The 125,271-nt window shown below is 38.9% G+C and overlaps 2 protein-coding genes across 5 annotated transcripts in view; one reads left to right on the top strand and one right to left on the bottom strand.

Annotated features, from left to right (window-relative positions):
• Positions 1 to 4,440: 4,440 nt before the first annotated feature.
• On the top strand, positions 4,441 to 91,729 carry LOC136877065 (rRNA-processing protein UTP23 homolog). The gene is made up of 5 exons (XM_067150883.2): positions 4,441 to 4,683; positions 21,356 to 21,452; positions 62,623 to 62,749; positions 62,848 to 62,997; positions 91,404 to 91,729. Exons 1-5 carry the CDS (start codon positions 4,564 to 4,566, stop codon positions 91,660 to 91,662), a joined length of 753 nt encoding a protein of 250 aa, XP_067006984.2. The 5' UTR covers positions 4,441 to 4,563; the 3' UTR covers positions 91,663 to 91,729.
• Positions 91,730 to 123,525: 31,796 nt separating this feature from the next.
• Positions 123,526 to 125,271, bottom strand: part of LOC136877064 (sodium/potassium-transporting ATPase subunit beta-2) — a 130,747-nt gene continuing 129,001 nt past the window's right edge. For all 4 annotated transcript variants that reach the window (XR_011018599.1, XM_067150880.2, XM_067150882.2 and 1 more), the window contains one exon: positions 123,526 to 125,271. This exon is cut by the window's right edge. The gene's annotated coding sequence lies outside the window, so the exon portion shown is untranslated.

Below are 125,271 nucleotides of genomic sequence, written 5' to 3'. Positions count from 1 at the left end.
ATAATTTTGCCATCCGATGTGAAACGGGTAAACTCTTGTAAATTGAGGATAAATTGGAAACTGACACCTTCTGCTTAATTCACACACTGGCCAAATGGGAAAAGGATATGGTTAAAATACGTCAATCATATTACGCTGGTGTACTGTTGCGTTCCGTTTTGTAAACAAGGCTCTAGAAATAAAGTTCCTGGAAATAGTTTCCATGAATTCCCTTGCTAAGAGCCAACTAGGGAATTATGGATTAAAGCAATAAACAGACCAGGTATGGTACAGTAAATACGCAGACCATGAGACGGCAAAAATTAGGTTACTTATTGTTGCTCCTATTCTGATGATAATAATTTCCTTATTCTGTTGTGTAGGTGGTACCAAGAATAAGTTATGGAACCTTAGTGATCGCTCCGTCGAGTGCTGAAATGGCACATATTGGAGGGTATTTGGTAAGAGTTGTCGAAGACCACATGCCATGTCAAGAGTGTGTTGATAAAATTAGTAGTATCCAGAGTCCATCTCCACTAACGTCATTAATAAAAATCAAAGACAGAGGTGGTCTCAGGTATCCAAAGCCAAGTTTTGTTTCACTGCTGATGAAACTGGGGCAAGTAAGGGACGAAATGTTATCGGGAACGCTGGGCAGTCCAAAAACAGCACAAACTTTAACCGAAATACTGTTGCCACGTGTTGCTAAAAATCCTATTCTACAGTGTGGGAAAATTGATCATCCTGAGGAACAAAGCAGAATAATACTGCAGAAGTTTCTGCACCTCTCTGTCACTAACTACGCTAATGGCATGACAGATGAGTATCGCTGAGAATACTTCTCGATAAGAAAATCAATTTATGAAAATCTATGGTGCGGTAGTAAAAATATCTAGTGCAGACCGTATATCCTTTTAAATGCCAGACATAAATTTCGACAGTTATATGTGTTATCTGAAATGAAAATCCACAGCTGAATTGAACTTCTAGGGGTAAAAGGTGAACATTAATTATTTTCTACTTCATTCTGCTCAGTAATGTATATAATATACAGGAAGTATAGTATAGAGGTCAATTTGTGCTGGTTTTAACTCCCGTTACCAATGCTACTGAGTGCTGATGTGAGGTGGTATACTAGCGCTGCAGCGGTCAAGACGCGCACTGCCAGGCGGACACTGTTTCTGACGAGATCACTGCGAGTGAACAGGCTTTGTATTCCTTGTAGGCTAAGCTTAGTCGCATGTAGCTTATGGTGGAAGCCATGGACTGCCATCCTTGTAACCACATGTCGCTGTTCGTAGTTTGCTTCTGTCCATTTTCGCTCCAGCATGGCGTCGGTGGCATAGAATTAGAGCTTGATTTGGGGTCGTTTCATTCTTCTCTCTTCAATTATCTTTGCGCTTTGTCTTGTGAAGGGCAGAACTAGATTGATTCTTAGATCCTTGATGTAGAATGGTTCTTTACAGAGTTCGTACATTAATCTGGACTTTATGTTCGTAGGCACACCTAATACTCGCTTTAGAAATCCTGGATTTTAGTTTCTCTAGAGCCCTAAGATCAGCCATATAAATTTTCTCAAATAATTTCAATGCCATAAGTGACAATTGGGCTTATTACAGCATAAAATAACTCTAGTGCTGTTTTTAAAGACATTTTTTGGGGTGTTTAATTCTATATATCGCTTTGATGGCTGTTGTTGTCCTTTTCTTTATGTGCATTCTGTAGGAGGTGATTCTCGTTTGTAAGATTATTCCAAGGTTATTGAAGGAATTCATTATGTTTAGGTCTATAAATGAGTCATGTTTTGCTGCTCTAGCTAGTTATTTTTGCCTCGGCTTGCAAATACTTAGATTTCTTGGAATGTAGAAGTTGTTTGTACTCTCTTCTACCTTGTGCATAGAGATGAAGGTGATTGTCTGAGCCAACAGTACGGGCATTCTGTAGCTGTTCTAGAGTTTTCTTTCGTTTGAGGTAACACTCTTCGTCGAACCAGGGTTGAGCTTTTCGTTTTCTGTTTGGTAGTGATGCCTTATGTAGTTAGTCAGTTACAATTTCTAGTGCTTCATCTATGTGTCCTTCAGTTGCAAGCTGTTCTGCCTTTTGAATGTCTTCATGGTTGATAATTCTTGCATCCATTCTTCTGGAATACTTTCTCTTGTTGTTGCTTGATGTTGAGGTTTGTTGTGGGCAATGTACATTTCCGACCATGTTTCCTTATTTCAATATAATTATGGACGCACTATAGACCTCGTGCGCATGGATGTTTCTGCGCTCTGGCGGCAAGTTGCTCGAATAGTTCATGTGACTTGCTCTCGTCAGTGAAGTGAAGCAACGCGATTATCAGGCTGCATTTTTGAGATACGAAATCAAGTTCGAGATGGAAGAAAGTTCTACAAAGTGTAGAACAAATTGTTCTGTGATTGGATGTAACTATTCCTATAGAAATTGTCCTCCTGGAACGAAATTCTTCATATTCCCAAATAATAAGCACACATTTGGTACGGTACCTAACTGATTTAGACAAAATTGTTCGTATCATAGGTGTCTTAGTGAAATTCAGTCCTCCGATAATTAAAGCAGACGATTAGTATCTTTTAGGTAAAGGCCTAAACTTAAACATGATTATATAATTATTGAATTGTACATGATGCCATCAATTTAGTTCACTGTTCTTTAATTTTTTTACTTCTGACTTAAGTTTGAAATGTCTGAATAGTGGTAAAATCTATGCATGAGTATGGTAACAATGTAACACTATGCATAACGCTTGAAAATGAGCGGAATGTAATGCTCGAAGTAAAACCTCCGTGCCGTGAGAATAATATTTGAAAGGAATTCTATTCTGGAGACACCCACTTTCACGTTGTTCTTTGGAGAATATACAAAAAAGTCACATGAGTTGAGTTTCAAAATATACAATGATGCCTGTTTCTGGGTGTAATATACGTGAGTTTCCTTAACTTGATATCCATCAATGTCAATATACAAATTTGGAACATTACAAATGTTGTCATCAATCACGGGCTTTTCCCAATACGAGTAAGGGAACTTAATCTCCAAAAGAGAGGGTCAGTCCTGACCTAGCACTATCCCATCCAGGCTACTAGGGTTCCTCTTCGTTTATTAACAAACCCAGCTGTGACACGCAACATTGGGACGATAAACAGAACTCCTGAAATGCCCTCTGCTCATTATCTCTGCCATATCTCACTGCAGGACTGTTTATGTCCTTAGAAATAAGAAGCTGAGTTGCCACTTTATTAAAATATCCACTCTGCAGTGTCATGATCTTGTGTACACTCTGGCTGGCAGATATGTGTAATTTTCTGTGATCGAACCACGCAGGATTTTTAGACTGAACCCTAGTCTCAATCGCAATAGCATACGTCTACGATTTTGTGACTTTTACGCTGTTATGATAAAAATTCAGGACCTCACTTTGAAACGTGCGGTCATAATAATTGTTTGGCACTATTGATATCTTGCCACTTGACAAGTAATTTATTCCATAGCATCTAAACAATTTATTAACGTTTTGAATGTCTAATTGCTGAAGACACTGAAGTAAAAGTCTTGTTTCGTTCTGTTCTACAGCATCATCCACGATAGCTTCAACAGTGGAATTGGAGATAATTAAGGATTCACCTTCACACTCGGCCTTCAAAATTCTTGTAAAAGCACAGTCTATAAATTTAATTTTCTCATATAGTTCAGTGTTGCTTAATGTTTCAAATCCCTCACTTTCCAGTACGCTACAAACTAGCCGCTTACTTAATCTGTCCTTGAACATTTCTCCTAAATGTTCACTTTTAGAATATTCTGCGGCAACATTTTTAGGTTCTTCCCATTATTGCAGAAAGGAAATCTTCGAAGTATCTCTTTCTGTATTAATATAAATGCAAAGTTCAGCAATGTGCTTACAGCATTTGGGAAGGCTTGCTTTGCATTCACACTCGGCTGGTTGAATATTCCTGTTTCAATCGATCTCTTAAATGTTAAAACAAGACTAGCATTAATTAATGAAAAAATAATTTACAACGGCAATGGACACGGAAAATGTGTACTGCATAAGGCGTTTGATTAATGCACGTTTCCCTCAAACAGAAGCTGGATATTTCTTCTCCGAATCGTTCTTTCACCTACAATATGTGATTACTGAAATATGACTTATCCCAACGAATATTCTGAAAGTCCACACAAATCTCTATGGACGACAGTTCAGCTTTAAATAGCTTCCTTCACTGTCACACTTGATTCTCCCGCACAAGCCATTACACACAGTCGTCACATGAATGTTCTGAGCGAGTTGCCGCTAGGAGCGCCAGCATGTAAAATATCGCCATTCGCACGAGGTCTATTACCTGTTTCAATTTGACCCAAAACGTTTGAGACCACCTTAGATCTTTGACCGAGATGTAAAAATGTATACTCTATGATCTTGCAATATTCTTGGAAAAATATGGAATGTTAACAAACGAGTAACGATAAGGATAAAGGCGTCAAAACAAACAGGAAAAACAAGTGTGCTGATTTAATCTTAATTTTGACTCTTGGTTGTTTTTGAACCTGAGCTATTGAGTCGAAATGAAGATAACACGGCATAAGAAAGTTCACAAATATCTCGGTTTCTTTTGTAATAATTATGGATTTCGTCAACCATATCAAATATTAATAGATGGAACATTTTGTTATGCGGCACTGAAGGTAAATCTCTTGTGTTCCGCTATGTTTTTGTTGTATCATTGAATATCTGCTTCCATTCATATATAAATGGGAAGAAAAGTAAAAGGCTTATCTTTCAGGAAGCATCAAAATTCATTAAATTGACAAAACTGGGCAATGTGTGGTTTTGTAGCGCACATTCCTAATGCATGTGGTCTGTATTTCCATTAAGATTATGACGATATTGTTCTCAAACAAAATCGGGCAATTTTTTTTTTTTTTTTTTTTTTTTTTTTTACACAGTCCCGATGGAGTATTACAGATTTATCCCCCTTATTTATGGTGCAAGACAACGTAGGTTCATAGGAAGAGAAAGTCATCAGTCTATGCCAGTTCATTATCAAATGCCTAGCATACTTCATTTCTAGGCGTAGATCTATTTATGTTGTTTATTCCTAGTTGTGATAGGGTACATGAAGTACCGAGCGAGTTGTCAGCAGCCCTGAAGGTTTTCCGTTTTCACACCAGGCATATGCTGGGGCTGTATTTTAACTAAGATTTATAACATTGATTTTTGTGTCTTAACAATCATGCTGTCACTCCATCTCTGTTATCCTTTGTCTCTTAGCTGAGTAGTTTGTCTCCAAAATACTGTACTGAATGAGTTGGCTGTGTATGATATTGGAGCAAGAGTTTGTGGCTTTGAATCCCATTGCCAGCTGCCTAGAAGATGGTTCCTCATGTTCACACCATGCTAATGCTGCGAATGTACTTTAAAGAACGCTACTAAATTTCCAATTCAAGCCCTTCTTCTATTCTAACATCAGAAAGAGCTGTACTAATATTATGTTCAACCAGTAGCAAAGTATGAAAACAAATCTTGAGTACATAATCATTCACAGATTTTATTGAATTGACTCTTAAATGCATTTGGTCTAAACAACTTGATTTCTCATCATAGGTATTCTCTTGCAATTTTGTTTTTTGTTTTTTTTGTTAACAGGATGATTAAGTCTGGTATACTGTATTGTTATTCATGCATGATATCTGAATTCTAGATGGTGTAGCGAGAATTTTGTTCTTTTGACTTGCTACCCTCTTTCAAAATTCAGTAGTTTACTGTTGCAAACTCTTTCTCTAAGCTTTCCCCTCCCAAACCCAGAGGCATAGTCTGTTTGTCATCCTTCTGTTCACAAGGGAGCTTGTTTGAGGTTGATAGCATTTGAAGGTGTTCTAATAAAAGTACTTTGATTTTTTAGGCTCTGGCACATTAAAGAACTACTTTGTGGTAAAATTGTGACATCCTGGCATCTCATAAAATCTTAACAGTTGAAGGGACATTATTAAATATAATATTTTTCTTACACCTTGGTTCTACTTCTCTCTTCTCAACCAGTGTCCTGGGATAATTTACAGTACTTTATGGCGTTGTTAATATGATCTGCTTTCTTCAGCATGATATTTCCTCCTTGACATTCAAATTTCTTTGCTACCTAGATATTATCTTCATTTCAAATGCCACACAGGACATTTCTGTTCAGATTTGAGCACAATCTGGGATGCAGTTTTTTCCTTTCACGATGATCTCTGTGTACAGTATTTATAAACATACAAGCTGATTCAGATATTTTCTTCTAATAACAGCCTCTATGAGTATTTCATTTTACATATTTGGTAACTTAGTTTACTTCTTTTCCCCTCGTTTATGCTGCCTTATGTACATTGAAAGCTAATAGTTTTGATGTTCCTGCATTAGGCATACTGGTTCGGTCAGTATCTTGCTAAATATCATATCCCGCGCAAATGCATGTTGAAGTTTTGAAATGAAAAATCACATCCCTGTACCCCCTGTGGGTGGGAACGCAGACGAAGAATACACCCACGGTATTCCCTGCCTGTTTTAAGAGGTGACTAAAATTGGAGACCAAGGGATGATGGAATTAGAACAATGGGACTGCTTGTGATTAGTACCATTATGTAAGAAACACAATGGATCGATGTTACTTGCGATTAGTACCACCCTGTGCAGAACTCCAAGGGTCTGCATCACCTAGGATTAGTACCACTATGTGAGGAACACCACGGGTCTGGGTGTTTTGCCTGTGATCAGTGCGGGGGAGAAGGCACTCAGCTGCACAGACTAGTGTCTGACAAGAGAAGGTGCTAAGCGTTGCGCTGGAATGTGTTGGTTCCACTGTATTCAGAATGGGGTGAGTTACCTATGAGTAGTACCACTGTATGAAAAACACCATGGTGTGTGTTGCCTCAGTCAGTCAGTGAATCAGTCAATCATTTAGGGCAGTTGCCCAGGTGGCAGATTCCCTATCAATTGTTTACCATATATTTACATTTATTTATAATTGTTTACCTAGCTTTTTCTTAAATATTTTCAACTAACTCGGAAATTTATGGAACATTTCCCTTGATAAGTTATTCTAGTCTCTTACTCCTCCCATAAATTAATATTTTCCCCAATCCGTCCTCTTTATCTACTTTATCTTCATATTATGATCTTCCTTATTTTTATAAGCTCTATTCAGTCTTATTCTTCTACTTATGTCATTCAGTGCCAACTCACAACTGACAGCTCGAAACATACCACCTATGATATAGATGTTGATTCCCATTGGTAATACACCCACGGTCCAATAACGGACCAACTATATTGGTATTACATACCACATAGTCGAGCATCTCGTCTCCCTACTCCCAAGTCTTCCCAACCCAAAGTTCGCAAAATTTTAGTAACATCACTACTTAGTCGGAAATCACCCAGAACAAGTCGTGCTGCTTTTCTTTGAATTTTTTCTAGTTACGTATTATCCACTTCATTCCGTATCTATATTGTAATAAAAATAACAATTAAGTAAAAGGTTCCACCTGATCGATACTTTTTATTATTTAGCCTTCGGTTAAATTGTTATGTCATTAAAAACTTACAGAATATGTTTCGATTGCTTAGCAATCATCATCAGCTGTTTTACTTCAAGCTTAGGTAAAAAAGCATAAAACATTTCAGCTACTACACAAGGTCGAGGACGGTGGAGACAGATACAAACTCGTAAACATTGGACAAGGACAAATTGGACAGGGGTCGCATACCAAACTTTCCAACCTAATGATTCCGAATTAAATTCGTACAACGAATAATTGGACAGGGGTCGTACTCCAAACTATCCAACTAAATGAAAACTGAACAATTCGACAACAATCTACATAATCTTCTCCACTGGACAATAAGAAAGGTTTAGAAAAAGAAGGAACCCTATACAATCAAGACAAGTGTGCAAGAGCTTAAGCGGCAAACTGTCAAACATAATAAAGAACCAATGAAGTGACAAAGAATGAAATAAAAGACGTTTTAGTTTAGAAATAGTTTTTAATTTGTATAATTTTAATCTCAACTAACAAACACCCCCCCACCCTCACCCCCCCCCCCAACTCCACCCTCCCTCACCACTTAAGTGTCCCTTACTAACACATTTTAATTTTAATTATGAAATGTTTTATGCTTTTTCACCTAAGCTTTAAGTAAAACAGCTGATGATGATTGCTAAGCAATCGAAACATATACTGTAAGTTTTTAATGACATAAAAATTTAGCCGAAGGCTAAATAATAAAAAGTATCGATCAGGTGGAACCTTTTATTTCATTGTTATTTTGTTTTTTCTAGTTCTCGTATCAAGTAGTCTTGGTGAGGGTCCCATACACTGGAGCCATACTCTAACTGTGGTCTTACCAGAGATGTAAACGCCCTCTCCTTTAAATCCTTGCTACAACCCCTAAATACTCTCATAACTATGTGAAGAGATCTGTAACCTTTCTTAATTACCTCATTGATATGATTACCTTAATGAAAATCATTCCTTATATTAACACCTTGGTACTTACATTGTTCCCTATGAGATACTATTACTCCATCAACACAATAATTAAAACTGAGAGGACTTTTCGTCTTGCTGAAACTTACAACTTGACTTTCCATCCCATTTACATTCATACCGTTGTCTGCTGTCCGTCTCGGTACATTGTTTAAGTTCCCCTGCAGTCGCCCACAATCCTGTACTCATTTACTACTCTATACAGTATAACATCATCTGCAAATATCCTTATCTTTGATTCCAGATCTTTACTCATATTGCAACCTTACCAAGAAGTACACAAAACAATGCAAATGCACAAACAACAAAATGAATACAAAACACAGTACTTACTGTATGGGCAGTAGCACCAAATACGAAGCGTGGAGGGCAAAAACATGAAGGAAAACGGGCAGGATCTTTACATTAACGTTTGACAGGTTGCCAGGTCAATACCACTAGCTACTAAATAAGAGACAAAATTAAATTTAAATAAAGAAATTTTACGTAATAAATTAAATATGAAAATTTTAAAAGGTATAAATACAGTTAAAAAAAAAATACATATATGTATATTTTAAAAAATCAAAACGTGATTTAAACTAAAGGGAGAAATGCTATTTTATAATGAATTTTAAATTAAGATAAAATGAAGCAGATATCAGCATTGGCTTCCACAAAAAATCAAAGTTGGAAAACTCATAACTGATACCATTAAATAAAATTGTCAATTATGTTAACTTAATGTAAAGATCATAATATTTTTTTAAAAAATTGGTTGCAACCAGAATATTTGAACGATAAACACTAGGTAATTGCTACATGGAAATTCATTTTTAAAAAAATAACATAGTTGGATGATCACCGGTATGCGGGCCCGCGACCGTAAATACTGCTTAAAATTGAAATTTGCTACACTACCAAAACATATAATACGTCACACGCAAAGGCACACACAAGGATACACGTACAAAGAAAATAGTGGCTTCAACCGCAAATTAAAATTACATAAATTAACCAAACAAGATTAAATTATAATAAAACAATAGTGGAAAGCAATCCCAACTAAATGAAAAATATCAAAGGAAAAATACTATAAATGTTCCTACATAATAACCGAACACAGGAGCACACACAGGAGCGACCATTTACCGACGCCAAGCCATCATCTCATAATAGTCATCAAAGCCCCAAAATTTAAAACGTGACCATCAGATAAGAGGAGATGACCCATTACATAACAGTAGTCAAAGACAAGGAACCCAAAACAGTGAGTAGTATGAGACAAAGAAACGTTAAGAGAATAACAGATATTAAGTTAAATATCGACCAGCAAATTTCAATTTTTCACAGACTTGATGTTATCAAAAATAATTATTATTATTTATCCAGTAAGTGATAGTCGAAATTACATTAGCTTTTGTTAAGCAGTTTGCCTACAGCTTAGATAATTTAGAATGAAGGGGGCTTTGGATTACGCCAGGATACGTACATGAGGTGTCATTACTTAAAGTCCCGAACAATGCAAATAACGATCACATCTAATAATTAGCCGAGAAAGCAGTAGCAACACAGTTAGAAGGCAAACACGAACAACGAAGAAGAATTAGGGATGAAAATCAACGTGAAATAAAATAACAGAATAATAATAATAATCTCAAAGAATGAGTAGGCAAACAAAGTACGAATGACAACACAGTAAGCTTAAACAACTCGCACAAAATACAACCTCATAGACGCATAACTAGCGATTCCAAATCCCCACATAATTTAGTTACATACTTCCACGAATTTAGACTATAACCGATACAATAAAATTTTGGTTACCAGACGTTTACAGTTTTTAATTAATGAACCAGCGTTTTGAAGGATGTGCGTTATAATGTAGATGGAAATTCTAAGTTCCCATGAAGGGAATTAGATTCTTTTCCACCAATAGAGCATATCAAAAATCAGATCAAAATTAAATGGATGGCTTTTCCGGCGTTTGCTCTATTAACCAGCGTTTCGTCTTAGGTCTGACACGACTCTTCAGAGTGGGATGTGTCAGACCCTACCCACTGACGCTGGGGTGTATGCAGGTGAACTTATCAGAAGCTTATTTATGAAGCACAGTCTGATAACTGCATACGGGAGATAAAACTCCACAATGGAATTAATGCCTGCCTAGCAATTCCAAATGGAAATTCTAAGTTCCCATGAAGGGAATTAGATTCTTTTCCACCAATAGAGCATATCAAAAATCAGATCAAAATTAAATGGATGGCTTTTCCGGCGTTTGCTCTATTCTGATAAGTTCACCTGCATACACCCCAGCGTCAGTGGGTAGGGTCTGACACATCCCACTCTGAAGAGTCTAGTGTCAGACCTAAGACGAAACGCTGGTTAATAGAGCAAACGCCGGAAAAGCCATCCATTTAATTTTGATCTGATTTTTGATATGCTCTATTGGTGGAAAAGAATCTAATTCCCTTCATGGGAACTTAGAATTTCCATTTGGAATTGCTAGGCGGGCATTAATTCCATTGTGGAGTTTTATCTCCCGTATGCAGTTATCAGACTGTGCTTCATAAATAAGCTTCTGATAAGTTCACCTGCATACACCCCAGCGTCAGTGGGTAGGGTCTGACACATCCCACTCTGAAGAGTCTAGTGTCAGACCTAAGACGAAACGCTGGTTAATAGAGCAAACGCCGGAAGAGCCATCCATTTAATTTTGATCTGGTTATAATGTAGGTCAAATTAAAAAAAAAAATCACTCACTTTTAATCCATGCCCGTACGAGATCACTTGAATAATTTCCAGTACTTGAGTAGAGTTATCCAATATAAGAACTCTCATTAGCATTACAAGAGGCTTACTTGAGTAGAGTTATCCAATGTAAGAACTCACATTACCATTACAAGAGGCATGTCGGTAAACGGCAAACACACACTAAGTTTTCTTCTTACAGAAATGAAAATAATTAGGTTGGAGCACACTGAAAGGTTTTCAAAAGAGTAAAGGGCATAGCATGGCGAGTAACACTTCATTACTAACGCTTTCCCTCTACACCAAGATGTCTTTTTATGAGCGCAGCTAAACACAGCCATGTTGAATGCTCGAACACAACAGACAGACTGCCCCTCACTCACACAGACAAGTCGCCTGATCAGAAATCCTTTTCCTGCCAACGTACTTCACTTATACAACTACATCTAACTTGAGTCTATCCATCTCCCTCTTCATATTCTCTAACCTACCACAGTGATTCAAACTTCTAACATTCCTCGCTCCGACTCAGAATGTCAGTATCCATCTTCCTGATGATTGCCCCCTCTCGTGTAGTCCCCACGCGGAGATCCGAATGTGGGACTATTTTACCTCTGGAATATTTTACCCGGGAGGAAGCCATCATTAGTAAGTCATTCATAGAGAGTGAGCTGCATGTCCTCAGGAGTTAGTTACGGCTGTAGTTTCCCATTGCTTTCAGCCGTGTAGCAGTATCAATACAGCTAAGCCACGTTAAGTATTATTACAAGACCATGTTAGTCACTCATTTAGACTGCCGCCCTTGTAACTTCCAAAAGGCTGCCACCCCACTTTCGATGAACCATTCACTAGTCTGGTATTATAAATTTATTTACTTATTTGGAACAAATATTTCAGGTTCCGTATGGGAATCAACATCTTTATCATCTGATGGCCAGGCAGGCATCAATTTTTGAAAATGAGACAGTCTCATAGTGCATTGGCACTGGACAAAATCTCTCGTGGTGCATTGGCACTGGACAAAGTCTCTCGTGGTGCATTGGCACTGCCGGTGGCACCCAGTAGCCTACGCAGTGGCCTCCATGGTATGCACTAGCCATGTGTCTTGGTAGGTGTGCTATTTACCATCTAATGAGTCCAACTTAGCACACTGGGGCTAAACGCTGGCAACCAGGAAAGAGATAGCTGGAAAATTTATAATGTCCAATAACAGACCAACTATATTGGTATTATAAATTTACTCATTTGGAACAAATATTTCAGGTTCCCTATGGGAATCAACATCTTTATCATTTGATGGTCAGGCAGGCATCAGTTTTTGAAAATGAGACAGAGTCTCTCATAGTGCATTGGCACTGCCGGTGGCTCCAAGTAGCCTAAACCATATTGGTATTAAATGGTATGTTCCGAGCTGTTAGTGGAGTGAGGGTGTAAAATGACGCTAGTAAAGAAAAAACTTGAGTGGTGCTTTTAAATGAAGGATAGATCATAATATGATAAAGTTGGAATTCAAGAGGACAAATTGGGTCATTTATAGAAAGACGAATTAGGGAATGGAATAATTCATCAAGGAAAATGTTCAATAAATTACCCCCTGTGGGTAGGGGATGCAGATGAAGAATACACCCACGGTATCCCCTGCCTGTGGTCAGAGGTGACCAAGGGATGATGGATCTTTTTACTTGTGATTAGTGCAATCACATGAGTAACACCATGGGTCAAGTTTACTTGTGATTGGTATCACTGTGTGAGCAACACTATGGGTGTATGATTAGTCTCATCGTGGGTGGATCACTGTGGGTTTACAGTACCCATGATTTAGTACCACTATATGCGGAACATCATGGGTTTACGTTGTCTGGGATCAGTACCGCTATGTGAAGAATACCACAGGTCTGGGCGTTGCCTGTGATTAGTACCACTGTATGAGCGACACCATGGTTCTATGTTGCATATGATTAGTACCACTAGCCTATGTGAGGAACACCATGGGTCAGCGTTACCTATGATTGGCGCCATTATGAGAGGAATACCATAGGTCTGCGTTACCTTTGAGTAGTACATTCCCTATGATTAGTACCGCTACATGAGGAACACCATGGTTGTACTTTATCAGCGATTAGTACCATTACGAGGGGCAGTGACCTGGATTTTGGCTCCTTTAGACAACAAGCATAATCGATTTAGGATTTTGCATTGGAAGCAGTCCCTTGTTCAGTTTATACCATTGTTTTAAGTTATTTTATAGGAAGGAGGGGCATAGCAGGTTGGGTCCACTGATTGTTTTTAAGTTCATAATCATTGTTCATCGTTGTCTTTTTGAATTCTGGTCAATATTGTGAGTTGGATCTTCTCATTATTTTAAATTCATATTCATTAATTCATTCATTCATTCTTCATGATGTTTTGAATTCTGGTCAGTGGATGAATTTTGGAATTTTAATTATTACTTTTCATCTCATCTTGTACAATCAGAGACCGATGACTTAGATGTTAGGCCCCTTTAAACAACAAGCATCATCATCATCATGTTCAATAAATTTCCAAGTTCTTTGAATTCATTTAAGAAAATACTAAGTAAACAACTGATAGGGAATCTGTCACCTGGGCGACAGTCCTAAATGCAGATCAGTGATGAAGAATGGATAGGCTACATCATACGTCTTCATTACAGACTGTATTGCCGTTCATTATTCAGTCTGCAAGCCTCAGCAAATTAACTAAGCCTTCTCTATTAAAAAATAGCTCCATGGCCTTGTTTAGTTCTACTCCGCTTTATCTTTCATTTGTTAAAAACCAAGTCTTGCATCCGGGAGATGGTGGGTTCGAATCCCACTGTCGGCAGCCCTGAAGGTGGTTTTCTGTGGTTTCCTGTTTTCATACCAGGCAAATGGTGGGGCTGTACCTTAATTAAGGCCACGGCCGCTTCCTTCCCATTCCTAGGCTTTTCCTATCCCATCGTTGCCATAAGACCTATCTGTGTCGTGCGACGTAAAGCAAATAGCAAAAAACAAAAAAACAACCAAGTCTAACCATCGCTATCTTGTCTCCCTCTGCTTTTCTTATCTCCTCCCTTGGTTCACATGACCCTACCACTGAAGCGAGGTAGGTGACAGAAAGCAAATTGTAAAACAAAAATTAAACTACTTACTAGCGAAAAATAATACTGTAACAGGTAGAAAGGCTTATTTCACTGGTGATCAAAAACCTCATAATTGTTTGCCTGTGTAAAAAAAGAGGTCAAGAGGTGTGTTACAAAAGTTATCATTTGACATTAATATTAATTATTTTCCTACTTTTACCTGTTTTGAAAAGTGTATTAAATTGTATTTTTGAAAAATAAAAAGCAGATATGCGTACCTGAATACCAATGATTGTACAAATTGTATTTGGTACTTTGTTATGAAGTTGAGGAAGAGGGTCTCCATCTTTATTTTTCACGGAACCCAGAGTGTATGTTGGTGGCTCTGATCATAGCGATTTCCGTTTCTGAGACTTTCATGGGAAAGGAACATACTCTTGGCACTTCAATGTTTTTCAGTGTTATTTAATATAATGTGTCCAAAATATTGGAGATTTTTTTAACTTACTTTACTTTCCCTTTTCCAAGTCCATTTATCAATCAATTTCTCACTTTGGTATGGGTAACATTTGCTGGCCGATAGACCCACATTTGGGAGGCTCCCAGTTCATTACACAGGACCTGTGTTAAGGTCCACATTTACATTCCATCCAGCAGCATCAAAAAAGAGCTCTCTCAAATCTAGGTTAAGCAGGCATTCACTTTTTTTAACAAAGGATCTTTGTGCTTTTTCTATTTTAATATTTTTTGTGTTATTCCTATTCTTCATTCAAACAGTTCTCAAGGTACTTAACATATTACCGGGCGAGTTGGTGGTTAGGGGCGCGCAGCTGTGAGCTTGCATCCGGTAGATAGTGGGTTCGGACTCCACTGTCGGCAGCCCTGAAGATGGTTTTCCGTGGTTTTCCATTTTCACACCAGGCAAATGCTGGGCTGTACCTTAATTAAGGCCACAGCTGCTTCCTTCCCATTCCTAAGCCTATCCCATCGTCGCCATAAGACCTATCTGTGTCGGTGCGACATAAAGCAGATAGCAAAAAACTTAACATGTTGTATACTAAGTTGATTTTAGGTTTCTGGGAAGACAAATCACCTCAGATCAAGCAGGGATACATCATGCGGCTTGATAAAGAATACTACATTTATTCAAAACATCAGCAACGTTTAACATATGGTGCATAAAACAACATGGTCCAACCCAGAAAAAGAACCTAATAGCAGTTTGGCAGATTGCTGAAGCTTCATCTCAAAGATAATATCTTGCATACTGATTGAAAGTGTGGGACAAGTTTTTATTGAAGTTTTGTTTAGTTTGAAAAATAAAATAATGATAATAATATATATCAGTGTTCTCCACAGAAATTTTCGTTAGCTGGGTGGCAGGAATGAGTAGCCAGGTGGGGAATACTACGTAGAAAATGAATATGATAAAATTTTAACTTATTCCCCTCAGGTCATTAACAATAATATTTGACAAGTAAACATTAACTGCAAAAATGAACTATTTTAGTGTTATCACAAATTATTTATTATTTATTTAGCTTATGGCTAGTAGCCTACAATTCTCTACATACAAACATTAAAAAAATATAACAAATAACAATATAACACTTCAAACAATCAACCAGTCTCAAAAACAGATCACAAACTCAAATCTAAACTGTCCAACCATTGTACAACCCCCTCAGAAGCACACACAAACTCCTTCAGCTGATCGGAATATGACCTCCTTGGACATTCAATGGCAATATGATGGATGGTGTGTTTCTTCTCACCACAGTCGCACTCAGGGGAGGACCACATACCCCACTTAAGCAACAATGAACCACATCGACCACGATTGATATGGACTCTGTTGAGAAGAACCCAAGTTCTTCTGGGGGAGATTAAAACCAGGTGGTGGATGTTGAAGACTGAAGAGGGTCTGCCATTCATCTGGAGCTGTGTTGGTCCACTCCAATTACCATCGATCAGAACCATTAAAGTTCCCATTGATGAGTTCCCTTGCAGTCTGAATGGGTGGAGATCTTGATTATAGTCGTCCATACCTTACAACCAGCCGGCCCCGCGGTGTAGGGATAGCGTGCCTGCCTCTTACCCGAAGGCCCCGGGTTTGATTCCCAGCCAGGTCAGGGTTTTTTACCTGTATCTGAGGGCTGGTTCAAGGTCCACTCAGCCTACGTGATTACAATTGAGGAGCTATCTGACGGTGAGATGGCGGACCCGGTCAAGAAAGCCAAGAATAACGGCCGAGAGGATCCGTCGTGCTGACCACATGACACCTCGTAATCTGCAGGCCTGCAGGCTGAGCAGCGGTTGCTTGGCAGGCCATGGTCCTTCGGGGCTGTAGCGCCATGGGTTTGGTTTCATTATACCTTACTACCATGTCTTCATGAATGGGAAGACTTGGGTTCATTGTTATCTTCCTGAACTTGCGCATTAGGTTGTTTTGTCTGCGTATTCTTGGAGGTGTTATGTGGCTCAAGACTGGCAACCAAAAAAGAGGAGTGGATCTGACTGCACCGCTGACAGTGCGCATCGTCTAATTCAGAACAACATCAATATTCTTAACGTAAGGGCTATTCAGCCAAACAAGAACAATACTCGCGTGTAGAGTATACCATTCCCAATGCTGTTGACCTAAAAGTGGATGCTGATGCTCCCCATGTAGAACCTGCAAGTTTCTGAATGATATTGTTCCTGGTCTTCAGTTTAGCAGTGGTATTCATTAAATGTTTCCTGAAGGATAGTGTCCAATCAAGAGTTACTCCAAGGTACTTGGGGTTAGGATTGTGTGGTAGAGGAGAGTTGTCAAGGGAAACATTGAAAGTAATGTTTGCCTGCCTGTTATTAAGGTGAAAGAGACAGGTATCTGTTTTACTGGTGCTAGGTATCAAACACCACTTATCAAAGTGTTGTTGTTTGAGTCATCAGTCCATAGACGGGTTTGATGCAGTGTTTCATGCCGCCCTATCCTGTGCTAACCTTTTCATTTCTACGTAACTACTGCATCCTACATCTGCTCTAATCTGCTTGTCATATTCATACCTTGGTCTATCTCTACCGTTCTTACCCACCTACACTTCCTTCAAAAACCAACTGAACAAGTCCTGGGTGTCTTAAGATGTGTCCTATCATTGTATCTCCTCTTCTCGTCAAATTTAGCCAAACCAATCTCCTCTCGCCAATTCGATTCAGTATGTCTTCATTTGTGATTCGATCTATCCATCTTACCTTCAGCATTCTTCTGTAACACCACATTTCAAAAGCTTCTATTCTCTTTCTTTCTGAGCTAGTTATCATCCATGTTTCACTTCCATACAATGCAACGCTCAACACGAAAGTCTTCAAAAACATCTTTCTAATTCTTATATCAATGTTTGAAGTGAGCAAATTTCTTTTCTTAAGATTGCTTGTGCTAATCTGCATTTTATATCCTCCTTACTTCTGCCATTGTTAGTTATTTTACTACCCAAGTAACAATATTCATCTACTTCCTTTAAGACTTCATTTCCTAATTTAATATTTCCTGCATCACTTGCCTTCGTTCGACTGCACTCCGTTACTTTTGTTTTGGACTTATTTATTTTAATCTTGTACTCCTTACCTAAGACTTCATCCATATCATTCAGCAGCTTCCCCATATCTTCTGGAGTCTCAGATAAAATAATATCATCAGCATATCTCAAGGTTTTGATTTCCTCTCCTTGGATTGTGATTCCCTTTCCAAATTCCTCTTTCATTTCCTTTACTGCCTGTTCTGTGTAAACATTGAAAAGGAGGGGGGACAAACTGCAGCCTTGCCTCACTCCTTTCTGGAGTGCTGCTTCTTTTTCAAAGCCCTCGATTCTTATCACTGCAGACTGATTTTGATACAGATTGTAGATAATTCTTCGTTCTCAGTATATGATCCCAGTCACCTTCAGAATCTTAAATAGCTTGGTCCAATCAAAGTACTCACTTAAAATGTCAAGGGCTCTGTTTAGAATTGCTTCTATGTTACTCACATTGGATTGCTGAGTAACTATTGCTAGGTCGTCTGCATAAGCAAATTGGCGTGATGTAGTGCTAGGTATATCATCAATATACAAATTAAACGGCAATTGAGAGAGCACCGATCCTTGAGGGAGACCATTGTTGAGTTTTTTAAATTTACTATGTTTGTTATCCATAACTACCTGGGTCAATCTATCTGATAGCATGTTGTTTATGGGTTGTGATATTACTATGCATTCAACAAGTTTTAAAAAACGTATACACAACTTCATCTCTCCAAACTGTATCATAAGCGACTGTAAGGTCTATGATCGCTGCATCACTCTTCAGTCGTTTTTCAAAACCTGCTTCAATGTGGGTTGGTTAATGCAAGAACTTGGTCTTCACAACTATGGTTAGGTCTAAAGTGATCGTAAAATTAGCAGGCTTATTCTATTGTAGATGAGCCGTTCCAGAAGTTTGTAACAAACAATCATTAGAGCAATTGGACGGTAACTTTCAGGACAATCAGAAGGTTTACTTGGTTTCAGAATAACCAGAATCTTGATTCATTTGAACTCTGGAGGAAGTTTGCCTGTAATCAGAATATTTGAGAAAAACCGTGACAACCATTTCCTTGTGTTCTTCCCACAATGCTTGAGGAATTCAGGGTGAATACCATCACAACCAGGTGATTTGCGGTTCTTTGTTATCTTCAGAGCAGACAGGAGCTATTCTTCGGAGAAAGGGGGCAGAAATATTTGATGAACCAATATTTTGTCTTTTCATGAAGGTTAGTTCTTTTCTTATTAACCAATTGAGTTCTTTCTTGGGTTTCGCTTTAGACAATCCAGCAATCCATTTGACAACCTGATCAGGTGATACAGCGGATTTGGGCTGTGGAATGTGAGGTGATCTCCCCAACTTCTTCAAGAGGCTCCAAGCCTTCCTGCCAGAATGTTTGAAATCCTTAGTCTCCATAGTTTCTGTTCACTTGTTCCGTCAGGCTTCATCTAAGTTGTTCATGAGTTCATCAGCAACATCCGTTTCACCATTCTTTTGGAAATCACTGTAGAGTTTTTCACATGTTTCATTCCATCCAGTTATATACTCGTTTTGACTCTTCTAGGAATATGTCTTTTTGCAGCAGCAAGTATTGCTTTAACAAATCTATAGTAATTGTTGACAACAGGAGGAATCCATCTTATGCTGCTATCAAGATCAGCAGAGAAACTGTTCCAGTTAGCTTTTGCAAAATTCTGCCGTGGAAGAGGAGAAGATCTAGTAATGAGGACCTAAGTGCCTATTTCTAAAAGAACAGGATGGTGCTGACTGTGTGGGAAGTTTGTGAGCACTCTATGAATAGCAGGTAAACTGTATCCCTGGTGATCTTTGGACACAAAATGTAAGTCAGGATTGGTTTCTGTGTTCCACCTTGCTGATTTAAAGGAGCCCTTTTCCTTTGTGTTGAAGATGAGCTGCATATTGGACAAGTCTGACCATTCAGTAAGTTTCTCTCCACAAAGGCCATTTATTCTGTATCCCCATTGGGCGTGGTGGCTGTTAAAGTCACCCACATAGACAGCAGGATATACAAAGTTTGGAAGAACATCATCAGACCATGGCATGCCTGGAGGTTCATTAGTGTTTACAACTGTCAAGCTGTTAACCTGAGTCACAATGTTAAAAATGTTCTCGTGGTGTGAAGAGACTAGATGAGCATCCGTGATGGGTTGCAAACATAGGTCGCAGAACCATACGATTGATGATGAGTAACTCCCAATAATCTGTAACAATGGAGTGTATTTGTGACTCATCAGAGATATGAGTTTCTTGAATACAGATCAAATCAATGTTATTTTCTAATGACAGTTTGGACAAATAGTCGGCCTTAGATTTACTCATGCCTTCTGTGTTAATTTGAAGGACTCTTAATACAGGACCCAAGGGTTTGGTTGATTGGCTCTGAAAAGAGCTTCTGTGAACTGTCATTTGTTTGTGTACCATTGGTCAGGAGATCTTGAGAGACAGTCTGACCACCAAGTGCTGATGTTCAGTTCAGTAATGGAAATTTAATTCCAACTACCTTAGCAGGGGTACCATAGACAGGAATCAGCTTCACCCCCGTTATTACGAAGAAGACGTAAAAGAGTATTTTGAACTTCTAGTGTTCCACTGCTCGTTGATAATCACTCGGTTGCAGTGGAGAGCCAGATGGGTTTGTTATGTCCTGCGGAATCAAGTGCTCGTATGTTATTCCATGCAAAGCAGAGGCAGGACAGATTTTTCTCCGGGTACTCTGGTTTTCCTTGTCATATTTCATTCCAGCAATATTCTCCACTATCATTTAATTTCATCTGTCAGCCATTAATCATTGCCCCAGTTGAGTGCGACAGGCTTTGGCAGCCGGCACAATTCCTATCCTCGCCGCAAGAGGGGGTCTTCATTCATTCCATCCCTGACCCGGTCACTGACTGGAAAACAGTTTGTATTTTCAATGACTGAAATATGTATTAATATTACATAAACCGAGCGAGTTAGGAGCGCGCAGCTGTTAGGTTGCATTAGGGAAATACCTGGGTTCGAACCCCACTGTCGGCAGCACTGAAGATGATTTTCCGTGGTTTTCCATTTTCACACCAGGTAAATGTTGGGGCTGTACCTTAATTAAGCCCACGGCCAGTTTCTTCCCACTCCTAGCACTTTCCTATCCCATCGTCGCCAGAAGACCTATCTGTGTCGGTGCGACATAAAGCAACTTGAAATATTATGTAACTAGCAGATATCTAGGTTATAATAGCCAGGCGGTCAGTGAAAACGGCTGGGTGGTGCGCCCATTAGAAAGGTCCTAGGAAGAATACTGTATATGAAATACCTTTCATGTAGGGCAGAGCTTGAAGACCTTTTTTGGTTCCTTAATGGTATTTCCCAGACTGCTCTCTTAGATGTGTGACATAGATGATCTCTTGGAAAGTGTCTTGTATCAGTTTTACTGTATTACATTTGTTTATAAAATTGCCTTTTTTTTTTTTTTTTTCCCCCCAGAATAAATTCAACATTAAAGAGCAGCTTCCAAAATATCTGGATGGAGAAGTAAAACTGCTGACAACACAGTGTGTCATTATTGAAACAGAAAAGCTAGGTAAGTATAAAGTAAATATAATACTGTATCTTCAAAATCAAAGCATGGTTAAGTAAGTGTTGTTTAATTAATTATGTATTTGACATTCATACATTTAAATGTTTCTAATACTGGCTGTGTGGTTTTGATGTCAACATCACAGTTGAAGCCTTACTTTGATATAAATATGAATTCTTTTTTTGTGATATCTGAAACTGAATAGTGATATTCCAGATTTTTTGTTGAGTCCAACTTCAGTCCCCTTCGGTCGGGGTCGAGGGGAGAGTGATATATAAAAATAACGAAAAATAATGTTGAATCCATACTTTTCAGTGTCACTGAGATGTATAGTGACACACCGGAATTTTTAAAATTGTAAGTTCAGTCTCCTACGGGGTGGGGGGGAAAGGGAGAGTGATATATAATAATAATCGAAAATAGTGTCGAATCCATACTTTTCAGTGTCGCTGAGATGAATAGTGACACTCCGGACTTTTTAAATTCCATGTTCAGTATCCTATAGGGTGGGGAGCAAGAGGAAATAGTGTCAAATACATACTTTTCAGAATCGCTGAGATGAATAGCGACACTCCAGGTTTTTTTATAAGTCCAAGTTCAGCCCCGTTTGAGGTGGGGGCGACGGGAGAGTAAGATAAAGAATGAATTAAAAATATAGTCGAATCAGTAGTTCTTGGGATCACTAAGATGATTAGTAACACGCTGGATATTTTAAAGTCCAAGTTCAGCCCTTTTGGGAGGAGGTAAGGGGGGAGTGATATATAAAAATAGTCTAAAATAGTGTCGAATCTGTTGTTTTCGGGAACAGTGAATAATTAATTTCACTCCGGATTTTTTATAAGTTCACGTGCAGCCCCCTTTCGTATAGGTGAGAGAAAGGGTGAAAAAGTAAATGACCAAAGTGACCGAGATTATGGAAGTATCTGTGTATTTTCCAGCAAAGCTAACATCTAAATTTGGTGCAAATATTACTTACTATCTGTGAAAAATGGTGTGTGGGAATGGGGTGAAATATAGATAAAAATGATCAATAATAGCATGGAATTCATAGTTTTGGGACTAATGGAGTGATATGAACCAAACTTGGTACACTTATGACTTACTAGCAGGAGACTAACCATGTGGTGGCAGGACACACCTACCATCTTTAGGGGTAGGGGTGGGAATGAGATGGTTGGAATATAAGAATAATCGAAAATAGTTGCGAATCCATCGTTTTCGGTGTCACTGAGACAAATAGTAACACTCCGGATTTATTTAAAATCGATGTCTAGCAACCCCAGGAGCAAGAGAAGAGTGATATATAAAAATAATAGAAAATAGTGTCAAATCGGTAGTTTTCGGGGATGCTGAGATAATTAGTTTCACTCCGGATTTTGTAAAAGTTCCAGTTCAGCCCCCTAAGGGGTTGGGGCGAGGGGGATGGATATATAAAAATATTCAACAATAATGTCAAATGCACAATTTTCCGGGTTGCTGAGGTAAATAATAACACTTCGGATATTTTATAAGTCCAAGTTTAGCACCCTTTCTCGGGGGCTGGGCGGGCGAAGAGGGAAGTGAAATATACAAATAGTAAAAAATAGTGTCGAATGTATACTTTTCGGGGTCGCTGAGATGAATAGTGACATGCATATTTGTTAAAGTTCGATTTAGCCCCCTTTGTCATAAGGGGATGAGAAGTGTGAAAAGGAAATTGTCCAAAATGATCGAGATAATCAACATAACATGTATGTTCCAGCATAGCTATCAACCAAAATTGATACAAGTATGACTTACTATCTGGAGGAAGTAGTGTTTAGAATAGGACACCTCCTAGAACCACTAGGGAGGTGGTGAAATATATATAAATAACTAAAAACGAACAATAATAATGTCTGATCAATACTTTTCGGGACTACTGGGGTGAGTAAACTCTTTCAAGATTAAAATTATTGTGTCCACCTTTTCAATACAAATATATATTTTTAGTGTTTAAATTCTACATGAATGAAACACACCAGTTACGGACATGTTTAGCCCTAGTTATGGGCATCTTTGGCCTATATTAATCCTAAGGTCAAGAATTAAAACTATAAACATAGGAACTTATAGTAAACTAACCTAATACTAAATACAATTGTCTTATGCTATTTACACAGTTTACAATATGTACAGTATGTACAATAAGTGCATTAACCTTGCCAGAATTTATGAACAATGAATTACATTTTTTACAATGACCAGACCTCCGATTGCAGATTGGATTGATCACAGCTTGAATTGGGGCTTCTCAGTAGTATTGACTAGAATTTATCACTGCATGAGTTGGGGTTTCTTCAGCTGTTATAGTCGCCTGAGTCATAAGAATTTTTACAACACCGGAATCTTGGATAAAATCGTTAATATTCAATGTAGTTGGAAGTGAAATCCATTCAAACGAAGACAACATTTGGGCCAAAAATAAATGAACTTTATATAATTGTAAATTTAAGAGGGCTTTCTTTTGTACGTTGCTTTAATTTCATTTCTTATCCAAATCTTGTTGACCTTATTCTGAATTCTATTCGTATTATGAACAATGAAATTTGAATTAACTTATTTTATAATGACTAGAATTCCAATTGTGGATTGGATTGATCAAGCGTGAATAGGGGTTTCTCAAAATGTTTTGACTAGAATTTATCACTGCGTGAGTTGGGGTTTCTTCAGCTGATATGGTCGCCTGAGTCGTAAGAAATTTTAACAATAGCGGAACCTTGGTTAAAGTCGTTCATGTTAGGGTTTGAAACAGTTTGAATATTCCTTTAGAAGGAAGCATGGTTATGTTTTAAGGTTGAAGCATGTAAGTAGGATACATATTGTTGATTTCAATCATTGTTTATCGGAGTAAAAATATTCCGTCATTCTTGTGGATAAACTTCCCACTGGTGCATATTCAATCTGGTAGGAATATGAGTTGTCTGTAACTGGATAAGAGAAAAAACGGGGAATTAGAGGAGCTTTTACACGAGGTATCTGGAACATTACAATGCTTCCAAGCATAATAAGTATTCGGCCATGAGCCAGCATATGACTGAAACAGGCCATAAGTTCACCTCTATAGAAAATGATTTGACGGTCATTAAAAACGTAAGCAAAGGGAAATTATTGAATGAAACGGAAAACTTGTACATTTATTTGGACCAATCTTGTAACAAAAATAATAATCTTAACGATTCCATCGATAACAAAAATCCGTTATATGAAACAACTCCGAGGTTAATCCAGACCGTAAATCAGAATAAAGTTCCCAGTATGTTTAAATCACAGAACGCATGCGCTCCAATAGCCACACCTAATGCCAGGCCCGCCCAATCCAATTCAAGTAACGCCTCTCAAGCAACAATACAGACGCACAATTTGAATCTCACGCCCCCTTCCCCACCAGGCTCCACCCTTCCGCTTCAGCATCGATACTACACTAGGAGCAAGCTTAGCCATTTAGACACAACCGGAACAATTGATCCCAGCTAACGTCGACAAGACAAATAAGTTCATACGATAAACACTCACTCTACTTTATTACCGTATTGGGTTCCACATTCATCATTCTATACCTTCTATACCTTAAATTTAGCTCTATTTCTGTATTGTACATAAATTTTGCACGTTTTACACGTATATTTGGTGGTTTGAATAAACTTATAGGAAAGATAGGATCATCAAATTGTGCACGAACATTGGCCTGTCCAGTAGCTATATGTGAGCCAAATTCTGTGTTTGTAGCTGTCACATATGTATCCGAAATGTAATGCACTGTGAAAAAACTTTACCCAATGTTTCTAACTCAGTCTTACCCACAAATAGATGAGATACGAGAAAATATCATAGGACTGGCCATTTAGACAGCTAAATGTGGCGTCTTATCATACAGTCCGGTTGTCGATAAGATGTACTGTTTACCAGCAATTAAATTTTAATTGGAGGTAAATATGGACATACATTCTTATGTCGAATTATATTTATTCATTGGAGTCAATTTGTAGCAATCTACAAGGGGTGTGTGTGCCATTGTAATTAATACCTTACAAATCGTTAATGACTGTGAGCAGGAGGGCGTCTGCTATTGTAATCAGTACTCACCACATCGACTTTGACTGGTAGTAGGAAGGGGTCCTTCTCGAACTGCTGTGTACCATTGTAATGAATTATTTCCTTCTCAATTTGACTGGCACAAGGTTAGGGAGCATGGAATTTGTTTTCAGAACTCCTTTACTCGATTGTGTTTGTCAGTAGGCAAGGGTACCCACAATTATAAACAAATTCACCCATCTAAAATGTGACTGGTGTTAGACATAGTGGCCTGCTATTATAATGGGAAACTCACGAACTCAGTGTGACTGGCAGTAAGCTGACTGGCATTAGGAAAAGGAGCCTATGATTATAATGATAAACAACTCAATTTTGACTGGCAGTAGAGTAGATGCCTCCCATTATAACAAAAATTCCTCAACTGTTATCTGTCTGGAAGTAGGAAATGGGGCCTGCCATTGCAATGAAAATTCCCAAATCGATTGTGACCGCCTGTCATTATAGTGAAAATTCCAATCTTGATTGTGAATGGCATTAAGCGAGTTGACCTGCCGTTATCATCACAACTCCACAACTAGCATTTTATATTGGAAACAATGTATGTGGATCTCCCTATGCTGCTTCTCAAATAACACTAAGAGACATGGAATTTTTAAAAATCTTATTCACTGCATGTATCATAATTTACATCGATATCCGTATAAAATGTAGAATACCATAGCGAAGCACGGGTACTACAGCTAGTCCATTATAAAAGTCTCTAAAATTTTCATCTTCCATCATGGGAAGAAGTTTATAACTCGTTTCTAAGAAACCGTTTCCCTGTAATTGAGTTTTTGTCCACATAAATGGTATCGGTCTTTTGCTCCTTGTCCACAACACGGCATGAAACACAAGATGCATAGTGGGAATACCACGCGGTACAGTTTCGAGGAACTACACCTCTGTATGTATTATCACCAGTAAGCCTAATACAAAGCACTTTGAATAGCTAAAGAATATCTGTAACTAGCTAGCAAGTAACAGGTTAGGAATATCAGTATTGCCTCTAAATAGTTGCAAAATATTCGCTCACACCTGCACAGGAGTGCGTGCTTCAAGTGAGCTGCTATGCTTCCTAATATCCGTTAGCCAATCAGAAACTCCCTACCCTTCCCTTGGTTTCGCTCAGACAGTTACTTTTGTAGGATCTCCGGTGGAACATAATACTTCTGGAAAAGCTTACTCTGATGGAATAGGATACATTATCATGTTAACGATATGTAATTCCCATCTTTACTAGCAATAACAGGAGAAAATAAAGGTGTTGTGGCACTAATTAGGAAAGAAAAAATGCTGTCACGTGTGAAAATAATGTGTGGGTTTCAAAGAAATAATGAAAAACAATGCAAATTTTAAATTTTATCAGGTTCCAAGGTTTGAACCACGTTCTTTAATGATATGGATGCAGAGTATGGAGGTGCACACAGGTGCTCTGACTCAGCAGGAGAATAATTCTGAAAAGGAATTTTGATCTGAAAGAAGAGTTCAGGAAATTCATGGCAAGTACAGGAAAGACTGTTCATTAGTTCGAAAATCGTAATTGGATGGCAGATTTTGGTTACCTCAGTGATATTCCATTACACCTCAGTGATTTGAATATTGAACTGCAAGGTAAGAATACTATGTTACATAAACTTTTTGACCAAGTGAACATATTCAGAACTAAATTTTGCTTGTGAGAGGTTCAGCTCCTAAGAGGAAACTTTGCACATTTTTCTATATTGTCCTAATGTGAAGTACATGACAATGAGAAATACAGTGAAGCACACTTGATTCTAAGATCTGATTTCAGAAACAGGTTTCAGGATACTGCTGAAGCCCAGAAATATGCAAGTGTAATAGTGATTTAAAGGAGAAATTTGATATTATGGTACTTCTAGAGTTTTACAAGTTCCGCGCGATCAACGATGAATACCTGCTGGCCAATGCTAAGGTGGCACACTGTCTGCCTCGTGCCACACCTCTGCACTTCCTTCTCTTTCCCCCCCCCCCCCTACTGGTTCGCCACCGCACGTTTTCCCTCTCCCCGCGCCTGCCCGTCTGCTTAGCTGTTGAACGGGACCGGCGCTATACCTTGCTTGTTTTCATACTATAATTATTGAAATCCTTTGAATAACGTTCCTTTTCACACACAATGATAATAAATAACCTAAACTGATAAGCCCATATTTTATTCAAATTTTATACTTTCATTCCTGCTAATTCTGGTGAATTGTCACATTCGTGGCTTCAAGCACCATTGGGCATGGTCGAGCGTGGGATGGGGTACCACGTCCGACCTATGCTTAAATGAGATATTAGAATCATTCCATATTGACAGTTTACACTTTACAAAGGAAAAATTAAACAACGTTAAATATATTTTTATTTAAAGAAATTACATGCCCAGGTAGAGGATCTCAATTAATGTAATGAGATTCGGTTTCTCGAGATACCAAAATCTGGTTACAGGTCCAGACCTTCTTTTTATGTCGTCCCCCCCACCCCCCACTTTGTGTGCACTATCAGTTGTCATAACAAAATTGCGGACAACAACAATTATAAACTCCAAGTTTTAAACTACTGGTATTATCCGTTTTGCATACTCTGGTATGAGGAATATAGGTAGAATGTTTTTATTTGTGCTTGTACTGAACGATTTATTTATGTTTTGCAGTGACAGACATACAACACATTTCAATTGCAGCAGTGGTTGCCAAATATAAATCATTTTAATGCATAGACAACTTTGATAGGAGTATGACATGGAATGTAGTCAAATTTGATGTAATAAGAAAAGCCTTGAAAAATAAAAAATGTGCATTTATATTTGCAGTGGATATACAGTTATCACAGGCAGATGTGTGATCTTACTTTACCGGTACGCTTGCGTTATTGCTGACAAAGGTCTATATATTGAACAAGTACTGATATTAAACTATCACAGTACAGTCTTCTGGGTAAAATGGCATTTACATACATAAAAATTAAAATGGCTATTGTATGAACTGGTACAACAAAAAATTACAAGACAACAGAATAAATTACTCCGTATGCATTACAGTGGGCAAACTCCCCATCAGTAAGTGATAATAAACAAAAACAATCTTTGGTCTCTTCGAAACATTAAAAACTAATGAAAGGGATACTGAAACAAAACACAATTAACAACAGGCCCCATACTTTTATTACGGGGCATATACTTTACAATAGTGGTGTTCTTCCTAGAAGAGTTTGACACACAAGTCCTTTGTACACCGAGCACATTTGACGAAACCTGTATTCGGGCATAAAGAACATACCAAGCCAACAGTGTCAAAGGAATACACTACCGGGTGTTCAAATTGTCCAGGATGATCATCAAGGTACCCACTGCAGTACCACGAGTACTACCACATGTTTTTGAATAGAGGAGATGTCAGCTGGAAATGTAACAGTGATTGCAACTTTAAGATGGTGTAACAGTGGTGCAGCACGATGCCAGTGTTCATAAGTGTAGCCCGGAATTAATTTGTCTTGTACATGTCAAATGGCTGACAAACTGCTGTAGCGCCAGCTGGAATCGTCATAACTTCTACTTCCGTGACACGAACAAGTGCATTGTGGCCAGAGAAATAATCTAACAATAAAATGTTTTGTCCATCGGGTAAACTTTGTTTCAAGATGTCAATATACTACCTCTGACCTTCTGCTTTGCCCATCTTTCCAGATGTGGTGCACACGACGTTAATAGTTTTGCTTGAAAATATTCTGTTCTTAACAAGGGAACCAAAAACACCATTTCTTTCCTTTAAAACTATTAGCAATGGGGAGAGTAGCTCACCTTCTGCTGACACGGTAGGCATAATCGTGTAGCTGTGAATAGTAGAGGGAATTGATTGGACCACCGTGCTAATCAACTTTTCTCTTCAGTGCGTTGCCGTTCTGCCGTTGTACATTTCCATATTAAAGCCGCTTTGGCGCTGTTAAAAACATATGATGGTCTGTGTAACTGTATTTTTTCTCTTACATTTTCCACAAACATTTCGGCTTCTGCCATAACGTCAGTTCCCTTATCATTTTTTTTCGTTGTTGTCACGATAGTAATTTTTCTGGTTGTGATTTCAAATTTGTTTTTGAAGTTGTACAACCAGCCTGAGGACGCTTTAAAGTCATGGATACCATGCGAGCGGGCACTTTGCATTGCCCACTGTTTGTTTTTGTGATGTCATGACCGAGCTCGATAGCTGCAGTCGCTTAAGTGCGGCCAGTATCCAGTATTCGGGAGATAGTAGGTTCGAACCCCACTATCGGCAGCCCTGAAAATGGTTTTCCGTGGTTTCCCATTTTCACACCAGGCAAATGCTGGGGCTGTACCTTAATTAAGGCCACGGACGCTTCCTTCCCACTCCTAGCCCTTCCCTGTCCCACCGTCGCCATAAGACCTATCTGAGTCGGTGCGACGTAAAGCAACTAGCAAAAATGTGATGTCATGGATGGTGGACGTACGATACTCCGCGTCAAATTTTTCCTTGCAATCCATCATAGTAAGACCAAATTTGTCTTGGAGAGAGCCTCCTTCATCCACTACTTTGCTCCAGGCGGACAGCTGTGCCTCGCTATACAAACAACGGAATTTCTTTTGCACAGTTGCAAATTTCAGATTTTTCCATTTTCCACTCCTCCAGTAGTTGATTGCTCTTGTTTTATATTGTAAGTCTGCGGTGTCCGTCGAATTGGCACTGTTTTGGATTTGTTCCAGTTCTGGCTCGAAATAGTTGATATCCTTTCGTTTTCCTCCGACTTATCAGACCTGTACGTCAAACTTGTAACGTTCCCCAAATAGAGACTGTCACTTTCAAGACAGTAACTTATAAGCTATGAAACATGAAATACAAGTTGTTATATGTATATTCATTGACAGAAACAACGGAAAATGCAAATGTTTGTTTAAAAAACAGACTAGAGATTTAACGGTATCAACATATCAGGCGGTCCAGTGCTGGCAACTAAAACCTAAAATTTCACATGCAGAGCAAAAGTCCATGCTTCAGTGTACGTTATTATGGCCTATGTCACGCAGTGTGACATCACCCCATAAGCATCAAAACCTGTTTGAAAACAGTTGACTGCTTAACACTCACCCTCAATCGCGTCATAAATTTGCAGCTCCCGAAAGTTAGCGGACCTTCTTCACCGTGACTTCCGTTATTTGCTTGAAGATGAAAAGTAATTGTTTGACGTTTTTATAAACATTTCAGATAAAGTAAACTGACAAATACAATGTGAGAGTTACAAAGGAGAGCTATGAGGAAGGCTGATAGAGTATGCAAAGTGTAGCACCGGTCCCGTTCGACAGCTAACCTGGCGGCAGGCGTGGGAGAAGGGAAATGTGCAGCGGCGAATCAGAAAGAGGAGTTAGGGGAGGAGGTGCAGAGGTGTGACACAAGGCAGTCATTGTGCTGGTTTAGCATTGGCTAGCAAGTATTCATCTCTGTTCGTGCGGAACTTGAAATGTTGCAACTTTTAGGCCCCTTAGTTAATGCCCTAATGAATGTTGGAACCCAAAATTGATGTTGACATCCTTTTACATGTACCTCAATGTGTGTTCCAAGTTTCATCGCGATCAGAGACTTAACCATTGCCGATGTTCCCTCGTAAGTACATTGAGGGAACATTTCCAGCAATCCGATCACTTTCTTCATCCTATTCGGCAGCATTTACAGTATATCTATCAGCAGCTCTTCTCCACGATGAAGATTATGAAGTCGAAACTCAGGAATTTTTGCTCTTGGACAATTTAGTGAAAAAGAAACAGTGTCAAGTTGCTCATCGAATTCAAGAATGTTGCTCTGCTGTTGTTTATTAACAGCGCAGAATGGAAGCCAAAAATACTTTACAAAGGTGAAAAATGAGAGTATCCTCCTAATTCAATACATCATATATTCCATCATTAGATGGAGTAAACAAATTCAAACATGTTTCGGCTCATTTGAGCCATCTTCAGTGAAAAATGAGGGGGTTGAAATAATTTACATAATATAAGTTAAAAAATACCAAAAAACATAATGCAGGAACAAATGAAAAAACAAACAAAAGAGAGCCTAGACAGAAACAAAATTAGCACAAATATACAATATTTACATCAATATGCAGAGCAAAAAACAACTCACTGCGACAAAATTCAGTGAAACAGATGTTAATTTAAAATAATAATTGAAACTAAAAACTGTGTCAACCTAAGAAACAAAGGAATGAAAAACAGATGATACAGATGGAAATGAACAATAGTAGCAAATTGGTTAGGAGGGGAGCGGGAGCAAACATTTTTGAGAAACCAAGCCTGATATAACGATTTGATGTGATGAGTTTCTACAAGGATGATTTTCGACATTGATTTCAACCTGTCTTGTTATTGTTACAAAACCAATATTTCATAAACTATGAGGTCCACAACCTCACACAACCTCACCAAATGCACCAAATGTACTTACCAATTTACAAGTACAACGCAGCAATAACATTAATAATATGAACAAAAAAATTGGACCCATTTTACTTGTTTTTACCATTTCATTTATTTTTAACTGGCCTGTTACATCGGGTCTAAAACTTTTTATGTATATATATCTTAAAGACGATAATGCTGTAAATATGTAACAATTTTACAAATACTAGTGTAAACAAATGTAAACTTCATTTGATGTTTAATAGATTAGGTACATGAGGTCATATGCCTCACATAACAAGTACTTTTCAAGCCAAAGAATAAGATCCATTTACTATTTTAATAAGCAACTTTTTAATGTTTGGTTTAATTGAATCAGTTATATAAGAAGATAAATGCTGTAAATATGTAACAACTTTACGAACACTAGTGTAAACAAGTGTAAACTTCATTTGATGTTTAATAGATTGGGTACATGAGGTCATATGCTTCACATAACAAGTACTTTTCAAGCCAAAGAATAAGATCCATTTACTATTTTAATAAGCAACTTTTTAATGTTTGGTTTAATTGAGTCAGTTATATGAAGATGTAATGTTTTACATATGATGTTTTTGAAACCAATTTAATGTGTGTTAGCTGAAGATGACCCCATAGGGGTCGAAACCGGTACTGACCAAATTTACTGCTTTATAGTAAATAAATATTGTATTGATAAGGTGGAGGCTTCTAAATTATTTATGTTGAATCTGTTCATTGACAATGCAATGTCACATTTTCATGAAATCCTCAAAAAGAGGCAAAAGCAACAGTTATTGGACAGGTTCCTCGATAAAGTTGCACGAAAAGAAAACAATTCCAGTGAGCCAAAGGATAGCAGTGATTCCGTTGGTGAAATTCGTGCTACACAGTAACTCTTCTCATGTCATCTCTCGTCTCCCTCCCATCAACAATGATTCTATTGTGAGGTAAATTGCAGTTTAATTTGTTTTACGTTATATTTTGTTTTAGAAATGGTATGCGAATGAATATTTTTGTGTTGTGGACGAATCATCTGCGTTTCAGTTGTTTCTTATGGGAAAACTTGCTGTGATATACGAGCGCTTTGGATTACAAGCATGTTGCCGGAACGAATTATGCTCGCAATCCAAGGTTCCACTGTATGTTTTCTGTTTAGACACTAGTCATTCTTTGCTGTGCTTGTGTGCTGAGCCACCTGGAATCTTTTTTCCACTTCATACTTTTCACAGACCTTATGTAACAGTATTCTGCCATTTGTTGAGATCAAGTCTCTTACAAATTCACTGTGTAAAAGTTATTTCTACTTGAATAGGTTAGTTTAATGTTCAGCATAGTTAGTACGTTCAGAATTAAAATTCGTAAAGGCTCACCAGACAATTGTTTACAAGAATCACCCAAATTGTTATGTGCTGCTTGAAGAGAAAAATATCCAGGTAGTTTTGGTGACAGCACCTAAAATGGGCTTCAAAGTGATTAAATTAAGTGCTATTTTTAAATTATTAGTTAATTCATTAATTAATTTGTATTCATAATTAGCAGTACAGTATATTACCAAGATTTCCTCCTAATTTTCTTTTATTATTTTTAATCTAGAAAGGAACTTTTCACTGACACTGATGATAGAGGAGCGAACTTAAATTTTGTTACATACTCAAGCCCGCTTTTTCTTGAATTTTCCTCCTTTCCCCACCAAAATATTTACCACATGGTCCAGTACAGCATATCCAGAACTTTTTTCCATTACTCTCTCCCACTTGCACTTTACTTTGTCTTCAATTTCTCCCTTAGCAGCACTGATTTTCATTTCTTCGTGCACCACTTGACACCTGCTCCAACAGAGGTTTTCCTTTGCATCCCAGTTTTGCTGTTGTTGAGGATAAGAATGAAAAATTTGTTGTGATTTTCACTGTTGGGTTTTTCAACAGTTGCTTAGCAGATAAAGCACAAGTTGTACTCTCAGAAGTAAGTTCTTGTACCATAGCAGCAATGTCATCTCAGTATTCTGCATAAAATAGAGCTGCCTCTATCCAGGTGCCTCATGGGATTAGGATAGGTTGAAGAGGAATTTCTGATAGTTTCCCCTTGAAATATGGAATGCAGGATTGAGATTCTCAGGAAGTTTCCTGTATATTGGATATCAGAAAACTGACTTTCAGAAATCCAATCCTCAGGGTTTCTGAGATCTGGTGAAAGGAACGAGCTAAACAGGTGACGTGGATTAGGATAGGGTAGAATGTTTTTAGAAAAGAAGAACATGAGATCATATAGGAGGCAGCGTCTTTGTAGAGAAGAAGAACCTTATTCTCTTCAACACCACAAAAAAATAACAACTGTAAACTTCTGTTCACGATGAAGGCAATGACTGTCCATTGACTTTATGGAGCTCTGTAGTTGCTGCAAGATGTGAAGGGGAAGGCATATTATCATAAAGCTTACCAACTATTATATTTGTAATATATATCTGTTACCAGCATATGTTATTTTGTTAACATCTACCCAAATGCAGGGATCTTGTATGTCCTCTCTGATAGCAGCAGTTGTTTTCTGATATTCGATATCCAGATTGTCTTCCTGTGTGTGGACTCAAATAAGATTGGCTTGGGCAGTACTCTTTCAGAAATTTATGGGAGACTGTTTATAGAGCATGTTCCATGTAATATTAGCTACAGTCAGTGCCCTGCAAAGATCTGCTTTGAAATAACTTCTTTTCTTTAGCATTTTGCAATATGTGCTGTAGCATCTATATGCTGCTTAATGTGAGATTTTTCTCTCTTGTGAAACCTGAAAGAATGGATGGTTTAATTGTACTCAAGAATAAGGTTCACCGTGCATAAATGTATAGACCAGGGATTCCCAACCTGGGGGCGTGGGGCTTTTATCAGGGGTGGCATGAGGTGATTTCCGAATTAATTCTTTTAACTCAAATATTACAATTTTATGTAATCAACATTTTTTGAATCTCTCCAAGTGATTGTCGCGCCAAGTCAATCGTTCAACTGTCGGCACAAACCTCTGCGGAGCCGCGAGGTTGGAGGTGAAATAAGGAATTTGCTGTGTTGTGAGGAGCAAAATGAAGCATGAGAGCAGGTGCGGGAACAAGACCACTCAATGCACGTTTAATTGCACACTTTGTGGACCTACTTGCGTGAAAGTAAACTATGACCATATGCGACATGTTTCAACTTATCAACAATGTAGTAGTTGCTTTCATTTTCCAGTATTATTACATACTGTACAAGGTTTTTCTCATAAAATATATTACATGAAGGAGGTACTTGTATAAGCGTCGGTATTATATCAAATTGATCTAGTAGCGAGAACAACAGGAGATAAGGCAATAATGTTTGTTGTGTTTGAGTCATCAGGCCATAGACTGGTTTGATGCAGCTCTCCATGCCACCCTATCCTGTGCTAACCTTTTCATTTCTACGTAACTATTGCATCCTACATCTGCTCTAATCTGTTTGTCATATTCATACCTTGGTCTACCCCTACCGTTCTTACCACCTACACTTCCTTCAAAAACCATCTGAACAAGTCCTGGGTGTCTTAAGATGTGTCCTATCATTGTATCTCTTCTTCTCGTCAAATTTAGCCAAATCGATCTCCTCTCACCAATTCGATTCAGTATCTCTTCATTCGTGATTCGATCTATCCATCTCACCTTCAGCATTCCTCTGTAACACCACATTTCAAAAGCTTCTATTCTCTTTCTTTCTGAGCTAGTTATCGTCCATGTTTCACTTCCATACAATGCCACGCTCCACACGAAAGTCATTGAAGACTTTGAAGGCAATAATAGCAGGCTAAATTATAATAAAATTATTTAATACAACTTGCTAGGCTTTCAAGGCTAGCGTGAAATTCTATGTAGGCCTACTGGTATTTTGGGGTACAACTAATTAATGTCTAACCACAGCAATTAATGAAACAGTGACATTTTCTCACCAAAGATCTTAACTGACAATAAGTTACTACAGTCAGGAGTCGACATTAACTCTGAAGAACAAAGAATATCGGAGTTTCAGAAGCAACATATGAGGTGGAAGTTCCTCCTTCCCTCTCACTCTGCGGCATATAGACTCGTTCTGTGGGTAGCTCGTCCTTGAATGCTCTGTTCCCACCCTTACACATTCTTATTCTTCCTTTGCAGTCAAATTGGCGGGAGCTACATATTACAACTGTCCCATCAGAGATGGCGCAGTAATGGCCGTGACAACACATCGCCGATAGACCATCAGTGGCCAGGCCCTTCGACTGGTAATTCTGTGCTTCACATACTTTCACAGTGGACGTGTCTGACAAGTTGTTTATTGTGAGTGTTGTGTATGCTTCGCTGTAACAGTGCGACTGTGTGAATTGTGTTATTTAATATTGTGACTTTTAAAAAACTTGATAACGATGTCCAAGAAGAGATTGTACAATGTTAACTACATTAAATATGGCTTCACAATCGTTGAACGGAATGGAGTACAGCGTAATCTACCACTGTATTCTGAGTAACGATGCGATCGAGCCCTGTGCGTTTGGAGAGACATTTAAACATGAATCATTCAGGTTTAAAAGACAAACCCACAGAATTTTTTGCAACTAAACTCAACTCACTAAAATGTATGAAATTAGATTCATCGGCTACTTTTAACCAAGAAAATGAGAAAGCAGTGGAAGCATCACATGAACTAGCTCTTCCGATTGCCAAAGACAAAAAAGGCACACACAATTGGGGAAACATTAGTAAAGACATGTATGTTATTAGCAGCAAATATAGTTTTGGGTGACAGGAGTCAGCAGAAATTGTTTAAAATTCCTCTTTCTGATAACGCAGTGAAGTGCTGACTTCAAGAACTGTCAGAAGACATTAAAATGCAAATTTTGGAGAAGGTGTAAGCATCTCCAGTGTTTTCAATTCAGTGTGATGAAACAGCCGATGTGGCCCATTGTTGTCAACTGATTGTATATTGTCGATTTGTTGACAGTGGAATTTTAAGAGAAGAAATGTTATTCTCCCATTGTTTGAAAACAACTTCGAAAGCTTGTGATGTGGTTTCTGCCATCGATATTTTTTTCCAAGAACATGGACTTTCCTGGGAAAATGTAGAGGGTGTATGTATGGATGGTGCACCTGCTATGATTGGGTCACTTTCTGGGTTTCTCAAATTGGCCAAAAATAAAAATCCAAACATCATGGGAACCCACTGTATAATTCACAGGCACCGGGCGAGTTGGCCGTGCGTGTAGAGGTGCGGGGCTGTGAGCTTGCATCCGGGAGATAGTAGGTTCGAATCCCACTATCGGCAGCCCTGAAAATGGTTTTCCGTGGTTTCCCATTTTCACACCAGGCAAATGCTGGGGCTGTACCTTAATTAAGGCCACGGCCGCTTCCTTCCAACTCCTAGGCCTTTCCTATCTCATCGTCGCCATAAGACCTATCTGTGTCGGTGCAACGTAAAGCCCCTAGCAAAAAAATATAATATATATATATATATATATATATACACTGACTGACAGAGCAAATGCAACACCACGAAGGAGTGGTCAGAACTTTATGCCAATTGCAGGGTAGACTGACGTCACTGAGGTATGCTCATGATGTGAAATGCGCCGCTGTGCTGCGCACGTAGCGAACGATAAATGGGACACGGCGTTGGCGAATGGCCCACTTCGTACCGTGATTTCTCAGCCGACAGTCATTGTAGAACGTGTTGTCATGTGCCACAGGACACGTGTATAGCTAAGAATGCCAGGCCGCCGTCAACAGAGGCATTTCCAGCAGACAGACGACTTTACGAGGGGTATGGTGATCGGGCTGAGAAGGGCAGGTTGGTCGCTTCGTCAAATCGCAGCCGATACCCATAGGGATGTGTCCACGGTGCAGCGCCTATGGCGAAGATGGTTGGCGCAGGGACATGTGGCACGTGCGAGGGGTCCAGGCGCAGCCCGAGTGACGTCAGCACGCAAGGATCGGCGCATCCGCCGCCAAGCGGTGGCAGCCCCGCACGCCACGTCAACCGCCATTCTTCAGCATGTGCAAGACACCCTGGCTGTTCCAATATCGACCAGAACAATTTCCCGTCGATTGGTTGAAGGAGGCCTGCACTCCCGGCGTCCGCTCAGAAGACTACCATTGACTAGCATAGACGTGCACGCCTGGCATGGTGCCGGGCTAGAGCGACTTGGATGAGGGAATGGCAGAACGTCGTGTTCTCCGATGAGTCACGCTTCTGTTCTGTCAGTGATAGTCACCGCAGACGAGTGTGGCGTCGGCGTGGAGAAAGGTCAAATCCGGCAGTAACTGTGGAGCGCCCTACCGCTAGACAACGCGGCATCATGGTTTGGGGCGCTATTGCGTATGATTCCACGTCACCTCTAGTGCGTATTCAAGGCACGTTAAATGCCCACCGCTACGTGCAGCATGTGCTGCGGCCGGTGGCACTCCCGTACCTTCATGGGCTGCCCAATGCTCTGTTTCAGCAGGATAATGCCCGCCCACACACTGCTCGCATCTCCCAACAGGCTCTACGAGGTGTACAGATGCTTCCGTGGCCAGCGTACTCTCCGGATCTCTCACCAATCGAACACGTGTGGGATCTCATTGGACGCCGTTTGCAAACTGTGCCCCAACCTCGTACGGACGACCAACTGTGGCAAATGGTTGACAGAGAATGGAGAACCATCCCTCAGGACACCATCCGCACTCTTATTGACTCTGTACCTCGACGTGTTTCTGCGTGCATCGCCGCTCGCGGTGGTCCTACATCCTACTGAGTCGATGCCGTGCGCATTGTGTATCCTGCATATCGGTTTGAAATAAACATCAATTATTCGTCCGTGCCGTCTCTGTTTTTTCCCCAACTTTTATCCTTTTCGAACCACTCCTTCTTGGTGTTGCATTTGCTCTGTCAGTCAGTGTATAATTCACAGGCAGGCTTTGGCGGCCAAAACCTTGCCCCAAGATTTTAATAACACTCTAAAAGTTGCTATAAGAATTGTGAACTCTGTGAAGACAAGCTCTTTACAGACAAGAATGATTGAAGCCCTTTGTGTTGACCTTCAAGCCAATCACAAAACTCTCCTTTTCCACACAGATGTTCGGTGGCAATCAAAAGGGAACATGTTCTCTCAGCTGTTTGAATTAAAATCTGAAGTTGAATTTTTTCTTCTTGGTGAAGGTAAGAACGATCTGTATGAAGTGTTTATTGATGCGAATTTTATTGTCTCATTGGCATATCGTTGCAAGCTCCAAGACAAAAACTCCAATATTTTGCTTGCTTATGATGCCATCAGAGCTTTCCTGGAAAAGATACAGTTATGGAAACGTCAGCTTCAGTTGAGCAACTTCTCATCCTTTCACCACCTTAATGAAATTTTGCTGGTAAATGAACGTGGTCTTAATAAACTTAAGGTGCAAATTCAGTCACATTGGGATTCCCTGGCCCAAGAATTCATTTTCTACTTTACTGATATCTCATCAGATGAATGGTCTTGGATTTTAACAAGAAATCCGTTTGCCATTGACATTGAAGCACTGCCAGCACAACTTCAAGAAGAAGCCATAGATTTGAAGTGTGATTCAAAGCTAAACGATGATTACAAAATATTAGAATTGGGCAAATTTTGGGTAAACTGTTTTGCAGTGTATCCTGAAATAGCCAAAGTAGCATTGCGTGTCATTGTCCCATTTTCAACGACATATTTATGCAAGTTAGGATTTTCAACGCTGAGTATCATAAAAAAGCAGCGCTGTCGGCTTGATGTTGCAAGAGAAAACAGTGTCAACACTCTCACTTACATTTGTTGATTAATTTAAGGATTTATTGTAAAAGTGTGTTCTTTGTATTATGCTAAAATGAAGTTAGTACGTCATAGATATAAAGCGCGGACTTCATATTATTTTTTCATAAATAATTGAATAATGGAATAATTCATTATGTAGTGTCTTTAGGTTAGGTCTATATCTTCCACGTCAGTTTATCGGAGAGGTTATAGAAGCGATGGGGCAGGGGAACGCGATGACCACCCGTATCTGAAAAGGGGGGCGTCAGCTGGTAAAGGTTGGGAACCACTGGTACAGACTAACGACTTAATAATAACAATAATAATGATAATAATAATAATATAGTGAGAGAGAGAGAAAAGCATTTATTTCTGCTTCCCCCATTTGGAGGCTGCCGGAAAAGGCAAAGCTTACATAAAAAGTTGATGGACAACTACATGGTTCATATAAAATATGTCTATAGATGATTGGTATACCCTGTTATAGCCTGCTTATTACTTAATAAAAATTGTATCAGTCAATAATTTTGAAATCCATGAGGAACTCCTTATAGGACTAAGACACAGCTAAGAGTATAAATGATTTCTTACTATTGTTAACGAGCCTTTCAGGGCTGCTAACTCAGTGTCCTTAATAAATTGGTTATCCAAATTAAATTTCTTACAAAAGTTGTGAAATGTGTGAGTAATGGTGCCTCTTGCTCCTATCATCAATCTTAAAACATCTATGGGGTTCAGATGACATTTCTCCTTGTGTACATCATGTGGTTGAGTGGATGATGCCTCAGTTCTAATTGTGAGGTCTATTATGAACCCTTTACTTGAGCCGGTGGTGTAGCTATCCTGAGACGATTCATGTACATCCTCGTAGACTGTATAACGCTTTCCTCTTAGGGCTTAAGCAGTCGTAGATCTTATATGATGATGTTGTGAATTCTGTAGTGTGTCATTAAATGAACAGGAACCCAATACGTGACCAAGTGTTTCAATCTCTGTGGCAACGCTGACAGTGGTTGTCGTCTTGGGACCTGCCAGGTAACTGGAACCACATTTGCTGTCAGTTTCATGGCATTTCTCCAGTCGCTGCTGGTTAAACCTTTGGGTTTTCTTACCCCCTGATTGGCTGGTGTCTATTATTATTAATAATAATAATAATAATAATAACCTTTACATGTTCAGGGACATACCGTGCCGGGACTCAGCAGCTCATATCTCTCCGTCCATGACAAGCACAGGACCTTCCTGAGGAGTGCAGTTGTTGTTCATCTCTTGGCAAGTGAATAGGTGCCCTGGGAACTGGATCTTTCCACAGTCCATCTTTTGTTGAAAGTATATTCCCACCTGATATCTTTTCCACTTGCACAACCCGTCCTTATCTGATTTAAGGTCCTCCAAGTGGCATACCGTTATCGATGCCCACTTCTCACTTTTCCTTTAGGAAGGAAGCCTTCCAGAAATAATGCTGTTTCCTTCTGAAGTGACACATGCTAGATATCTGGTTTAGTCTTACAGTTTATAAAGCTCCTCTTGGATCTAAGACAGAGTACAGCCACTGTATGGTTGAACATTGGGTGCCTGGGGTCCTTCTCAAGTTTTCACCTCTCTATTTCCCCTAACACAACAAATGGCTGGAAGCATAATGCAAGCGAGAGGGCTCGGGCTTGGGGAGTCATTGACTGTGTGTGTGCTGGACGCATTCAGGGCTATGTCCACTAGCTTGAGATGAGCCGATGATTCCCAAACTGGTGCCCTGTACTCTCCTGGCACAAAGCTGTGACCCTTTGGTGATGAACGCATGGCCTGAGGGTTCGCTCCCCATGTCAAGCCTGTCAACTTCTGCAGGATACCGTTCTTTGAACTGATCTTGCCTTTCATTTCTTGACACTGCTTCCTCAAGGTCCAGGAGGTGGTAGTGGTGGTAGTAGTAGTAGTAGTAGTAGTAGTAGTAGTAGTAGTAGTAGTAGTAGTAGTAGTAGTCAGAGGAGAGGGAAGAGCAGCAGGGCCTAGACATCTGGACAAAGAAACACTAGGAAAATAAATAAATTAGAATGTATTCTAAAAATTATTTTTTCTTTTCTTTACTATTTCTTTATTCTCAGAACAATAACAATATTCATTTATCAACAGATGAATAAATAATTGAAAGGCTTAACAACAGTATTTGATAACAAATCGCAACAGGGAGTACATGTTACCATCATACTTGAACAGTTATTAATGATGGGGAGAATGAGCTCAAATTCTACAAAATAAGGCTCTTAGTCATTGCAGAACCAGTAAATCTTTGATTTGTGAGAGAGAAATGAGGCTTTAGCCTGTACTAAAAGTTACTCTGCACAAGGTGATCGGCCCTTAAAGTTAGGTCGAATATGAAATTAAAGAAGCTAAAGGTTCCAAGACCAAGGTTACGCACCAGAGTGGAATCAAACCCTCAACTTTAAATGCCACAATATTGGAGAGGTCTCGAAGCCCAAACTTCAACTTTCAGTGACCGAAAACAGACATCTATTAATACTTAAAAGCTCAGGGCTTTTGCACCTTTTAACTCTGACTGCCCGTACTCAGTAGGGGAGCCACAGCACAATATATGGATCAGATGGATCCAGATAAACAGGAGTCGAATCTCATACTGGATGGCTTAAAAAAAAAAAAAAAAAAGAAGAGGAAAGATAAAAACAGTAACTTAATAGAAAGGCTGACAAATGGAATGGGATGCTGAACCCGCTCTAGCAATCGTGTGACATGACTTGTCATAAAACCTAACGGAGCAGAAGGCCCGATGATACAGAGGATAAGCCATACTATGTTGGTGACTAAGGCAAGAAGGAAAGGTTAAAGACCAAAACGCATGATATAAATTTAGAGTTTGGAAATGCTTAGACACCAGAAAGCAATATACAATATTAAATAGAAGGAAGGATCCACCTTTCAATACTACGTTGTTAAGTTGAACCAAATAGAGGTTACAACCTGTTTATTTGGAACCGGTTTCTACACATTCAAAGTGTCGTCATCAGCCAATTAGCAAAGCAGTGCAAAAATTAAGTCATAAAGGTCTAAAAACAACTTACACCTTGATCACAGGCAAATAATTAACACTATTTAGTGCCGAAGCAATTAAAGAGAACACCACTATTCCGTGGCGAAACAAATGCAGTTGAAGTTCATAAGCAGGTCTAGTACAATCCTGTTATGCCGCATTCACATATGAAGACGTAAAATGATGTATTTGAGATCGATAACGAGTTAAAGGAATTGTTTTAATACGCAAACTTGAAGGATAACTCATTATGAAATTGAACTTGTGATATGCAGTTATGTATAGTTGTTGCTAGGCAGGTCTTGTAGGCATTTGTTTCTCCAGCCGAAGAGTAAAAGGTCAACTTATCCAAAACAATCCTAGATGATAATGACAACTTAATCCTATTGAAAGGCCCTAAACATAACTGGCCTAACTTAAATGAAAATAACGCTGTATTTAATGTAATCACTGAATCTGAATTAGCTATCAATGAAATGCCCGTAGAATTACAAGACGAAATTAGACTTGACGTAAAAAAGAAAACTTAATAAGATTTACATCCCTAACGATAATAGCAACACTATTACCTTCACTGAACGTAAACACATTCTTAACCTTAAAAAGAAAATTAAAGACCGTAACCTCATTATCACAAAAGCTGACAAAGGTAACACTACAGTAATAATGAATAAAGTTGATTATATCGAAAAAACCAAAAATTTCCTCAGTAATAATTCCTTTTCTACAATAAAGAAAGATCCCACTCAACAGATTCAATGTCTCCTTAAACAAACCCTAAAGAACTCTTCTTTCTTATTTACTGAATATGAAAAAAACAAGATTATTAAGCATGAATCTAGGCCTGCCAACCGCAAAATCTCTCCCTAAAATTCATAAGACTGACGTCCCCATTCGACCAATTATTAATTACAGACCCAGCCTACTTTACAAATTAGCACAGTTCATTCAAAAATTTCTTAAGAATAATTACAAGTTTTTATCAAATAAGTCTGTAAAAAACACTGTAGAACTAGTTAAGAAATTAAATAACTTTAAAATCCAACCACACCATTCTCTACACTCTTTCGATATTGTCAATATGTACCCCAGCATTAATATCAAAAAATTATTTCCTATTATTGAGAAGAATTTAAACACACATAGTTGCTTAAGCAAACTTGAAATTAATGATTTTATGACCATCTTAAAATTAGTAGTTAATAACAACTTCTTTATCTTTGACAATATAACTTATCAACAAGATGGTTTGGCTGTGGGTTCTCCAGCCTCAGGGATCCTAGCGGAAATATACCCAGATTTTTTAGAACACAATTTCATTGATAACGACGACGACTTTAAACATGTTTTATTTTGGGCCAGATATGTAGATGACACATTTGTGATCCTAGATGATAAGAGTTATCAGTGCAGCATCTACTCTTAATAGCCTCAATAAAATTGATCCTCATATTTAATTCACTCTTGAAACAGAATCAAACAAATCAATTAATTTTCTAGATATAACAATAAGCAGATTACCTTCCTCATTATCATATATGTTTTATAGAAAATCCACACATACAGCTAATACCATAAAACAAGACTCTTCTCACCCACAGACACATAAACATGCCTCGTACAATAGTATGGTCAACCGTGCCTTCAAAATTCCGCTATCAAAGGATAACTTAAATAAAGAACTAAATATCATCTGCTCCATTGCCAAATTTAATGGTTATAATAGATATTTTATTGAACAAATTTAAACACCGTCCTAACACAACACTCTTAAAAGATAATCCTAAACCAGCGGCTTACTCCACATTCACGTTCAATATAAATGCCTACAGTATTGCTAATGTCTTCAAAAAACACAATACCATGATTTCTTTTTGAATAATAATAATAGAAACCTTGAATTATTACATAACTCAAATTCCTTAAATAAAACAAGTGTCTTTTCTAAATCATGCGTATACCGTTTTAAGTGCAACAACTGTAACTCTTCTTACATAGGTCAAAATGGTCATAACTTCAAAATTAGGTACTTTGAACACGTAAATGCAATAAAAATACAACAGATTTTCGGCAGTGGGGCAACATATACATGACACAAAACATATTTTCACTACAGTAGACCAGGATATTGAAATTCTCAGCACACTAAATAAGGCCCTCTCCTAGACATCACTGAAAACTGGTTTATACACCTTGACCAGTTTTTCAATCCAAATCTTACCTGAATGATATTTCTGAGAAGCCCAATGCCCTTTCCGATTTTCTTATCTCCATTTTAAATAACCTGAAGTCAACAAGCAAGCGTTTAATCTTTCACAATTTACACAATACCCTCTCATGCCACTTCCCCCTTACTCAACACTCCCATGATCCTCCTTAGATACCCCCCCCCCATTTTTTTCGTTTCCCTCCCACCCTCTAATAAGTGCTCATTATTCCCCATCCTTTTCTCTATTTATCATCTCCCATTCATTTATCAATCACCACGGCAAGCTGTTTCGAGTTGAACCTCACATTGTAATTTTTTAAAAATTTCTTCCTATATTTTATATACTTTTATTTGGTTTTATTCTTTTTAACGATTTAAGTTATTTTTAAAATTTATATATCTGCTTCGAATTTTCGAAATTAAGTCCTACACTGTTTTCCTAAGACTTCAATTACGTCACCTTTTACTCTTCGGCTGGAGAAACAAATGCCTACAAGACCTGCCTGCCTAGCAACAACTATACATTACTGCATATCACAAGTTTAATTTCATAACGAGTTATCCTTCAAGTTTGCGTATTAAAACAAGTCCTTTAACTCATTATTAATCTCAAATACATCATCATCTTACGTCTTCATATGTGAATGCGGCATAACAGGATTGTACTAGATCTGCTTATGAACTTCAACTGCATTTGTTTCGCCACGAAATAGTGGTGTTCTCTTTAATTGCTTCGGCACTAAATAGTGTTAATTTTTTGCCTGTGATCACTGTGTTAGTTGTTTTTAGACCTTTATGACTTAATTTTTGCACTGCTTTGCTAATTGGCTGATGATGACACTTCAAATGTGTTGAAACCGGTCCCTAATGAACAGGTTGTAATCTCTATTTGGTTCATCTTAACAACGGAGCATTGAAAGGTGGATCCTTCCTTCTATTTAATATTGTATATTTCTCTATTCAATACGGAACAGTCGTGAAGTTTTTAACTTTAAAAAAACCAGAAAGTAAAGTGAATAAGGGGAACGATGGTACACACCTGTACATCCATAAATTACATGGTACCCACAAAGGGGAAAAACACTCCATCCACAGACAGCCTAGAAATGTACGTGACACAAAACTAACTGAAAATTAAGAAGCCCTACATTAAAACTAAGGTAATCGCAGCACATCCTAACTGTTACATACTCGAGAGGAATGCTGGTAACTTCCCGTTGCCACACGCAGAATAGTTTCCATGTTAGGTCAAATAGCTGTGTACCTTACCGCTGCTTCACCCAGTTGGTCGTCTCCTGAGAGGACAACCTCACTCATCGTCGCACCGTTCAAGATCCATTTAGATACATACATTAGGTTCAAGTTTACAATTTTTATAGGGATGTGCTGAGCACTGATTGGATACTTTGAAATGAAGAGGCAGTAGTGAGAACTTAGAGAAAAATGGCTTAAGCCATCTTTGTGCCAACCTCTAAACTGAAGCAATTCTCACTGAATTGAACACAATCCAAGTCCCTAGGTGACGTACAAAACTGCAGTAGTGACATCTCTTCATGAACCTGAAACTTAAGTATACTTTACTAAGTTCGGCTCATCTCCATGATACTTAACTACACTGGCAGACAAAAAAGTGGATCACTTTAATTTAAGAGCAAAACCGGCATTTATTGATGTTAAGCCTTGCATTTTTTTTCATTCCTACAATATACTGCTATAACATATCAGTGCTCTGCATACTTCATACTGATTATCAAAGTTTTTTTTAAGTTTATCCAAAAACTTTATGAAAACTTTATGAAAATTTAACATTATATTACACTGAGCAAACTTATGAACATACCACTGAAAGTTTTTTGACAACACACTACACTTATCTTGCTCTAGTAGCGGGTGTTACCAACCCTGGTGATGATTACGGCCTCCATCCTTCGCGGCATGCGGCTATAAGGTCCTGGATCGTTTCCTGGGGTACGAGCTCCCACCCTTCCAGTAGTATTGCCCGCATTTCATTGAGAATGTGAAAGTTGCGACACCGGAGATTTCGCCCAAGCATATTTCACAGGAAATGAGGTCTGGACTGTGAGCTGGCCACTGGACGGTTCATATCATGACGTTGTATAGATATTCTGTCACACAGCGAGCGGCATGGAGGCGTGCATTATTGTGCATTAAGACGAAAGTTTCACCAACTAAGGTAACATAGGCGATTACATGCTCTGCTAACACCTCTACGATGTAATGGTGTGCATTCAGAGCACCTCCATCGATGAAAAGAACCGTGTGGGCCTCAAATCTGATACCAGCCCATACCATGACTGAGCCACCCTCAAATGGTGACCTCTTGGAGATGTTGAAAGGTGAATATCGCTCCCCACGCCTTCCTCACACTCTCTCTACCATCAGGTGACCGGAGACAAAATTGTGACTCATCTGTGAACAGTACCTGTGACCACTGCTCCATAGTCAAATTCTGATGTTGATGCACAAAGTGTAATTGAGCTGCTCTGTGCTGGGGGGTAAGCTGTAGACCAATTGCAGGTCTCCCTGAGGTGAAATTGGTTTTTCGGAATCTTCGCCTGACAGTCCTCGCAGTCACGGTGACATTTCTTACTGCCTCGAGTAGATTTCTGGCTTACACAGCGGTAGTTTGGTGTTCTCTCAAGACTTGCATGACCAGAAACCTATCGTCCATAGCAGATGTAGACCTCCGACAGCCTGATTCAAGTTGTCTGTTGTAGGTACCAAGTCCACGAAATCGTCTTAGAGCATGCTGAACGCTTTCATATGATGCACCACATGCCGCATAACGAATGGTGCGTCCATCATCCACCAATGCCACTGCTCTTCCAACGTCTTCTGGGCTAAGAGGCATCGTAACTTGTCAAATGTGAAAGAGAAACTGAAGGAAAACGTTGATTTGTGACAGATATTGTGTCACACACTGATAATCCATCAATAGCTCCCGCCCCAGTATCGTAAAAATTGAGTGCCTAGCACTTAGGGGTGGAAAGCGGCTCCTTAAGTGTATTTATGCTCTAAACATCCTATTTTCCAAAACTGCAGAATACTCATTAGAATTGATTGAAATAATAACATTAAGTTATTTATTAGACCACCTGATCAATATAAAATCGTCTTGGATGATTTACATAAATTTGTTAACTAATAGTGGTACATGTTTCGCCTTCCCTGAAGGCATCATCAGCCATAGTCTTAACCTTAAATTAAAAATAAGCGTCTAAATAACATGTAATAATGAAATGAATTTTAAAATCTTGAAGAGATTTGAAGTAAAATAACATTAAAAATAACAATGACGGTTTAAAAATGCAATGTGATGAGATATAATAGTGGAAATATTAACAAAATTAACATTAGAAGGCTGCTAAAATAAGTGCAATGGATAAAACAACAGATTGTTATATAACAAGTAGTAAGATTGCATAAAAATAAAGTTGATAGTCTGGCGGTTATAATTAGACGATGGGAAAAATCGTATATAATCAAAGTAAAGAAGAGAGAATAAAAGTCAAAGTTAGTCGAGAGGTCCGAAGTTAATCATGATCTTGAAGATAAAAGATGAAAGTCAGAGGCATATGGTGAAGTTGTAGAACACGTTGAGGATATGAAGTTGTAGAATAGAAGTTGAAGAACAGTTTCAAATAGGATCTCTATGGACCATCTCAAAATTTGAAGTAATGCTCAAATGTTGTAAATTGTGAGTTTGTAGATATTCTAGTTGAAAAAGTATATAATAGTGGAATCTGTAAAAGGACAAGAAACGTAGAGTTAATTGTGTGAAAAGATATTTGAAAATATTGAAGTAGAATCGTGTGCACTTACCATTTGACGGTGACAAAGATAGCTTGTAACGTTATGAGTTAGAAGTATTTGCAAAAGTAGACTTCTTGCTACGTGTGTTATAGCTGAAGGTTTGTGCTGGAGGGGGATCTGTTTGCGTTGACGTAACTATTGGAGGGGGGGCTGCTATTGGTGGGAGGGAAGGAAGAGAGTGTATTACTGCGCGTGTTGTATCGGTGTAAGGCTATTGGAGGGAGCGATGTTACGGTGGGTGTGGCTGTGGGTTTATTGGTTGTATTTGAATTAGAGGTACTAGCGGCGGGGGGAAGGGAGGGGGGTATATTAGCTGTAGGGGAGGTGGGAACGCTAATTGATGTGAGGTTGAAGATTTTTAAGAATATGTTGGGGAGGGGAGTTGATTCTCGTAATAAAATAAGAATCTGTTCATACAAGGGGCTTTTTTTTATCAATAGTGTCATTTAGGTTCTTATTTTTATTAAAATGTTGGTCGAGGAAAATAAATAAGTTTTCATATTCTGTCATGAGTTTACTTTTATCGACTCTTTTTAGGATATGGAGGTCTTGTTCTGTTGTGGTGAATTTATGCCCTGTGTCCCTCATGTGGTTGGCCATTGCGGAGAATTTGTTGTGTCTTTGGGCATTGTAATGCTCAGCGTATCTGGTGGAGAAGCTGCGGCCAGTTTGGCCAACATAAGAAAAATTACATGTAGAGCATTTCAATCTGTATATTCCTGATCCAGAGTAACTATTGTCTGTGATGTTAATAGAGTTGTGATTGAAGAATAAATTACGATAAGTGTTTTTTGTTATGTAGGCTATTTTTATTTCGTGCTTCATTAATGAATTGGTTATCGGATAAATGCTATGGTTAGTGAACGTGAATTTAGCGTATTTTGATTTGACAGGTTTCAATGGAGTTAAATTTGTAGTTAGTTTCAGTTTGGTTTTATTAATGATTTTATCAATCATACTCGTGTTAAATTCATTGAATTTAGCTATTTCCTTAATGAATAGTAATTCTTTCTTTAAATTAATAGAGGACATAGGGATCTTTAATGCTCTATATATTAAACTGTGATAAGTGGCTTTTTTGTGTGAGTTGGGATGTAAAGAATAATTTTTTATGGTTGTTGGAGAAAAGGTGCGTTTTCTGTATATTTGGAAGTCGAATTTGTTCAATGCTCGTGTGATTTTGATGTCTAAGAAGTTCAAAGAGTTATTGAACTCATCTTCTTTAGTGAATTTAATATTATTATCTAAGTTGTTGAGAAATGATAGTATGTTATTGCTGTTGTTGATTTGTTTATCAATGATAGCTATGGTATCATCAACATAGCGATGCCAAAGACAGAGTCCGTTGATGTTATTAATAATCTTACTATGTTCGAGATTATCTAAGTATATATCTGCTAGTATTCCAGATAAAGGGTCTCCCATCGCTAGACCTTCTTGTTTGTAAATTTTCTTATTGAAGGTAAAATAGTTGTTGTCTAAAACAAAATTAAGTAATTTTAACCATTCATCAATTTCGATTTTACTCAATGTGCTATGTTTCAACAGATTGTTTTTTATGATGTTAATAGTATTGTTGATAGGGATATTAGTATACATGTTGGTGATGTCAAAAGAACATAAAAGGTGGTTTGGTTGTAGACTGAACTTATTTAGGGAATTACAAAGTTCGATCGAGTTCTTTATGGGGTTGGAGTTGTGAAATTTGAAGTGTTTTTTCAGGAATTTGTGTAGGAATTGAGAGGTTTTATAGGTAGGACTATTAATACTATTAATTATAGGCCGAATGGGGACATCCTTTTTATGAATTTTGGGCAGTGATCTGACTGTAGGTAATTTTGGGTTCATTATAGTTAATTTCTGATAATCTTGATAATTTAAAATTAAGTTAGAATTTTTAAGAATGTTCTTTAAGTTACGCTGTATTTTGTTTGTTGGATCTTTGTTAATTAAGGTATAGGTATTGTCTGAAAAAAAGGTTTCAGTTTTATTGATGTAATCTTGTTTGTTCATTATTACTATGGTGTTGCCCTTATTTGCTTTTGTAATTACTACGTTGTTGTTATGGATTTTGGATTTCAGGTTTAGATTTGTTTCGAGACGTTGTGGTTATTATTAGATGTTATCTTATTAATCAAAGTTGGGAGTTTCTTTTGTACTTCATAACGTACGTCATTCTGTTTATCAATTGGGATTTGTTTATTGATATTAGTTTCGGTTTCAGCGATGGTAGTGATGATGTCTTCTGCTTTTTTGTGATTAGGCCAATTATGTTTGATGCCTTTATCTAATAGATTTAATTCTTGGTTACAAGCTATCTTTGTCACCGTCAAATGGTAAGTGCACACGATTCTACTTCAATATTGTCAAATATCTTTTCACACAATTAACTCTACGTTTCTTGCTTCCTTTTACAGATTCCACTATTATATGCTTTTTCAACTAGAATATCTACAAACTCACAATTTACAACATTTGAGCATTACTTCAAATTTTGAGATTGTCCATAGAGATCCTATTTGAAACTGTTCTTCAACTTCTATTCTACAACTTCATATCCTCAACGTGTTCTACAACTTCACCATATGCCTCTGACTTTCGTCTTTTATCTTCAAGATCATGATTAACTTCGGATCTCTCGACTAACTTTGACTTTTATTCTCTCTTCTTTACTTTGATTATATACGATTTTTCGCCATCGTCTAATTATAACCGCCAGACTATCAACTTTATTTTTATGCAATCTTACTACTTGTTGTATAACAATCTGTTGTTTTATCCATTACACTTATTTTAGCAGCCTTCTAATGTTAATTTTGTTAATACTTCCACTATTATATCTCATCACATTGTATTTTTAAACCATCATTGTTATTTTTAATGTTATTTTACTTCAAATCTCTTCAAGATTTTAAAATTCATTTCATTATTACATGTTATTTAGACGTTTATTTTTAATTTAAGGTTAAGACTATGGCTGATGATGATCCACCCATTGTGGATTCTCCTACATCGGACAGACTGGACGTAGCTTTTTGACCAGATACCTTGAACATTACAACGCTTCGAAACATAAAAAGTATTCCGCCATGAGCACCCATATGGAAGAGACTGGCCACAGTTTTACTACAATTGATAAAGACCTTCAAATCTTGAAATACGTCAATAAAAGTAAACTTATGACAGAGTTTGAGAACATTTACATATTCCTAGACCAGCATTTCAACGGGCATCAAAATTTAAATGATACTTCAGAAATTAAAAGTCCAATAATCGAGAAAATTCCAGAACTACTCTCTCTTTTCAATATAAATAATAATAACTTTACGAGAATCTTTAATTATACAACTGTTAATAATACAACAACTACTACTCTACTGCCCTCTCATGCGACACCCCCTCCACGATTACCCGACCCGCCTAAGGAATCGGTCACCCCTCCTCCTCACATGACTCACTCCCCGCCTCTACGTATACATACATACAATACTAGAAGCAGCAATAAGGTTACTCGCCAGTTTGATTCGCGCAGCCAACGTTAGCGAACACCTCACACTAGTCCCAAGGGTAAGCCTCCTTCTAACTTTTACTAACTTTTTTTCATTATAACATAATTTTATTTTTCCTCCCTTTTCTTTCTTTTCAGATTTCTAACTCCAATTGTGCCATAATCTGCTCCATCCATTCTGGTTTGCTGGAACTCTCCCTACTTTCAAGTTATAGTTACTTAACGAGTCCACATTGGTGTCCTACGTTGTATAAGTTTAATTCTACTGCTAGCGTGTAAATACGGACTAGTTCAACCTGTATTTCCTTCTGGCATTGTGTTGGCTCTCCTACAGAATTCCTAACTACTGAAGTTTACGTCATTTCAACCTTAGCTTCGTCGCTTTGCGCCTTTTAACTGACTCAGCTTGACTCGCACTCATCAATAAACTCTATTTTAACTTTTGTTTTGCTCAATTAAGAACTCCATAGTCAACAATTAATCCACGCTTCACGCATTGACATATAATTTAAGATCTACTATATCTATATCTTTTTACTTTTACAACCTCATGTTTGTTTTAACTTTATAGACTACCATCATTCAAAGTATTCCTCTGCATACTTGCTGTTAATCTGTACATATTGTTATAATTTCATGTTTAATGTTATCATTTTACTTTTTATTATGGTATTGTCACTCTTTTAACAATTTTTATCATTCAGCTCAGGGCCCTGACCTAATCCTTGTAAATTAAGGCTGATGATGTTCGCTATGTCGAACGAAACATGTTCCTTTATTTAAGACACCTCATGATTATTTTATAATTCAATGAGTAATATAATGTATTGAGTAGGTGGTTGTGATTAAAAGGATTTTATAATTTTAATATATTGTCCTCAATACGGTTCTATTATGAGATTAATTACATGTAGCCTTCAGGGAAGGCGAAACATGTACCACTATTAGTTAACAAATTTATGTAAATCATCCAAGACGATTTTGTATTGATCAGGTGGTCTAATAAATAACTTAATGTTATTATTTCAATCAAATATCATCAATACGGACCAAAAATGATATTTATTACATGTAATACTCATTAGAAACCGCATTAATGTAATTAATGGAAGAAATCCCTAAATTGGTGTCAAACAATTACAGTTTAATTTTTACAAAGTGATCCACTTTTTGTCTGCCAGTTTCAGGCATAATAAAGGTTGTCTACAACTAAGGAGAGGCCATACCACTTACAATAATAATAATAATAATAATAATAATAATAATAATAATAATAATAATAATAATAATAATAATAATAATAATAATTTGTTTAATTTTGCGTATGCTAATATAAGTACCATCCAGAAATTAAGTTTCCCCATTAAAAAGAAAGACAACATAGTTACATAAAGAACAACTATTGGCACCCGATACAGCAATGTTGCAGCTATTTTTTAACATAATCACCACCAGAATTGAGACACTTGTCTTATCGTGGGATTGCCTTTTGTATGCCAGTGTTGTAAAAGTCTGCCGCCTGCAAATGGAACTAGTGTGTGACATTCGTCTTCAGTTCTTTGTCCAGAGGATAGGAGGACAGGAATTTCTTTAGGTGCAAGAAAAGATAAAAATCACTGGGAACAAGATCAGGGCTGTATGATGGATAATCAAACACCTCCCAGCCAAACTCCTGCAAAACAGTTGCTGAGCACCGAACCGTATGTGGGTGGGTGTTGTCATGGATATCTGCTGCTGAGTTCTGTAATCATGAAGCGACGGTTCTCTGTAATGTACTGCTGCACCAGCTCCACATATTGATGAGGGACAGTCTCCCATGGCCCTCTTCATCTTGCACGATCTTCGGCAAGGTGCCTATGCACCAGCAACGCACTGTTTACTCATGACTAGAGACGGGAATTTGCCTATTTTATTCCTGTGTTCAGAAATATAGGCATTTGAGATATAAATTTGTTTTAGGGTCCTTTAAGATAGATTTCATTGGTTTTACTGTGCCTATAAATGCCTATTTCAGGGCTTTTTCCTATTTGGGGTATAATTGCCTATTTGATGCCTTTTTAATCTATTTTAAAGAAGGCGATTTTCTTCCAGTGCATTATATTGTAACTGATGTGCGTGACAGAATTATCTTCCCATTTCCCAAGATCTGTTTACCCCACGAACAAAAATGGGAATTCTCCAAAATCACCAGAAATAGTTCTGGGGAATTTTCCATCAGGAGAAACAAGGAACAGTTTGACCTCGAAGCCTTCAACCTCTTCAACCTTCTAAGACATATGCGAGAACCAATCAACGTCTAACTACATTGCACAACCCATATCCCTTATACCTCCTCCTCGATCTGAACTGTTGTGCATGTATGCTTTATCTTCAGAACGTGTTGTGAGTTATTGTGAAGAAGAAGTGTGTCTGTGGCAACGCCCAAAGAAAAATCACCGGGCCAGTTGGCTGTGCGCTTAGGGGCGTGCAGTTGTGAGGTTGCATCCGGGAGATAGTGGGTTCGAGCCCCACTGTTGGCAACCCTGAAGATGGTTTTCCGTGGTTTCCCACTTTTACATGAGGCAAATGCTGGAGCTGTATCTTAATTAAGGCCACGGTCGCTTCCTTCTCACTCCTAGGCCTTTCCTATCCCATCGTCACCATAAGACCTATCTGTGTCGGTGTGACGTGAAAAAAAAAGCAATTGCAAAGAAAAATCGTCGTCCTACTGGCTGAAGCGGTGGTTCACAGGAGATCCCAGTTTCACTACGGATGGAAGGGTAGTTTTCTGCCAAGCTTGCTGTAAGGAGGTAAGTTCGTTTGTTCCTTTTATCTATTTTTGTGACTGAACTGCTATCGCATTTCATTCTAGCATTTATAGGCCTATTAATTTACGTATTGTGGAGAGTTGTTTTGTTGCAATGCTGTATTAGTCGTGAACTTTCTATATTGCTAAAATGTAAATAATCATTTAATTACTGAACGAGGAGTTAGAACGCCAGTGGTCTCTTGTCACGGAGTGGATGAAAATTAAAAATAAGTATTTTGAACTCGGATTCATTTTCTGTGAAAATAGAGATTTCCAACAGAAATAATATTTTTCTTTCTTTCTTTCTTTCTTTCTTTCTTTCTTAATCTGTTTACCCTTCAGGGTAGGCTTTTCCCTCGGACTCAGCAAAGGATACCACATCTAAAGTCTCTAGGCCAGTGTCCTAGAGCATGAGACTTTGGGTTGGGGGATACAACTGGGGAGGAAGACCAGTACCTCGCCCAAACAGCCTCACCTTCTATGCTGAACAGGAGCCTTGTGAAGGCATGGGGAGATTGGAAGGGACAGGCAAAGAAGAGGGAAGGAAGTGGCCGCGTCCTTAGGTTAGGTACCATCCCGGCATTTTCCTGGAGGAGAAGTGGGAAGCCACGGAAAACCACTTCGAGGATGGCTGAGGTGGGAATCGAACCCACCTCAACTCAGTTGACCTCCTAGTACTGAGTTAACCCCGTTCCAGCCCTCGTGGCACTTTTCAATTTCGTGGCAGAGCCAGGAATCGAACCCGGCCTCCGGGGGTGGCAGCTAATCACGCTAACTACTACACCACAGAAGCAGACTACAACTGAAATGTAATTTTTAAAAATGGAGAGTAACTTTCACCTGCGCTATATGTAGGCTCTATTGAACTCTATTACCCTTCCGCTAAGCCTTCATGAAACATAGGTTGGAGATCGAATGCGGTGCAGCTAGGACGATGTCACAGAGGCTAGACATACGATGTCACAGCATGTTTTACAAGGCTGCAAAGGCTATCTTTACAAGACCAGGCCAGTGAAAAGACTGTTTGTCTGGATTGGTGAGGTCCGGTTAGTAACCGTTGTGCTGGGGGGGGGGAAGCAAAGAGAGTCTAGAGTGCACAAGCTGTAGCTTCCCATCTAGAGTTTTGCTAAATTGTGACAAAAAGTAAGGTCATGGGCGCATGCTACGACAATTTCAAATCACTGGTTATCTAATTTTCAAGGAGGGTGGCAGCCTTGTGGGCACACATGATGCAGGATCTCTTGCAGGCAACAGAAAATAGTCTTCATGACAGCTGACTCGGCTGACCAAAGCCGGCGAATAGCATTATATAAAATGTTCACAAATCTGAGATTTATAGTGCCTCCATTTTAATTCTTCTATATAAGTAAGAATACTGCTAGGGGCAGCTTGGTGAGTCCCTGGGAAGCATATAGAAAAGATATATCCTCTACGCTACTCAGGTATCATTTCACATCATTTTTATTATTTTTTTCACCCAGTGAACTCTACAGGAAACTGCCAGATTATAACTGAACATTTTCGAGGACATATTTCCATGTAAATTACAAATTTTCTTGTTCCTACTTTAAGTTTTGTACTTCTGGAAACATCACCTCTAATAGTCTTTTTCATTTCTTATGAAACAAATGCATGTTTATACTAAGCATTATTGCCAATTAGCCCAACTAGAAATTTAAGATATAGGAACATTGTAATTTAAGTCAATTTTATTATTTTTCAGATCAAATGTGAAAAGATACCATATAGATCAACATAGAAATACTGCGATGCATTTTACAAGAGTACAGAAAACTGTGTCATCACAGCTTTTCTACCAGTCCACTGTAAACAGTGACCAACAACAATTTTATATAGACCTGTGCACTGCAATTGTGGGAGCTAATATCCCCCTGCATAAACTGGAGCATCTTCAAACTTCAGGAAGCTGCCAGGAGCAATAACCGAGTTGGAGAAGATTGGCTTTCCCCTGGTGGAGTCATTTAGGGTTGTGGAAGAAGTCTGGAGAAGGTTTAACCAAACCTCTGAGAAAGTAGCTGCTGTCAGCAAAAAGTTCCATAAGAGTCCTGCAACAGAATCCATGATGGAAAGCGATGGTAAAAGTAGCCAAGGTACTGCGAGGTGAGGTAGATGAAGCAGTTGAACTAAAACCAGATGAAGTGGCTTCATTGAAGTTTTGTCCAACCACTTCCTGTGATCCTGAGAGATCTTTCTCTCAGTACAAAACATTCTGACTGACAGGAGAACAAGATTGTTGCCAGAAAACATTGAAAAGTTGCTTGTTATAAATTCCTTTTATAGTAGTTGAGTGTGTTATTAAATTATAAGTCATTTTTTCATGCCTATTTTGGCTAATTTGGGTGCCTATATGCCTGCCTATTTCAACTGTTTTTAGTGCCTATAATTCCCATCTCCACTCATTACCTTCGGCCATAGACCCGACATAACTGATGATGAATTTTGATCTGTGCTATGGTTTTTAAGAAACTTTACCATAGACTGAACCTCGCAGGTGATGGGAGAAATAATATGAGCCACCATTTTGAACCACTGCTGCTGCGCAATTGACACAAGGCAGAAGTTGTCCGACCGGTATATGATTGCTATGTCATAGATCTGTCACGCATGCTGATATTTCCTGGCTAAATATGTTCACTTTACAAGAAAAGAAATAGGGAAACTTATTTTCTGGATGGCCTACGTGCAAAGATACACTTATGAGCAATTGAATAGAGATACCTAGATAGTAGCATGTAACACCCACTTTTAACCTGATGATGGCAGTGATGCAGCATGACATAGACTCCAAAATACACCAGAAGCTTTGGGGAAACGTGCTGGTCCATGATGATTGATGAGCTTTCCATAATGCACACAGATTGGTTGGAAGAGAATCTAGGGTGTGCACATTTCTTTCGACAGCATTTCACTTGTATGCAGTAGGATTGAGGTTGGATGACCCTGGGAGGTAGACAAGCGTCATCCTGTCTGTAGAGTGTTCCTCAAATGAAGTGGCTACACTTCAGGAACAAATGTCCTGTGCATTTTCTTACTGTATGTACAGGTTTCTACAGGGTGCTGGAGGCAAACAAATGGGTGGACATGATCTGACAGCAGGTTTCTGTCTTGTTCACCAGGTGAGAGATGTTGTCAGAAGTAGCAGGGGCCCCATTTCATCTCATCTCAATAGGCCTCATACAATGATACCACCACCACCGGCTTGAATTCTGCCCTGCTGGTAATAGGGCTCCTTTGTCTAATGCAGTGCATTTGTACCGTGCTATCAGTGTGCACTAAGTGGTATCTCAACTCGTTTGTCCAGGTCACCTTTTGCAATGTTTCAAATGTCCAATGGCAGGGCTTTTTTTCTTATGTCAGTGTTTATGCCTTGTGATGTGGTGAACAGATGTGTGCTTGTAGAGAGGCAGCTTCTGCACCCTATTGCGAGGAGATGATTCTGGATGGTGTGGTTGCTGACACTTCATTGTTGTCCAGCATTGAATTTGCGAGTGATCTAAATGCACTGTGGCCTGTGTATCCACTCTCATTGTCAGAGTTAACTGACAGTGATCCCTGTCACCAGCACGTTGCACACCATGGCAGTTCACTCTGGTGGCTGTGGTTTTTGCTTGAATCCATGTACTCAGAGTATACCCTTGACACGTGTGATGTGGGAAGCTCTGTGTCTGCAAGGCTTTGCAAATTAAATGGCCCATACTTATGGGACCAAAAATCTGGCTGCGATCAAATGCGCTGAGATATGTTTTTCCCATCCGATACTCAGCTGTTGGCATTCTCCAAGCTGATTCCATCCTTTTGTCAAAATGGCTGCTATGTCTGATTGAATTGCTCATTATCAGGGTATATAAGAGTTATGAAGAAGTATACACTATGGGACCAAAAATCTGGCTGCGATCAAATGCGCTGAGATATGTTTTTCCCATCCGATACTCAGCTGTTGGCATTCTCCAAGCTGATTCCATCCTTTTGTCAAAATGGCTGCTATGTCTGATTGAATTGCTCATTATCAGGGTATATAAGAGTTATGAAGAAGTATACACTTACAAAATCACAAGATCGGAATATCAGTTGCAAATACAGAGTGGAAATCCACTGGATGGCTTCATTAGATGTGAGATGTAGATATGTCAGAGTGCCCTGGAAATCGCGAAGTATGCCCTCAAAGGCTATATGTTGAAATGTCTGTAACTGCTTGCCACAGTCACAGTTCGTTGAAGTCTGCCATCCGCATTTGGTGAGTGTAGCACTACATCTGGCTTGATCAGTCATTACAGTATACGATTGTGTATTTTCCACTGATGTCTGGGAAGATGGAACCTGGCTGACTGAACACATGGGTTTTGAACAGTTTCATGGTGTAACATGGAAGAACATTCTTTCCATTGACATTTCCAGGCATCTGAGATGTTGAATGAGCTCTGAAGAAGGTTGTCTCCCATGTGCCATGATAGTTGCTAAGATTTCAGTTGCTTTCTTGTAGTTCTTAACATATCTGTATGGATTGGTAAGCACAGATTGCTTGCAATTTTCCTCCATGTCTTCAGCAATGATTCTGATCTCTTTAGTGTCAGTAGTAATAATAACAGCTTCTTACAATATAAAAACAAAGGGAAAAAATGTCTTTGATTTTACGTTTCTTAAAAAATTTAGTTACCAGGTTCCCTACCATATCAATGTTTAATTCTTACTTGTTTGTGTAAAATGATTTTCCCATCATTAATAAAATAAGTATAATTCAGCCAGAAACATATCAAGGAAGCTTTTGATAACTTGTCCTTCAGCATTGTTCTTCTTCACACTGTTCTGCATTACCACTGACACAATACGGGATATGACCACCAAAAGCACACAAAAAGAGAAGAAAAATGGAAATGAAGTTTAAAATATGTATTATGCATTTTTGTTGAAGCATTCAGAATGGCTGTTAATTAAAAACTTAACCAGAAGCATATCAGTTGCTGGTGGCCAATGATAATGGTTAGTTTTTCATTGTTGACTTGAATTCACTTGTAGTCTCCACACATCACTGCCCTTCTGTGTGAAAAGCAATTTTAAAAATAAATAATCAAATTATATTAATTTTTAAATTTACTTGTTTTAGGCAGTACTAAACAAGAAAGTATTCAAATAGGCGTCAACAACCCTTTTAGGACTTTTGAGGCACTATTAAGCCGATTTCTCATTATTCTTAAGCATCTGTAATTATTTCCCACATCTCCCTAAAGAAAGTAAATAGGCAGTTGCCTTAAAATATGAGGTCTATCCACTTATAGCACAGTACTAGGCACTATGAAAAATACTGGGAAATGGAATCATCTCTAATACTTAATGCTGGCTCAGTAGATGAGTTTGGTCCTAACACAAGATTATTGGTTCGACCCCAAAAAGGTAGGTGATGATTACCTTGAAGAAAATATAGAATCTGTATTTGAAAAGAGGTTTGTGGTATTACATTAAGAAGTATTCTATATTAATTCTGTATTCAGTACAGAATAGAGATCGTTCATTAACTTCAAAGTTAGGCTTTTTCAGACTGCAGTCGTTGTCCTTATGCATAATAGGGTGAGTGACCTCTCTAGATCAGGATTGTGGGATTGAATACAGTTATATTCAGTTGGCCTTTAGAATTTTTAAATGTGAGAACCAAATTTCAGAAGATATACTGGGGCATTAAATATATTATGGTAAAATTTTGGAACTCTGGCCCCATGTAAAATTGGTAGTTGAATGGATGTTAAACTTCTGTCACTGGCTTCTCACCAAGGTGGTTGTGGTTCATATCCTGGTCAATGTTGTGGGGATTTTGAAATGAAAAGTTCCGTCCCTGTGGCTTGGATTACATGTAATCCTGAAGGTCCCATGGCTTATGGTCACGATATCATCAGTCAGGTAAAACTTAAAGCTTATTCATCATCATCATTAACACAACTGATCTCGAAGTTCTTTCATCTACAGATGATGATCTCCAACAAAATATGTACAACTTTCAGAAAAGCTCCCTCTGTGAATCAGTTGGTAGATTGTCAACATCCATATTCCAAGTTTGTGGGTTATAACCAGGCAGAGACGTTGAGATTTTTGAAGGTAGCAAGAGTCCATTTGGCACTCCATTTTGTGTGATATCAGCATATTAAAGATCTCTAATGACAGTCCGGCTGCATGGCTAAATGGTTAGTGTGCTGGCCTTTGGTTCAAGGGGCCCCGGGTTCGATTCCTGGCCGGATCGGGGATTTTAAGCTTAATTGGTTATTTCCACTGGCCCGGGGACTGGGTGTGTGTGTGTGGGTGTTGTCCTTAAAAACAGACAATACAAGGAAAACAAAGAAATAATTAGATATATAAGAAAAATATTGGTAAAAAAGTCTAAAATGAAAAATGACACATTTGGTGTTGACCCGTAATAGATCACCCAGCATTCCCTTACTTTCTCTGTCATCTCGCGGAGTAAAGCGGAATGGTGTCAAATATGAATGTCTGCTACATGGTAGCTGAGCTTATGCAATATTATTATTATTATTATTATTATTATTATTATTATTATTATTATTATTATTATTATTATTATTATTATTAAGAAGCATGGGGCAGCAACAAATTGATCACCATTATATCCTGTTCTCTACCAGATCTCTAATTTCACTCCAACTCATCCCCTGCTCCTGTCTTTCTGCTTACACTATCCTGCATTTCTTCTTCCATTGGACCATTGGTGAGAATTAACCAGGTGTAAATTAGTAATAAATTGGAAGGCAGTAGAACAAGTTAGCAATGTACATTCTTTGAAAAAAAATCATGTCTGGCTAAGGAAGAGGACTTTCAACATTTAAAAAATTAAAAAAAAAAACAATAAGTTATCAGAACGAATGGAACACTAAAAGGTTGTCCAGCTCCATGGCTAAATGGTTAGCGTGTTGGCCTTTGGTCACAGGGGTCCCGGGTTTGATTCCCAGCAGGCTCTGGAATTTTAACCATCATTGGTTAATTTCGCTGGCACGGGGGCTGGGTGTACGTGTCGTCTTCATCATTTCATCCTCATCGTGGCGAGCCGAACATGTCCTTGGACACTCCCGGCACTAAAAGCCATACGCCATTTCATTTCACTAAACTGATGTTCTAGAAATATGAGGAATTCTGAAGTTTTATGAAGTGAATTCTAGGCCCATTTTTGAGATTTGGAAGTGAAATCTGTGCTTGGACAGTGTGTGACAAAAAAAAAATTCCAAGTGACGGAAGTAAAGATACTTCAGCCACTAGGGTATACAAGATGAGTCTAAAAAAGAAAAAAAAATACAAAAGTACTAATAAATCAATAGAGTAGACAATGTCAAATGGGAGGAACACACAGACAGGAAGGTTACTGACCTTGTGATGGCTGAAATTCATTGTCGCAAGGAAAGAGAGTTGGGGAGGACTAAGGAAATGAAATCAGTCCAGTCTCCAAAGCTTAATAATCTACTACTACTTTAATTTATTTTCAGGATCAGATGTGTTTGGTGCTCTGCTCATAGTGAAGCAATTTGCTGTGCATAAGTGTGGCCATGAAGGAAAGCCTGAACCAGCATCCAGATGCTTGGAGTCCATGTTAGGGTCAAAGAACTCCTCAAGGTATTAATTGAAGACATTATTTATTTCTTTGCTTCCTGTAGTGTGTAAGTCTTTGATTTAGTACGTTTATAGATAAACCTTTCTTTCTTTTCTTCCAGATATATCATCGCAAGTCAAGATCGAGAGTTACAAGATTTGGCTCGCAGAATTCCTGGTTCACCTATATTATATCTTCATCAAAAAACACCAACATTGGAACAACCTTCTGAAACCAGTGTTCGTATGGCAAGGTTAAATAGTCAAGCAAAGTAAGTTGGTTATCTTATGTACTGTCAAACGGGGCGATTTCGGACACAGAGGTGGTTTCAGACAGTATGGTGGATTTGCCGTATTTAGTCGCATAGCGACGAGCCGCCGGTGCTTTGCACTTCCGCGCGTGTTTCAGTTTGACCTTGAGGTTATGTTTCCCGCGTTCTGCGCTTTTTATTACGAATCGACTTCATACTTTGGAAAATTTCCCATGTGCGATGGCATTGTTGAAAGTTCATGCATTATCATTAAGTGGATACTTTCGATTGTCGCGGCTGGAAGGAATGCATTATAACTATGGTTCTTAGTGAGATCAACTGACTGAAGTGTTTATAAACGATTGCTGTGGAATTTTGGTGTGATTTAGTGAAAAATAGTGTTTTACGCACATTTTACTGAAAATTGAAAGCAGTCTGGGTGATTTCGGACAATGCCTAGAAATTATCAGAGGCAGAAAGAAGCTGCTTCGAGGGGTAATTACAAACCAAAATTATTTGACATGATATTAAAAGTGGCAAGTTGTCTTATAGGAAAGCATATGATTTCTATGGTATGCCTTGGTCCACCCTACAAAATAAATTGCAGAATGTACATCCAAAACTTGGGAAGACAACCATTGCTAAATGAAGGAAATGCTCAAAGAAGCTCGTCACTCACCGGCCATGCTCCAACCCAACACAACCTGCTACTTCCCACCGCCGCCGCAAATAAAATGTTCTTCTTGGGAAGTCGATTTTTGGCCGTGACTACCGTTGAGATGAAAGCAGTGCAGAAACAAGAAATGGCGCTGGCAGTAGCAGTGAAAATGAATGCGATGAAGTACACAGGGAATGTAATGACGTTGTGGTGTTGCAAGAAGAGGCTTTCCTTGTTGCAGATTATAAATACAAGTTGAGGAACAAAGAGCATACAGGCAGTATTTTGGCCTGGCCTGAAATATTCGTTCAAGGGATGTGGATGTCAAATACTTGCACCCATATAAAAACAGCAGAAAAGTATTTGGGTTCCCTAACATCCCTGCTGAGGATGCAATAGCTAAAGAACAAATTTTGAAAATACTTCCAGTCCAAGTTGAGAAGAGAGGAATGTTTATTTTCAAAGAAAACTTATTTTAGATTTATGGGCTGTGACATCTACATGTTCATTGTATTGACCCATTTTTTTCTCTGAGATTTGTATTGTTTGTAAGAAAATTTATTAAGATTTCTCAGTAGGATCTCTGTACAGTTTATAACTATTAATATTTCAATTTAGACTGGAAAACTTTACATTTACCTTGTCAGAAACAAAGATCGATCAGTAACACATTACATTTATCATTACAATGATTTTAACCAGCTAGTCATATTTTGGACATCCTCAGAACACTTTAAATGTCACAAAACTAAAGCAAAAAAGAACGAAGAATTGAAATAGAGGACTATTTATGTCCGAAATCACCTAATACGCTTTGAAACTTCGGACAGTGGTTTAAAATGCATGTGCATCCGAAATCACCCCACAGTACGGGGTGAATTCAGACACTACTTTTTGTTTTCTCAGGAAAACCTGCGTTGGCGTATATTTTTCATTTGTAGGGTATTGTATTAATTGAATATATTCCTCATTATGAGGATGATAAACAATACAATTTAAGATTCCATTCGTGAGTTAAGACGAAAATAACCTCAAAACCGTCCGAAATCACCCCGTTTGACGGTAGCTTTTTTTTTATCTTTGAAATAATGATACTTAAGGGACTACAATTTTAGATACCATTTTGTTGCAGAAACGTAGAGGTATTATATATTTTTGGATTCAAAGGAACTCACTCTATTCAATGAAGTGAAAAATCTAAATGATGTGACTTTTCACATCGAAATGCCCTTCAGTTGTTATTGCTATGTTACTTGAAATCAGTTGCGTACACAGTAGGGAGGTGTAGAGAACTGTACAGAAGGGCAAGGCTATGATGATGTGAAAGTTTGTATCATAATATGAATTCCATATATAAGTCTTGAGCTTTCAATTATTGTAACCATTCTAATTAAAATCCAACACCTCTGAGAACTGGTGAAGAATTAAAGCAGTGAAGTTTCTGAAGTTAACAAAGTTATTGTTCTGCAATTTATATGCAGATATGATTATTTCCATACTAAAACTTTAATCTAAATACTAAGTTTGTCAGAAATAAAGGGGGAAAAACCCAACATTTTAACTACAAATTTAGACATGTATTTGGGATATTTTGTGCATCATATTGCTTATGTTAGGTAACAGAAAGATCTGAAGATGATTTATATAATTGTTGCAGCTGTGAAAACCACTATGTGATAATGTGGGAGAAATACTGACCCGCATCACGTCATAAGAGCAATAATTCTTTGAAATCACTCTCACAATTTTGAACCTAACCGGTCGAAGTTCTAAGCTGAAATATTTCACATAGCGGTTTTCGCAGGCGCAACAACATTGTGATATTATATTTTTTTAAAATAAAACATTTTTCAGGTATTAGGATCATTAAACAAAAAGAGTACAGAGAGTACCTCATGCCAACCTAAAGTACACAACAAAATGACGTTAGAATATGTGACAACATTGAGAAATAAGAAAAGATGAATACTTTAAAGACATTTAAAAATAAGAACATACAACCATGTACATCGAAATGTACCTTAAAATGTACTTAAAACAGTAAAGAAATAATGCACAAAATAAGCTCAGAACTGACATTTTAACTTGGAAAGAATGTGTTTTATAAGGCACTATCTCGGGTATGCACTGTTAATAATGTTAAGTAAAAGTTTTTTGCTTCTTCTGGAAAGTGAAATGTGAAAATCCACAGCCTGTTTCCAGTCGTTCGACCGGGTCAGGAATGGAATGAATGAAGCCTCATCTAGCGGCAAGGATAGGAATTGTGCCGGCTGCCAAAGCCTGTCGCACTCCTCTAGGGCAATGATTAATGAATGACACGTGAAATGAAATGATATTGGAGGAGTGTTGCTGGAATTAAATATGACAGGGAAAACCGGAGTACCCAAAGAAAAACCTGTCCTTCCTCTGCTTTGTCCAGCACAAATCTCACATGGAGTGACCGGAATTTGAACCACGGAACCCAGCGGTGAGAGGCCGGCGCACTGCCATCTGAGCCACGGAGGCTCTTTCTGGAAAGTATGAGGCCGTATTTTCAAGGACCCTCAGTTCTTCAGGATCAATACTTCCGCCTTGCTGAAATTCAGATAGAACAATGCTGCAGAGATATATTTAACACCCGTTTAAAAACATGAACTACTTCCTAGGGTCGAATGTCGCCATGAGATGTCTTTGTCCTGATCATTCTGTATCTTAGCTGTAACATCTGTAGGGTCAAGATGGCTATGCAGATGATGTTTTCTCTCATTGCGCTGTAAGAAATAAGTTCCAGGTTGGTTTTTAAGGCGTCGTTGCTAATTTGTGCTGTTTATTCATGGGTTTTAATAGTGCACTGATGTTATCCGATGGAATCGTGGCTCCTTTTGTGAGTTATTGTACTTGGTTATAATAGATTTGGTACCAACAATAGTAGCCATAGTAATCGATCTTGTTTTGTCATTATAAGTTATAAATTTAATTTTTGTTCGGTATTGAAATGAAAGGAAATGGCATATGACTTTTAGTGCCAGGAGTGTCGGAGGACATGTCGGCTCGCTAAGTGCAGGTCTTTTGATTTGACGCCCGTAGGCGACATGCGCGTTGTTATGAGGATTAAATGATGATGAAGACGACAATTACACCCAGCCCCCATTCCAGCAGAATTAACCAACGATGGTTAAAATTCCTGACCCTGCCGGGAATTGAACCCAGGACTCCTGTAAACAAAGGCCAGCACGCTAACCATTTAGCCATGGAGCTGTTTGTTCCGTAATGAAGTGCAGTTATAAGAAATAAATTGAAAAATTAATTATATCAAGTAAATAATATTTCTTCAGTCTTGGGACTAGTTTCAGCCGCTTAGTGGCCATCTTCAGCCAAATAAAAATTAAACAGATCATGTGATAACTAAAACATAGGTATACAAGACCAAAGACAATGTTGGAGGAATAATTAATTTAACATTAAAATACATTTAAAATACATATAATAACAAAAATTATGGTCTCCATGAGGGCGGTGGTTAAGAGGAGTACCAAAGTTTAATGATATGACAATTCATGGCAGAGTACCATACCGACCATGATAAATTATTGTTTTGTCAGTCATAGATTGCATGTCACCAAGCAAACCATCCATTGAAAATAGCGCATGCATTATATTAAGTAACTGCCAATGGAGGCTGGTGAAGGGGGCTGTGACAATATGGTAGTCAACACTCTTTGCAAGAGTTCAGTCTGACCTCTCTGTTTGTAATATTTCCGCCGCAGTTGCTATGCACCAGATTTTAGTTAAACTGTTATGGGTCGTGAATTGTTCATCACTCAATCAATCAATACTGATCTGCATTTAGGGCAGTCGCCCAGGTGGCAGATTCCCTATCTGTTGTTTTCCTAGCCTTTTCCTAAATGATTTCAAAGAAATTGGAAATTTATTGAACATCTCCCTTGGTAAGTTATTCCAATCCCCAACTCCCCTTCCTATAAATGAATATTTGCCCCAGTTTGTCCTCTTGAAGTCAGGTTTATATACTTTTATAAACACCACTCATACTTATTCGTCTACTAATGTCATTCCACGCCATCTCTCCGCTGACAGCTCGGAACATACCATTTAGTCGAGCAGCTCTCCTTCTTTCTCTCAATTCTTCCCAGCCCAAACTTTGCAACATTTTTGTAACGCTACTCTTTTGTCGGAAATCACCCAGAACAAATCGAGCTGCTTTTCTTTGGATTTTTTCCAGTTCTTGAATCAGGTAATCCTGGTGAGGGTCCCATACACTGGAACCATACTCTAGTTGGGTTCCTACCAGAGACTTATATGCCCTCTCCTGTACATCCTTACTAAAACCCCTAAACACCCTCATAACCATGCGCAGAGATCTGTACCCTTTATTTACAATCCCATTTATGTGATTACCCCAATGAAGATCTTTCCTTATATTAACACCTAGATACTTACAGTGATCCCCAAAAGGAACGTTCACCTCATCAAAGCAGTAATTACAACTGAGAGGACTTTTCCTATTTGTGAAACTGACAACCTGACTTTTAACCCCGTTTATCAACATACCATTGCCTGCTGTTCATCTCACAACATTTTCGAGGTCATTTTGTAGTTGCTCACAATCTTGTAACTTATTTATTACTCTGTAGAGAATAACATCATCCCCAAAAGGCCTTACCTCTGATCCCACTCCTTTACTCATATCATTTATATATATAATCATATCATTAAACTTTGGTACTCCTCTTAACCACCATCCTCATTCAGAATAGAGACCGATTTAGAGACAGGAAATAAATGCCTTCACTGCGATAAAACCTCTTCTGAGAAAGGCTTGCTTGTCCATATGAGGAAGAAGCATAAAGATAGGTTAAGCCAGAAAGAGAATAAGTACTATGCCCTGACGGAACAACCTACTACGTCCACAGGCTCCACAGGAATATTGTCTTCGTTAGGGAGAAATTTTAGACCACCATAAATATTTGGACTCTGAGACAGAAAGTGAAGATGTACAGGATGAACAAAACGAGCAGACTGCGAACAGGCCGGAAGATAATTCCGATACACAAAGAGCCCATTGCCCTCACTGTGGTGGATATGTTCAAGGAGCAAGATGTGTAAACATTCACAATAGTTGCTCTCTTCCACAAATACATCAAACTACTTTGTTAACCGCCTCCCACAAGGCCATGAAGTAGGGGTTTGCCTGTAGGTGTGATGTATAGTGTGGACTGTGTGCCCCATGACTGCTACGGTAGCTGTGAAGGCCCTACAGGAACCCTGAAAAGTGACGGCTAACAGGGCTCTGGTGAAGACCTCAACGGCAGCAACGGCGGAGAAGGACTCCTTTGGTACGGTGAAGCTGGCGGAGGATGCAACCCTTCTTCTTGGGGATAAAGAAGAAACCACTGCCTTGTGGTAAAAAGGGATCTTTAAAGGCTAAGGGAGATAACCCGTACAGAAAAATCCTGCGGTCTAGCGAAGACAGGAGGCAGCCCCTCCACTGGACTTAAGGTGCTGTGGACTAATAACTCGCGCACCTGAATTAAACTTATTACAGAAACCAGATGAAATTTATGCCGGCCGGATTTTATGGAGATGACTTTTGCAATGAAATACAGGACAGGAATCGTATTCTGGAATGTGAAAACTATGTATGAAACTGGCAGACTGAGAGAAGTAATGGTAGAAATGAAAAGGTATAAACTGGAGATACTTGGGTTGAGTGAAACAAGATGGACAGGCTATGGAGAGGTGAGGACAAAAGAGGGAGGTGTCTTCATTTACTCTGGAAGAGAAGAAAATGATCAGCATTCAAGTGGAGTGGGTGTCTTACTCACAAAGAAAGCAAAAAGTAGCATAATGGAATGAACCCCTGTATCACACAGGATAATTACTGTACAAATAAGAACCAAAGTTAGACCTGTGACCATCAATCAATCAATCAATACTGATCTGCATTTAGGGCAGTCGCCCAGGTGGCAGATTCCCTATCTGTTGCTTTCCTAGCCTTTTCCTAAATGATTTCAAAGAATTTGGAAATTTATTGAACATCTCCCTTGGTAAGTTATTCCAATCCCTAACTCCCCTTCCTATAAATGAATATTTGCCCCAGTTTGTCCTCTTGAATTCCAAATTTATCTTCATATTGTGATCTTTCCTACTTTTATAAACGCCATTCAAACTTATTCGTCTACTAATGTCATTCCACGCCATCTCTCCGCTGACAGCTCGGAACATACCACTTATTACAAGTGATGAAAATCATTTTTCGTCCGTATTGAAAGTTTGTAATGTATTGAATAGGTGGAAATAAACAAAAGATATTATCCTATATACAGTTTACATACCACTTAGTCGAGCAGCTCTTCTTCTTTCTCTCAGTTCTTCCCAACCCAAACATTGCAACATTTTTGTAACGCTACTCTTTTGTCGGAAATCACCCAGAACAAATCAAGCTGCTTTTCTTTGGATTTTTTCCAGTTCTTGAATCAGGTAATCCTGGTGAGGGTCCCATACACTGGAACCATACTCCAGTTGGGGTCTTACCAGAGACTTATATGCACTCTCCTTTACATCCTTACTACAACCCCTAAACACCCTCATAACCATGTGCAGAGTACCCTTTATTTACAATCCCATTTATGTGATTACCCCAATAAAGATCTTTCCTTATATTAACACCTAGATACTTACAATGATCCCCAAAAGGAACTTTCACCCCATCAACGCAGTAATTAAAACTGAGAGGACTTTTCCTATTTGTGAAACTCACAACCTGACTTTTAACCCTGTTTATCAACATACCATTGCCTGCTGTCCATCTCACAACATTTTCGAGGTCACGCTGCAGTTGCTCACAATCTTGTAACTTATTTATCACTCTATAGAGAATAACATCATCCACAAAAAGCCTTGCCTCCGATTCCACTTCTTTACTCATATCATTTATATATATAAGAAAACATAAAGGTCCAATAATACTGCCTTGAGGAATTCCCCTCTTAATTATTACAGGGTCAGATAAAGCTTTATCTACTCTAATTCTTTGAGATCTATTTTCTAGAAATATAGCAACCCATTCAGTCACTCTTTTGTCTAGTCCAATTGCACTCATTTTTGCCAGTAGTCTCCCATGATCCACCCTATCAAATGCTTTAGAGAGGTCAATCGCGATACAGTCCATTTGACCTCCAGAATCCAAGATATCTGCTATATCTTGCTGGAATCCTGACTCGCTGATATTGTTCCGTAAGGACCGATCCCACCGCTCTGCAGGGGGAGTTCTAATTGCAGCCAAGCCAGAATGTAATCCAACTCGAGTTCATCACCTGGAGACAGCAACCTAAGCACTGTGGGTGGAAGTGACGTGCAACAAACGTAAATTCCTTATTGGATCAATTTATCGCGCCCCTAAGTCATCGCCGGAAATGAATGATGAACTAATCCTCTCTCTCGAGCGTGTGCAACATGTACAACAAAATCACGATGCCATTTATATTGTCGGTGATTTCAACTTAGAAATTACGTTGTCCAGAAATGCTGCACCTGTTCCAAATAACCTCCTCGCCAATAAATTCCTTTCCACTTTCTATGATTTATTCCTTCATCAATTAATGTTCGAAGCCACGCTCAACCCTTGATCTTTTCCTAAGTAATATACCACAGTCCGTCCAATCTCTTAATACTATTCCTGGATTCTGTGACCATCAGGCAATTCTCGCAACACTGACCCATATAAAACCATCCCCCAAACTCCATACCAGGAGAGTTTATAATTTTTCCTGAACAAACTGGAACGATCTATCCACTTTACTATCCAACCGCCTCCTCGTTCTCACCTCAGATTTCACCGGCAGTACTGACATAAACAAGATATAGAACGACTGGAAGAAAATTTTCTTTCAATGCGTAGAAGAAACCACACCAACAGTAAATATAACCAGCAGACGGAAATCTCCATGGATTACCAAGGAGATAGTGCGAGAAATTCGAAGAAGGGACTGCCTGTACCAGAAATGGAAAAGAAATCCAACCGATTTTGAGTGAGAGAAATACAGGCTGGCTAGGAACAAGGCTAAACAATCTATCAGAGATTCCTACGATTCTTACATCCACAGTCTCAACACCAACTCCAAGGAACTCTGGGCTCTTCTCAGAAGTAAAGGTTGCAACAGAGCTCCATCTGTATTTAAACATAACGGTACGGCAGTCTCCACACCACAAGAAATTGCAGACACCTTCAACAGGAAATTTAAAAGTAACTTCTCCGTACCTACTGAGGAAGAGAACATGCTATATTCAAGGACAACATCTACCCCTCTCTTCCCTCTAACCAACCTGTATTTCTCAACGAATGAAGTAAAGGAGAGCCTTCTGAAAACAAGACCTCATGCCGCGACCGGGCCGGACCGAGTGCCAGCAAGAATTCTCAAGAATTGTGCAGTCGCCTTGGCGCCCTCGCTTTGCGCTCTCTTCAACTATTCCATTAATACCGGGCCTGTACCTTTGGAGTGGAAAGAAGCCAACGTAGTGCCAGTTTTCAAAGATGGAGATAAGGAAAACGTAGATGATTACCGCCCAGTTTCTATAACATCAGGGGTCTGTAAATGTATGGAGCGTCTAGTTGCTAAATGTATGTTGGATTTTCTCAAGGAGAGAAACCTTTAAATCAATCAATCAATACTGATCTGCATTTAGGGCAGTCGCCCAGGTGGCAGATTCCCTATCTGTTGCTTTCCTAGCCTTTTCCGAAATGATTTCAAAGAAATTGGAAATTTATTGAACATCTCCCTTGGTAAGTTATTCCAATCCCTAACTCCCCTTCCTATAAATGAATATTTGCCCCAGTTTGTCCTCTTGAATTCCAACTTTATCTTCATATCGTGATCTTTCCTCTTTTATAAACGCCATTCAAACCTATTCGTATACTAATGTCATTCCACGCCATCTCTCCGCTGACAGCTCGGAACATACCACTTAGTCTAGCAGCTCTTCTTCTTTCTCTCAATTCTTCCCAACCCAAACATTGCAACATTTTTGTAACGCTACTCTTTTGTCGGAAATCACCCAGAACAAATCGAGCTGCTTTTCTTTGGATTTTTTCCAGTTCTTGAATCAGGTAATCCTGGTGAGGGTCCCATACACTGGAACCATACTCTAGTTGGGGTCTTACCAGAGACTTATATGCACTCTCCTTTACATCCTGCTGAACTCGAACCAGCACGGCTTCATTCCGGGAAAATCCTGCACAACACTTCTAACAAAAGTCATTGATGACTGGCAGTTCTCTTTGGAGCAGACTGATGTCTCACAAATAGACTGTGTGACTCTGGACTGGAGCAAAGCTTTTGACCAGGTGTCACATCAAAGACTTCTGTTAAAACTTAGCAACTACGGCATTCAGGGTAAACTGCTGTCATGGTTGAGGTCATTTTTGGTGGGTCGAACGCAATGTGTTGTGTACGGAGGAGCCAAATCAGACCAAACCACAATTACTTCTGGAGTAATTCAGGGCAGTGTGATAGGGCCCCTCCTGTACACGATTTATGCTCTCGACTTACCGGATTGTGTAAATTCGACCATGGCGCAGCATGCCGATGACACAGTCATTTACAGAGCCATGAAAAACAGTGATGATATTGTACAATTCCAATCGGATCTGGATAGTATAGCTCTGTGGTGTGAGGTAAATAGATTGTATATAAATATTAAGAAGTGTAAATATATAAGGCTAAGCAGAGCTAAACAACCACTCCAGAACCAACCTACTCTATGTGGAATCCAACTGCCGACTTCTAACTCCATCAGACTGCTCGGTATTCACATTACGGACAATCTGAAATGGAATAAACACGTGGAGGAAGTGAGGTGTAAGGCATACCGGGCGCTAGGTTTCGTCCGTAGATGTCTCTCGGGAAGAAGAAGTAAAGCCCTACGAACGGCTTATATTTCCCTTGTGCGGCCCATACTATTATATGGCCTTCCTTCCTGGCATCCAACTACAACGGAAAATATGAGGAAACTAGAAGGTATCCAGCGACGAGCAGAACGTTTAATTAACAAACACATCCCCTTAAACACAGCCAGGTCATTGCCACCAGTGAACTCGTTATGTACACAAATAGATGTAGCCTTCCTTAGGAAATCCCTGACAGATAACACACACCTCTCCCCTTTCCACCGCCTGCAGCTCAATTACCGCTCTGTTAAAAGAGGCCAAGGAGTTACTCTTGTCCCTCCCTTCGCTCGAACAACCTCATATTTAAATGGGTTTTACTCAAGGGCTGCTCGTACGTGGAACCTTATACCATCTGAGATAAAGCTACTTCCTCTTCCTCACTTCCTCCGTGAAGTAAAGAAAATGTATATGTAAATATAAACCTATATGTGATGTATATAACTTGTATAAATTAGAATTGCAAGAAGGATGGGTGCAAGTACAGGTGTATGTGGGCGAATGTGTATGCGTGTGGGTGTGGGAGTGGTAGTGAATGAGTGTGTATACAGGGGTCTGAGTGAGAGTATAAATGGCTGGGTGTTCTTACTCTAATATTTTCAGGATAAATCAAGATAATTATTATTCTAAGGGTACAGTGTTTGTAGTGTAAATATGTATATTTAAAATTGTCTACATAAGTTTGTATATAAATATTCAGTAGAGTTTATGTACACATGTGGAGATGGAGGCACTTCCGTGTATGTGGGGCTTGCCCTTTCTCCATCTACCACCCCTAAATTGTACATGTACAATTTAAGGAAAATAAATAATAATAATAATAAGTTGAGCTTCAGTGGAATAACCTTTCCTAAAACCGAAATGCCTTCTATCCAACCAGTTATTAATTTCACAAACATGTCTAATATAATCAGAAAGAATGCCTTCCCAAAGCTTACATACAATGCATGTCAAACTTACTAGCCTGTAATTTTCAGCTTTATGTCTATCACCCTTTCCTTTATATACAGGGGCTACTATAGCAACTCTCCATTCATCTGGTATAGCTCCTCCTCCGACCAAACAATAATCACCGGGCGAGTTGGCCGTGCGCGTAGAGGCGCGCGGCTGTGAGCTTGCATCCGGGAGATAGTAGGTTCGAATCCCACTATCGGCAGCCCTGAAAATGGTTTTCCGTGGTTTCCCATTTTCACACCAGGCAAATGCTGGGGCTGTACCTTAATTAAGGCCACGGCCGCTTCCTTCCAAGTCCTAGGCCTTTCCTATCCCATCGTCGCCATAAGACCTATCTGTGTCGGTGCGACGTAAAGCCCCTAGCAAACAATAATCAAATAAGTACTTCAGATATGGTACTATATCCCAACCCATTGTCTTTAGTATATCCCCAGAAATCTGATCAATTCCAGCCGCTTTTCTAGTTTTCAACTTTTGTATCTTATTGTAAATGTCATTGTTATCATATGTAAATTTTATTACTTCTTTGGCCTTAGTCTCCTCCTCTATCTCGACATTATCCTTGTAACCAACAATCTTTACATACTGCTGACTGAATACTTCTGCCTTTTGAAGATCCTCACATACACACTCCCCTTGTTCATTAATTATTCCTGGAATGTCCTTCTTGGAACCTGTTTCTGCCTTAAAATACCTATACATACCCTTCCATTTTTCACTAAAATTCGTATGACTGCCAATTATGCTTGCCATCATGTTATCCTTAGCTGCCTTCTTTGCTAAATTCAATTTTCTAGTAAGTTCCTTCAATTTCTCCTTACTTCCACAACCATTTCTAACTCTATTTCTTTCCAGTCTGCACCTCCTTCTTAGTCTCTTTATTTCTCTATTATAATAAGGTGGGTCTTTACCATTCCTTACCACCCTTAATGGTACAAACCTGTTTTCGCATTCCTCAACTATTTCTTTAAACCCATCCCAGAGTCTGTTTACATTTATATTTACCGTTTTCCACCGATCATAGTTACTTTTTAGAAACTGCCTCATGCCTGCTTTATCAGCCATATGGTACTGCCTAACAGTCCTACTTTTAAGACCTTCTTTTCTATCACATTTATTTTTAACTACCACAAAAACAGCTTCATGATCACTAATACCATCTATTACTTCAGTTTCCCTATAGAGCTCATCTGGTTTTATCAGCACGACATCCAGTATATTTTTCCCTCTGGTTGGTTCCATCACTTTCTGAATCAGCTGTCCTTCCCATATTAACTTATTTGCCATTTGTTGGTCATGCTTCCTGTCATTCGCATTTCCTTCCCAATTGACATCTGGCAAATTCAGATCTCCCGCTACAATCACATTTCTTTCCATGTCGTTTCCCACATAGCTGACTATCCTATCAAATAATTCCGAATCCGCGTCAGTGCTACCCTTTCCCGATCTGTACACTCCAAATATATCAAGTTGCCTATTATCTTTAGAAATGAGCCTTACACCTAGAATTTCATGTGACTCATCTTTAACTTTTTCGTAGCTTACAAATTCTTCTTTGACCAGAAAAATACACACTCCAGTGCCGTGAGAAAATTTCTGCATCTATTATATCATTTCTCAGCCATGATTTAACTCCTATTACAATATCTGGTAAATATATATCTATTAAATTACTTAATTCTATTCCTTTCCTTACAATACTTCTACAGTTCAACACTAATAATTTTATGTCATCCCTACTTGATTTCCAGTTCCCTGTTCCCTTATCACCGCTCCCTAGGCCATCCCGTTTCCCTGAATGTACCTCCCTATTACCCTTCCAAACAAATTTCCTAACTTATACGTACCACTGCGGTTTAAATGAAGGCCATCCGAGCGCAGATCCCTATCTCCTACCCACCCATTAGGATCTAGAAATTTCACTCCCAGTTTCCCACATACCCACTCCATAGTCTCATAGTAGAGTGTTATGCGCCAACAGAGGTAGCAGAAGAGGAAGAGGAGGAGGAGTTTTATGATAGGCTGACATCAACCCTGGCAGGGATAAAGAAGGATATTGTGGTATTGATGGGAGATCTAAATGCAAAAATCGGTAATGAAAATGAAGGAAGAGAAATCATCATGGGTAGACACGGGATAGGAGTAGAAAATAATAATGGCACCGAGCTCGATAGCTGCAGTCGCTTAAGTGCGGACAGTATCCAGTATTCGGGAGATTGTGGGTTCGAACCCCACTGTCGGCAGCCCTGAAAATGGTTTTCCGTGGTTTCCCATTTTCACACCAGGCAAATGCTGGAGCTGTACCTTAATTAAGGCCACGGCCGCTTCCTTCCCACTCCTAGCCCTTCCCTGTCCCATCGTCGCCGTAAGACCTATCTGTGTCGGTGCGACATAAAGCAACTAGCAAAAAAAATAAAATAATAATGGCCAGAGATTCATAGACCTATGCGTTAATTTTGGATTGGTTATAGGTGGATCATTGTTTCCACATAAGAACTGTCACAAGATCTCGTGGGTGTCAGCTGATCTCCAGACAGAAAACCAAATTGATTACTTGGCGATAAGTAAAAGATGGAGACATTCACTCCTGGATGTGAGGAATAAACGTGGAGCAGATGTAGGGAGTGACCATCACCTTATGATTGCTGATATTAGATTGAAGATGGTAGCACCAGTAAAACAGGCAACAGTATGAATGAAACATTTCAACTCCAGGAAATTTGGGAAACTCTAAGTGCAAAATGAATTTAAGATATATTTGAAGAACAGGTTTGAAGCCCTCGCCGAACAACCAGATGAAGAAGGAAATACTAAATGGAACACAGTCAAGGAACTCTTTCATGACACATGTGAAGAGATAGTGGGCTACAGAGAACCAGGGAGGAAAGAATGGATATCGGATGACACTTGGGAATCAATACAAAAGCGAAGAGAGTGCAAGGCACTCGTCAATTCCAGTAGAACAAGAAACCAGAAAGCAGTAGCAATAAATACAGGGAGGCCAACAAGGAGGTTAAGAAGAAAGTGAGGAGAGATAAATAAGTGTTTACAGACCAACTGGCAACACAAGCAGAAGCAGCAGCAAGAGTCGGCAACAGCAAAGAAGTATATGCCATTACGAGGAAGCTTTCTAGGAGGAACTTTTCAGGACAGAAACCAGTCAGAGATGCAAATGGAGTAGCCTTGACATCTGAGACACAACAATTGGAAAGATGGAGACATCACTTCATGGAAGTACTCAATAATCTTGGTGAGGAATCAAGAACTGAAGAAGTTGTAACCATTCTGGAGGATTCCAGACATCTCGGTAGAACCACCAACACGAGAAGAGATTGTACAAGCAGTGAAACAAATGAAGAGTGGCAAAGCACCAGGTGTGAGCTATCATCATCCCAGAAGCCCTAAAGGTAGATCCAGATTTAATAGCGGAAATCATGGAGTCACTTCTAACACTAATATGGAACGAAGAACACCTTCCTGAAGAGTGGAAGAAGGGTGTCCTCATCATGATACCGAAGAAGGGTGACCCCTCAGATTGCAATAACTGGAGGGGAATAACGTTGCTCTCATATGGGGGGAAAGTGATGTCAAGAGTCATACTGAACAGAATAAGCATAACTGTTGACAGGAGACTACGACAAGAACAGGCAGGTTTCAGAGAAGATCGGTCTACTGTGGATCAGATTAACACACTAAGGCTAATCATTGAACAATTTGCTGAGTATCAGACATCTCTGTGTATACTTTTCATTGATTTTGAAAAGGCCTTTGACTCTGTCCACTGGAAGAAAATGTGGAAGGCTATGGAAAAGTTTGGAATTCCACAAAAGTTAGTCCGTCTCACACAGGCAATGTATTATGGATATACTTGTCAAGTAGAACATAAAGGGAAGCTGTCTGAACCTTTTGCTGTAAAATCTGGAGTAAGACAAGGATGTCTACTGTCGCCAATCTTGTTTATCATGACACTGGATTGTATGCTGAGAGAGGCAACGAATAGAATGTGTGGCATTCAGTGGGGATTAAATAACCGATTGAAAGAACTGTATTATGTGGATGATCTCTGTCTTCTTGCAGAATGTTTTCGGGACATAGAAATCAAACTGAACAGAAGCTAAAGAAGTAGACTTAAAGATTAACAACAAAAAGACTAAAGAAATGCGCATAAACCATTGTAACAATTGTAGCTTGACTCTAGATGGAATGGACATAGAAAGGGTAGAGGAATTTTGTTACTTAGGAAGCGTGGTAAGCCAGGATGGAGGTGCTTTTAGAGATGTGGTGAGTCATATAAATAAAACCAATGGAGCTTTTGCACAGTTATGACCAATATGGAGATCCCCTCACATTCATATAAAAACGAAGCTAAGGATATTCAACTCAAATGTTAAATCTGTGTTACTGTATGGAAGTGAGACCTGGAAAATGACCAAAGACATTACCACAAGGTTACAGACTTTTATAAATCGGTGTTTGAGGTACATTATGAGAATATGGTGGCCAAAGAACACCTCAAACAAAGGCCTTTGGGAGGCCACAAGTCAGAGTCCCATACAGGAACAGATAATGAGAAGAAAATGGAGATGGATTGGGCACGCCCTGAGAAGACCACAAGAAAGTGTCGCAAGGCAGGCATTGAGTTGGAATCCACAAGGCAGTCACAGGCAAGGCAGACCGGGGATTACCTGGAAGAGAACCATAGACAAGGAGATTGCTGGAGTTAACAAGACATGGAGGGAGGTGAAAGCATTGGCGGCAGATAGAACAACCTGGAGAAATTTCGTCGAGGCCCTATGTCAGATCAGAAATTAGATGTGTGGCTTTTCAGGCGTTTGCTCTATTAACCATCGTTTTGTCTTAGGTCTGACACTAGACTCATCAGAGTGGGATGTGTCAGACCCTACCCACTGACGCTGGGGTGTATACAGGTGAACTTATCAGAAGCCTATTTAAGAGGCACAGTCTGATAATTGCATACGGGAGATAAAACTCCACAATGGAATCCGAATGGAAATTCTAAGTTCCCATGGAGGGAATTAGATATTTTTCCACCAATAGAGTATATCAAAAAAATCAGATCAAAAATTAGATGTGTGGCTTTTCAGGCGTTTGCTCTATTAACCAGCGTTTTGTCTTAGGTCTGACACCGGACTTATCAGAGCGGCACCGAGCTCGATAGCTGCAGTCGCTTAAGTGCGGCCAGTATCCAGTATTCGGGAGATAGTAGGTTCGAACCCCACTATCGGCAGCCCTGAAAATGGTTTTCCATGGTTTCCCATTTTCACACCAGGCAAATGCTGGGGCTGTACCTTAATTAAGGACACGGCTGCTTCCTTCCCACTCCTAGCCCTTCCTTGTCCCATCGTTGCCATAAGACCTATCTGTATCGGTGCGACGTAAAGCAACTAGCAAAAAAAAAAATTGCATCAGAGTGGTATGTGTCAGACCCTACCCACTGACGCTGGGGTGTATCCGGGTGAACTTATCAGAAGCCTGTTTAAGAGGCACACTCCCGTATGCAGTTATCAGACTGTGCCTCTTAAATAGGCTTCTGATAAGTTCACCTGTATACACCCCAGCGTCAGTGGGTAGGGTCTGACACATCCCACTCTGATGAGTCTAGTGTCAGACCTAAGACGAAACGCTGGTTAATAGAGCAAACGCCTGAAAAGCCACACATCTAATTTTTTATCTGATTTTTTATATGCTCTATTGGTGGAAAAATATCTAATTCCCTCCATGGGAACTTAGAGGCCCTATGTTCCATCTGGAATTAAAGGAAGTAAGTCAAGTCAAGTCACCTTATTAACCAACTTCAGTCAGCATGTATCTCAGTCAGAAGATGATATTATTCCCATTGAGCATCAATATCCTGTTCAAGAGGAGACTACTTTCCAGTCAGAATTAAAGCAATAGAAGAACAAATTCACTCAGTTCTCCAGTGAAAACAATTCTGAGTTCTACACACTCATGTGGGAGTTGTTGGAATTTCTGAGTTTCCTGGTCCAAAACACCCCGCTACAAAATATTACAAAGCCAGGAAAACAATGTCTTGGACATCAAGATAAAACACATAGCAAGTCCTCGAAACCACAACGTGCAACCAAGAGAGAGAGCGAAGAAAGAAAATGTAAATATGATTATCAGCTCACTCAGTCTCAGTTCTACAATCAGTGAAGGAAAACCGTGCGTAGGGCACTAAATCCAAGATCTGAATCTTGCAACGTCGATATTTCCAAAATATTTGCTACTTCGATTTATTTTCCATTGAAAATTCCAATAAGGCATGATTACAGCTCCAAAATCAGTGACGTAGACCGTATGGAGCCAGATGAAATGTACAGCCCCAGAACGAAAAAAGAAGAAATTTCCGTAGCAACACGTTGAATTGCAGTAGATATCGCTCCAGGTCCTGACCGTATTCTAGTATGAGTAATCAGGGACGACACGGTATGCAAAATCGTAGCAATCATTGCGACTCGAATGCTTTCTACAGGCAAAATACCTCAGTGTCTAAAGAGTGCTAGAACCATGTTGATGCATAAGAAAGGCGATGTTGAATGTCTGTCAAAACTGGAGACCTGAATCCAAAATCTGAATCTTGCGACGATGATATTTCCAAAATATTTGGTACTTCGATTTATTTTCTCTGTTCGGTATTAGACGTGTTATTGAAAGGGTATATTAGATCAGCATTTGCGCTCCTTGGTAACTTTCAGCGAACACCAAGGAACCTTTAATGACCAGCCAGGTTGCCTTATAAATACTTCCACTCTCAGAGGACTCCTCAAGACAGCTAAGACAGATAAACAAGATGTTACCGCGATTTTTTTAGACATATCAAAAGCCTTTGACAACATCGGACATCAGCACTTAAATCTAACACTAGCTGCTGAGCCACTTCTGTCTAAACTGAAGGAACTAATCATCAATCTGAAGACTGACAATACAACACAGATTGAAACTACTAAGGGTAAAACGAAGAGTTCCGTTCTGAACGGACCTTTTATATTGGTATTATAAATTTACTCATTCGGGACAAATATTTCAGGTTCCCTATGGGAATCAACATCTATATCATTGGGGGGTCCTAATCGGCTTGCGAGCGGACTTGTGCAAAATAAAATTGCTCTCGCAGACCAAACACACATAAGAGGCGGCTGACAAGCAGAAGTCATAGAACAACCAGAAACCGTTTTGAGGCAACCTCTAAGGCTCCTTATCTTAGTTGTAACATCAAGATCGTCAATTGGCGATCTCCCCATTACCTTTAACCTTTTATCATGGTGGAAATGTCAGCTGGCATAATAATAATAATAATAATAATAATAATAATAATTGTACCGGGCGGTACACCTCTACGACGCAAGTGAAATCTTGCGCTAATTGAAACTTCTCTACTGGAGAAACCCGGAACTTTAACAACTGAACTAACTCTACAGTTTATCAGAAGATGTCACTGAGTGTTTTTGATTTGCTTTTGTTTTTCATTGATCAAGAAGTGTGGACATTCTCTAACAGATGTCTCTACCAAAAACTATGATAACACACTCTGGTGTAAAGGAATGAACCTTCTTGGAGAAATGTTGTATTCATAAGTTTTGTCTTTACTAAATTTTGTTCTGTGGTTTGTGGGTTGGCAACATTAATCCTTTCTTTCCGCCTGTTTTGAATTTAGCCAATCAGTAATTTCTGTAATTAATTTTCCTCCAATCATAGCTTTCTTCTTCAAATTTCCATGTGTAATTCTTAGTCAACCAATAAAAATTGAGTGGGTGTGTCTACTCATTCCTGAAAGGTCTCGAATTTTCCACGAGGGTATAAAAATTGCTGATTTTCTTTTGTTGTCTATTGAAAATATAACCTTTATTTAAATTTTAAATTCATCTTTCGGACTTGTAGTTAGACCCATTCCAGCCCACACCTTCTTTCACCTCTGACTTCCACGGATAACTCCGTAATAATAATAATAATAATAATAATAATAATAATAATAATAATAATAATAATAATAATAATAATAATAATAATATATAATATATTATAATATATAATATATATAATATATTATTATTATTATTATTATTATTATTATTATTATTATTATTATTATTATTATTATTATTATTATTAAAAGCAATAAAGCTAAATTATCTTTTGTAGTAAATTTATGTTAAGAAGGAAGTCATTCTTTTTTTTTTGCTAGGGGCTTTACGTCGCACCGACACAGATAGGTCTTATGGCGACGATGGGATAGGAAAGGCCTAGGAGTTGGAAGGAAGCGGCCGTGGCCTTAATTAAGGTACAACCCCAGCATTTGCCTGGTGTGAAAATGGGAAACCACGGAAAACCATTTTCAGGGCTGCCGATAGTGGGATTCGAACCTACTATCTCCCGGATGCAAGCTCACAGCCGCGTGCCTCTACGCGCACGGCCAACTCGCCCGGTGTCATTCTTTTTTAGTGTTGACTTATTAGTTAATGTTACCGTTAAGTTTTTTCAGTCTGTCAAAACTCGAAATATGAATTTTATGATAACACTGTCGTCGTCAGCGGCCGATACTCGTATCTGAGTTTTCGTTTCTTGCCTGCAGTTCCGTAATCCTTAGTCCACGCGATGAAGGTGCCGCTGATGGCTTATCAGACCAATTCTTGCATAAAAACATGCGGCCACACATGTTGCATCCGATGGAAGGTGGGGGACGTGACAGTGTTTAGCGTAGCTTCTTTCTCTGGCTAGTTTCGTCTTTCTGTCTTCGACGTCCCTGCTCAAACTGTACAACTGCAGTTAAGGTGGTAACACGCCAGCGAGGGCGATCCAATGCAAGACTATGACAAGTATTTGGGTTTATATCTGTGCTTCTCATGGTCTGCTTGAGTTGGTCTTTTATATCGCTTCAGAGGAGCACCACGAGTCCTCTTGCCAGTGCTGAGTTCACCATACAGGATTTGCCAAGGGAGTCTGCTGTCACTCATACGATGGATATGGCCTGCCCATCTAAGCCGATGACCAACGATGGTGGCTTCGATACTGTTTAGCTTTGCTTTCTCGAAAACTGTTATATTAGTTATATAGTCATCCCATTTGATGTTCATGATGGATATAAGTTTTTGTTGATGAAAGCGTTCCAGTTTCTTGATGTCCAGGTTTCACACCCGTAGAGTAACGTAGAAATAACAACAGCTTGATATACCATTATTTCGTGCGGATACTTAGATCTTTGTTCTGGAATACACTATGTGAGAAATGTCCAAAGGCCACACGGGCAGCCTGTATTCTGTTTTCCATGTCCTCCTCAGAGGTACAGTGTGTTGAGAGAATATTCTCAAGGTAAGAGAGATGCTCCACCCCTTCCAGAGCTGTGCCATATATGATGATATCAAAATCGGGCAGGGAGTCCAGGAGCAGGCTGAGTAAGCTCTTCGGTTTTCTGAATGATAACACTGTAATGTACCTATAAAAGAAAACATTAATAACAGAATGGCATGCTTCGTTCTACAAGAACAAGAAACATTTTTTGAATATATTACAGTTTTGAACACGGACTGTTAGTATTCATGTAGTTTTTCATACAGTCGTGGATCGGTGGTAGAGTGTCGGCCTCCGGATTCCAAGATAGCGGATTCAAACCCAACAGAGGTAGTCTGATTTTTGAAGGGCGGAAAAAAGTCCATTCGACACTCCATGTTGTATGATGTTGATATGTAAAAGATCTCTGGTGACACATTTGGTGTTTACCCGACAAAATTCATTAAATCTCGGCCATAGATGCCCAAGAGAGTTTAGGCTTACTCGGTCTGCCATCTAGTAGGCCTAGAGTAAAACAGAACATCGAAATTGATGAGCATATGGCCAGATGGCGCCGAATTGAAATGTCTGCACACGGTAGCTAAGGCCATACGATTATTATTATTATTATTATTATTATTATTATTATTATTATTATTATTATTATTATTATTATTATTATTATTATTTTTATTATTATTATTGCTCATTTATGATCGTTGATGAGTTGATGCAACGTAAACAATGTTGCACATATATATGCATGTTTTAAAAATGATTTGATAGAATCTGAGGATGTTATTGTATAACAAAACGTCATTTTGTTATTTATGTCAGTTTTTTCTTAACAATCTGCTTTAAATCTGCTGACACATATAGGTTATATGACGATGGAATGGGACGGAAGCGACTGTGGTGGCCCTAATTAACCCTTTTAGTACCAGGCAAAAATTAAAGGTGCGGTCTAAAAATGCCAGGCTGTTTTAATGGAAAATGTAGTCTTTCAGAAAAATAATTTAACTACTATGTTTTTAAAGATATGAAAGCAAACCGTAATCATGAAGTGCAAAACATAGTCATCTAAATTCAGGATAACTTTCAGATAATTATGAAATTTCTTCCTCATGTTATTAATTGATGGTAGAATGAGTTGGTTCAGGGTACTTACAGGGGTTAGACAAGGCTGTAATCTTTCACCTTTGCTGTTCGTAGTTTACATGGATCATCTGCTGAAAGGCATAAAATGACAGGGAGGGATTCAGTTAGGTGGAAATGTAGTAAGCAGTTTGGCCTATGCTGACGACTTGGTCTTAATGGCAGACTGTGCCGAAAGCCTGGAGTCTAATATCTTGGAACTTGAAAAGAGGTGCAATGAGTATGGTATGAAAATTAGCCTCTCGAAGACTAAATTGATGTCAATAGGTAAGAAATTCAACAGAATTGAATGTCAGATTGGTGATACAAAGCTGGAACAGGTCGATAATTTCAAGTATTTAGGTTGTGTGTTCTCCCAGGATGGTAAAATAGTAAGTGAGATTGAATCAAGGTGTAGTAAAGCTAATGCAGTGAGCTCGCAGTTGTGATCAACAGTATTCTGTAAGAAGGAAGTCAGCTCCCAGACGAAACTATCTTTACATCGGTCTGTTTTCAGACCAACTTTGCTTTACGGGAGCGAAAGCTGGGTGGACTCAGGATATCTTATTCATAAGCTAGAAGTAACAGACATGAAAGTAGCAAGAATGATTGCCGGCAAACACAGGTGGGCACAATGGCGGGAGGGTACTCGGAATGAGGAGATAAAGGCTAATTTAGGAATGAACTCGATGGATGAAGCTGTACGCATAAACCGGCTTCGGTGGTGGGGTCATGTGAGGCGAATGGAAGAGGATAGGTTACCTAGGAGAATAATAGACTCTGCTATGGAGGGTAAGAGAAGTAGAGGGAGACCAAGACGACGATGGTTAGACTCTGTTTCTAACAATTTAAAGATAAGAGGTGTAGAACTAAATGAGGCCACAACACTAGTTGCAAATCGAGGATTGTGGCGACATTTAGTAAATTCTCAGAGGCTTGCAGACTGAACGCTGAAAGGCATAACAGTCTATAATGATAATATATGTATATATGTATGTATGTAAGGATGTATGTATGTTAGTAATTCATTAATTAATTAATTAAAGTAATTTATTCAGGAAAATAATAATTGGAAAATTTTATTAATCCTATTACCACATGCTTACTAATGAAGTAAAAACGAATACTGGAAGGCACACACACATAATACAAGAACACATTTTGTTTGTTCTAAAAATATCTGCAGGAGTGTCAAAAATCCAAAATTCTAAAATCTAGCATATTAAAAATCACACCATGTCAATCACACATGTGAACACAGTTAAATGATGTCAGTGAAAACACCTTTATAGCTAATGATTTGCGAATCAATTGGTGACCACTCGGACTTTGTAGACAGAGATTCCGAACTTGGTGACAAATCAAGTGCTGATTTTGTCTCAGAAAATGGATTACCTGTGCAGAATATGATTGTACATAACCAAGCAAGTGATAGTGATGATGTTTATACTAATAGAGTGACCGGGAAGAAAGGAATGTTAACCAGAACAATCCTTCACAGGCTCCACAACAGTTCCTGGACTCCTTAGTTCTTTAATTTCCTCTTCTCTCACTTCAGCGCCATGCTTTTACGTGTCATGCGTAAACATTAATGGAATTTTAAATATAGCTCGAGATTGTCGACAGACAGAAAACAAAAGAATGTTGTCAGAACTTGGTGGCTTGAGCTCTCTTTAATGGTCGTGCCAAGATTGGGCATAATTTTTTGTCTAGAAGCATATCAAAGAATAAAGAAATGAAGCATCTCTCAGAGCGACATTCGCAAGTTTTGCTCATTTTTTTAAGGATCGCTCGCAGCGACTCTGGCACTAAGAGAGTTCAGGTATAGTCCCAGCATTCGACTGGTGTAAAAATGGGAAACCAGGGAAAACCATCTACAGGGCTGCTGACAGTGGGATTCGAACCCACTATCTCCCGAATGCAAGGTGATAGCTACGTTGACTCAAACCGCATGGCCACTTGCTTGATATATTAATGTTTTCTTTTACAGGTATGCTATATAGTGTTATCATTTCAAGTTTTGGCAGACTGAAAAAAACCTTCCTTGATAAATTGCTTTATACAGTATTGAAAAAAATGCATCAAAATCTGTTTGACGTTTCTTGAGAACAGCCTGCACAAACCGAGACAGACACCTACCAGGGACTTAATTTTATAATGATACAAAAAATGTTAAAAAATAAAGAACATTCCTCACAACTGGCTGCATCTACAAAGCTTATGTTATTCTATGATCATTTCAACTGTCTTTAAGTATGGCTGGCATCTATACAGCTGATGTTTATACTGTTTTGATTGTTTATTTCCCTTTTCTCTTTTGCTGGGCTGGGTGACTCAGATGGTTGGGGCGCTGGCCTTCTGACCCCAGCATGGCAGGTTCGATCCTGGTTCAGTCCGGTGGTATTTGAATGTGCTGAAATACGTCAGCCCTGTGTTGGTAGATTTAATGACACTTAAAAGAACTGTGGGACTAAATTTGGGTACCTCAACGTCTCCGAAAACCGTAAAAGTAGTTAGTGGGACGTAAAGCAAATAACGTTGTTGTTATTATTATTATTCCTTCATGGTTCATGTTTGTGGGTTACTGTAGTCACGTCCTAGTTCGTGAACCATGGGCAACGGCTGAGTGGCATAGTAAGTGGTCCTGAGAGTCGGGATACCAGTTGCTATGGAATGGGAGTGGGCATCTCGGGCATATTCTGAGTCCTGGCCCTCCTTCTGCTCAGGCGGCTAGGACTATACAATCCACCGGTGGTCCATAACCCGTTAGAGGAGAGATCCTCACTTGGACTATGTGCAAGTAGAGTAGCATCCTGCTTCATGAATTTACCGAGCTCAGAACATTTTAAGCAAGCCTTGGACCTATGGGAGTAACGGAGTCCCACTCCCATTTGACAGGCGAGGGACTCCTTCGAAACAACTTGGCGAACGAAATGGAATTTGATGGGGAGCTATCGGTATTAATGAGGCTTATGGAAGAAAGAAAGTAGAACTGGCTGAGTCAGCAAAGAGGATGCATCTGGATGTGCTAGGAATAAGTGACATTCACGTAAGGGGAGATAACGAGGAAGAGATAGGGGATTATATAGTGTACTTGACGGGTGTTAGAAAGGGAAGGACTATCCGGGAGATAGTAGGTTCGAATCCCACTATCGGCAGCCCTGAAAATGGTTTTCCGTGGTTTCCCATTTTCACACCAGGCAAATGCTGGGGCTGTACCTTAATTAAGGCCACGGCCGCTTCCTTCCAAGTCCTAGGCCTTTCCTATCCCATCGTCGCCATAAGACCTATCTGTGTCGGTGCGACGTAAAGCCCCTAGGAAAAAAAAAGAAAGGGAAGGGCAGAGTCTGGGGTAGGGCTCTTTATCAGAAATACCATTGCACGCAACATAGTTTCTGTTAGGCATGTAAATGAGCGAATGATGTGGGTAGATTTGTCAGTTGGAGGAATTAGGACTAGAATTGTGTCCGTGTATTCACCATGTGAGGGTGCAGATGAGGATGAAGTTGACAAGTTTTATGAAGTATTGAGTGACATCGTGGTCAGGGTCAACAGCAAGGATAGAATAGTGCTAATGGGTGATTTCAATGCGAGAGTTGGGAATAGAACTGAAGGATACGAAAGGGTAATTGGTAAATGTGGGGAAGATATGGAAGCTAATGGGAATGGTAAGCGTTTGCTGGACTTCTGTGCTAGTATGGGTTTAACTGTTACGAATACATTCTTCAAGCATAAGGCTATTCACTGCTACACATGGGAGGCTAGGGGCACCAGATCCATAATAGACTATATCTTAACAGACTTCGAATTCAGGAAATCTGTTAGGAATGAATGAGTTTTCCGGGGATTTTTCGATGATACAGACTACTATCTGATCTGCAGTGAACTAAGTATCTCTAGGCCTAGGGTAGAGAAAGTGAAATCTGTCTGCAAACGACGAGGAAATTAGACAGAAGTACATGGATATGATTAGCGAGAAGTTTCGAACAGTAGACAGTAAGCAGGTTCAGGATATTGAAAGCGAATGGGTGGCATACAGGGATGCTGTAGTAGAAACAGCAAGGGAATGCCTAGGAACAACTGTGTGTAAAGATGGGAAAAGGTGAACATCTTGGTGGAATGATGAAGTGTGAGCAGCTTGTAAACGTAAAAAAAAGGCTTATCAGAAATGGCTCCAAACAAGGGCTGAGGCAGACAGGGATTTGTACGTAGATGAAAGAAACAGAGTGAAACAAATAGTTGTTGAATCCAAAAAGAAGTCATCGGAAGATTTTGGTAATAACCTGGAAAGGCTAGGTCAAGCAGCAGGGAAACCTTTCTGGCCAGTAATAAAGAATCTTAGGAAGGGAGGGAAAATTGAAATGAACAGTGTTTTGAGTAATTCAGGTGAACTCATAATAGATCGCAGGGAATCACTGGAGAGGTGGAGGGAATATTTTGAACATCTTCTCAATGTAAAAGGAAATAATCCTGGTGGTGTTGTGAACAGCCAAGCTCATTGGTAGGAGGAAAATGATGTTGGTGAAATTATGCTTGAGGAAGTGGAAAGGATGGTAAATAATCGAAACAGACTTTCAACGTATTAGGTCGTGTTACGTATATGTAGTACGTGTTGAAGAGATGTTAAGATTGGTAGAGCAACCGACGCAAAATCGGGAGGTTGTGGGTTCGGATCCCACTGGTGTCCGGCTGGCCATTTTTGTTCTGTACTTAACATCTCTTCAACACATACTACATGTACGTAACACGACCTAATACGTTGAAAGTCTGTTTCGATTACAATGCGGTCGTGAAAATTCAATATTCGATGGTAAATAAACTCCATTGTCATAAGGCAGCAGGAATAGATGAAATTAGACCTGAAATGGTGAAGTATAGTGGGAAGGCTGGGATAAAATGGCTTCATAGAGTAGTAAAATTAGCATGGAGTGTTGGTAAGGTACCTTGAGATTGGGCAAAAGCAGTAATTGCACCTATCTATAAGCAAGGGAACAGGAAGGACTGCAACAACTATCGAGGTATCTCATTGATTAATGTACCAGGCAAAGTATTCATTGGCATCTTGGAAGGAAGGGTGTGATCAGTCGTTGAGAGGAAGTTGGATGAAAACCAGTGTGGTTTCAGACCACAGAGAGGCTGTCAGGATCAGATTTTCAGTATGCGCCAGGTAATTGAAAAATGCTACGAGAGGAATAGGCAGTTGTGTTTATCTTTTGTAGGTCTAGAGAAAGCATATGACAGGGTACCAAGGGAAAAGATGTTCGCCATACTGGGGGACTATGGAATTAAAGGTAGATTATTAAAAGCAATCAAGGGCATTTATGTTGACAATTGGGCTTCAGTGAGAATTGATGGTAGAACGAGTTCTTGATTCAGCGTACTTACAGGGGTTAGACAAGGCTGTAATCTTTCACCTTTGCTATTCGTAGTTTACATGGATCATCTGCTGAAAGGTATGAAATAGCAGGGAGGGATTCAGTTAGGTGGAAATGTAGTAAGCAGTCTGGCCTATGCTGACGACTTGGTCTTAATGGCAGATTGTGCCGAAAGCCTGGAGTCTAATACCTTGGAACTTGAAAAGAGGTGCAATGATTATGGTATGAAAATTAGCCTCTCGAAGACTAAATTGATGTCAGTAGGTAAGAAATTCAACCGAATTGAATGTCAGATTGGTGATACAAAGCTGGAACAGGTCGATAATTTCAAGTATTTTGGGTTGTATGTTCTCCCAGGATGGTAATATAGTAAGTGAGATTGAATCAAGGTGTCGTAAAGCTAATGCAGTGAGCTCGCAGTTGCGATGAACAGTATTCTGTAAGAAGGAAGTCAGCTCCCAGATGAAACTATCTTTACATCGGTCTGTTTTCAGACCAACTTTGCTTTACGGGAGCGAAAGCTGGGTGGACTCAGGATATCTCATTCATAAGTTAGAAGTAACAGATATGAAAGTAGCAAGAATGATTGCTGGTACAAACAGGTGGGAACAATGGCGGGAGGGTACTCGGAATGGGGAGATAAAGGCTAATTTAGGAATGAACTCGATGGATGAAGCTGTACGTATAAACCGGCTTCAGTGGTGGGGTCATGTGAGGCGAATGGAAGAGGATAGGTTACCTAGGAGAATAATGGACTCTGCTATGGAGGGTAAGAGAAGTAGAGGTAGACCAAGATGTTGATGGTTAGACTCGGTTTCTAACGATTTAAAGATAAGAGGTATAGAACTAAATGAGGTCACAACACTAGTTGCAAATCGAGGATTGTGGCGACGTTTAGTAAATTCACAGAGGCTTGCAGACTGAACGCTGAAAGGCATAACAGTCTATAATGATTATGTTTGTATGCATTATTCCTTCTCTGCTTAAGCATATATTCTGTCTGCATTCAGTGCTGAAGGACGTAAGGTGTACATGTAGGTGAATATGTAGGCTACATATCTGTGTTTTTGTGTTCTAGGTTCAATCTTAGCAAACTGGAAGAAAAATCGCTGACTGAGTTGAAAGTAAAGAAACTAGGTGACATGGGGACAGAACCAAAGAAAAAGAAATTTAAGAAGAAAGGCGGCCCTAATCCTCTATCCTGTAAAAAGAAGAAAAAGAAGCCTGATCCATTACAGGGGACAGAACAAGGCAAATCTTCCAAGAGACGGCGTAGAAAGAGAATTAAAATATCCAAACATATTAAAGAGCATCTACTTGCTCAGGCCAAAAGTTGATGTTCTTCAAGACTTGTTAAATTATAAATATTTATGTTTGTTAATAAACAATTAACAAATTTTAAAAGATGAATTTTTTTCAAACCTTCACTATTCTTAGACTACTAAAAGGCTTGTTGTTACTGCCTTGGAGTTAGAATGGGGTTCCCATTTTATTTTATTTAAAAACCAGGGCTTTTGAAAAGTACCTTGCTATAATATGGGACATTTGGTAAAAAAAAAACAAGGGGGACACACACAAAACGGGAAAGAATTTAACATTATGAACTTATTAAATTGAAATGCATACATATTTTATTTTCATCATAGCATGTGATATTCTGCTGAAGTAGATTCACAGTAAAAAATTATATTTACAAGAACTGTGTACTTGTTCAAGGAGTTTGGTCTGTTTAAGATTACATTGAAAAATCAACACACATTGTTACAGAAATTAGATTTTTTTTTGTTTTTTGTTTTGTTTTGTTGTTTCTTTCGTCTGTCCATATTGCATTAATGAGTGAAAAAAAGCACTCTATGGCTGCATTGAAACCTGGTAATGCTAAACAACATGTGAATATTCATAACACTAATGTTTTCTTAAAATATTCAAATATTTCACACCACTTTAAACTTGCACTTTGATTTCGGCTATTCCAATGATCAGGTTTATTGTCACAATATTTTTGCACTTTATAAACTCATCAAATAACTCATCTTTGTCATGTTTAAGACTTGACTCAGCAGTTTTAATTAGTGATGGACAACGCTCTCGCTCGAGACTCTCGAGACTGACGTCATAGATCTCAAGACCGATTCTCCTGTGCTGCGATCTGTGCAATGTTCCAGTAACTACGAGTGTAAGCTTGAAAATGTATCAGAAGTTATTGCGTAAAATAACGTTCTCATAATTATGGAAACGCGTGTGCCGATAAATTTTGTCAAACTCCCGGAAAAGTACTGCATGTTCAACTATGAACCCCTTAATACCATTAACAAAAGTGAAAACAGAATATCAGTATGTTAAACGGTTCACGACATTTGAGGTGGACATCTTGGCTGAATAACGGTGAATAATTTGTGAATAACTGTACACCTACCTGGATACTAGAAGCTTGCATTATTCGAAAGTGAGATGGGGCAAGAGGCGCCTTGCTTCATATACAACCACCATTATGGTAAGTGGAACGTGTAATCTAAAATTCCTGAATTTGGTCCAGTTCTTTCGACAGGGTAGTGATGCTCTCTGGACCGATTCTCCAATACTGCAATCTGTGAGACATCCCAGTAACTGCGAGCATAAGCTCCATAGTATACCATCAGCGTTCTGATATAGAAAAGTGTGTGCCAATAAATTTTGTCAAAAGCCTAGAAATGTACTGCTTGTTCAACTATGAGGCCCCTTAATACCATTATAACAAAATTGAAAACAGAATGTCATGTCAGTATCTTAAATGGTTCACGAGTTATTTGAGGTAGATATCTTAGCTGTATAACCCTGAATAATTTTGTCAGTGATGCCTAGGCCATGTGTGGCAGCTGATGGCAGAGCTGTTGAGGATCCAACCAGCCTTAGGGCTGAACACTTAACATACATACAATTTGTGAATAACTGTAGATAGGATGTACACCTACAGTCCCTGCCATATAAGCCTATACACTAAGGAGACAAACCTTACTCTTTCTCCCCTGTTAATACTGAAGGTAGCGATTGATAGTTATTTTCTAACTGTTGGGTTAGATTTAGTGTCGCTGTCTTATGTCTTGCTGTTAATCTTGCAGGTTGGCACTATGTAGTTTTTTTTGACTTGCGAGATTATACTGTACTGTACTGCCACTGCATTATTGTGAAAATCGCTAGTGTTGTATTTGCGGGAATAAGTAAAGCATATTGTCTTTTTCTGTGGGATTATAAATGTGTATCGGTTATATTAATGTAAGTAGAATTGTGACATGTTCAAATAATGCATTTAATAATGTAAAAAGCAAAGCAAAGTCGTCTCCGTACAGGCCATGAAGGCCCTTGCAGGGGTGGAAGGTAAAGGCTTCCACTGTCCGTAACCTCGGCTTGATGGGGTAGAGTGGTTAGCTCTAGCCCGGATGCCTTTGCCCCCAGGAATTAACCTGGTACTCATTTTTGGTGTAGGCTGAGTGAACCTCAGGTCCATATGCACCTCCGGAAGTGGAAATCTCATTTCTTAACATTTAATAATGTAGTAGGTGTTAAATGATGAACGCAACATGTTATTAATACACTCTTATTTCGTCCATTTCGTATGTATAGAATTCAACTAGGATGTAGAAGAAGCAAGAAAAATCTGCGAGAACTCCTCTAAAAAGGAAAGCAACGTTACCTTCTCCATAAAGATCAGTTCACTTGGAATGGAAGGAAATTTCGTTATCAACATAACTTAACCTAACCTTGTCTTGTAACAACTTTGGTACGGTTTCCAGACGTAACCTTTGTGTATTCTTATTGACTTACAGCCTATGTACATGTAATATATTTGCTTGTGTGTATTATTACAGTGTGGTTTCACTTCAGTCTGGCAAGTAATAGCAAATTTCAAGAGGGGAGCTGAATTATTTACACAAGGCAAACTCCAAAGAATATGGTTATAGTAATCTCTATATCAAAATAAAGGCAGAAATATATAATATTAAATTGAGTGAGGTCGAGAGAGAGTGTTTTACTTCCTTAATTCCTCACTTAGCTTGAAAACTGACTTAATTATATCTTGATTGATCATTTACTTGATTATTGATACATTGAGGTTAGTTTGTTGATGGTTATATCTCGTGATTTCCATATGTAACTAGTCAAGTTGGCAGCAGTGATGAGCCATTACAAAAATATAGAATAGGGCAGTGATATTTGCCGTTCTAGTGTGTAGCCTTACGTGACAGTCAATCAATCAATATTCATCTGCATTTAGGACAGTCGCCCAGGTGGCAGATTCCCTATCTGTTGTTATCCTAGCCTTTTCTTAAATGATTTAAAAGAAATTGGGTATTTATTGGACATCTCCCTTGGTAAGTTGTTCCAATCCCTTACTCCCCTTCCTATAAACGAATATTTGCCCCAATTTGTCCTGTTGAATGCCAACTTCATCTTCATCACTTTATCTTCAAATCAAATCAAAATCTCTTTATTTGCAAATGAGGTGTCTACCTCAGTGGCAAATGGTACACTAAAAACATTATTGTCAAGCACTAAATTTTAAATTAACAAGAGAAGAAGAAAATTTTCCTAGAATACAATATTATACAATTTACGCTAACAATTTTTTTTCTATTAAACACACAGCTCATCCTTAATAAATTTATATTGTTTACAAAATTCTACTTATAATATCTCCTGTACTTACAAACATAGTCAATTCATATACAGTATGTGGAATTACTTCAAATAATACTATACAACTGGTATAAGGTTAAAGTTTACATTGCATTTATTTACTTATTTATTTTTTACCCATTTTGGAACCTAAGTAGCATAATGACCTGCTGCGTCTTAACCAGAGCCCCTTTCGCCACCGCTTTTCAGAGTTCCTGAAGGGCCTTCACAGCTACCGTAGCAGTCCCATGGCCCTCGAAGTCCCCACTGTACTTCACCCCTACAGGCAGTCTCCTACTTCGGCTGTCCAAACTCCATAGACCAGGGGATGGAATTAATTTATTCACACATATTTTTTATTTACAATAACCTGCACTGGTTGAATGCCCTCTAACATTTAATTTATTTTCTCTGTTGCTGTTTATTCTCTTCTTGAATATCTGTACAGATTTTGGAAAAGGATCAAACACTACCCCTGATAAACTGTTCCACTCCTTCATGCCCTTCCCAGTGAATGAAAATTTACCCCAATCGCTTTTGCTAAAATTCCTTCTAATTTTATATTTGTGGTCAGTCCTGCCGATATAATTATTTTCCAATTGAAGCCTCTCATGGATTTCTCTCCATGCTGCTTCTCCTGTATAGGCTCTATATAATCCTATAAGTCTAGTTTTCTCCCTTCTCTTATTTGAAGTTTCCCGCCCAAGTTCCTCTAATATTTCTGATACACTGCTTTTTCTCCTGAAATCCCCTGTTACAAATCTTGCTGCTTTCCTCTGCACACTATCTATTTCTTTTATTAGGTATTCTTGGTGAAGATCCCAAACACTGTTTGCATATTCCAATAATGGACAAACCATACTTAAGTAACTTTTCTTTTTTAATTCTTTGTTGTATCCTTTAAGTAGCCTCATTATGACATGTAACGATCTGTATGCTTTCCCAACAGTGTCATCAACATGACCCTTACAGTGCAAATTACTTTAAAATACCCCACCTAAGTATTTGCACTTGCCATCTTTTGGGATAACTACCTCATCCAAAGTATATTCAAATTCAGTTTTAAAGCTCCTGTTTGTAAATGTTGTAACAGTTGATTTGCCTCCATTAACCTTCATATTATTTTCTTCAACCCATTGTTGGATACTCTTAAGGTCCCTTTGTAATTCTGAACAATCCTGAATGTTATTTCCCTATAAACAATTATGTCATCTGCATACACTCTTATTTTTGATGTTATATTATTCGCTAAATCATTTGCGTATATTAAGAAAAGTAATGGACTGATAATACTACCCTGTGCAATTCCCTTCCAAACTTTCTCTTCCTGTGATACATTATTTCCTACTTTGACGTTTTGAACCCTTGAATTTAGAAATGTTCTTATCCAACGTATTACCCTTACGTCCAATCCTATTCCCTCCAATTTTTTTAATAATATTCCATGTTCCACTCTATCAAAAGCTTTGGAAAGATCTATGGCTATGCAATCTAACTGGCCTCCTGAATCCAACTGATCTGATATGTTCTGCTGAAATCCCACCAGTTGTGCCTCACAAGAAAATTTCTTTCTAAATCCATACTGGCTCCTCATGAACCAATTTTTATCATCACATATCCCTCTGATGTACTTTGCTATTAAACTCTCCAGTATTTTACAAACTACGAGGTGTGTTCAAAAAAAGACCGAACTGTGGCTAGAAAAACTTTATTATGTAGCTTACATCATTTCACAGACTGCCCCCTTCAAAATAGTCCCCTGCACTATCAACAGTGTGTTGCCAACGTTTCTTCCACTTTTGGACTGCTTCCTGGAATGCACTTTCTTTGATGGCGCGAAGTTGCCTCGTTGCATTCTCCTTGATCTCTTCAATGTCTTGGAAACAATGTCCTTTCAAGGTGGTTTTCAATTTGGGGAATAAGAAAAAGTCTGCTGGAGCCAAGTCGGGAGAATAGGGAGGATGGGGCACAACAGGAATTTGGTGTTTTGCCAGATAACTGCGGACCGAGAGAGAGGCATGTGCTGGCGCATTGTCATGGTGCAACATCCAGGATTTGTTTTCCCACAGTTCAGGCCTCTTCCTGCGCACAGCATCTCTCAAATGCGTTAAAACATTTTGGTACAGTTCTTTGTTCACTGTCTGGCCTCGGGGTACAAACTCGTGATGGACAATGCCTTTCCAATCAAAAAACACAATCAGCATCATCTTGATGTTTGAACGACTCATTCGTGCTTTTTTCGGTCGAGAAGAACCTTTCCCCACCCACTGTGATGATTGCCTTTTGGTTTCGACATCGTAACCGTACACCCACGTCTCATCTCCAGTGATGATGTTCTTCAGGAAGTTGTCATCAGCATCTGCGTTAGCAAGCATTTCCTGACTGATGCTGACTCGGTTCTCTTTTTGATCGTCAGTCAGCAAACAAGGGACAAATTTAGCACTGACGCGCCGCATCTGAAGTTTTTCGGTTAAAATTGCATGACATGATCCTATGCTGATGCACACCTGATCAGCAACCTCTCGGACTGTCAAACGACGATTTCCACAAATCACTTCACGAACTCTCTCGACATGGCGGTCGTCTGTTGATGTGGAAGGTCGCCCAGGCCTAGAGTCTTCAGTGACAGACGTTCTACCGTCTTTGAAACGTTTAAACCACTCGTAGCATTGTGTACGACTCATGCATTCCTCTCCGTATGCTAGCTTCAACATTTCAATTGTTTCCACAAACGTTTTCCCAACTTTGAAGCAGAACTTCACGCACACGCGTTGTTCCTCAAACTGTTTCATTATAGAATTCGACGAACATGTGACACGCAATCACTTCAGAGGCTCTAACTCAACTGATAATGCAGGCAATGGAATGCGGAAAGCAGCGGTCTGTTGTCAGAAGTTGCCGCTAGGCGCCGCCACAGTCACAACTCGCTCAATGTTGCGGTTTGCGCGCAATTTACAAAGTTCGGTCTTTTTTTGAACACACTTCGTATACTGGTCAGGCTTATTGATCTGTAGTTCTCTGGTTTCCTCCCTTTCGTTTATAAATTGGTATTATTATAGATTCCTTCTGTTCCTTTGGTACTACACTATTATTTATGATATAGTCAAAGAGAATAAATAAGGCACTATGTACCACCCCATTGTCTTTAATACCTCCCCAGTAATTTGATCACTTCCTGCTGCTTTTCTTTGCTGAAGCAGTTTGATTTCTCTGAAAATATTTTCATTTGTGAATGAGAAGCTTCTTGTTTCCCTATGTGTCTCTCCCTCTCTATCTTCTGTTTTGGTTTCCAACTCCTGACAATCTTCTACTGAATCTCTGAATTCCCTACTAAATAGGTTTCCTTTCTCAGTATCTGTTAAATAGTGTTCACCCCTTCTCCCACCATTGTAGGAATTTGGATTCCTTTTCCTTTTTGATTCCTAATATATTAATACAGCTTTTTCCATTTCCCTATGTGGTCATTACCCTCTTGAAGTATGCCATTCATATACAGTAGAAGTCCCATTATAGCGAGAATTCGACCGCGGAAGATTTACTCGCTATAGCGGATTGTCGCTATATCCGATTTTTGTATAAACATCGGGAAACCCCAATATGCATTAAAATCGGATTGAAACGGCAATCAGTTTGTTCAAAACTTGTGTTTCCGCTGATGATATCCACACTACGGCTTGCTTGTTTGTTATTTTTCGAAATCCGATACTACGTGAAAGTGTGTGTTTAATTTCAGGTAGGTCCACTGGATCAAGGATCAGTTTAGTGATAAAGTATCGTGTTCATGGTCATTAAACCTTTGAGCTGGCATATTCTCAAATTATCATACTGTTATGTCATACTGTTGCAGAGTGTTCATGTAATTTATCAGAGAAAACATCTGTGTGAAGTACAAAATCTAAGGAAAGCTGTCAACCGGGGACATACAATTAGGGTCCTCTTGGAGATTATAGAGAAATCCAATAGTAACCCAAGATGCCGATTAACAAGGAGTGTGCAGAAACTGGTGTGGCAGAGAGCATAAAAAAGCAGCAGTGTGATATATGTAGGAAGGTAGTCAGAAACGAGGATCATGCCACAGAGTGCAAGAAATGTGCCAGGCGGCAGCACCAGGAATGTACCGGCATGACGAGAGGAGAATATGACATCATCAAAAGGAAGAACTGCAGACTAAAGTGACTCTGCAACGAATGCAAACCTGAAACAACAGTGTCAAAGAACGTAAGGGATCAAATAATAGAGGTGATAGATAGAAAGTTAAACTCCATAATGGATACTCTATCGCAAACATTTCCTCAGCTGATTAAAGAGATGTTGACAGAGGCGGTTAAAGAGCTAGGGAGAAACAAGCCGTTAGACATTAGAGAGACAAAAGAAGACAACGGGACATTACCAAGATAGGACAAGAGAAGATACATGTAAACATAGATGTGAGTGTAAACTCTCACTCACATAAGATAACGAAAGTGACAACTGGGGTGAACACAACACCGGAAGCAAATAGAGAGATGGAAAAAGTAAGGCCAATTGCACGGAAAATTCAATCGAACGAAGACACTCAAGATCAAGCTATTGATAACTCTTTGGTCTCAGAAGAGAGGACGAGTGAGAAAAAACGAGAAAGTGAATGGAAAGTTGCCACAGTCGTGGAAATAAGATTGCTACCAACATTAGAGATAGCAAAGCGGCTAAAATAGAGAGGAATGACAAAGTGAGAGGCTCAAGAGAGGGGCAATACAGACTGAAAGCAGCTGAGAAGAATGCATGGCTATATATTGGCAAGCTTAACCCAGAAACCAAGAAGGAATATTTGGAAGAATATTTGAGGGAAAAAGGAATATTAGGAAGACCCGACTATACGAAAGTCAATGACACGCCAACAAGTAGAGCTTTTAAAATAGGGATACCAATCTATGAACTTGAGAAAGTGTACAGAGATAGCTTCTGGCCTTCTAATATAATCTGTTGGCCATTTCGTGCCCCATGGAGATACAGAGGCCCCAGAGAATAATGTAATACGGATTTTAACCTGGAATGTGGAAGATTTAAGAGGAGTATTAAGCAACTCGCCAAGTGACATATTCAGGGACTTTGATATTTGTGTATTAACTGAGACTTTTGTAACTAGAGAACAGAATACTGTTGTACAAGGCTTTTACAACATACTTGCTCCAGCTAAGAAAGATACCAGAGGAAGACCATAGAGGGCGTGTATTGTCTAATCAAGCCAAATTTATCTCCGTTCCGTGTGCTAATGACGAACAAGGACTTAGTGGTAGGAAGAACAAGAATAGGAGTCATCATCTGCACATGATTGCAGCTCAGTAGATATAATAGACAACATACAGAAAGCATTTAATAGTATTACTAACAACCCCAATGTAATTTTAGCAGGAGACTTTAACTGTCCCTTAGACAGGTCAAGCAGAAAAACAGATTTAGTTCTGGAATACTTAACTGAAGTAGGACTAACATTAATGAATGACCGGAAAATGCAAACATACATCTGCCACAACGGAGGAAGCGCAATAGATTTAGTTCTAGTACAGGGCATAGAGGTGCAGTCACGTACTGATGGTGCACTGATAAGGAAGCACATTCCATTGATCACAAACGTGTACTGCAGTCCAGCTAGAGAAACAAGACCTAGTAATGAAACGAAACTAAAGAGATGTCTAAACGTATCTCTACTACAGGAAAACTCATATGAAACTGAGCATATGCTCCAAGAAATCAGAGCAGGAAAGATCGATGAAGCGACACTTCTCATAGAGGACTACATAAAAGAAGCAACCGAATCGTGGAATGGTAACTGCAAAGCCAAAGAGTGGTTCAACAGTGTGTGATTCCAAGTAAGGCAAGCAACTTCGAAGAAAATGCGAGTAGCCAGACAAAGTATGGATGTCGTCCACCTAGCAGAATATCAATCTGCTAGAAAGGCATACAAAACTCTTTTGAAGATAGGAAAGCCAGTTACATAGAAGCTAATGAAGGAAATCAAGGAAAACGCATATAGACCAGTGTGTCCATGCCAACCAAGATTCCCAGCAGACATACCAATGGAGATCTGCGAGGTGTACATGGAAAACATACTATCTAAACGGGACTTAACACCTACAGTGGAAGGAGAAGTTAAACCATGCAGTCCTTTTCACTCAAGAAGTACGGAAAGTGATCTCAAGTGCCAAATCTAACAAGGCAGCAGGCTCAGATGGCCTCTATAACGAATATCTGAAGACATCTCTCCCTTACCTAGAAACAGTATGGTTAGAACTGATGAACAAGTGTCTGGAAACAGGAAACATTCCAAATGTATGGAGAAAATCAGTCATTAAGATGCTTTACAAAGAGAAAGGAGAAGCAAACAAACCGGAATCATATTGCGGAGTGGCTCTTGAATCAGCAGCTTTTAAGATTCTCGCCAAACTGATAACTCAGAGAATCAATAGAATAGCAGACCCGCTTCTCCCTGACGAACAGTTCGGATTTAGAGCCGGGAGTTCGACTCTGATGGCAGTGGAATGCCTCCTGCAAGATATTCATGAAACAACCAGAAAAAAAAGCAAGGCAAAATGTTTGTAATATTTATTGACTACTCCAAGGCTTTTGATACAGTAGATAGATGGAAACTTGTTAGAAAACTAGAGGAAATCGTTGGTCGTACCTGGCTCACAAGGCTAGTTACCAACATACTTTCGGAGAACTATATTCAAATAAGTGACAATCTCTGCACATCAAGGTGGATCCGGCAGACAAATGGGATATTACAGGGGGACCCACTAAGTCCTCTGCTGTTTAACCCTGACAGTAACACCATATGTTTTTCTGACGTGTTGTGCGAATGAATGCCATCTATTCCTCTTAAGGAGGGGAGAGTTATCCCCTGCACCACCTCTATTCCTTGTTCATTCCATCTGGTAACTTTAATGTAACTATAAATAATAGGCTTTGAGTGACACGTCTTCGAAACGTGTGGTGTAACTAAAGCGATATTTATAGACGTGTTACTGTCAGGATTAATATCTTCACACAGGATGCAATCAAAGAAATCAAGAAGCAAACACGAAAGGTCAACGCATATGTATATGTGGACGACATGGCTGTTGTGTCAGAGAGTAAAGAGGAACTACAAGTTGCCATGGACTTAATCGTGGAATGAGCAGAAGATAATAAAATGGACCTTAATGCAAACAAAACCATTTTGGTTGTTTTCAGGAGGGGAGGAAAATTATCTAAAGATGATTATATCCTATGGAAAGGACAAAAGTTACAAATTAATAACCAATACAAATATCTGAGGATTACAATACTGGTAACAGGAACAACATTCACAATACACCTAAAGGAGAGAGTCATTGCAGCTATACGAAGCATCAGATATTAAACACCTTCCACAGCTATCTTTGGGGACAGCCATGGCTCTGTTTAATATAAAAGTTATTCCAACAGCCATATATGGTCTAGAGCTAATATGGGAACATCTCTCAAAAAGACAACTACAAGAGCTGGAAAGTCTGAAGGCTAGATTCTTGAAGAGAGTTCTATGTGTCTCTAAATATACATCATCAAGACTAGTATACATTCTTGCAAAGGAGACGTACTTCATTGAAGACATAAGATTTAGATTGTTACTTTTAGCAATAAGAGTTATAAGGAGTTGCTACAAGAACTACAATCAAAGAGGGCTACGATATGGGATGAGTTTTACTCAACTGATGCGATGTTAAACAGGGATTGGACATGCGGTGGATATGATCTGAGGCATGCAGTGACCAGGTTTGCAGTACATGGGTTCCACCATAAGGTGTGCAGAACCATGGGATTTCACAAGCCAGGTCCAGACTGTGTATGTGTCTTCTGCGACCAACGATGCAATATATACCATGTCATCGAATGTGTCCGTAGAAAAGGAAGCGTGGTGCAATTGTGTCAATAACTGATGATGTTTTGCATGCATTGATTGCATATTATTATTATTATTAATAATGTATATCTAAATGTAAGTGTATATATTATGCCCATTTGGTTGCAATAAATTTATTATTAATTTCATTCTGAAAAAATGACAATACTGTATTTCTCCGAATCCAAAATGAACCCCACGTTTTCATTCAAAAAAATTAAATCAGGCTCAAAGAGTGCTTTGTAAAATCATAATGAATGCCTTTGTTGTACAGTACGCATTTTTAGACTATTTTTGGACTTCAAACATTGGCTTTCGTTATGCCGCATTTTTTTGCGGCTGCACAATTATTCTTTATATCCGCGGGTTTAATGACCATTAACTTAAAATTGGTATCATAATATCGACAAGAACCCGTTGAAAATTTGCCAGCAATACCTATTCCATGCGTTTCTACAATACAGCGATCCATCAGGAAAATATTCTTGTTGTCTATAAAACTGTTACGGTACTTTTACTCAGCACAGATATAACTGTCTACCGCTACACGCATGCTTCGCTTGCCATGTTCGGCCAACTTCAGCGGCTAGTGATGTACAGGCCTAACCGCAAACATTGAAGGTCAACGAACAAGTTTATTGCACCACGGTATGGCCATTCCGCACTTGCATATTTCGTGCACATACAGTACCTCACAATTTCATCTTCGACTTCTTTAAAGCGTCCTTCTTGCGGACCACTGAATGCACTTTTTTTTTTTCAGTACACATTTTTTTAGCTAGCTTTGTCTTCACGCTGACTCCAAATATTGGCTTTAGTTGGGCCTATGCCATTTTCTTGCGGCTGCACAATTGTCCTACATTCCCGAGTGTTTAATAACCATTAACTTAAAATTATTGGGATTGTTACCGGGGTTTCGTGGATCACAGAGAGGTGAAAGAAGGTGCGGGCTGAGTGGGTCTATCTACTATATCAAAGATTAACTTAAAACTTTAAAAATGAAGGTTATATCTTTTCAAATCTCAAAACTTAACAAAGTATTTACTTAGTGAAGGAAAACCAATGTATCAGATACAATGATACCGTATTTTATCACGTAATTTCCCCTTTTTTTTTCTCGAAAAATTTTCTTGAAAACACTAGGGAGGGAATTATTTGAGTGGTGCTTCTAGGCATTCAGAAACGAAGGGAAACGATGTATTAGGTAAAAGTTATATTTATGGAAATACCAGTATGTGAAAAAAATGGTACCTACTGGTATTTATTTTCAATTAACACAAAAGAATACCACGGTTTCATTAGGCTACAATGAAGAGCTGCAATGCATTGTTTCATTGTTTCTTTCCTCTCACTATTCTGCGACCTCACTTTCATCACTATCATAACTATTTTCAGGCTCTGCAGTCGCTTAATTGCGGCCAGTATCTAGTATTCGGGAGATAGTAGGTTTGAACCCCACTATCGGCAGCCCTGAAAATGGTTTTCCGTGGTTTCCCATTTTCACACCAGGCAAATGCTGGGGCTGTACCTTAATTAAGGCCACGGCCGCTTCCTTCCCACTCCTAGCCATTTCCTGTCCCATCGTCGCCATAAGACCTATCTGTGTCGGTGCGACGTAAAGCAACTAGCAAAAAAAAAAATTTCAGGCTCAGATAACACATCATCTTCTTCATTTTCACTATTCCACAACATGTTGTCCTTGGAACCGTCAATGGCACAAGAAATTCCAGTTTTTTTAAAACTCTTCTTAACAATATCGACACTGTTCCCCAGACTTTCTCCCACACCAGGATTATCCACTCGCACATCGTTGGTATTGATGGCTTCCTTATCTTGCCTCCTGGAGTCAGCTGATGAGATCCCGCTGCCATCCATTCTGAATACAGACGTCGAAGATGTTCTTTGAAAGGTTTGTTGATGCTGACATCTAAAGGTTGAAAAATGGACGATAAACCTCCAGGGATGATGACAGGATGGGACTTCATCAGTTTCATTTTCTCTTTTACAGCTTTCACAAGGTGACCCCAGAAACTGTCTAGGACAAGAAGGGACTTCTTTTGTAACAATGCCCCTGGTTGTCTTCCCTAGACCTTCTCCAACTAATCCACCATCAAATCTGCTGTCATCCAGCCCTTTTCTTGTACACGTAAGTGAATTCCATGTGGGGTAGTCTCCTTTTGGTAATGTCTTCCTTTTAAAGATGGCATACGGTGGAAGTTTATTGTTGTCTGTTGTAATGCACAACATCACTGTGCATCTTAGACTCTCCACTCCAGTCGTTTTCACAAGGACACTTTTTGAGCCAGTTGGAGCAACGGTGATGTTATGCGGCATATCAAAAAACACTGGTGTCTGGTCAGGGTTACCAACCTGAGAGAGTAAATAGTCATATTGCTGTCGCACTCGTATTACGTAGTACAGAAATATTTAAAATAGTTATGTTTGAATATTAATGAAATAAAATTATTTATACAACCAAACATGTTTCAGGAATTCAACCATTCTCTTCAGCAGTGGTACTGCATTCAACTAGTCAATACGGATCAAACAGTCATTTTAACCTATTATGGTTTTATCAACTTGTATTACGTAATGATGGCACTCGATTACCTTATATGTGTAGTCTCAAGGTAAACGCTGGCACAAAGATTATCTCCGGAAACCGAGATTTTGCCATCTCATAAAATGAATCACCCAACCAATGCTTGCTTTAAAATCCTTTCTGTCAATGTTGAGCATGCCAGCTATCTCGCAAGCTTTGTTCTGAATCATTTCGTAAGAGACAGCACAACCATCATTCTGAAGTTCATTGACATAAGCAATTACACCATTATCAATTTCGGGCTATTTCTCTGTTTTAGGCCCACGGAAAGATTTGGAGCTAGCCTTTGCAGTCATGAGTTTATCTTTTTGTCTCCGCCAATACCATATTGAATTAGGATCACCGGAGAAATGTCTTCCTGCAGCTTTCACTCCGTTTGTATCGGCGTAAGATAACACATTTAATTTAAATTTTGCCGTGTAGTTTGAATATTTCGACATTATGATGACTTGTAACAAACTGACCTAGAAACACGTCTGTAACTTTCCTGTTCAAATTTACGGTATGTTATGACAATGGAAACATTTTTATGTCAAGTACTGCTGTGTTCATTGTTGTCCATTATCAAGTCATTTGAAGGCCGCTCCAGTAAGAACAAACCAGAAGAGGGAATTATGCGCGATATTAATAAAATAATTTTTAATGATGAAGGGAAGTATGCGAGGGGGGAGCGTATGCGATAAAATATGGTAATTTTTATATCAGAGTTAGAAAATCCCAGAAAGGGAATTTAACACATTTGGGCTTCAAGCCCAAAATTTACAAGTTTACGATGGCGCCTACGTAGCGTTTAATTAAACACAAATTTCCAGAGCACTTTGCTCTAACCATTACAAATTTACAGCCTTCCAAAGGCACCACTAGTATCACACAAAAACCAGAAAGAGTTTACAAGCTCTCCAACTTTAAACAAGGAGACTGCGCTCCCAATTTCTTTCAGCCCACTCAAGGCAACATTACACAAAATATCTTACAAATTTCTGGCCTCTCTAGGTCCAACCTGCCATTCACTCGGCCTTCGTGGAAAAGAAAACAGGTTAAATTGCTGGCCCGAACACAAAATGTATGGAGGCATACACTTGCACTCCTTGGAAACTCAGTTTTAATACCCTACTTGGGCTTGTGGCCCAATGGTGCAGAGGCTAATCCCATACTACTGAGGTGACTAGAAGAACAAGTTACTTGGTAATTTACAGGAGAAAAACGGTTACAAAATCGTAGTCGCCTCAAAATAAATTTGAAGGGGAACTCGAGAGGGTAACGCACTCTCTATCCCCGATTTACAGATAAAGATTTCAGAAAGAAGGATATTACATTTCAGAAATTAGATGGTTACAAAGTTAAAAGTTAGAACGTTCCCCTCGTGTAAGTCTGCAGAGGTAGCTACAGAAATATAAGACTGGTGGCCATTACTTGGGCTGTTGAACTGCCTGGCAAACTGTCTTAACACACACACTCAGTAAGACAACGATCAATAAGACAAGGTAGCTAGAAAAGGCCGCAGCTTATATACCGGAGGGGATGATTCGAGAGCGTTTTGGACTAAACACCCTCTCATTTTTATTGGGAAATTTGAAAGGTACAAGAAGCCTATTATTGGTTGAAAAATAATTACAGAAAATTTGTGATTGGCCAGATTCAAAAGCTAATGGAATGAGAAGGAAGTGTTGCAAACCTTGAAATATAGAAATAAATGAAAGTTGTGAAAACCTATAAACACAAAATTTCTTTAAATCGGTAATTCCTCTACCTTGCACCAGAATGCATTACCACAGTTTTTTTTGTGATGACATCTGTGGAGAAAAGTTCAAACTTCTTGACATAAACCGAAATAAAACAAATCCAGTCAGTTTAGGCAACTTCAAAATACCACATTACTCGATAATGCAATGGTGACATCTTCTGGTCAATGTCCCAACTTCATGCCGTAGCTGTTTCAAGTTTTATTTGATAGATAGAGTTCCTTAAGGCGCTTCTTTTAAATGTGCGGTGTTGAGGTGTACCTCCCGGTATAGGCATCATAATATCAATGAGAACATGTTGAAAATTTGCCAGCAATACCTATCCCACGTATCTTTACGACTATCCATCATGATAATATTCTTGCTGTCTATAAAAATTATACTAAGAGCACAGTAGACGCGTTATAACTCTGCCACTGAGTAGCCATGGCCTTTCTAAGAATTCCAAGGCTCGCATGTTTTGATGCCATTCTGCAGATTTGAGAAACGTTTTTGTAGAGGCTAACAGAATGTCATTCTATCTTCACTATTGCCTGAGATCCAGTGCGTTACACACAGGCACTACTGTACAACCGGTTGTCATGGATAGCGATGTACGTAGGTGGATCAAAATGTTAGTTGCACTAACGCGTCGCAGCAGCGCGCTGTGTGTCGCAAACGTGGGCACAGCGGAGAAAGGGACAGACACTGCCCACACGTCTGTTAGGCAGGTCGCTGTGGTGTCTCGCCTAGGATTGTGTGAATAGCGACCAAATGCAGTTGCGCGTCAACTGGACGTTCACTCCAAATATGAGGTGCGTGCGACAATCCGATTCCTATAGGCCAAAAGGAAGAATTGCACGGACATCACTTCCTTCCCACTCCTAGCCCCTTCCTGTTCCATTGCTGCCATAACATCTGTCTGTCTCGGTGCGACGTAAAGCAACTATTTGTGTGTGTCTGCAGCATTTAGGTGGCAGATCCCTGTCTGTTGTTTTCCTAGCCTTTTCTTAAATGATTTCAAAGAAATTGGAAATTTATTGAACATCTCCCTCGGTAAGTTATTCCAATCCCTAACTCCCCTTCCCATAAATGAATATTTGCCCCAATTTGTCCTCTTGAACTCCAACTTTATCTTCATATAGTGATCTTTCCTACTTTCAAAGACACCACTAAGACACTAGCCATGCATCTTGGTAGGTGTGCTATTTACCAACTGATGAGCCCAACTTAGCACACTGGGGCGAAATGCTGGCAACCAGGAATGAGTTAGCTGGAAATATATAATTTCAAATAATGGACCATTTAAATTGGTATTATAAATTTACTCATTCGGGACAAATATTTAATGTTCCCTATGGGAATCAACATCTATATCGCATACTGTTTAGTCGAGCAGCTCTTCTCCTTTCTCCCAAGTCTTCCCAGCCCAAACTTAGCAACATTTTCAGATCAAAAATTAGATGTATGGCTTTTCAGGCGTTCGCTCTATTAACCAGCATTTTGTCTTAGGTCTGATAATGGACTCATCAGAGTGGGATGTGTCAGACCCTACCCACTGATGCTGGGGTGTATGCAGGTGAACTTATCAGAAGCCCATTATAAGAGGCATAGTTCAACTGCCTCTCTGCCACTCTGATGAGTCTAGTGTCAGAACTAAGACGAAACGCTGGTTAACAGAGCAAACGCCTGAAAAGCCATACATCTAATTTTTGATCTGATTTTTGATATGCTCTATTGGTGGAAAAATATCTAATTCCCTCCATGGGAACTTAGAATTTCCACGCTACTCTTTTGTCGGAAATCACCCAGAACAAATCGAGCTGCTTTTCTTTGGATTTTTTCCAGTTCTCGAATCAAGTAATCCTTTTAAAGTCAAGAATTTCATGTTTGGTCTGGTATTGAATAGAGATTACAAAACAATAAATTAAATTGTACAAGATCCACCTTTTCAATACAAGGTAAATTATGTTGTTGATTAAAATAACATCATTATTTATTAAATGGTACCGGTTTCAACATCCACGGACGTCATCATCAGCCAAATAGGGTCATACACAAAGATACACATTAAAGTTAAAACACATAAAATTGACCCTCATAATTAAAATTATCTCTAACAAGTTAAAATATAAAGCATATTTATGCTAAATGTCCAGGTTTGAATATATAATTAGTACAAGATTGACAACTTGTTAGTCACTAATGAAATAAAAAACTAAAGTTCGTAAGCCTCGTAGAAATAAGTTCGAAGTCATTAACAGTTTTAAAATTTGTTAGATTTGGGTGCTTTGTACAGCATTGGCGTCAACGTATGTAGAGAAATATATGCTAGGTGTGATGCAGTAATGTTAAATACGTTGAAAGAAGTGGATGATGTTCCTCTGGGAGCGTTAAATCAATACTAAGTCAGCAGATAATACATATAAAAGCCATCTCCGTAAGTACAATGTTATGTCCTATTTCTTTGGAGCGAGTGGATCTTATGACCGTAACTGTATGTTGGAGAAGTTAAAATATTCTCGATCCAATGCAGGCCTGTAGTATGAAAGATAAAAACGAGTTAAATCAGATAGTGGAAATGGGGCAAGAAAGTAAAGTTTTATGAAGAGACTCACCTTTTGGTTGACTGGTTGTATGTACTGCGGAGTTGAGTTTAAGAGGAACTGACAAGCGCAAGGGAGACGTTGTTACTTATACTTGCTTGCCTTACGTTGTTAGTACCAACGTGAAATACTACCACCTTTCCTTCCTCCTTCTCTTCTACTTTCCTCAACATCTGTCTCAACCTTATTCCTGGATAACACACTACCCTGGTTCCCTTTCTCCACACACTTTTCCCACATATCTAACAATGGAATCCCCCATGACCAGAGCATCAACCCTACCCACCTCATTTGATCCCCTCCCCTTGTGGTCAACCCCATCTTTTCTGACAGCTGCAGAAGCTACTTCCTCCTCCTTTTTCTCTCTCCCATGACCCTGTCCCACCTGTCCTTTCCTATCCTCTACTCCACATTTCCCTTTCCTACCTTTTCCCTTCCTCATACTTCCAACTTCTCAGCAACAGTTCCCTGTTCCTCATCTTCCCTCTGCTGTTCTACCTGCAGTGACTTGTACCAATTTCTGACAGATACCTGTCCTGAATAGAGCCCTTAGCCTGCAATCTCCTTCTTCTTAAAACATTAGACCACCTGTCTTCTACAATTCCTCCCTTTCCTTCCCATCCCTCTTTTACACTTACTGTATCCTGTACATTGTTTGAGGGAGGCCTACCTTCCTTTCTGTATTCTGAGAGAATCCTAATTATCTCCCTCAAACTATCCAACACCTCCCTCATACTCCTTAATGCCTGGCCACACCCATAGTTCCTACACCTGCACTCCTTAGCTATTCTTTGCAAAAAAGAAAAAGGAAGAATAAAATAACTTGTTCTGTGCATTAAAAAAAAAAAAAGGAAAGAAATATTGTCTAGGATAGTACACAAGGCTCACACGACAAATTAAGGTAATTAATATACTGCTACACTACAATACTACTTAGTCATACAATATTTTTATCCTACAACACACTAACAGGATAAAAACTGCCATTAATTACTGAATACCAAAAGGAATACACAAGAACTACACAATTCTAAACTGCAGTTAAACCCAAACAAATCCCGTGGCACTACAGCCCTTGAAGGGCCTTGGCCTACCAAGCGACCGTCGCTCAGCCCGAAGGCCTGCAGATTATGAGGTGTCGTATGGTCAGCACGACAAATCCTCTCGGCCGTTATTCTTGGCTTTCGAGACCGGGGCCGCTATCTCACTGTCAGATAGCTCCTCAATTCTAATCACGTAGGCTGAGTGGACCTCGAAACAGCCCTCAGGTCCAGGTAAAAATCCCTGACCTGGCCGGGAATCGAACCCGGAGCCTCCTGGTAAGAGACAGGCACGCTACCCCTACACCACGGGAAACTGCAGTTAAGCCTATCCTAATTACTACAACAGAATTTTACTAAGAGAGTTTCTACAGATACTTCTACTATACCACACAAATATTTTACCATAATAGAATAAGCACGCTAATATCTAATAAGATACTACAGTACATTACAATAATTTTAAACTACTTTCAGATGTATCCTAATTTGCAATATGTTATTACTAAGCACAAGAAAAATGAAAATTGCGAGTTTGAAATTTGCAAGAACTACCCAAAGATTATCAACAAAGCTAAATGCGTAGACAGATTACTAGTACTATTTTATCTTACTATGCTTTAAAAGATACACAAGGATACACACGAATATATCAGGCAAGATACTATCTAATATACTGTATCTACACTACAATTCGCAACTGAAATTAATCACCTCTTTCTGATCTAGATGGTTCATCGCAGTTGATAATATTCAACTACTGTAATGCATGTGGACAAAATTCTGATTTATTTTATGGAAGTGGAAATAGCACCTTTTGAACACACTCCTCATTTGTAATATAGAGTTACAGAATGATTGGAAAAGGATACCTAAATTTGGCAACATTGTACATACAGTAGTTTGTAACAGTGGAGATGTAGGAAAGTAGAGCTTCAGTTGAACACTGCTTCTTGCAGAGAACAGATGTGGTGAAAAATGAATCATACTGGCCTTGAATGTTTGAGAGACTTTTGTTGTTGAGCATTATTACTGCTCATACCTTAGTGGTGGGCCTAGTGTGGAACACCTGCTAACCTTATTGGAGCAAGAGTTCCAAAACTTCCTCCAACAAAGCACACTGTTTTGTTGCTAGCAGTAAAACTTTTGTCATACGAGATTAGTATTGTGTCAATGTCGAAATCTTTCTTAATAATGTAATTTTTACTCTGGAATCCTGCTATTCCATTCCAAATTCTGAAAGGAATATGAAAAAATTGTAGTAAGCAGCTGCCTGATTCAAACACACTGTATCTCTTGTCATCATTGTGAATTGGAATTTGATGATAGGTGCTTGTGACATTTATCCAGCTAATGAAGTTGTACTTTACAACTTCCAAGACAAGATTCTCATTATTTGGTAATGATACATATACATGATATATAAACCAAGATATGGTGTGTGTATAGTCTATTATGTTATTCATGGTGTTATTCATTTCATGTAACTAAAACCTAAGCACACCATGGCAATCCCATCAGGAAGAAGCTCCTCTACTTGTATGATTAAGCTCATCCTCCACAAAGATCTACTGACGATCAGTTTGCAGTCTGGAGATAGGTTTCCGAAGAGACAGACTAGTTCGATATTAGTGCAAGCTTTACTGCTGATGACTAAAGGAGGCACTGAACTCAATTTCAATCAATCAATCAATCAATCACTACTGATCGGCATTTAGGGCAGTCGCCCAGGTGGCAAATTCCCTATCTGTTGTTTTCCTAGCCTTTTCTTAAATGATTACAAAGAAATTGGAAATGTATTGAACATCTCCCTTGGTAAGTTATTCCAATCCCTAACTCCCCTTCCTATAAACGAATATTTGCTCCAATTTGTCCTCTTGAATTCCAACTTTATCTTCATATTGTGATCTTTCCTACTTTTAAAGACACCATCCAAACTTATTCATCTACTGATGTCCTCCCACGCCATCTCTCCACTGACAGCTTGGAACATACCACTTAGTCGAGCAGCTCGTCTCCTTTCTCCCAAGTCTTCCCAGCCCAAACTTTGCAACATTTTTGTAACGCTACTCTTTTGTCGGAAATCGCCCAGAACAAATCGAGCTGCTTTTCTTTGGATTTTTTCCAGTTCCTGAATCAAGTAATCCTGGTAAGGGTCCCATACACTGGAACCATGCTCTAGTTGGGGTCTCACCAGAGACAAATATGCTCTCTCCTTTACATCCTTACTACAACCCCTAAATACTCTGATAACCATGTGCAGAGATCTGTACCCTTTATTTACAATCATATTTATGTGATTACCCCAATGAAGATCTTTCCTTATATTAATACCTAGGTATTTACAATGATCCCCAAAGGGAACTTTCACCCCATCAACGCAGTAATTAAAACTGAGAGGACTTTTCCTATTTGTGAAACTCACAACCTGACTTCTATCCCCGTTTATCATCATACCGTTGCCTACTGTCCATCTCACAACATTATCGAGGTCATTTTGCAGTTGCTCACAATCTTGTAACTTATTTATTACTCTGTACAGAATAACATCATCTGCAAAAAGCCTTATCTCTGATTCCACTTCTTTACACATATCATTGATATATATATATAAGAAAACATAAAGGTCCAATAATACTGCCTTGAGATTCCCCTCTTAATTTTTACAGGGGCAGATAAAGCTTCACCTACTCTAATTCTCTGAGTTCTATATTCTAGAAACAGAGCCACCCATTCAGTCACTTTTTCTAGTTCAATTGCACTCATTTTTGCCAGTAGTCTCCCATGATCTACCCTATCAAATGCCTTAGACAGGTCAATCACGATATAGTCCAATTGACCTCCTGAATCCAGGATATCTGCTATATCTTGTTGGAATCCTACAAGTTGGGCTTCAGTGGAATAACCTTTCCTAAATTTCAGCATTGAAGTGGTTTTAGATTGTGACCAACTATAACATCTAAACAGATGTTGTGGCAGAATAGATAGCTTGAATGCCTTTAGTTGGTAACTTTCAATAATAATACTGACTGTGACATATCCATTGATTTTTGAATTCCAAGATGTTGCAGCTGTAATAAAAATCTGACCCTCTGTGGCATACCATTTAAAACCATGCTTCTGAAAGCTTTTATTGATATAGTGATCTGAGTTACTTGTATTGACAAAACAGTTTGCACTCACATGGTTTAGGGTCACACAGCTGTGAGCTTGCATTCAGGAGATAGTCGACAGGCCTGAAGATTGTTTTCCGTGGTTTCCCATTTTCACACCAGGCATAATTAAGACCATGGCCGCTACCTTCCCAATCTTAGCCCTTTCCCATTCCTTCTGTCGCCGAAGTAGGAAAGTAGGAAGTAGGGAGATAAAGTTGGAATTCAAGAGGACAAACTGGGGCAAATATTCATTTATAGGAAGGGGAGTTAGGGATTGGAATAACTTACCAAGGGAGATGTTCAATAAACTTTCAATTTCTTTGAAATCATTTCGGAAAAGGCTAGGAAAGCAACAGATAGGGAATCTGCCACCTGGGCGACTGCCCTAAATGCAGATCAGTATTGATTGATTGATATTGATTGAAAATCTTTGATGTGTTAGTGTGATTTTAAACAAGTAGCAAAAAAAAAAAAAAAAAAAAAGTGTTCTGTCTGTGACAGCTGGAAATAACAGTCTCTCTTGCAAGGCACATCAATCTGGAGTATCACTTTCTACCACAATACAAAAAGCTTGTTTTCTAAAGTGTTTTAAAACTTTTTTAACAAAAGTCATTTCATTATTCTTACCAATAAACGTACATGTGTATGTGGTTGTTTTATCAAATGAATGTGAAAGTGAGTTTTGTGAAACAAAAATAAGAATAAAGAGCATACATTATAATATTTAATGACAAAAATGTTTGTGGGCTACAGGTTTCAAATCCAGGCCTGTAAAATGTGATTCCTACTCCATAATTTTTGTAATAGTTACTTGACAGCAATCGTGAATATCTCTAAAATGGGGGGTGGTGGGTGCCCTAAACTCTATATCACTTTAAACCATTTGAAGTGTTCTTTCATCTTTCCAAACCGCAAATAAATCTCTGATATCCAGAGCATGGTGCCTCCTTGAGCGAGACTAAACATGATATCTTGGAACTTTCTTAGGGAAAGTACATGTTTGCATTTGCTGAAAAGATGCTCCACAGGGCCGTTTGAAGAAAGGACTGTGTTTAATTTTAAGAACTTCCCCAGCAGTGATGGATATTGTAGTATAAGTCTGATGTCTTTGGAAATACTCGAGAGGTAAGGAAGTACTGTACACCTCATCCAGCATTGGGGTAGCTACTGATACTGCTGTTGTAGAACTGAAAAAGTTATATTCATCATCAATTTTTCCTATTTCTGCTTCCATGCAATGTTCTGTACATAGATTACTAGAATATAACAGTTATAATTTTATTTCAAGAAGTAAATTACAAATAAAATTTACTTTTTGTAAATGGTAAATTCTATTATTTGTACTCATTTACTTCAAAACCCTGCACATTTTGAATTTATGTTTGTCTAATATTTTAGCTTCTTATCTCCATTTTCACGTGAATTTAACACACTGTTTTTGATAGTTGTTTCACTATCCAAATCTTGGATGGTTTATGTCCTATCTATTACCTGTTTATTCTGATAGTTCCTGAGGTTAAACACTTTTTAAAAAAAATCTAGGCTGGGGGCTGCTTCTTCTTATCCATCATTAGTTGTATTCATACTTGAGAAGTCACTGCTGATTATCTATTTTCTTTGCTGCGTACTGTTCAAATTAGTTCGTAGTTAGATCAGCACAAAATGAAATTATAATAGGTATTAAAAATGAACTATGACAAGAAAGCAATACTTTCTTAAATTTGCAGACAGTCTGTATTCCTATTCCATACTCTATGTGATGTGATGAGATGAGATAAAACTGAAGACAAACTGACTAACAACAGAAATTTTCAGAGATGCTAAACTAACAACAATATGGTACTCATCATTATGTAACATGAAATTTATTGCTGTCATGAAATCTATATTTTTTTAATAAGTCAACTTAGCAAAAGCCAAGTTCACAAGAAGAAACAAATATTCACTAAATGAATATAAAATAGCTTTTAATTATTTGATTTTATGCTTTTTATATTTAATTAATTTATTTAGGATGCATGAATAAATGAGTTTACTCTGCATCTTTTTTATACTATTTATGATCATTTTAAGTAGGCTAAAATTTAGGGTGGCACCATGGCATGTATTTTCCTCCAGGCACCAGAAATGATTCCTAGGTCACCCTAGGATTTCCATCTATACCTCTTACTCTGAGGCTCCAAGGTTTATTCCTATCTCATCCAAGGATTTTAATCTCCACCCTTTACTCTGAGACCCCAGGTTTGATTTCTAGCGTATCCAGTGTTTTCAATCTCTACTCGCTCTGAGGCTCAGGTTAACTCAAAGCTCATCTGAGGATTTTAATCATCTAATACTCTGGGGTCCCAGGATTGGTCCATGAGTTTTAATAGTGGTCTGAAGGCTGGAACAAGGTATATTGAACCATTTGGCTGGACAACAGTAGTGGAGGTAGACCTAGGACCCTTTAAGGACTATATATACACCAAGAGCAGAAAAGAATTTAGGATGAACCTAATGCAGTGTTGGCTGACTAAATGTTTAGTGCTATTAAAAATTGGAACCTACCATGTGTTCTTATAATACCAATATAGTTGGTCCGTAATTGGACATACGTAGCCAAGTCAATAAGTATCAGCAATTTTGCTCGAATTGTCTTCATGTTGGCTGTCTTCACCAGCCACTAGATGGTACCGTTGTCTACGTCTGTGGTAGGTCTGAGCATAATCAGATCAGTGCAGCTTGCGCTGTTGCGACGTAAAGATGGCCATGCCACTCTCTGTTTGCACCAAGGAAGAACAGCGTTCCATAATCCATTTTTTTGTGATCTGAGGGTGTACCAGGAGCAGAAATTCATAGAAGACTTTCAACACAATATGGGGACAATGTTTTGCCACAGCAAAGTGTTTACCAGTGGACTGAACAGTTCAAAAGGTATTTCATGAGCGTGAAGGATGAAGAAAGATCCAGGCGTCCATCTGCAGCCGTAACTGATGCAAATATTGAACAAGTGCATGATATGATCCTGAATAACAGATGAGCGACTGTTGATGATGTGGCAAACCATATGCACATTAACCATGGTTCTGCATATGAAATCATGCAAAATAGGCTTAACTTTCACAAAGTCTGTTCCGAAATGGGTTCCAAAACAACTCAATGAAGAGCAGAAGTGCAACTGTGTGAGAATCTGTCAGCACCTACTGAATCATCATGCTAACGAAGGTGAAACATTTCTGAAATGGATAATCAATGGAGATTTATTTACTCGAGTCAGAAGCATACAATAGTACTTTTTTGATTTGGTTTTACATTATAATTTAGTAACAATATAACAGAAGGAATTTTACACATATATGCAAAAATGGTATTAAATAGTCTCTGTCCAGAAGCGAGCAACTGAGACTGCATTTCCTTGTGCCTTGAGCAAATCCTCCTCACTGCAAGAATCAGGGCAACACAAGCACTGACACAGATGCTTGGTAGTCTGCACCTCTCCGCATTCACATAGTGTTGACACATCCAGATATCCCCATTTCACTAAGTTGTCCTTAAACTTTCCAACATCTGTTCTTAACCTGTTTAGTGATCTCCATGTGATCCAGTCCAGGTTGTGTCCGGTTGGTAAGCATTCAGCTGGTTTTGTCCATGTTTGAAGATGACTTGTTCTGGCTGCCCACAATAATTCTCTGGCTTCCTTCGGAGATGAAGACTGTAGGAAGCTCCTCCTAGATTTCAATCTAGGTTTTGGTGGAGTATGTCTGTGTGGTGGATGTAGCTCGTTTTCTTCAACTTTTTTTTCTTCTGGCATTTGCGGTAATTTCCCGGCGTATGTCAGGAGGAGCAATTCCTGCCATACAATACAGTTTGTCAACTGGAGTTGGCTTCAAACATCCAGTAATTAGTCTCGCAGTTTCATTAAATGCCACATCTACTTGCTTTGCATGGACGGATTTATACCACACTGGGCAGGCATATTCACTGGCGGAGAAGTAAAGTGCCATGGCAGAAGTACGGACCACCAGAGGTTCAGCACCCCAATACTACCAACAAGTTTCCGAATGATGTTGTTACGGGCTGACACCTTGTGTTTGATGTTTAGGTAATGCCGTCGGTAAATGAGGGACCTGTCTAAGGTAATTCCAAGGTATTTGGGTGTAAAACAGTGCTCCAATTCGGTGCCTTCCCAAGTCATTTTCAGTTTTCTTACTGCCTGTCTGTTTCGAAGATGGAAAACACTGACCTGAGTCTTTTGTGGGTTTGGCTTTAGGTAGATTTGTTGTAGTAGTCAGAAAAGGTTTCTAGAGCTCCTGTAAGCATCTGTTCTGCTTCTTCAAAATCACTTGTCTGTACCGTTAAAGCGAGGTCGTCGGCGTATGAAACTTTTGGTTGCATGAGGTCTGGGCTGATCATTTGTATAACTGTTGAAGAGTATTGGTGACAATACACTCCTTTGGGGTAAACCATTCCTTTGGGTCCTCCAACGGCTCTGACTTCCTTGGAATTCAACGTAGAATCTTCGGTTATGCAATAAGGTGGCAATTATTCTCGTGAAACCAAAGTCCAGGGTCAAGCTGTAGATCTTGTGAAGCATTATGCGGTGTTGGACTGTATCTTAAGCTGATGAGAGATCAATAAATGCCACTCCAGTGATCTGGCCCTTCTCAAACCCATCCTCTATGTGTTGTGTTAAGTGAGTTATTTGTGCTGTACAATTTCTCTGGGGTCTCAAGGCTGCCTGTTCGGGTATGAGTAAATTGTCAATCTTTGGTGACAGGCGGTTCAATAGCAGCCTTTCAAATATCTTGTAAAGATGGCACAATAATGAGATGGGTCGGTAATTCTTGGGGTCAGAAGGTTCTTTCCCAGGTTTCAAGATAGCAATTATCTTAGTTTTCCTCCATATTTTCAAAATCTTGTTCTGGCTTAAGCAGTTATTAGAGAGTTCCATAAGCCATTTCGGTGTTGCTGATCTAAATTTCTTTATTTGCTCTATTCTTATATCATCTAATCCAGCTGCCTTGTTGTTCTTACATTGTTGTATGGCCTTTTGCAACTCATTTTGTGAAAATGGCTTTGAGAGCTTGTTAGTTTCCAGATGTTCTTGTCTTTGAAACTTGGGTCCTTTTCCTCATTTGTCTGTTTTACCATTTTTCAAAAGCTGTTGAGCTATTTGATTTGGAGAAATGTTTGCATGGGTTTTCTTTTGCGTTGGATCATTACTTAGTCGACGTAGTAATCTCCATGCCATATAGCCGCTTTTGCTCACGTCTAGCCCTTCTATCGTTTCTATCCACCGAGTTTTCTTACCTTCCGCCACAGACTGAGTAAGTTCAGCATCTGATGTTTGTTCACTGAAAGGGTTTTCTTCGAAGAGTTTAATGTACTCTTGTAACAAATAGATGTTGTCTTTACCGAGTCCTGGAATGTAGTTGGTACGGCATCCACGAGGGATAGATTTACGAGATGACTCCTGAACGGCTGCTATAAAATCATCATATGCTGCAGGACATGAATGTATTTTCAACACAAGGCTGTCTAGTGCCTCAGAAAACATATCCCAGTTTGCTTTCTTGTAATTGTATCGTCTTCTGAATGGAACTATTTGTGGTATCACTGGAGATGAAACATGGGTTCGCCACTTCGAACCAGAGAGCAAACGTCAGAGCATGGAATGGAAGCATCCCGGATCCCCAGTCAAAAAGAAATCCAAGAGTCATCCTGCACGAAAAGTGATGCTCACTGTGTTTTGGGACTCTCAAGGGCCAATCCTGGAACATTACCAGGGGAAAAGGAAAAACAGTAAACATTACAGTGATATTCTGGTAAACAAGCTGAAACCTGCAATTAACTACAAATGCAGAGGTCGATTGTCGGAAGGAGTTCTTTTGTTGCATTACAATGTGCGTCCACATACAACTCAAACTCTTCAGATGCTGCATTTTGAGGTGTTGGAGCATCCTGCGTACAGTCCCAATCTTGCCCCATCAGATTACCATCCGTTTGGTCCACTTAAAAATTCTCTAAGAGGTCATCGATTCAGCGCCAATCAACAGGTGAAGGAAGCGGTGCATACGTGGCGTGCTGCACAACCAAAATTTTTTTTTTTTTTTTTTTGCAGAGGGTATCAGGAAGCTTGTTAAATGGTGGACCATGTGCATTGAAAAGCAGGGTGACGTGTTGAAAAAAAGATATTAAAAAAAAGTGTGCACTTTTTTGTAATAAATTATAAAAATTGATTGCAGGTACTTATTGACTTGCCCTCGTAATTTCCTTCAAAGAAAGTTCATATACATTTTCTTACCAACTACAGATTCCAGGAAAATGTGCTTTCATTTGTTTTGGTGCATGTTTTATTTGATAATGGGCAGAAAAAGGAAATAAGTACAGGATTTAGTATTAACTTTCCTATAATAATTATTTTGTGTAGTTATCATTAGCCTGGTGCAGCCCTTGAAAGGTAGACACTATGATTAGAGCAAGTAGCGTCTGCCATGTAGTGTGGTGTACAAGATGTAAAAATGTTGGGGAAATCATGAATACCCAGTTGCCGAGCTGAAGGAATGGACCTTACAAGATTAAAAACCCAGGAACCTGATGACCGAAGGCTGGGGCACTGACGAGCCAGTCACAAAGCTGGACAACTTTCCTATAAAGATGTTCATAAGCATTTTCTTTGCAGCTGTAAATAGTTTGCCAGAAAAATGCACTTACTGTTATATACACCAGTGTTAACAAAGTGTGTAGCATCTCTTCATGGCTATCTTCAGGTGTTTTATTTAACAACAGTTCCTGAGGAATTTACTTTGGAGGGGGATGAATCTTCAGTGGGCCTACTGTGTGATATGTCCATTGTGCTGCATATTTTTATAAGAAGTGTAATTCTGCTTTATAAGTTACTGGTATGATAGATTATTGAACATGAAGATAGGACACAAGAAGATAGTATGGTGTCTGTTTTGTGTTGTTGTGAGCCAGTACAGTTCGCGAACCTTTTCTTGATACCTGAGCTCCCGAGTGCTGAATCGGTAGACCTTGGTTATCTTCGAGATTCGTATTGGCAACCTTTGAAACACAAACTATGAATCGCTTATGCATCACCGTGAGACATCTGGCAGACACTTTAGTACTAGTACTGTTGTGGTTTACACAGCAAAGCCAAACTAGAATTCATGCTAGGAACAAGATTCACATAAAGAAATGTTATATAATGTGTGTGTGACACAGTTGTTGGCTTAAGATAATAAAAGTTTAGAAAATTCATATCGATTGATCATATTATCGATTCAATTCAGATTTAATTTCCATTCAGTTGGCAGTATCACCAGAACCAGGAGAGCTCCCTCCTTACTCCTCATCCCCATAAAACCTTGTATCAAGAAAAGGTTCGCGTACTGTACTCTGTTGAGCAGATGAATTGTTATTTTTAATTTCTTTCACATTATTTATACGTTTTATGACTGTGATTTACGTGCTCTAGTCCACAATGTTTGATTTTTTCTTTGCTTAAATAATAGAGATTTAGCATATTTACTTTAATATGCTGTTAATATGATTAAGACTTGATAACAAACATAAATGCCACTGTTTTTTAAGTTGGTAAACTATTCATTTAATAATTGGCATTTAGTGCCAGGAATGTCTGAGGACATGTTTGGCTTGCCTGATGCACAGCTTTCTGTTTGATGCCCTTGGATGACCTGCACATCTGCATGTGTGTGATGATGATAATTAGGTCAGGAGAGGATGAAACCCAGTGTCAGCAGATAGCCTACTCCTATTGAACAACACCAAAGCATCTGCTCTAGGCTTAACATCATCATCAGATGGATGAATCACCATCAACAATCACACCCCCTCTCTCCATATGAGCACTGTGGAGAGGTTTAGAATTGAATCCAGGCCTTTGGTACACAATTTAATGATTAGAAATTGTATACCTCCCATACCCTGTTGCATACCTGCCAACTTTACAAAACATAAAATCAGGAGATACAATTGGTCAAAACTGCTTATTCAACATGTCTTGTGCAATACAGGAGTACTATGGTATATATTTTATAATACTTACTGTCTCAAAACCAGACTGTTGCTATACGGAGGAAACTTCTGGCCGACAAACGCATTGCTAGGAAAGAGCGTATGAATAGCAGAAGTGTCAACCCTCAAGGACCAGTGGCTACCCAAGACACCATGTGCCAATTTTGTGGTAGAGTCTGTGGTTCCAGAATTGGATTATACAGTCAACAAAGAGCTCATGTAATTTGAACTTACCTCTGGAAGATAATCATACTCGTTAATGAGTGATAGCCTAATAAAATAAAAATACAAGGCTAAAAATTACACATCTCTATTCCCTCACAGGAAGAAAGTGAGTGAGATGATTGGTCTCTGATAAGCCTTTTGAAAATGGTATGAACTCACGTGTGAATCAGTCATGCACTTATATAGGCTTACTATTACTTAGTAAATGCATAGATTAATATATTGCATCACACACCCGTATGATTATGCTAAGTGCAATGCTATTTTTATCAAGTAATAAATTATAATTTGCCAGAATTGTCTCCAAATGGTTCCTAAAATCTCTTTTAAAAAAAAGTCACTAGTTGCTATCTTTGAAATTCTGTCACAAAAATTACTAAAAAAAGACTCCAAATCTAGTGACTAGTCTCTACAATTGACTAGACTGATGTGAACAAACACGAACATAGCATGCGAGAACAAGAGATTGACAATCGATACACGCGTCACGATATACAGGTTTCATTAAACATCACACATCTGCGCGCATTTCTCGTATTAATAAACATCGATATTTCATTTGAAAGCAGCGTATGAGTGGTGGACTTCTGGCCATAAGTGTACAAAGCTGAAATGGCAAGATTTGAAAACAAATGTTTGAAGTTTACCAAAAAATAAGCTCAAATCGGGAGAAATAATACAATAATCGGGAGGCCGGAAAAACTGTCGAAAATCGGGAGTCTCGCCTAAATCGGGAAAGTTGGCAGGTATGCTGTTGGCCAACATTCTGCTGGTGAATTTTTTTCCCGCTAACCACGGTATCGAATGATATAAACTTGGTGCCTCAATGATCATGGCCATCAGCTTACCACACAGAATACACACACATACAACAGTAAGTTGGAATGGGGTTAACATTTCCAAAGCAATGTCCATGTATTCTCTACACATTGGATGTAGTGCGTTTGTATCCAATCCAGCATGTTTGAATTGTTTTAGTAAATGTTGAAAACTATGACCCATGGGTAAAGCCATAGGTAGAAGTTGTATTATTATCATTTCAAATGACAGTTATGCAAGAATACATTGGTGTATATAAAAAAAACATTTAAACAACAAAAAAGACTGTAAAGACTATACTGGAATGCTTCATACATCTAAGCTAGTATAGAACAGTTCTTTCGGAAGTTGGTGAAAATCCTCATACAGATATATGTACTTAAACTCTCAGAAGAACAGCAGATGTTCTTTTAAACGTGGATACTGTAGATATTGAGGCAGGGAAGTAAACTTACTTGGATACAGAGAAAACTTAGTTTAATACAATAATAACAATCATTTTAACAAATACATCAGTGAATTGCTTTTACATAAAGTATGCTTTTCAGACAAATACAGATTTAATACAAAATTTGGAGTTATTGGTTATTGCTCCTGAAGAAATATACATATACATGTGAGATGTAGGTACCCTAGCAAATGAAAATTTTGATTCCCTCTCTACTCTGAACAAAAAAAATATTTTTCTTGCTTTTCATTTTTCAACTTGAGATTTCTTTTGTATGAACCTCTTTCCCAATTGTAAACAATACTGCCTATTTTCTGTAGTATAAATTAATAATAATAATGTCATTGGCTTTATGTCCCACTAACTACTTTTTCGGTTTTCAGAGACGCCGAGGTGCCAGAATTTTGTCCCGCAGGAGTTCTTTCACGTGCCAGTAAATCTACCGACACGAGGCTGACGTATTTGAACACTTTCAGATACCACCGGACTGAGCCAGGATCGAACCTGCCACGTTGGGGTCAGGAGGCCAGCACCTCAACCGTCTGAGCCACTCAGTCCGGCTATACATTTATGTGCTGTATATTTCTCTTTGAAAGAATCTACATTTTGTAACAATATCATTCCTTCTTTTCATTGAAGGGAAGTTAAATATCAAGTCTGAATACTTTACTCTCTTGGGAAGACAGGAAAACAATATGAAGAATAAAAGAAAAGCTGAATTATAATTATAAAAGTCTGTTGGGCAGGCTTTCCAAATATATAGGGCCAGTCTATAAAGAATTAGCCGGCCCCGTGGTGTAGGGGTAGCGTGCCTGCCTCTCACCCGGAGGCCCCGGGTTCAATTCCCGGCCAGGTCAGGGATTTTTACCTGGACCTGAGGGCTGGTTCGAGGTCCACTCAGCCTACGTGATTAGAATTGGAGCTATCTGACGGTGAGGTAGCGGCCCCAGTCTAGAAATCCAAGAATAACGGCAGAGAGGATTTGTCGTGCTGACCACACGACACCTCATAATCTGCAGGCTTTGGGGATGAGCAGCGGTCGCTTGGTAGGCCAAGGCCCTTCAAGGGCTGTAGTGCCATGGGGTTTGGTTTGGTTGTATAAAGAATTACAGACTGACTAAATGTATGGAACTTATATTTCTTTGGGAGGTACAGTATAAGAAACTTGTGGATAATATTTTAAATAGTGATATTCTGTGAAACAATTGAAGCAAGGAATATGCTTACCTGGTAACATTGTTATTAATAGGTTCTTTCCAACACACAATTAATTGTCCATACATGAACGCTTTCACGTATTACTCTATCTTGATCCGCTGATTTCAGTAGCAATTATGGGTTTGGTAAAGGAATGGACTGCGTTGAAATGCTTTCACATATAGTTGAACTGGTGTATGTAAATATCTTCTTCCTCTGTGGAATTGGAGTAATGCAATAAACACACACCTGTCTGTTAAGCCTTCAGCCCAGACGGTGGCTGGATCCTCAGAATAGCACACCAAGGTAATACAGTTACTGTGTAGGATAACAGCAAAAACCAACATGCTATGATGAGGTGTACAAGTCAAAGTATAAAAAGGAATGAGGTAGTTTGCCATTGCTTTCCTCACTGGGCCAGAAAGTGCTATTGCACTATGTGTAGCGCCTATCCAGGTGCACTAGTCGTGCTCTGAAAGTCGTAACTCAGCACCATCTACACTTCAGCAGCTTCCATGCTGTCACAGCCATAAACAAGACCGGAATTTGAAGCTGCATTTT

Source organism: Anabrus simplex, chromosome 7 (assembly GCF_040414725.1).
Source record: "Anabrus simplex isolate iqAnaSimp1 chromosome 7, ASM4041472v1, whole genome shotgun sequence".
In the NCBI taxonomy this organism is placed as follows: domain Eukaryota; kingdom Metazoa; phylum Arthropoda; class Insecta; order Orthoptera; family Tettigoniidae; genus Anabrus; species Anabrus simplex.
Note: the sequence above shows the minus strand (reverse complement) of the source record. Positions and strands in the feature narration are given on the sequence as shown.

Bases quoted from the DNA above. Each gene is read 5' to 3' on its own strand.
- LOC136877065 (XM_067150883.2), top strand. From the start codon at position 4,564: ATGAAGATAACACGGCATAAGAAAGTTCACAAATATCTCGGTTTCTTT. The intron at 4,684-21,355 runs GTAAATCTCTTG...TTTTCCCCCCAG, and splicing joins TTTGTTATGCGGCACTGAAG to AATAAATTCAACATTAAAGA. The intron at 62,998-91,403 runs GTAAGTTGGTTA...TTTGTGTTCTAG, and splicing joins AGGTTAAATAGTCAAGCAAA to GTTCAATCTTAGCAAACTGG.